Consider the following 144,179-nt stretch of genomic DNA (forward strand, 5'->3'; position numbering starts at 1 on the left):
AAATCTGTCGAAGAACGTGGGACTCTTCAATTTATTTGAAGCTTTGCTATTTTAAACTTTACTCTGGGAGTGAGGGATGAATTGTAAACATGACTGTGGTGGGTTTCTTCATTATGGGGGGTGGAAGAGGAAAGTGTGTCATGAGAGTGAAGGTGGGACAGTGCTTCATTGCAATGTTGTATGTCACAGGAGGTTCTAGGAGCTAATGGAAATACTATTGGAAGAAGAATGATGTGTGGACAGAGAAAAACACCTTTGATTTGATTACAATAAAAAAATTTATTTTGATTCATATCACACTGAAAAATTAAATAAATAAAATGTCAGAGAATGATTGACTGAGACTCCCCACCATCACAGAAAACAAACCAAACCAAAACAACAAAAAATGATTATCATAATCAATCGTGTAGTCAAAGAAAAATAGGAAGAAAATCTGTTCATGGGAGAAAAAAAAGTGCTCAAGAAATTTGGCTTTGGTTAAAAACACAACAGACACTCAAGGAGTCCTCCAGAGACTTTTCAGGGGTGACAAACACAGTTCAAGAGTTTGAAGCTTTGACATGTTGCTAAGTGTTTTCCTTTGTTGCTCTTTCAAGCAAAATAAAACCACAAAGTTTATAGCAGGAAGACAGACAATCTTCAACACTGGCAGTGGGAGTGAATTCTTCCTCCAGCATCATCTGTTGGTATCTTCTTATTCTGAAGGCATTTGAATAATCAGCATTCAGTCACCTAAAGGACTCTAGGAAAAGTTCATTGGAAATGTGATGGTGCAGACTACCCCTCATCCTAAAGCTAGAAAGGTCCACCCTCTGCCCTTCCAACCTCTCTGAAAAACGGACATCAGTGTTACACAGTTACTACTTGCTGTTGGCAAGAAAAGTGGAAATTGCAGCTTGTCCCACGATGAAGACACTAAATCTATCCAGAATAGTATGAGCCAAGATGTTTTGTATGTGCTGTCAGAGGCATAATATCCAGGGAAAAAATGGAAATTTAATTTGGACAGCAACAGGGAAGTTTCAAAACAACACGTGCTAGAAGATAACTGATTTTTATAACATTTTCCTTGATTGCAAGCTGCCACCTGTAACAAAAAATCAACAGGAAATGGGTATCAAACCGCCATGAGTGTTCTTCCACATCTTTCTAAAAATGACTGAAATAGCAATGAAATGTTCCTGTTACTGGCTTCTGTCTATAAGAAAAGAAATTAAAATATTTGAAGCTCATGATGCAAAAAAGTATCTCCAAAATCCAGTCACAGGGTGAAGATACTGTTGGATTCTTCCCTGGATTTTTTTTCCTCTTAAAGTTGCTTTCCTTGAGTCATATTAGCATGACATCTTACTAGAAACATATTGAGTAGCAACAATTTAAGCAGTGGGAATGCTGAAAACAAACAAACAAACATGGTTCAGGTAGAAATGTTTTTTGTTGTTGTTGTTGTTGTTTGTTTTGTTTTGTTTTGTTTTGTTTTGTTTTGTTTTGTTTTGTTTTGTTTTGTTTACAAAGGCAGTAAGACCATTGAATTTGCTCCACCTGTGGCAGGCAGGTGGGTACTTCTGATGGCCACCCTGCTGGGGAAGGGCTTCTTGACATGAACTGGTTCCATCATGAAGATCTGAAAATCCCACTCTTTCCATGTTGCTAAACGGAAGGGTTACATGTGTACATTAAAGAGAGTTCAGTTCCTCACACAGATATTTGCCATCCTTGGCTCTTTTTATGTTCTGAGTCCAATACTAATCACATGGGCAAAGCAGTCCATTTGGTCAAACAGGCATATTCCAGCTGATTGCATCATTCTGCCATGAATTGCTGTCTTGGAGGGGAGCTCAGTATTAACAACTGGCCAACAGGACAAACCTTGGACTGAAGCATTCTCCTGGTTGAAGGGCTAGGCTTTCACTGAGCTCACACCAAAATACCCATCTGCTTGGACATGTCGTCCCAACTGGTGCATGAAAGACAGGTCATTTAGATGATGGTTTGTAAATTACCACAAACCCCAATCACCGTAATCTGTTAAAAATTTAATATGTCATTTTTGTCCCAGGCCTGATCCTCAAGTTCCTTGAAGTCTGTGGCAAGAACTCTTGGCTTCACCAGAGCTGAAAATTGGTCAATAATCCATGAATCCTATTTTCACAATATTGGGAAGCAAAAATCACTGTTTCCCACTCTTCACTACCTGAACTTTGTTCTTCATTTCATAATTTCTCTTCCCTTGAGGATTAAATATATTGATTACAGCAAAATCTGTGGATGTAAAATCTCCACTGTCACTTCCCACCTCTCACTGCCCTGAAGTACTGACAATAATACACTCATTCTTCCAGAGCTGTGCACAGCTTAAAGGCTTACACTGTAGGATAAGCTTGAGTAGATTGTGTCTTCATAGATGCTGCTACTGTGCAAAAGATTCATTACTATTGCATCACTATCTTGTATTTCAACCCATGATATTTCTTCCATTTCAAATAGAGACATTGTAAAGAGAGAACACTTTCTAAATTCATAAAAAAATAAGAAGAAAAGTTTCCTTGGAACATTTGGATATTTTCCCATAAAAAAGGTAAAATCTACCTTCAAAAATTAGCCTTGTTTGTGTTTGCTCAAATACAATATAGGAGCTGTTATTCTTAGATTTGACTACAAAAGTATACCATATGGAGGCTACACTTTGGTTAATCCCTCTCTCCCCCCTTATAAAAAAAAATAAAAAATAAAATAGTTTAGGGTTTGTCACCTTTAAAAAAAATCACATCTGTTGCACAACTATAAAAGGCACATGTAAACGACTGAAAGAAAAAATAGTCCACTTTCCAACCTTAAACTGATTAAATAAAAATAAGCATTCTGGAGTAATTTTGACCAAAAAAAAATAAAAAATAAAAAGCTATATATAACCAAACAAGACAAGAAGTGGCTAAAAAGGCCTTTTTTCTTCTTTTTTTTTTTTTGTTTTTGTTTTTGTTTTCTTTTCTTTCTTTTTTTTTTTCTGGAGTTTTCAGTATTTTTTTTCTCTTATTATGGCTGTGTAGGAAGCAATAACAAACAATACATGATCACAGGTGATTTGATCCATATTTTCTGGATGCCATCAATGCAGAATGAGGCAATGGTAGAAATAGTTACTACTCCAAGCAACTTCAATGCATTTTTGCTCAGTAGGGCATGAAACCAGAAGTAACAGAGGAAACTGAAGAGATGGTTCAAAAAGAAGATTAACAGCAGAAGTGAATTCATTTCTTTGAGGTAATCCTTACTGTGATGTTCAGAGCTACCCTAGTGGGTGTCAAATCCCAGAAGACGTTTTCACTTTTCTTCAAGGATTTCCTGCTTTACTCAAGGAAATAATGGACACACAAACAGCAGTCCCTGTGCCCAAGTTTCTCCTAATTGCAACAGGCAGGTCTTTCATCAGTAATTCAGGAACCAAGTCGTAGAGCCTAAGCAGTGATTCAGCATGTCATCTATTCCCACAACTGATTGGTAGTTCCCAGCTATCTGTAGATAGGAAATCAAGTGCAGCATGGAAGCTGGTCCTTGGCCGAGCTCCCTGCGGTCAGCATTGCAGCAGCGAGACGCTCCGAATCCACCACAGATTCACACTTTCAAACCCAGTTGGCATCCAGATCATCTTCACTGAGCTTTGTTCTGCTGCATGTTGGAAATTGCAGCCCCTACTTGTCCCTGTGGCCAGGGTCATCTGCCCTTGAAAAATTTTATTTTTTCAATGGAGGCAAGAGTCAAAGTTATATTGAACTCAAAATCCCCATCATGGACACCTGTCTGCCGGAAAGCCCCAGCTAAAGCATTGTTTTCCCAGTAGTGATGCCAGTGTCCTTTGCTGTCTGCTCCAAAACCGTACACATTCACCTAGGAAGTAAGAGAGAACTACTGTTATGGTCTGGAAAGGAATTGGTCTTCATCTCAAATGCTGAAAATTTTCTCTTGTCTGTCAGTACATCTATAGGCAGTACCACTCGAGGACCTCAGTGCTGTACGAAGTTATTCTACTGCCTGACATGATACAATCACAGAATAATGGCCCAAGGAACATCATGATGAAGGAACAACACACCCTAAGCTATGCTGAGACCACCACCACATCTGCACCCAGACAGAAGAGGAAATTTCTATCCATGACTTCTTGTTTATTAATATGGAAAACACATTCCTGTTCCCTCAGCATGATGACCCCCTCATGACCCCCTCATGACCCCCTCAGGAGGTCAGCAACCTAGGTTGGGAATCTCCACTTTATCAGATTAAGGCCATAAAGAGTAGAAAAATCCTTGGTTTTGTTCCTAGACTTCCAAATAACAACCTATGTCAAGCTCTATTTAGATACTTCATTTTATGGCATGTGCAGTTACTTCCATGAGATCAGAGGCAGACGGGCATCGTGTTCTTCGTGTGTGTGAACTCCTACAGCCTCTCCAGTCCCAACTGCTCATTTACCAATGGCTATGCCTGTCTCCTCTGGTGATAAATTCAAAACTTCATGGTTGACTTTTACTTAAACTGGGTGTAGCTATATGGCGGGCTTTGAAAGGGTCACAGATCACAAAACAAACACCCCAACCTACGCAACGTCTGGACCCACCCAATTACACTCTGTGTTTAAATTATTTCTGATGATGTCAAAGGCTTGCTCCTTGCCTGCTTGACAGAAACCAGGCTCCACCCAAGCTGCCCATCCTATCTGCCTTGACTATGGTACAGTTTCTGCCAGTGTCATCAGGAGTATTTCTGTTGACATACTTGCATCATCCTCACCAAGCAACACAGGCCAGGGAGACAAAAGCTCTCTTTTAACAGCAGAGCTGTGTCCAGACCAGGAATTTTGCCAGCATTTTGATTTTTCTTCCCCATCCTAAACAAGCCCATGCTTGAGGTATTTTGTAGAGCTGAAATGGCCTTACACTAACTAGCAAAGTCTCTGATCTCCTAGGTGCACCTCACATTACCCTAGCGAGGGAATTTCTTCAAGTAACTCCTGCAACCCAGACATTTACCATAACCTACTGTATAAACCCACAAGCTTGGCAACAGAAAAGGATTTGAAAATAAATCATTTGTATTCTCTGAACTGACTTTTTCAAGAGCTGGTAAACAAAGTTCTTCAGGTGGTATTATGTTTAAGATTTAGATATCCAAATGGAGGTGCTTGAGCATCCGCTACAGTCAGTGGACCTTGAGCTCAGCAAGCAGTCCTGCACCCCAAACATCTTGCCAAGTGGTTAGAATCAGCTTCTGGACTCCATTGACCACATAGGTAAGACCTCAATGTAGTTGCCCAAACATAAGTGCCATTTGAGATGTCCTTGAACACTCAAGACATCTACTGAAGGTGAGCAGATGTCACACAGGACCAAGGGACTCTAAGTCTCCTGGAGTGGCAGCTGGAGGTAGAGGGCATGCCCAGGGCAATTCCAATGCCTCTAGGAGCCCAGTCAGAGGGAATATACTCTGGGCTTCCTCTGATGAGATAGGCACAGAGACAACTAATGCAGACATAGATACACTTCATATTTAGTCCATATTTAGTCTTTTAATTCCAAATGGACTTCCACTCTTTATGTTTAATTAAATTTCTCTGAAATGCATCTTAAACCCTACTACTCATAGACATTAAAAAAATTGGTCACTGTCACTTGAGCATATCTGAATGTTACTCTGGAGCTGTCTGAAGGACTCTGCAGCTGTCTGAAGAAGTGAACGGGAGAGAAGATGGCAAATAAAGGCTTAGTGGCCAGGGCATGTTTCTGGCACCTCAGTGTGCATCAGTGTCCCAGCATCCTCATTTGATACCCATATATCCAAACATAGCCAGACTTTACCTCATCACATACGTGGAGTGCAAATATTACAGAAAGAAGGCCTGTGGAAGGGTATCTCCCATGATTCTGGAGCCAGTTTTCATAGACGTATTTCATAAAAGATGGATTGTAAACCAGAATCTAGGCAAAATTGGAAAGATGGATTCATTAGTAAAACACCCTAGGAAAAACAAAACAAAACAAAACAGCAACAAAATGTAGCATTTCATCTCTAAAGGACACTGTGGGAGGGCAATGGAGAAGAAAGGCATAATAGGTATTCCCTGAGGTCAAGTGAAAAGGAACTATACAGTCCCATAATTAAAATACATTCAATAATATTTACTATGTGCAATTACGCACAACTTCCTCAGACTCAACACCCCACCTGACCATACTACCGTAAATCCAAGTGATTCATCCTGAAAACAATGGGTATTAGATTGTGTAAGCGAGACGGAAATTAAGCATCCAGCCCTCCCTTTAGTGCCCTGCTGGTAGCATAGGTGAGCTCTGGGGAGTCTGAGGCATGAGCAAGGGAAATGTACAATGCCATGCTGGATTTAGGTGGGGAAATATACAAGGAACTGATTCTTCTGCATAGTATGCCATCCATGTCCTGGCCTCTCTAGATTTCCAGGCATAAGGAAACTCAGAGGTCAGGTATAAACTTACAGGAACCCTATCAGGGAGTGTCAGCTACATTTTTCCTGTTTCTCAAAATGCTATTTTTTTTTTTATTTGATTTGATTTATTTTTAAGCAAGATGTACATCACAGGTTATCTCCTGGGGAAACTATGGGGACTTCTAATAGAAACAGCACTTAAGATCAGACATGACTGAACAGTGAGTCCAAGGACTGGTGGGAGCCCTTGGTTTCAACCCTCTTCTCTGAATCACGCAAAGAGAGGCCTTTCCCTCCATGCTGTGTTCGTAATTAGAATGACAGTGTTTCAGTGCTATCTGGTTAGCTGCAGGGATTTTTCTTTTACAGAGTCAGAGGTTAATTGCTGATATTTTATCTGTGTGTAATCGCTTCTCACGGGGTGTTTTGCATTGCACGGTGAGGGAGAAAATACAAGATTCTTGTCTCCCTGCTTGGGAAGCTGTCGCATAGCTCCAGCCATACCCCAGGCTGGTGCTATGCAGTTGTGACATCGGTTTAACAACCTGCCATGGAATATCTCACAAGGGTTTTGCAGAGGTTAATGTGTCCATCACCACAGGTAGGGATGAGCTGAGTGATTATTTAGTACCCTACAGAGGCTCACGATTGAAGCACAGGGATATAAACTGCTACTGGTTTAAGGTCTCAGCTGAAGCCTTTGGCAAAACCTGGCCTGCTGAATTAAGAATGTGTTTTAATCTATGATTTTAATGCTCTTGGACTGACATCATACTGTACCAGCCCTTGGGATGCTAGGAGCCTGAGCTCCTCTGAAAATAACCCTCTTCAAAAGCTGAGAGAATGAGACCTTCATTTTGCTGGAAGGTCTGTGGAAGATGAAACATCTTTAACCTCTCCCTACACAGCCTTCCTTGGTTATGCTAGAACATGCAGCTACAACAACAAAAGACTTTGCATGGTGGCTAAAGGTCCAACACAGGAATGGCCATCCTGCCCAAAGGAAATCCTGTCTCCAGCATTAGGGTATGCCTGTTAAACCACTGCATACTCGGGAAATGAGTTGGGATGCTGCATGAGATAGAGCCTCTTCTGACTGCTGTAGGGTGGGCACCAGCTTTGTCCATCTTCCTTTGGCTTTCTCAGGAAAGTGATGTTCACTGACTGATTGCCCTCTATACATTAATGCTGTGAAGTAAAATAGGTCAGAAGGATTTCTTTAGCCTTGAGGCAAGTGGCATGGCACAGATTACATCCACATTACTCAGTTCTGACCCTGTGAAAAACATGGAATATTCCCTTATTTCTGCAGTCCTCCAAATTTTGCTTGAACATTGCCTGAAGGAGTATTAGTGCACCTGGGACAAAACCAGCCTGGACATGGCCTGAACCCAGTCTCCAGGCTTGCTTAATCATATACAGACATTTATTACAGCTGTGGCCTGTGGTCCTTCCCCAAAAGCCACTGATACCATAATCATGAGTTCTTCACTGACTTGAAAACCCATGACTCTATTTGTTCAGAGTTCACTTAGTTCCTTATTACAAGGAACTTACCCAGGAATAAGAAGCATCCTTGGTGATCATATAGTCAAATCATTTTTTAAAAGCTCCAAAGGTTTTCCACAGCTCAGAGTGTCCTTACATCTAACAGACTGCAATGGGAGGGAGCAGAACAACTGCTGTGGAGAGTGAGCACTGCTCACCAGTGGAGCACCTTAAATCTCCCTGAGCAGTACCAGAGGAAGCAAGGCAACCTTCAAAACAGAGGTTACGCAATTACATAGTCACAAGAACAGTTTCTTCCAGACCTCAATTATTTAGTGAATGACCAATGCCCTGAATGGCACACAGGAGCTCAACCTTTAACCTTGTAAAGGGTGTGCATTTTGAGTGTAGTTTTTATGAATGTCAAGGACTTCCTTGGATTCTTGCAGTCTCCCACAGAGGCAAAAGATCTACACCAGATCAGCAGAACAAATTAATCAGCAGAACAAATTAACAGACCACCATTTCTCACCTTTTCTTTTTTGACTTTGATTTTCCGTGGAACTGGAACATATGTGCTGTTAAAAGAAAAAAAAGAAAAAGAAAAAAAAAATGGTGAAGATTAGTAAAAGCCCAACATATTACTATTTTTATGTATTCTCAGAGAAAGAAGGAATATTCTTCAGGCATAGTAATACATTCAAAAGATTTGAAAGTAAATAGTTTTCATTAAGTAGTTGGAAAATGAGGCTGCAATTAAGTAATACAGCATGGAAAAGCTGAGCTTTCACTGAAGCACAGCTTAAAGGAAGATATTACATCTTTTAATATTCAAGGTACTTATTGACAGTAGAACATGAAGGATTTAGTTGACTATATACTATACAGTCATGGAGCCCCCGACTTCCAGTTCTTGGACCATCCCTGTTGCAGCTTTTGCATGTTGATGACTGAACAGCTTTCATTTAATTTCATGGCAGAAAAACCTTTTCCCACCAGGGGGAGACTTTTCCTCTCCTAATACTTATAACTACCGCATGATTTTTCAGAATAGGTGGTAGCAGAGTTCCTCGTGTCTGCTGTGGTTGTGTGCAACTTGGGCATCCCAGTATGCAGCCCCTCACCAACAAGCTATTCCCTGACTGCCGAGAGGGATGTGGAAGGCTGCCAGCAGTTCCTAGCACAAAAATTCCAGGTCATACCTTATGACTGGGTTGAAATCATGAGTCATGCCTTGAAACAAAAAAGTCTTTAGTTCCTTGTGTCCCATGAACAGCACATGCTCACACAGCTCATCGTGAGTGCTGTAAAAAATTCTCCTTGAAGCTGTTTCAAGTAGGAAAATTCTGGTGAACTGGTCTTGTAACTGGAGTATATCTCAAAATATACCCTGCATACTTTTGGGGCAGGTTATAACCCTTCCATTAGTTTGATCTAAACATGTGTTTTTTATGTGTGATCCTATAAGTGAGGTTTTATACCTCTTTGAACCATTGATCGTTTGAAACATTAGCCTAAGTCTTCACAGACCTAGCAATGTCCTCATTTCCTTAGGTACTTCACCTGTGATGCCTGCCCTGGACTGGTTGTGGTGGGAAAGGTGATAAGTGGGTCCCAGTCCCTGCAGATGTGATACGGGATGTGTCAGGTTTGGCAGGGCTAATGGAGAAAGGGACATCCATGCAGACTTCTTAGTCTGCCCTCAGCAAATCTCATGCTTGCCTTTAGTTTCCCATGCCTAACTTTGGTTAGCAAAGTCAGTAGATGTGATCACATGTCCTTTTTTAAGGTTAAGAAGACAGAAAGGGCTTCCTTGCTGGCAAAATCTCTTCATTATTATATAAGCAAATAGCCAGTTTTTTTCTAGAAAGTTGATATAGAGGAAATAAGGAGGGCATATTTCATGGACATCTAGCCAGGTGCAAAAGAAGCATTCATGATAATATTTGCAGATGGCTCTAATCCAGCCATGAGACTACTGTAACTCGTCAGATGGTAAGTTAGTCATGTTAATCATGGGATTTTTATTTTATTTTATTTTTTTTTCAGAAGCAATCCTTAAGTCCTGCTGTAACTTAGCTGCAGAATTACATACAACTGCATTGTATACTGGCATGCTACTTAAAAACAAATGCAGACCTTTGCTGCTAAGGGAGTGTAAAATTTGGGCTGCCAAGAAGGCAGAAGGTCATTATCTCTTAGAGACTGGATCAGACTTACAGACCCACCCTGAAATTGGACATCCATCAATCAAATGGGATAAGTCTGAGAGAGTCATTCAGCTATCGATTATATCTAATACTAAGGATATCTGCTGTTTGGCTTTTCTTTTGGACAGTGAAGAAAAATGCATGAATTAATACTGCTGTGAGGTAAATAAGATAAATCACAGATTTTGAGTCTTAGGAAATTATAAATTCAATTGAATAGAATACAGAAAATCAAACATTGTATAGAAATCTAACGAATAGGAATGCTTGTCTTTCTATACAATGAGTGCACTTAGGTTGTGATTAACCTGACCTCATCTGACACTGTGCAGTGTCTTCACGAGACCTGATGGCCATGCAAGTAGGTGTAAGGTGCTGAATATTTCTTCTTTTCCAAAATAGAAGTTTCAGATGGGTTTTATTTTTATTTGATCCTTTCTCCCTTTCACCAATGTACAGTCAGTAGTTTCTTTATGCACTGTATCTGACATTGTGTTTAATGTCTCCTCATAGGTTTCTACCATTAGTCTAAATTTATGTGTAATGTATTGTTATGATTTGTGTTTATGATTGTCTTGTTTTATTACCCCAGCATGTGCTAGCTTATTAATTACGCAATTTTCCTCAAAATCTTAAAACACTGGTATTTCTTCTATGTGGTAAATACACACTGATTTATATCAGATGCTTACCAAGCCCATATAGACAATCTAATTATAAATCTATATCCTGCAACTTATTAAGCAAAGATATTTTTCCGTTCATGTGCGATTTCTAATTATTCCTGTGACTGCCTTGTAGGCAACCAGTTATATCTTCCAGCCAGGCTAAGGCTCACTCAACTTCACCACTGCAGTCCACTTGCTGTGACCTCTGAAGGGCAGTGAATGGCTTTGCAGTCTGGGCACAGAGCACAATGATGGAAACATGGGTGGGTGATGGTGGCAGCAAATGGCCCTCTGCAGGCTTCACACACACAGAATCACACACAGAATTTCTAGGTTGGAAGAGACCTCAAGATCATCGAGTCCAACCTTTAACCTAACACTAACAGTCCCCACTAAACCATATCCCCAAGCTCTACATCTAAATGTCTTTTAAAGACCTCCAGGGATGGTGACTCCACCACTTCCCTGGGCAGCCTGTTCCAATGTCTAACAACCCTTTCAGTAAAGAAGTTCTTCCTAACATCTAACCTAAAACTCCCCTGGCGCAACTTTAGCCCATTCCCCCTCGTCCTGTCACCAGGCACGTGGGAGAACAGGCCAACCCCCACCTCACTACAGCCTCCTTTAAGGTATCTGTAAAGAGCAATAATCCATGCCTTCCTGGCACAGGCATGGATTTTACAAAGATGCAGCAAGGGGCTTCACTGAAAGGCTGCTGCTGGCACCTGGGGGTTTTCCCTCAATTCCAATAGCATTTGGATCCAGGCTTAAGGGCAGAGCTTCTCAACCTTTTTTATCAATACAGCTTATAAAAGAAAAAGAAACCCTAAGCTTTGCAAAAAAGGTCACTGATATTTTTTAGCTGATTTTCCAAGTGGGCTGATTTTTCTGAGTTATGAGTGTGTTCAGAGGATGGATTTATTTTTTTTTTTTGTGACAACTTATGATTGGACATATTAAGTACTGGTGACAAAAAAAAAAAAAGAAAACACATTTGTTACAAATTAAGAGAATGTTAATAAGAAGCAAAGAGAATCTAAAATTAATTTGCAAGGAAGAAAATTTAAAAAAATAATTAAAACTCCATTTGTTGTCCCATCAAAAATTTTCTTTAAAAATAGGGAGGTCTAATCCTCAGTCAATAGAAACATACTTTTGCAAGGTTTTCATCTTCTGAGACTCTGAAATTGGGAAAAAAAGTTGAAATGTCTTGAAATACTTTTCTGTGGAATAACTTAATCTGCTCTGCTCTTTCTGTCTATGTGTAGCAATCCCACATGGCCGTGGCTTTAGAGCCAGCAGATAACCTCACACACAGTACAAATGTCATATATTTCATTCTCTGAATTAGGAAAAGCCATCTTATAGGGCGAAAGAGAATCTGCTAGATGGCGTCCAGAAGAAACATATGCTTTGTTCGTATTTCAAATTCTGGTGCAGCCAAAATATATATTAAGCAGCACAGCATTTCATTATGAAAGTACTCGTAAAGAATTGAAAATAAATATCAGTGCAGCACGTTATTGCCAGGCAAAATGTGCTAATATAAGGCTAGGGCACACAGGCGACAAAGGAAACAAGGGTGCCTCCTCTGCACAGCTGTCAGTCACCATGTGCCACAGTCCTGAGACACCTTCATACTGGCACAACAGAGATGTTGCCCTTCTGTTGTGGAGAGGTTGAGCAGAAATTCATGGTTTTTTAGCTGGGTTTTCAGAGGCAAATGCAGGGATGAGGGTCTGAATGGGAAAAGAAGGAAAAAGCCAGCAGAGGACACTCAGTGTCACTCTCTGCCCTCCATCTAGGGGGCCAAACCACAATGATCCCAAACACTCCCTCCCACTTCATCGCCATTCCCCACTACAGGTCCCTTGACTGGACAGGGGAGATTTGACTTTTCCTCACTTGGAACAACTGTTTGTTTGTTTGTTTTCCCTGAAGGCCCATCCTGGGGTGTCTGTGGTCACACTGGGGCGCTGAAGCCCAGCACACCAACACAGCCTGCTGTGATGGGCAGAGGCAGGCCGGGATGAGCCGTTTCCAGTGCTCCCTCTGCTCTGGGCCCTATGGCCCTGAGTCACACACAGGAAGAAATGCTGCTTTTCCCAGGAAGGGCGGAGGCAGGATTGTTTCTCCTCTATTGAAAACACTGGAAAAGATCCAGATGGTTTGGGTAACAGCCGATAAGTACAGTCAAGCCTTCATTTTCCATCTCTCTCTGCCGCAACCTATCCCGAAGGCCCTCTCAGCCCCGCAATTAGCCCCAGATCTGATCCTAACACATCCCTCAAGCACTGTCCCCCCCTGTACGTTTGAACTCTGATATGGGTTTGTGCCAGAGCACCTGGACCGGAGATCATTTCCCACCAGGAAATTAAAATCACACCAGGCAGACAGCTCGAACCGCGGCTTTGCTCTCCAAAGCAGGCTGGAGGGAAGGGGAGAGAGGCCGAGCTGGAGAGGAGGAACTGAAAGGCTCTGAAAGGGCTCTCCAGCCTGAGAATGAGTCTCAGAGTAATGCCTCCCTTTTGTTCCTTGTGTCCTGTGAATAAAATAATGATCTGGCATGGAGCTAGCTCACTGATAGATGGGCATAGCTCTGTTCAAATAAATGCTTCAAGTCTTGAGCGTTCAGGGCCTTCCTGGGAAGACAGGGGAGAAGTAGGTGTCTTTCGACTGGAAACGATGCACCGAGCTCCTGTTCGACCTGCCCATGGGAGGAATCTCTGTATGGATGTCTTAGTGCCATGCTTCTGCTCATGAGCAGACTTAGCATCCCTCTCTGTCTCTTTGTCCCCTTCTGCAAGCAGGATAATGTGTATTGAAGGACTGTTTGGCTACCAAAGTGTCACAGGTGGGATAACCTGGCTGTCTAAGAATATGCTGAATGAATAACACATCATATGCCTGATTCTGCAGGTGGCTTTCTGCAGGCTACCACTGGGTATGGGCATGCTGGCTGCACACACTTTGCTCCCAAGGGACCAGAGAGGGGGATGGATGAGCAGAAACCCAAAATGAAGCACAGAACCCCAAAGCCCAGGACGCTGATGCTCAAACTGGCTGAAGAAAAAGCTGTCCCATTCATTTCTCTGAGATTGCTGTATGGGGCCAAGGATCTTCATCTCAAAGACTGCACTATAACATTACACTTTTCCTAGAAATTAAGTGTTCAGGACTAACTCCTGCTAACTTAGAGGAGTTGTAAAGCTCCTCTAGACTTCATCAGTGGGGATTTCCCCAGTTTGGGCTTTTCTTTCCAACAGCAATAAGAGGTGAGCGGCTCCCACCCTTTCAGCCCACACACTTGTGGCTGCTCTTACTCACAAGTTGATAGTGCCTGTGGTGAGAGCTGTGACAATCCAGCGCAGGTCCAGGGTTTTGAAGGGGATCAGGATCATGCTCACGTTTTCTGCCAGCTCTTTGTAGCTCTCAGGGTAAACAAAGTGGTGAGTGGTCTTGCTCCCGACATCTGACTCGTAGCCAGCGGTAGGGGCACGGTTCATTCTACAGCCAAAAAATAAGAAACAAGAAAGTGAGAAAGTGGGATAGGAATTAAGTAGGTACAAATATGTGATTTTTCCCCACATCACTTGCTTGAGGTGGCAGGAATATTCTCCCATGGCTAAGGATAGTGCTGTATGCAGGCTCTTCAGCGTGTAGGGGTCCTCAAGCAGGCTGAAATGACCATCATCCATAGTGGATAAATTAAAAGTAAAGAAAAAAAAAAAAACAAAACTAGGCTTTGGTGTGTAATTTTGTCTGTCTGCAAAACAAGAGTCTCCCTGAGCACGTCCCTGAGTTCTCTTTACAGTCAGCAGAAAGCTAGTTAATAGAGCAGTGAGCCCATCACATCACAGCTTCTCTCCCTAATGCCGTGGCCTCCAGTAGGTGAGAAAAATATTGCTCTGAAGTCCATCAACTTGACTCCTTGCAGTTTCATTCCCCCTATCTGTACAGGTGTTCTTGAATGTCTAGGGTGCAGGTAAAAAAACATGTTATGTTTGATGAGAATCAGAAAATATTCCTTATGTTTTTTTCCACAGGACAGTGCCCAATTCACAGTGACAAATGCAGGACTTGCTGCTGACATTTTATTTTCTCAAACCTTACTTTGTAGTACCTCCCCCAGCTTTGACACATCCATTTTTGCAATAAGGAGCATTCAAAAATCAGCCTCAAAGCCTGATGATATCTGCTTTAGACCCAGTATGGAGACCTGCACAGGGCTCACCGGGGCTCAGTCAAAGCAAGCTGAGCAAACAGGGCTACTTTATGTTGGATCTAGAAGGGGACTGGGAAGAGAGGGGGGGGTCTGAACTCAAGACTGCAGGAACACCTCTGTGCTTGCGTTTGCTCCTGAAAGTAACTCTGGGGGACATGACCACTTCCCATCCTGATGCATTAGGTCACTACTAGCAGAGATTGACATGGTTCTGTGGTGCAGCATATGCAGATTAGAGAACCCCAATGTATGACTGACCTTGCATGTCTCCACGGTGCAACACCAGGAGAAACACTCAAGTTGGCTCTGAGAAAAATAGGGTTTTTCTGAAGCTCATGGGAGTCTCCTGGAGTTTTCTTCAGAGACATTAGCTCAGCTCCTGGCAGAAGCACAAGGAGGGCAAGGAAGGGATGTAGCTGATGAGATGATGTTCAGCATCATCCACTGCTGGACAACATACTGCTGTGGTCACTGCTAACAGGGAGGTGAAGTCACTTCAGCAAGTTAATGCCAGGCTGTGTTACTGCAGTGCTCCCCCAAGTGAATTAGTTAAGTTTCTTCTAATTCCCTCAAAAGGGATCTATTAGCATAGGTAGAACATCCTGCAGGCCTATGTGGACTTGTTATTGAGTTGGTCTCTTCCCTGCCAGCTTCAGGGATCCTCACTGTATGGTGTAGAGATACTCTACAAAGCTTGGAAATTCCTACCTTTTTATCTGGAGATTGCTCAGCCTGAAATATAAGATCCAGAGCATTCTTTCTGTCAGGACAAAACCAAGGGTGGCATCTTGGTTATGGTTCACAGCCTGCCCTGGGGTCTGTGTCCCTTCCCCACCATCTGTAGCAAGGGCTGGCCATGCAGCATGACAGAAGGCATGGTCACATACTGTCTCAGCGGGAAGGACTGGGATTTCCCTTTGTCATGAAAACAGACAGTTAAACAAATAAAAGTGGCCTGGAACATGGTGTTTGGAAGGAAAGGTATCACCTCACACTCGCTGGCTCTTTCCCATGCTTGGCTCTATTGCCAGAGCACCTGCAAGTGAATTATTGGGTCACCAGAGATTTTGTTTGTTGGATTAGCACAAGGACAAGTTACCTTCTCTGCACAAATTCCTATGATAAATCCTAAAACCTCGTGACATTTATTCATATCTGGCTTGAGACTGCTAAACTAGAAATCAGAGACTGGCAGGTTAAGTTCCAAATCACAGAGAGTTTCTCCCTTGCCAGGAATGCACAGATAAGGGGAGGGTAAAACCTCAGAGCAGAAACACACATATGAGTTTGAATAATAACTTAGTTACTATTCAAAAAAATCCCCCCTTGTCAGGCTTTCCTTCCTGAATCTGGAAATGTAGGCCAGGCGAGATGAGAAAGTCCATGCAAGAACAGGGCAATCTCCATAGCAAGGGATGCAGAGTTAAGTATAGATGCATCTCTGCTGCCCCACACTTGAAACCTGCAGGGTTAATGACTCTTTGCTTCCCTTCATGTATCTGAAGATTTGGTTGGCTGACTGCTTCTGGGGAGGTACTTATTGCTGAGAACAGGGCATTCAGCTGAAGCAAGCAACTCCTGAAATGATTCATCATGCACATTTAGGTACCCAAGCCACATCAAAACCCAAGAAGCCAAAGGTGGTCTAACAATTCAAATAATGCTAATCTTCTGTTGATTCACTTTCAGTTTCAGCACGCAACTAAAGATTATGTTGTTTCTAAGAGCATAATCTCACACACTGTATTTTCAGTAGTAGTCCTTGCATTCCAGACCCTCTGACCTGCCTGCATTGCTCCCCAAAATGTGCTGCACTGGCAACTGTGCTGTAAAGATGGGGAATGTGTTGGATCACTGTCTTTAAGAGTTTCTCTGACAACTTTGCAAGGTCAACTTAGTTGACCCAGATACCTTGGTTGCCCTCTGGGCAGTTATCTCTGCCTACCTAGTGTCGTGTTTTAATTCAGTGGGAAAAAATAGTCAAGTACTGGCTAACAAGTAGCTCTAGCCACCCAGTTGTCTCCTCCCTGCTTGTCAAGTGACTTTGGCCTTCCCACCTTACCATTGCTTAAGAGTGAAACACTGCAAGAAGGTGAAATCTGACACAGTCAGTTTTGTGTGCAGAAGATCACTTGTGAGCACTAGCTCTTTATATAATGTTTATCCAAAATTATAGCTTTTTCAGGTATTTTTTTTTTAATCACAAGCAATTCTGAATGGTTAAGAGTAAGCTACAGTATCAACACCTACTTAAACCCAAGAGAGGTCATATTTTTCTTCCAGGCTAAAACATGAGGCCATATCTCCAACGCATTCAGGGGCATAAAATATATCTTAGATTGGACCTAAGAAGCAAATTTCACTAGACAGCCCCTGAAACCTTGTTTGCCAATTTATCCCGAAAAATACCAGTGAAACTCAAACAACAGAGACACCTGGAGCTGAGGTGGTGCCCACTTACCTGAGCACAAAGTCATGGGAGTCAATCTCTTGGCCATACTGAGACTGCCGAAGGTTCCCAGAGTTGCCCACGACGGCACACCGTCTGCATGTTAACGTACCTCGCTCCTGCAGTGGGTCCCCATCTGCAGGAATGATCCCAAACAGTTCCTTGAGAGTGTCATTAATATTCTTTGGAGATTTCTCTCCTTGCAGTTTCTGTTGGGGAGAAAAATCACTCCAGGTTACCAATATAGCTAGCTTTTCTGTGAGCAAGACAGCTTCAGATGTCTTCCCAAAGACCACTCTTGCTCATCTTACTGCAGACAACGTCTCCTGCGGTGCATGCTACAAGGCTTTTGGCTGGGAGCAGAAGTATGAATTAAAAATATGGAAAATCCTGTCCCATTAACTTTTTTAACCTGTTTTCCCTTTTCTACTCTTTTTCCTCACATTGCCTCACCTCCTTGGTCTCTACCTAGCCACAGTGGACCAGATCTCACACTCTCCAGGCTGATCCTAACAGAATAAATGTCCTTCAGGTGTCTACAAGCTTTGTTCCACCTTGGACCACATATCTTCTGTTAAGACATGTAAAAGATTTCTTTTAACCTTCCTATGAAGGACAAAACAGTCTAAGGGAACCTGATGGAGCACAGAAATAGGGCTGAGCCAGCTGGGGTAGCCATGGACACCCTTCCCACAAATTTTGGCTTTTGACAGAAGTGGGAGTGCGAGATCTCACTACTGCTGTTCAGGACTATGGAGGAACCAGCCACTAGTGCAATAGGAAACTGTGTTAAAGTAAAGTTAGCTTTGACAATTGGAGATGTAAAACCAGCTAAAAAAATCCACCAGGATGAAGAAAACCACCCCAGACCTTGGTCATTGTGCCTGTTGCCATGGAGGGAAACTCTTTTGTAGCAGCTCTGTGGTGCATGGTGGAAACAATGGCTGGATGGTGAAGGTGCAGGCAAGGTGCAGGGCAGGTGATGGTGAGACACTCCCTTTCTGGAAATCTGCTCTCTGAGGGCAACTAAAAATGTTGGGGGTGCTAGCAGACTCATTTGAAGCCTTGCCCACACTTGTCATGGTGCTGCTTGCTTGCAAAGAGGAGGAAAAGTTCCCAAAAGGAGAATGGCTCCAAAGAGAGCATCTGTTGAAAGGCTCTGCACTTGCTCTGAAAGCTCAGGTCAAGGAGTGACAAGGATGGAGGGAGGAAAAACGCCTTTTCCCATGACTGCCAGCAACAGCCTGGAGTAATTTGGGTTTAGTTTCCAATGTATTTCTCTCACCTGCACCAGGAATTGTTTAATTTGCCATCCTCTCTCTCTCACACACAAATATATATAGACCTGTAAATTTATTTTGGTGAGCTAAATTCTGTTATCTTTGCAGACCTATGTCAAGAAACCTTATTTGCACTGAACAGAACAACAGGTCCATGGAGCTCAGCGCTGCAGGACAACACTGGGCTCAAGAGCTAAGAACAAAGAAGCCAAAGAAATGTTACCTACAAGAACTTAACCTTCCTGCTAACCCTTCCTAACCTATATACTCATGTACAGACTGCACAAGGTGGTCTTCTGTTAAAAGTAGTCAGCACAAAACTCTTGCTGGGCTGAAGTTATTAAGCAGCTGTTATTATCTTGTCCTGTTTTTCCTCTGCTGTAGCTGAAGCTGAGCACTGGCAGAGGCAAGATAAAGGGCTTGGGTTACCACAGCTCTGAGTCCATTGGGCAGCGCTGGGAACTGACACCAGTCATGGCATTGCCAAAATAGTCATTGCCTTCTTCCATATATATTAATAATAAGCACAGCTCACCCCCTTACTTCATGTCATTCCTTCAACTTACTCTGAGGGCAGCCCAGAAGAAAAGCCAAGTCAAGCAATCAATGGTTGTACAAAAATCAAAAAGGTAACAAGGATGCCCAGACAAGCACTGTCATTATTACCACATATGTCAGTATTCAGTGGATGGCTCAATTGTTTAATTGCAAAGGGTTATTTTCTCCTAAATTTGCATGTGTGATGGTGCTACAAACACATGTTCATATATCTACACTTGTGTGTTCTGTATAAATCCAGTCTAACTTATTTTCAAAACTACTCTGAATATAAGAAAACCACTTTATGGTATCCTAATCCTTCAAAATAAACAGAGATTTTTCATAGATACCACAGAGAGCAGCATGTGTATAATGCAGAAAACTCCAGCTTTGTCAGAAGGAGCTTGTTTTGAGTTATTTGTGTATACAAATGTGCACACACCACGTACATACACTCTCTGTAAAAGTTGATCTGAATAACTGTCATTAAGAAATGAAAGAGAAAACCATCAAACATGCTTCTAAACACTTTTAAGAACACAGTTATTCTGGAAAAAAAAATGTATTCTTGAACTGGTTTTACCTGACAAAATTCAGATGTGGAAGGTCATTTTCAGAAAATCCTAAGAATCTGAGCTCTCTTTTTAAGTTAAATTGCCTTTTCAGCCAGAATGATAGCATCAGTAAAGGAAAGGAACTGGAGTATTTACTTTTGTTTGATATATGAAAATGATACGGAGCATTATCATGGATAGGCACCCCCATTTGCACAGAACTGGAATCTGAGTTTTCCTTCTGTTATGCTGCTATCAGTTTAGAGTAACTGTATTGCAACCAAATTAAAACACGGACACCAACACCAGCCCCTCAATTGTACAGAATTTTTCCAGCAGAGATTAGTACTGACATCAGAGATTCCATCAAAGACCTTAAATAGGATGAGGATTTTGTGCTGAACATCCATACAGTAAGACACCAGTCCCTCACTTATTAAAAGTGCTGTTTTCATTTCCGCAGTGATTATCTGATTGGACTATATTTTTCAAGCCTAATCTTCAATCAGAACTGATAAATCTTTGACTTTTCTGCAGTATGGAGCAGAACAGGCAGTAAAGATGTTTAACTCCAAGACAGATCTCTTTATAAACTTCAGATGTAATGTGCAGCCAGTTCCTTATTGCACAATGTTTACTTGACTTCTTGAAGAAGTCCATTTTAATAGCATTATAATTACAAGCCAATTATAGTTCACTTTCCCACGCCAAATTTTTGTCCATTTTTTTTTTCTTTGAGGATTTTTTTTTAACAAGCTCCTTCCAGTCCGGCATTTCCCATAAATGAACAGCAGTGCAGAGTAAAAGTCTGTCTGCGTCATGCAAGAAAAAGCCACACCAAGCCATGGCAGTGCAGAAGGCAGCACAGTGTCTGTTTGGTGCCACCTGGCTCTGCAGATGTGTGCCAGGGATAGGCATACGGATATAGCTACTGGAGTAGGGCTTATGTACACCTAAATACCTGACCCCTGTGTCCTGGGTGAAATAATTGTATTTCTCAGAAATCTTTGCAATCAACAGCCATGTGCAGTAGTGCAGTTTAAGCTCTTGCCCAAGTCTGAAAGGCATCTTAACCTGCCTTGAGTCCACATAAAATACCACTTAACACTTCAGCTCTATATTTGTCTGGCACTCGAGAGCCAGCTTTTCACCCTACATTGTTAAAAATAAAATACTGAGTCCAGATTGAGAAGTTTCCTAATTATTTTAACAGGGAAGACACACTCTTAGCTTTAAAAGTCCCCACTTCACATCCAGAGGTTTTCCAGCCTGTTTTACATTTTCTTATTAGAAAAAAAAAAAAAAAAGCTCAAAGTTTACATAGTTCCTTCTTTAATCCATGAACAGCTTTCTGAGGAAAAGCTTGTTGCTCTTTCTCACACCACACTGTGCACACCTCCTTTAAGGATGACCACAGACCTTGGGATTTGTTGCTTTTATAAACTTCTCAGAAGGTTTCCCAAGGCTCTCTGGTACCATCACACCACCAGTGATTGCCAAGAAGCAATACCCAAAGCTCAGCTAACGGGATGCAAGGGGAGGATGTGAATTCAGCCAAGGCTGCTCAGAGCTAATTGCTTGGAGCAGTGAGGAGGAAGATAAAGTCAAGAGAGCTTGGAAAGAAAGCTCTCCTGGTGCCTGTACATCCTGCATCCAAGGACAAGTTTGGCTCGGTATTAGATACACCTACAAGATTCCAATGTATCAGCATGAATAAAATATCCTGCTTAACCCATAATCATCAGTGCAGTCTGGATGCAGAGGGAAACATGTCAAGCATGGACTGAGACACAACCTGTGTGCTGGACAGGCGTAGGTGTGGGTCTGGCAGCAGCCAGCACTGCTGGGGCTGCCCTTCTGCAAGCATGTGGCCAGGCAGCCTGGGGAAGCTGGTGTAGCAATAGAGTTTTGTCATGGCTTCTCCGTTTTTTAACTGTTTTTAAAAGATAAAGAGAGAATAAAACCCCATGAGAACCTCTTTTGCACAGCTACTAATTGCCTTGCTGCAGCGGTTTGGAGGCATTAACACTCAGGAAGCGCTTCTCAGCTATAAAACATTGCACAAAGATTAATCCTAGCACGAGCTTGGTGGGGCAAACACAGGTAATCTCCATTTTGCAGACCAAAGGAGAGGTTAAAAGGAGACCATCAATTTTACAAACATCTCCTTGGTCTGGAAAATATGACATTATTATTGTTACACTTAATGTCCTGCAATTACTATACATCAAAGAGATTTAGGGGAAAAATATAAGGGCTTTTAAGTGTTTGGGTTGGCTTTGTGCAATGATTTGTGTCTGTCAGAAAACACGCATTCTCAAGTACGAATTATGTGCACGTATTATGTAAATAACACACACTTGCTTGAAACCAAGCAGGATGGCACTCGGTGGGACTGGGTATGTAGCAGGCACTGGGACGGAATTTGGCACTGCCTTCTGCAGGAAACACGCTGCCTTCAGGGTGCTGAGCCCTTGGTTTTGCATTTAAAGTATCACAGATAGTGTCCCAGTTTTAAAGAAGATTGCCTGTGATCAAAGTAGTCGGGGAAATTTTCTACAAAGAGCATTCAAAATGCACGAGTCAGGTGCCAAGTAGCTCTGATACTGTCTTAAAAATCAGTGCAGCTTCAGCTTCCATGACTTCCCCAGTGCACGTGTTGGGGATGCCCTTTTATTTGCCATCTGGTGAGAAAAACTTTAAGCCATATATTATGTTGTTTTTTTTTTTTGTTTTGTTTTTTTTTCTCCTACAACCATAAGGCCTAAAAGCTAACATTTTCTTTTAGATATGCTAATCACATGGCCCCAAGAGCTTTCTTTAAAAAATAAAAATAAAAATAAACCCCCTCAAATATTATAACTCAAGATAAAAATTGTTGTAACATGGTACTTTATGAACAATGTGCTACAGATAAGATTGCCAGGGAACCCTGAGCCTGATTTTATTTTATTTACCACAGCTTTAATCCATCAAGTTCCACAGAGTTGTTTGGGATTGAGAACAGCAGGTTCCCATCTCGTATTTTTTGTACTTTCTGACCACCAAAAACAATGCAGAAAACCACTCAGAATAAAACAAGAAAACTATAAATAAACGCTATGCCACATTACAGCATATAATTTTTGTCCTGTCCCCTTATATACAGGTTACTGAATTCAGTGGAAGCGTCCACAGCATTTGTTTCATAGAATAACAATGGAAAACTTGAAGGGGAGCCAGCTCAGGGAGGTGGGAGAGAAAATAGAAAGAAATGCAGCACGTGACATGAGGTGCCGGCTTCCAAAACACTGAGACTCTCACAGCCCCTGAGGTGCATGGTGAGTGAAGGCAGATGGACAGACAGACCGAGAAACACAGGCAGAGGAGAGAAAGAGAGGAGAGAAAGAGGAAGGGCAGAAGGACGGATGGAAGGAAAGACAAAAGGAAGGAAGGAAGAAATGAGAAGATTTCTAACAAGCTGGTTACGATCTGCCATTTTAATTGCAGGTCACTTCCAATTCCACTTTAAGACACAAAAATCACAGAGCATCTGCAGGGGTGTACCTAGCAGGAGAATTTGGGCCCTTCTTTGTAAGCCAACTGAATTACTTCTCAAGGTAGAGTTTATCAGCTGTGTATACTTGAGCAAACTAAAAGCAGTTACAGCCCTGCCAAGAGTCCCCTTGTTTCCATGATCACAGGCACAAACATGTAGATTTTTTTGACCTTCAAAGCACCAGAAGATTTCCCCCAAAAAGGCCATATCCCACCCAGCTGGCCATATATTCTCCAAATGCACCGTGAAGCAGCCTGGCGGGCATGTGAAGAGTTGCAAGGAAGTGAAACCACCCAGTCCTTTGGTCTCAAAAATCACTTTATATCAAATACCTGTCATTAGGCTCTGAAATCACCCATGGTTTTTCTATAAGAGCAGGGATCCTGACACTAAGGAACCATTTGGCTGAATAATTCATATTCACAAATACAGCAAGAGGGTTGATGAGAAGGGAGAGCAGACTGCGCTTGGTAGACCAAGCTCTCCAGCAAGGGCCCTGCGTGTGTTTGGTCCATATTACGTGGGTCTTGCCACGACACCAACATCACAGCCTTGTAACACATAGCTCCAGTCACCTTCATCTCAGTTACAGCATAATAAATCCATCATGCTGTCTGGAGTCAGTCCTACAAGCCAAAATGAAGCTTAAACAACAATTAGCATTTTCAGATCTTCTCATGCCTCATTTTTAAGTCCAAATGTAGTAAAAAGTCACAAATTACTGAGTTAGGAAAGCAGGCAGCAGTAAAACATGGCCACGAGCAGTGTTTTAAGATTGACAGAAATCTCTGAACCACTTTGAAGAGGAGACTAAAAAAGAATGTCAAAAAAGGATGTACCTGGGAATTACCAGCTGTACAGATGACTCTAACTGTCTCAGAAAGGGTCACCCAAAGTGGTTACAATGAGGAGCTGAGGCCATGTCATGCCTTAGTTTACCCACCACGACCAGCTAGAGGAGACAGGGCTCTTTTGCGATCTAATCTAGATAAGGGCAAGTATTTTCATTAAGTGGCTAATTTCCCTTAAGCAATGCAGTTTTAGGGGGGCACCAAAATATTTCATCTGTTCTGGTTGAAAATAAGTTCTGGCTGAAAAAAATAATAAAATGGTGGAAAAGTGGAGAAATCTTCTGAGATTTACTTTTCCCATCTAAGAAAAAGCTGCTTTGATTTTGTGTTCCGAAGTAGTGTATTCCCTTTGAACTTGACCTGAATTTAAAAAATGAAAGAAAACACTAAAAATAGGGTTAGGCAGCCCTGAAATTAATGGACAGCCTTTATATAGGGAAACAAACAAACAAACAAACCACTTTTGGCTGTCCTAAAGGTCTCTTAATTTTTCATGTAGCTGAAAAAGAAACAACTCTCCTCTCCAAAAATCTTTTTCAGGTTGAGTTGATGTTAGATATTTGTGCTTTTTTTTCTTTTCAGTTTCACGACAAAAAGGAGAACCAGAAATTTAGACTTCTGTACTGAAAGTCCCGTTTTTATTCCTTTTCTAAAACTTTTTTTTTTTTTTTTTTGAGAGGGTACATTCCAACCTCAAACCTGTTTAAAATCAAACTGGGGTCTTAGTGCAGAACTTGAGTTTGCCACCTTTCCTTTTCATGAGAAATTTGGGGACCTAAGGAAGAGCATATGGGGGCAACAAGAAAAAACACAATTGACTGAAAATAGCAGTCATGGCCAAAAGGCTGGTGAAAGGATACAACAGCTGGAACAGGGGAGGCTAATAGCAAAAAGGTGGATATTGTCCTAAAATTAGGATATTATTTGGTTAGACACTGGAGTTCACTAGCATCTTTTTTTGTCATGAGGAAATGCAAAAGCTGATGGAGTGTGAAGTGATAAAAATCAGATCCAGCCCTGTTCCTGCAGCACCTGATGCCTCCTCTGAGACCTGAGCTCCCCCCGTGTGAGCAAGAGTTCCTGCTGGAGGGGTGTTCCCACGTCCCCAAACTCCACATTAAGGGTTGTGGCACAGGAGCCCAAGTTGCGTGTTCAATGCAAGACACGTGAAACTGATTTTAGTGACAAAGGGGAAAGCACCTCATAACGAAACCATGATTTTAGTGGGAGGCTGCCACCAGAACCTATGCTTCAGCAGCTGGGCAGCTGGGGCCAGCAAATTCATTCAGTGCAACAACTAGTTTCAAGAAAATCTAAAAAGGGCTTTAATTAGGCAAAATATCAGGATGCTCCTTCTTCCCTTCTGTGCCTTTTCTGAGCTGCTGCCTCCCCGTGACCCACTGCCACCTGTGTGCTTTGCAGACCTGCTTTACGTCACTGCCCACAGCGCATTCTGTGCTCATACACAGGGAATGAATCACTTTCTGATTAATACTGGTAATTATTTACATGTCTCACAGTTGGGAGAGCCCCAGGCGAATTACACACTTCCCAATAAGTTTTCTTTGCTGCCTCAACAGATGGCAGAAGCCCTTTTCAACCACCTGAAGCACAATAATCCACGTTATGAATCCTAATCCTAGAAGGGAGGAGAAAGCAATGTGGAGATGTGTAAATCCCTTTTTCTGATGGGGATTTTTCCAACCTGGAGCTAACGAAGGTGTGCGATGAGTGCCTGCAAGCTAAACAACAGCAAGAACACCCACTCTGTCCCACCTCTGACTGCCTCGTCAGCTGGAACTGCACACGTTTTTGGCAGGAACAGCCTCTTGCTATCTTTGCTATCTGCTCAGCATCTCTGGAAGCCCAGCACCATACCCTCTGTGCTGACACCAGGCTGCATCCAGGCCCACACACGCATGCACACCTTCCACTTACCAGCCACCACCTGTAGCTGTCTTCTGGGATCAAGGCATTTTGTGAGGTCAGGAAAGGTTGCATAGTTGAATTAAACCTCTGGTCGAACCAGAGGGAATGTCCCGGCTCCGAAATGCAGGTGTTACAGCTACACGGCCTCCTAGGGTACTTGATGAGTTTCCGGACGTGCTCAGAAAACTGTGTGATGATATGTTTAGGATCCCAGGTGTTCGTGGTCACCTGGTGCTTGTAGTTCAGCAGAAATGACGTTACCGTGATGAGCACGAAGGCCAACGTGAACACCTTCAGGTTCCTCCTCCTTACGGTGCCCATCCCTGTGCACTGGCAGAGCACGAGGTGGGCCAAAGCTAAGGCAACAGGGACAGGGCGCTGGTGACACGGCCACTTACTGCCCAGGGCTCAGGATGGACCTACTAGTACCTCTGTCCATGGGGGGGAGGAGGCTTGGTTTTCCCCAAATAGGCTGAAAAAAGGCAAAGTTGGGTATTTCCCTTCCCCTGTTCACAGTGCTGGCAAGTCTCTCCCACTGAGGCTTCAGCGAAGACAGATCCTTGTCCTTCCACGTTCCAGAAGATTTAGAGGGGAGCAATGTCAGCATGAAAATTTAGCTTTTCTGTGTGGGAGCGAGCCATAAATTAAAAGAACCAAATCACAGAAAACAGAGGATGGCTCTTCTTTTTTCTTTCATTGAAGTTAGTTCACCAAGGATCAGACCAGTCGGGGACGTCCGTTCCAGCAGAGAGACGTGCTTTGATGTCCATTTAAGCCACACTGAGCTGTTTGCAGCCTGCAGACACACACACACACGTAAAAAGAAAGAAAAATAAATGTCAGAAAGGCATTGCTCCCAACCTAGTTTCTGTGCTTTCCGCTGCCCGTCCCAAAACTTCTGAGCCCTGGACGCAGGGCCAGCAGTGACTTCTGCTGCCCTGTTTGCATACTGACAAGTTGCAGGCTGAAATTTCCGAAAGGGCAGAGCATCGACCTGTGGACATTGAGTCCCTTTGTATCGAGTTAGCCGCAGCTCCCTGGCCTTATTTGAATTACAGCTCGCAGTCACTTGAATGGCAATGAATCACCTTATTCCCTTAAACTGACCTTGATAGCCACTAGGTATGCAAAGTATTCGTACGGCAAAGCAGCTGAACAAAAAGTGTGGGCAGAGGAGGGAGGAGCGGGACCAAGAGGAAGAGGAATCGGTTCCTTTTTCTTCCTCCCCCAGCCAGCTTCATTTTTAACAGATTGGGGCTGGACTCGTGATTTGGAGAGAGCCAAGCAAGAACAGCTCATACATCCTGGGACAGACGGGACAAGTTAAAGGATAAATGGCCTTTGTTTTGCATGGGTTATTGCTATTTTCCCTCGCTGCCAAAGCAGGTTAGGTACAGCCAGGTTTTGATCTCAGAGGTTCCCCCGAGATCTCAGTCAGGGAGAGGGGGGATGCGGAGGGGCCCAGAGCGGAGATTTAAACAAGCAATGAGTCTCTAAAAGCCAAAAGCCGGATCCCTTCCTCCCACAATGCCATTGTTTCATGGGAAGAAAATGTCTTGTGGTTTTTTTAAGACTTTGGATGTTTGCAAAAAGCCCCCAAAGTGCCATGGCTTAAATAACATTCTTTTGATGAGAAAATAAAAATGAAGAAGAAAACATCGGAGAAGCATCTGTGTCAGAATAAGTGCAGCTTGGGAAAAAGCAGAAGCCCTGCAAACAAAGTCTCGCTCACGCAGCTTCAGGCTTCCGGCAAGCAAAGGGAGAGCAAAACTGCGACTGTTACCTGTCAAAACTTCCCATTTTTCACTCCCTGCAGGATCACTCCTGTTTTAGCCCCAGAGACAAGGCTCGCCCAGATCAAGGAGAGGTGGCCACAGGGCTGGGCTGGGCTTTGCTGCTGCCTCTTCTCTTGGAGAGCTGCGAGGAGCTGCCCAAGGCCATGGTACTTGTCCAAACGGTTGGAGATGGTTGCTTGGAGATAAGGGACTGGTTTTGAGCGGCGCTGGTTAAATATTTACTGAGTCCCGTAAAGCCAAACCTGAAAGCAGGAGCCTCAGATTGTGGTGGCAAGCCTCTGCTCCGAGTTTCCCCTGTGTAGCCCGTGATGGGCAGGCTGTGCCGTCCCGTCAGCTGCTGCTTGCCAAATGCCTTGGGATTTATTTGAAGCCTAGCCCTTACGAATGCATCTACAGGAGCTCGAGGGCTGACAAGTGGGTCAGGGCAGATAACAAAAGGCTTTATTAACCCGGGCTGCTCGGGCAGTGAATTACGCTGTGGCACAGAGCAATTCTGCATGCCTGGCTCCGATAAGGATGTTTTCAAGGGACCCGTGAGTTTTGGGGTAAACAGAGATCTCTCTGCGTGCAATTTGAGAATCACAACCCAGAAGGCATGGGGGATGCTGTCACCGTGCCTTGGAGAGCAAGAATGGGATTTTAACAGCCCCATCCACACCAATTGGCCTCTGTGCCAGTGAACAGTCCCAAAGTTATTCACTTTACTGGTATGGATGTAGTTGCTAGTCTAAACAAAAACACGGCCTCTAAACCCCCCAGAGCTGGGCCAAGTCCCAGAAGCAGATTGATTCTCCATTTATGGGCCAGATAATTCAAAAGTCGTGATGCTGGCGGGGCGACCCCCTACTGCTGTTACTGCTGAGCCAAGTCACTGTTTGTAAACACAGTTCCTATTTGTCTATTACTTTTAAGTGGAGGAGAGAGGGGGATTATCCAGCCTTTCTTGGAAAAGCCTATAAAATGGGGTATTGTTCATAAAAGACCACACTTACAGCCTCCAAAGTAAACACCCATTTCAACAGATTCTATTTATTTATTTATTTATTTTAACTGAGCTTGGGTTAAACTTATATTTAAAATATGGGGGGGAGGGGAAGGAAAAAAAAGAAAAAGAAAAAAAAAATAAGCAGTGTTTAGACAGTGGACTGCAGTGTCTCCAAACTCATAATCATGCCACCTTTTATAGCACAAGGGGAAGGTGAGAAACCAGAAGAGCTCCCATGGCCCTTTTCCACACTGCATACTCTATTTTAATTCTCACTCTTTCCGGTTTCCTGTATTCTCATGTTTCCTATGGGTACTCACAATAGAAAAAAATATATATAAATATATTCCGGCAGAAGGGCTCTGGGGACTATAAATATGATTTAGGGCCTGAGGAAAAGGCATGCTGAAATGAATGGAAAATGCTTTCAGCGACTTCACTGTGACTTGGACCAGGCCCATTTTTTCCTTTCTTAAAACACGGGTTAGGTCCAAGATCAGGATTTTCTTTCTTCCTTCCTTGAGCTGAGGCCTCTTCTGCTGCGTCTGAGACCAAGCACCGTCCTATGGCCCCCTCTGCTTGTGGGTATTCTTAAATCCTTAATAAAGGGGTTTTGCAGGCTCCACACTGCTGTGCTAGAAGAACAAAGGGCAGGACGATGCCAAAGCAGCAGCCCCATGTTTGCTGCCAGTGTGAGACATCGCACGGGGCTGGTGACTGCCAGGCTCAGCTTTTGGGAACTTGTTTCACTTCACGATCTTATTTGCACTAGCTAATTGAAATCATTGCAAGGAAGCAGCGTGCAAGCAGCCGCAGTCTTTATCAACATAACTCACCATGACCTTGGCATAGACACATCTATAAACAGGACGTTTTGGCAGCAGACCCAGAAACAATTTCTGGGAACCAAAGGTGCGGAGGTTTAAATTACATGCCCAGCCCTCAGTCCAGCTGCAGTCCCCCAAGAGCTAAATGGGGCTGAACAGCAGCGTGCATGTGGCCGGCCTGTCTGTGGGCAGCAGGATAAGCTACCTTAAGCAACAGGGTGCTTAAGGTCTTATCTGCAGTCTGGATTTCTCCTGCTACCTTCCCACCTGCTCCCACTTCCTACATTTACCCTTGCCCTCGTGCATGACACCCTCAGACACGCCAGGATAACTTAATTCTGCTGCAAACTTCCAATACTAAAATCCAAAACTGCATTTCCCAGGCAAGAACACAGCAGGGAAGGTTCCTCCACAGTGGGACCAAAGTGCAGGAGTGATGCCAGTGTGATTACAGAGTCGTAAAGGAGAGCAGAGCTTAGTCTTTTGTCTAGGCTTTATGAACTGAAATAAAATATACTGAGATCAATCCATTGCAATTGATTGCGTTCATTGTTTTCTCATATTTTAGAGAGGAACAGAAATAATATATTTTTTTTCCTCTCAGGGTAGATCTTCTTTGCATTGCAAACTCAAAACCTGAAGAATGTCCCTGGTCGCTTGCCAGCTTGGCATTAACAGACAAGGATAAAACCACATCAGTTCAATGGGATAATACAAAGAAATTCACAACACCTTCAGGAGATTTTTTTTGACAACTCCACCTACAAACGGTAGCGTATTCTCACTGTACTTGTTCAGTTATGTGAAAAAGCTCATCTGTGCACCCAAAGGGGAGCACAAAGAGACAATAGCAGGTGGGGATGCCCCAACAATAAATACCCTGTCCTGCAGCTCCCAGGCCCATCCCAGGAGCCATGAGCCCATTAGTGCCCCATTTCCTCAAACCCAGAGGAGGAGAGGGGCACAAGGGTAGGTGAGAACATGAAGTGATGACTCAGAATAGGGGAAACCCTGTCTGGGCCCCGGGGCTGCCCCAGGAGAGCCTCAGCCCCAGCGTCCAACTGTGAAACCCACCCAGACGGGTCAACACCAGAGCATTTTGGGGGGCTTGCTGCCTGGTGGCATGGGACACAGTATGGGGTGCACAGGGAGATCATTTGGGGATGGCACAAGATCATGTGTCTCTCCATGACTTTACATTGCCAGCCATGGTGTATATATTTGTATGCCTGCCCTGTGAACATCATCTGGGAATAAGTGCCCAGCCTGGCTACTGGCAGGACCCAGGCATGGAGCTGCCCCAGCCTCGCCGCCCTTCATTTGCTGGATCCGGTCTGATTTCCCCCCAGCAGTGCCGAGTGAGAGCAGCGGTGTGAATTACTGTGTGTCAAATCACATTGGCCACAGGCCACAGGTAATTTCGCTGGAAATACAGATCTTGAAGAAAATATCATTCAGGAATGAGTGACAGAAAATAATCTGAGCTACGCAAGTGATTATTTTGCTGAGGTCAAACTTACGTAGTCTATGTTGATTACAATAAAATCATTTCTAGGTGACTTTTATTTGTTTCTAAACATGCAAGTTATTTGACGATGTTATTTTGAAACTATTGCAGATATGAAACAAACCTTTAGAAGTATGTCTTTGTAAGTGTGGCAGAAGAGACTATTTCATTATTAATAGTACGCTTTGTTTCCTGATGATGGGTCTTAAATGGAAAAGCATAACAAAAATAATCATTACAAAAAATGAGAAAAAAACACTGTACTTCTCATCTCCCCAAGTCATAAATGTCCCTCTGTGGTTTAATCTGACCCTTTTTGATACCTGTTTGCTAGCAGAGAAGTCCTAACTACCAGCAGCACTTTGATGAGATCTTGGCTAGCCTGCATCAGACACTGACAGTTCAGGCTCCAGCCTTCTGGTCCCTAACCAACATTAATACCCAGGTGTAAAACAAACTTCCCTACTTTGATGCCACCAACATTTTCCAGGCGTAACATGTTGGTCAGAAGAGCGCAAAGGCAACAGGAAACAATATTCTTGTGCAGAGGCATTTCCAGCCTCACTGCTTGAATAGTTCAAAGGTCTGAAGCGCTTTACACTCAGAAACCACATCCTCACTCTCCCTGGCGTGCGTCACCCCGCAGGAGTCTGGCGAAGGACATGGGGACTTGCCGCAGCTAGCCATCAGGAGCCATCATCCAGCCCTTTGTGCATTATAGGGTTGGAAAATGTAGACGTCAAGGAGTTGGGACTGGCTGTAATTTTAATTTGTGTTAGAAAGGTCGCAGTAGCAGAACTGCAAATGCCCGTTTTCAGAAGCACAGCTACAATCATCCCACTGCAAAAACCCCAAAAACAAATTAGTTTCCCAGCTAAGCCACTGACAGCTGTATTGTTGTAAAGCCTTTTGGCAACACAAGCTATATTTCCTCAAGCATCCTTCCTGCTGTTTTGGGACTTATTCCCACACACGCTCCCCGTGAGTAACTGCTTGGGCAACCGTTGGTCTCTAAGCGCTGGCCCAGGATGAACCATGAGAGGGTGCAAGGTTAAGTGTTGCCTTGCTGCACACACAGAGGTCCAGAACAGTTTGGAAGACATCACCTTGGGGCAGCAGAAAGCCGGTCCCTGGAAAAATACACACAATTTTCCGCCTCAGTTCTGCGCTAAATCCTGGAAAGGAACAATGGATGGGACTGTTTTATTCCAAACCGCAGGCTTGTTTGCCCTGCCCTGGCTCATCGCTGGCTACCTCCCACTGCCAGGAGCTGGCTGACATTTAGAAAGAAACACTTCATTGGTCTGACACCTTGCCAAAGACCTTTGAGCATAAGGCTTTTGCTACGTGAGATGTATTGTGCAATTACGAGACAGCCTGGCAACACTTCACAGTTAAACACAGGGCAGAAACTGGAGCCTCCCTTACACAGACAATGCTGGGAGCCCGTGAAATACCTCTGGTCCACCTCCCTTATCTCCAGGCGATGGAACTCAAGAGGAGTCAAGATCCAGAGGACGTCTGCAGACACAAGGGGATGCTGCACGTGCCACAGCACGGTATGTGCCCCTGCCTCCATGGTTCAGCCTTTTCAGGATGTGACTTCACAAATGCTGCTGGCCCCACAGAACTGGCAGGAGAAGGTGAGCTCCATCCCTCCCAGGCACCAAAAAACAAAGGATGCAGTTTTGGAAAACCACCAGGTGACCCATGAGGGTGTTGAAGGACTGGAAAATATTGCCCAGAGAAGCTGTGGATGCCCCATCCCTGGAGGTATTCAAAGTATGGTCAGATGGGGCTTGAATAAACCTGGTGTGGTGGGAGGTGTCCCTGCCCATGGTACGGGGGTTAGGCTCAATGATATTGAAGGGTCCCTTCCAGTACAGACCACTCTATGATTTTAGGAATCTAAGAATTCACTCTTTTCCATCTGTAACTTAATTAACATCAAATTGAGTTCTGTTCCTCGGAGCTAACTGGTAGCTCTCACCCGTCCCTCTTTACCTCCTCACAGGGGTGACAGAGGTTCTCCTGTCCTGTGTGCCCACAGACATGGAAAAGCAGCTCCAAATCCCACCTGCCTTTTAATCAGTGAGAAAACAATATGCAACTTATGCCCCGTCTCTGACCCCACTGCGAGGCACAAAGCTCTTTGACCACCTCTGTCAAAAAGGGTCATAATATCGAAGTAGCCCATTGGTATACTGCTCGGATTGGTAAAATGCTCACCCCGGGCAACTCCAGTTAATCATATCAACACTGCCTATATAAAAACAACAAACAACAACAACAACAACAACAAAAAGTAAAAAATAAAAATAAAAAATTCAGGAACATTTAAGCCATGAAAAGTTGCTCTGAACAAATCCGAAGGCAGCAACTCCTCCATGTTTCTTGAATTTGGAGCCAGCCCTTGGGTGTTGTTTTATCCATCGCAGTGAATAGGAGGAGAACTGGAGGTGGTTTATAGAGCGTAACTGCATGGCATTTTAGGTGCTAAAGATCTGAAAAAAATATCATGACTCGTGTCTTACCAGTGAGCAGGTCTGCTGGCAGGCTCGAGCTGGCCAGGTAGGCAGGAGATCTCCCTGGTACTCCAACACAGCCTTCCCTGCCCACACACCTAGCAGGTCTGTGAGGTCAGAGTAAGCAAACAGCTTTTTGTGCAAGATGTGTCGAGGATTAACAGCAACTTGGGTGGGGAAGCTGCATTCTGTTACCTTAAAATAAATCTTTATCTTGGCAGCCCTTATCAGGCGTGTTGCTGAGCCATCTGGAAGTGGAATCTCTACCGTGATGCTGAAGGAAAGGGCTGGAGGCTCTGGCCTGGGAAGGGTCACGAGGCTGCCAGCACCCTTGGGTGCTGAGAGCTGCCAGCCCTGCCTCCTCCCATTGGGAATTAAGTTGTTTTGTCCTCTGGTGTTGTGGGAGCATTTGCAACAGCAAGAGCTTCCCCCTCCCTCCCACACCAAGTGTTATTTCCTGCAAGGGGTGTTTTCTTTAGAAAAAAATGTCGTGTTAATATGAAGGATTATTGTGCTGTCCTCCATGGGCTACAATTCCTACTCATCTCTTGAATCAAGCAGGAATTTTTGCTTTGAATGGGACTAGAAATGCCACGAAAGATGTTCTGCTCTGCACAAAATCTCCAACCTCGCCTATCTACCATGTCTATTGCAGGGGTCATCTCAGGAGCTGGGCATGGAGAAAGTCTCCAAAGGCCTCGCTGCAGGACAATTTTGTTATGGTTAGAACTGGTGCAGCCAGAATTGGGTGTGAAGCAAAGTTTGCTCTGATCAATGGAGCTTGCATCAGACTCTAAACAAAAACTAGTTCAGGAAAAAGTAACACCCTGGGCCTGAGTGTTTGCTCTCCTGGCTGATCCTAGTCCAAAGATGCTGATGCTGCAAATTCATTCCAGGATCCTGTCAACCTGTCACCTTTCTGATAATCATTGTGTGCCCTTCTGTCACGTTCTCCAAGCATCTGACCTTCAGCCTTGGGAGAGGAGTGAAAGCGGGTCTGGGGTGAAGGGCAAGGCTGAGTGCAGCCTGGCTTTCCCCTGGCGGCACCAGTTGTGTAAGGCTGACATTCACCTAGGTCCCAGTTATCGTTGGGAAACACAGAGGTGATTGCAGCTGTGGAGACAAACCTGTGATCAATTTACTTCTGGAGGCAGCTATAGCGTGAGTAAATCACCGTTTGTATAATAGCCCTTTGTTAGTAGTGCCAGGCTTGGTATCATGCCAGGCTCAGTAAAACATCCCACTGCTAATGTACCAAAACTCACCCACATAAGCCTCTTCTTAACTTTTCCAGGCAGTGACAGTGCCAAGGGAGCGCTCAGCCATGTCTGCAACCCATGAACCAGCCACCCCTCACAAACCAGCCCCTGGGTGTCTTCATCATCGGATAAACTGGGAGAGGCCAGTGAGACGGGCGATTAACTCTAGCTTATGGGCAGCTCCACCGCTGATCTGTTTATGGTCCATTCCCTTGGCTCAACCCTAGGTTCAAGCATTTGAAACTAGTAGCAGAAGAACAAGAGCCATCCAGCCAAGCTATGAATAGTGGAGATTAAGACCAAGAGAGAGGCTGGAGGCTGCCAGGTCTCACCAGGACTGTGCTGGAAACCAGCAGTGGAAAAACATGCTGCAGGTAGCAACGTCCTTCACAGCCCCTCTGCCTTGCTAAAAAGTGATTTTTGGATGAGGAGCCCTGCTTTTCACACACACTGTGACTCAAAAAAAAACAGCATCTCTGCTTCTCTTGTAGTACCTCGTTTTCTTATATATTTTCCAAACCCCCTTCCCCACAGACACATTTCATGTTTTAAATGGCAAATAGATCACTACAAACTTAAAGATATCCCTTTCCTTCCTCATCCTGCAGTTGGCAATGCTGGACAGACTTGTAGGATGAACCTTCTGGACTGTGAGTGCTGTTTTGTGGTGGGCCAATACTCACCGATGGGCTGGGACTTTTGTGATGTATAAGCTGGTACATCAACAGCCCAAAGCTGGGGCAACAAATACAATAACTCCCCCGTGAAAATCCTAAACTAAAAGTCATACATGGTATCTATCTCTGTGAATTGTTCTACTTCCAATAGTCCTTGAAAACATCCAAATGGAAGACCAGGCACATTAAAAATTGCTGTTTGATTCCTTTGACGTTCTTTGATGGCAAAGAGTCCATGGTGACAGAGTTCAAACCCTTCCCATGTCATTAGGTGGTATTTACTCCAGGATCAAGCTCTGCTAGCCTTTGCTTGGGAAAACAGGAGCTATTGAAGGGATTTCCAGGGCATCCACATATGTTTCTACTGAGCATAGACCTTTAACAGTTCATGATAGGACAATCCTAGAGCTGCATCTGGCAGAGTTTTTCAAGAACAATTTGGGGGAAATTTCTTTCCCTTTTTCTTTCTTTCTTCCTTCTTTACATTCCTTCTTTCCTTTTTTCTTTTTTAGGGGGTTGTCAGTTTGCTAAAACCATATCTTTTTGGGGATACAATAATTTTCCATCTTGATTTTCTGTTTCAGTAAACTTTTTTTAAAAAGAGGAATCTTTAGCATTTGAAATAAAAAGTTCTAGTTTTTATCTTGCAAAAAAAAAAAACTTATTTTAGAAAATCTGTAGTTTATAACAATAAAAGGAAAGCAAAGCATTTAGAAGAACAAAATGGAAGAAAAAAAAAAAAAGCTCTAATTTCACTCCTAGGAGGAGGGTGAAGAAATTTTCACCTCTTCTTTTTAGTTTTAATTCCTTTTGAGAAGACTATATGTATGTATTTTAAAACCTTGCTAGTTTCGCAGAGACAGTAAGAACACTTTCAGGTAATCCAAATACAGAAAGACAAATTAATGGTGGCAACAGCAGTAGCAGAAATAGATGCAAGTTAAAAATATTGTAGAAGTGAATTCCTGTACATGCATTAGTTTCAGTTTTATAGGATTATAGAAGAGGATATAGGATTATTTCAGATTATAGGACACTTTAAACTAAAGGTAGAATTCAATCACATTGACAGCAGGTGTTTTGCTAGCTTGTCTATGAGTATCCAGCCGCAAAATAGTCACCGGTCTATTTCTTGATTAAAACCAAAGGAAATGTGACTATAAATACAGCTGTTCATGTGGAAGACGCTGCAAGGAATATGTGAGGCACCTTGATTTCTGATGGTAAGAATGTGATTAACACACTGCAGAGACCCTGAGGACATTATAATTCTAAAACCAGAGATAGATAATAATGATAAAAGGGTAGATAATAATAATAAAAGTATTTTCAATAATCCCCCAAACCTAGGACACGTTTCCAGGCCCACTGGAGCATCTCTAAGTCTCTTCCCTGGCATTCCTGCCTGGGAGCACTACCAAGCAGTCGTTGGCACTGCAGGGTTGTTAACTCCTGTTCACAACCAACAGCCTTTTACAATCAATGATACCAACAGATATGTCTCTGCATTAAACATTTATTCATCAGACACGTTGAATTCATTCTACAGAAGGTTTAACAGCACCACAGGGGGCTTCTTCATAAACGTGGGATTGAAGCTTAGCTTTTCCTGTGCTATGAAGGCACAGGTGTCGACCTGCCCACAATAAAATTCAGAGGGTTTTTAGCACCTGTGTGCAGTCTGGACCTGGCAGTCCATGGAAGCTACGGTATGTACAAAATAATACTTCCAGGTTTCCATTTACTGTGCAGGCTTCTGAGAGATTGGCAGTCACAGGAAGGTTCTAAGGAGTCAATAAGTAAGGCGTTAAAAAACATATCATAGATATATTACCTGGACAGCCTGCTCTGAGGAACCTGCTTTGGCAGGGGGGTTGGACCCGATGATCTTTCGAGGTCCCTTCCAACCCCTACAGTTCTGTGATTCTGTGATATAAGTAATTGTAGTAATTAATATCCTGTGCTGCAAGCCAGAATCACAAAGCCATTATGCAGCTACTTTAATTGATTGGTCATTTATACACCCTTAATAGGAGCACTTGACCTATTCGTGCACTGTGTGCTCTTTCTCCCAGCCCACACATCATCCAGCCCCTCTGCACATGGGGATCTTCCCAGACCAGCTGTGAAGTTAGTTTTCCAGTTAGGAAAAAAAATGAAGGGTTCAGGCTGCCTTTTATCCCTAATACATGATGGACAGAAGTAGTTGCCCAGAGCAGGCAATTTGAATCCAGCCCTATGATGCTCCATCAGTGGAAGCTTTGCTCTGGATTGTGTGGCAACTTGGATATGGAAAACTGCAGGACCTCGGTGAAGAAGAAATTGTGTCTTTTTGTCCGGACTTTTCAAGTGTTTGTAGAGAAACAAAGATTAGCATACATCAGAGTGGCACAGAAAAGGCTTCCCATAATCCTGAATATGAAAATATGTCAAGAGCTGCATACAAAATGGATTTGCATACATCAGAGCTGCACATGCAGCAGCTTGACCGGGCATCCTGAAGTGCATTAAAAATGTTAATACTGAAGTATGTGGATGCTGATAATTGAATGCTGGAGAAACACACAGGCATGCACAAAACTATGGCATCTTTTCCATTTGTCTTACTTGGGTGGTTAAAACATAAAAAGAGAGAGTGCTAAGGCAGCCAGAAGTCCCAGGATATTTAAGGCCTTCCTGGTTGAAAGAGAAATTCAACGTATCACTTCTCGATACAGAAATAATTAACAGAGGAAGATTTAGTTTATTTAATACTAAAATTTTGAACTCTAAACTGGTATCATATTATATCCCATTGAGTTTGTAAAAGCTGAAATTTTAGCACAAGAAAACAGTCACCAGTATCATCTTGCAATATATGGCATCAATGCTTTGCTCCTGCCCTGTGCAGTGCTGCCAATCTCACCGTGCCTAGAAATAAAGCTGTAGTAGGCCAGATGCTGGAAACGCAGGCTTGGATTCACTCTTTTATCAAAGACAAGGAGTGGAAGAGGGAACAGCTCTGTCCTTCGAATGCTGATTATTGAACGACAACAGGGGATTCCCTGCTGCTGACTGGTTCCCAGAAGCAATTTCCAAAATCTGCCTGTTTGGTACAACCTGGTGTCTTAGAAAACTAAGATCTTTTTCTCCTATATCAGCCACAGATACATGTTGGTCCTGTCTTGCAATACGGAAGCTATTTAGCAATTCACACAAATATTACTACTACACATAAAAGCTTGCAACAGAAAGAAAAGCTAACTCATCTCCCTGAAGAAGTATGGATGTTTCAGGCCAGGAAAGGCTATTGCAATGAACGTGAGATCCCAGGGCTCCTGTTCTCACCCCCATGAAAAGTTCCCCGGTAGCTTTGAAGATGGGGCTTAGAAAAATGTCACCTCTTGATCTAGCATTAGAGCTCTGGGCAAGTTTTAATGGGCACAGTGTTAAAACCCAACTGTCCCAACAACTGCAGGCAGCAGCAGCCTGGGGCTTTGGGTTTGCTTTTAAATGAGCTGTCAATTTGTGTCAAAAAGTTTGCTTTGCAAGTGGGAGCTCCAGGATTTTTATTCGTGTGGCCTCAATTAAGCAAAGGAAAAAGAAAAGTCATTTCACTTTTAATTAAAATGTCTCAAGGATTTGTCAGGAATTGTATACCACTAACACTTGAAAATACACTGTTCTGCTTGGCTTGGTTTTAAACAGGGTAGGATGAGTTTTTAATCTCTTCTTTTTTTAACATCTGTCTTGCTCAAAAAAAAAAAAAAAGTGAATGCAGAAAAATAATGACTGTACCCAGAAGAAAGCAAATAGAGCTGAAGTTCCTACAGGAGAAATTATCAATGGCTTTTTATGCAGGAGACAGCATTGGCTCAAGGGCATCATTGTTTTCAAGTTGCTCCAAGAGGGGTCAAGAGTCCCCAGCCCAAATCATCATCACACACGGCTATAGGGGTTCATCCAGCACACGGTAATTGTTGTTGCTGGGCTATTCCCATCCAGCCAGTGAGTATCAGGGGGTCCTGTGTTCTGGGGGATTGTCCCCAGATGTTTGTTTAAAGCTGTGCTTTCAGGGATCAGCATCAGAGATATTTCTGAACTTGGAGCTGATGGAAATCATTCTCGTTCTCCTTCCTCCTGTGCTTCGTACTCCTCAGTTTCATCGATCCTGCTCTGATTTACATGCACAGCGGATTTGGCGCATCACTGATCTGTATGAGAAATGGTGAGGGAAGTGTGGGAGCCAGGCGGCACCGGGACTCACAATGACAGCACACGGGATACGAAGGCAAAATCATCTTGCCTGAGTTTTACAAATATGTGGAGCCATTTCTGCTCGCTGAGCTACCACCCAGAAAAGCAGCTGAGGAGGATGCTTTAGCACTCGTAGCCATGCAGAGAGGTGCAGCTCATGGCTGGCACTGCTGGATGACTGCCACAAAGATGTTTGGCTTTTTTTCTGGACATTTGGTCACGGAAAATGTAGAAGGCTCAGCTGGGCGAGGTTCTCAGAGGCTTCCTCCTCTGAAAGGCGTCACCAGCCAGTGACATATAGGCAGTTTATGAGATGTTTGTCTAAACTTGTTCTGAAAACACCCGGGAGAGGACATTCTCTTGCCTCGCCAATTTTTTTTATCAGTACAGAACCATTCCTAGCTTAGACAATAGAGAAAAAAAAAAAAAAGCCCACATATCTTCCCCAAACTCCCATTTTAGTAACAATCAGAATGGAGTTGAAGCAAGCCTCTCCGTTGGATGAAACACTATGCTGCAAACTTTTGGCCCTGAATCATTAGGAAACCCAACCAGGAAGCTCAAACATTTTGGTAACATTGCTGTGCATTGCCCTGGAACATGTGCAAGCACCCACCCATTGCTGAAGCTGCACCCCAGGGGGACGAGGAGCAGGAATATCTCCCTCCTTACAGCTACAGACACCTGGGGAAACAACTTCAGCTTGGGACCCCTCGCCTCATTGACAGGACACAACATTGTGCTGGGAATTGTAGGAGAAGCTGAGGGGCTCATAGGAATTTATAAGAAAAGTCCTGAGGCGGGCAGCCAAATGGGGAAGACCACACAGCCTGCTCACAGCCACATGTATGTAGGCCACAGTGAAATCAGGGGCTGTGCTGTACCTGGGGGAGGCTATTTTGCTTTCACGCAGATACCAAAGTGGTTGAAAACAGTTAAAGTGTGTTTCCATACGTTCCCCTTAGCCCCACCTTCTTTCTGCCCCGAGGTTGTGGAGGAAAGAGGAGAAGGCACAAGGAAAGAGGATTTGTCTGGATTAGCTGGGAGCAGGAAGGGTCTGAGAGAGGGCTTATAGCCCTGCTGCGGGCTTACAGCTGGAGTTAACCCTTCCGTGGGACATGCAAGGAGCGTGCGAGGTATGCACAGACCTACCCACAGCCCACAGTTCTTCTGCTGTGAACCAAACAAAGCTCCGACCATGATAAAAACAGCAAAGACTGAAAGAAAGGAGGAGGAAATCACCCCTCTTTCTTGCCCCAGCTGCCGTTGCAGGTGCCCCCTCTGCAGAGCAGGGCTGGGGCTGTGAAACATCCCTGGGGTGAAACGCAGCTCCTGGCTCCCCCTGCTCGGCACAGGCAGAACCAAAACCTTCAGAAGCAGCTTTAAAAGAGAACAAGGAGTTAAATCCCACCTTCGGCATTGTCACAGCAGACAGAAGTTCATCCCCTCTGTTTTCTGCAGCCCCACCAGCCAATTTGCTGCTCGGTCCCATCTTTACAGTACTTGGCCCTGATCTGCAAAGCCTGTGACTTGACAGGTGTTGTGCATCACTTCAAATTGGCCGGACATCTCTAAATGACTTCAGAAATGCCAACCTAAATAAGCAATGAAAATAGAGCTGTCTTCCTGATAAGCAAGCAAAAAAAAAAAAAACAAACCTCCTAGTAGTCCCAGACAAAACAAACAAAACCTCTATTAAACTATCCCTGGAAATACCAGTCTTGAAGTGACAAAATCTGGGCAGCGTTTTCTGCTGCTCGATGTCAAACAGGTAACTTTGGCCTGTGTGCTCATTGCAGTCGTTTGGTGCATCTGAGATGTTGGGGGCTGAGTTTCTAGTGATGCTGAGAACCTGCACCTTACTGGTTTCCACAGTTTTGGCCACTCAACACCCCTAAGAGCTGATGCAGAATCCCTCAGGAGAAAAACAGGGTTGAAGCTTCAGACAGGGCATCTGTCCTATTGCCACCATCATGGTGTTTGAGGCAGAAAGCATCCATTCCCAACTCCACTGCTACACCACCCTGCTCCTCTCCTTTCCCTGCCCAGGAGTTTGAAATTAAATCATTAGGAGCTGGAGAAATAACAGAAATATTGCTTTGTCCTCTGCAGACCTTTCTAGCCTCCAATGCATAAAGCACCAGGGCTTTGGATCGGCTGGGTCCTTGCACTTGTGAGGCAGCCATCCCTGGCAGGAGGAAATCAGTTTAGGATGGAGTTGGCTGCTGTTCCCAGTGCTCGTTGCCAAGCCTGATGCCGCCCATAGTAAACTTGGTGGTGTAACGGGCCACAGTAGGACTGAAAAGGAAGCATAAGCTATGCAAGGGCTACCAACAAGGGGAATTAGTTTTGCAAATGTATGGTCAGTGTCCTAATACCAGGAAGGTGGTTCGAAGTCTGGAAATGTATTTTAAGGCTTCTCTGGTCCCGATACAAAGCCTTGCGCATGTGTGTGGCTCCTCTCCATCCCAGCTCCATCCCCTTGCCGTGCATGCAAGCACTGCATCTAGCCCTCAACAGAAAATCCCCTGTGCAGTCAAACAGAAAATGCTAAATAACCCACAGCTGGAGTTTGGGACATTCCCTGCAGTGGGACATTTAATCCCACTGCCACTTTCACACGTGCTTGGTTTGCAGTGGCTGCAACAGCTCCTGCTGCAGAGCTTTCCCTCTCCCAGCCATCTCTGCTGATGCTCATCATCAGAGCTGCTCGTTTGAGTTACTGCTCCTCCAGCACGATATCCCTGATCTGTATGGACCCTGGAGTTAAGGGTTTGCATGCTGCTTTTTATAACTTTACCACCAGTTTCTCAGAGCCTTTTCTCCCACTGCTCTGGACAGGATTTACCACTACAACTTGATTGGGTTGCTATGGCAGTAATAAGGAAAAAAAAAAAAAGTAAATTATTTTTCTTTTTAAATAAAAAAATAAAAAAATCAATAATTGGCATTACTGTGTAAGGTCTTTGACATTAATTATAAATAAATGTTAGAGCTGTTCAAATAACAGTGAATTTATGGCAGCAGACTGCATGCTGCTGCTGAAGCCTGTGTGGTTGTCTCAATACATCCAGAAAACAAGAAAAGTATCAGGGCCTGCAGTTTGCATTTTATTGCCTAGGAAAATGAATGTGTAAATAGCAATAAAACGCACAATTATTTAGCACAAAGCCAAAACACCCCACAGCATTTACAGCCTGATGGATGGCGCGCCTGCCCGCTCTAATTTACCATAAAACAAGAAAGACAAGGACAGGAGAAAATAAACAATGGCTCCTGCCACTATGATTAGCTCCAAGACGCCAGGTGAGAACAGACTCTCTCTGCAGAAGGGAACACTTTGCCTCTTTGGCTGATTTTTCACTTATTATCCAGCCTGGGCTGTCATGCTGGTGAATGCTTTCCACCCGTAGTATCGCAGGGTGAGCGTCTGTCTGTCTGTCTGTCCATCCCTGTGCCCCCTGCAGGACCGAGCAGGCACCCCAGGGTGAGGGGTCAGGAGGGGGTTAGTTGTTAGGGAGCCTCGTACCAGATCGGTTTCTGGAGAAGAAAAATGCTTCCTGCCACAGGATTGAGAGGTCAGCTGTCAGGAGCATCGTCTGTGACAGGAGAAGAGCTGGGAAAAGCATGGAGAGCCTAAAACAGGATGGATGAGGGGGAAAGGTAAAAGTCCTTCAGTGCCATCTGTTCAAAAGAAAGGAGAGAGAATGAAGGGAAAAAAAAAAAAAGGCATTTGAAAGACTTTATGGGAAAAACTGAGCTGCAGAGGGTAATGTAAGTCACTATGGATTGGGAAGCAGAGGACCATAGGTGGACGTGCTCTGTGGGTCTCACCCAGCTGCTGGGACGCTCTCCTTCATCTCAAACTTTCAACTCACACTTTTAATTTCAAAGTTACATTCTTTCGATGAGCAACCCCCATGCAGGGAGTCGCCGCACCGCTTCTCTCCCCCTCGCCTCCTCAGTTACCAGGCTCCCAATTGAGACATCACAATTAACTGCCTAAAGGCAGGCGGTGTGAATAACCCGGAGTGCAGGGGAAGGATTTATCAGCTGACAACAAACACAGAGATTTTTTCACTGCTGGACTTGTGACTGTATCTTGATCCTGCTCCAAGTTCAAGTGAAGCCAGCTGAGTCTTCCAAATGATTTGTACCAGCAGTTTTATAAAAAAAAAAAACCACCACCACCAACAACAAAAAACTCTTCACTTTTTTTAAAATTCAGGATTAATTTTAAGATTTCTCCTGTTTACAACAGTGGGCATTATGTGTAGGACACCTCCTATATCCAACAGAGCCAGGGCAGAAAAATACAAAATAACCAAACCAAAGATGGGGACCTTTTATCCAGATTTATTCCTTTCACTGAGAACTCCAGAAGCAGGTCCTGCAAGGGTCTTTCTCGACCAGGGGGACCTGTGAACAATTTGTGATGTGGCTTCTCAGACCTGATTCAAAGCCCAAAGTCAACACGAAAGCTTCTAGCAGCATGGGCCATGATCTGGCATCAATTATCATGCTGCAATATAGAATCAAAAGTAGAAAGATAAATACTGAGTTTGCCCTTCCCCATGTTTTCCTGTATAAGAGGAAAAAAAAAATAAATCCATAACAATCAGTATGACTGCCTGCTTGGATTTGAAAGCTAACAGTAAGTAGTACATCCGTCTTTTAGTTATTAACATAACTAAGCTTATTGCATAATGCCTCTTTATTTTTGGAAAGAAGCCCTTTCTACCTGTCCCAGCAGCACATTACTGAGTTGGCAGGATCCAGGAGCTTTTGAGCGAACAAGGGATTTTCTTCCTACCACAATCAGTTATCAAATATTTTCTTCTGAAAGTCTGGGTCACCAATTACCCAACTTTTTGAAAGAAAAGCCCTTTGATATTCCCCTTGACCAGCTTCATGTTAGCTTCCATTTCCTTTGGCTGTGTGCTCCTGCACTTTGCCCATTCTGCTCCCTGGAGCTGGAGGCTTGGTCCTGCTCCATGCAGAGGACAAACCCACCAGAATACCTTGGTTCAGTTTAAGCACATACTTGACCCCCAGAACACCTGATCCTTGCACCACCAAATGTCTGCAGCAGCTGAGGACTTCTTGCTGAGTAGTGAGAGCTTCTCTCTGCTATTCTGTGCTGCGCCTTGAGTAATAGGAAAGTCTGGTGGTATAGTCTGAATAGTCAGTCCCACCGTGCCTATCATCCAGGGTTTATATTCCTCAGCTCAAGCCTCATAAAAAGCCCAATCACTGGTCTTTGAGCAGCAAATCAACATTTCAGAATTGACTCTTGCTTCCACGCAACACTATCAATCACATACAATATATATTTTATAATCCCTCCCTTTGATTTAACCTTATCATTTTACAAAGAGCACAGCAATGAGGCAACGGGGGGGAGAAGAAACATCAGTGTGTACCGGAATATGAACAAGGAGATTTTAGAGTTTAGGGTGTGTATCTCTGAAAGGGCTTCTCAAGATTGTGTTTGTTTGTTTCTTTTTTTTTTTTTTTTTTTTTTTTTTTTTTTTTTTTTTGTTGTTGTGGGTTTTTTTTTTGAGACAAGAGCACAGCCCCTGTTCCATGCCTTGGGATGTCTTAGCCCTGCTGTACTCACAACCCTGGTAGAAAGAAGAGGGCTGAACACATTAAGCTTTCTGCCTCTGCCTAGTCTAGAGATGTCCTAGCAGGGAGAGTCAACAGCACAGAAGTGCTTTAGCACAACAAATAAGGCACTATTTGGCACTTTAAGTGGCTCCTAATGTCCCTCCACAAAAGTGCAATGTGCTGTCATCATGACAAGGGATGCAACAGATGCCTTTATCTCTAATTGCACTGAGGAGATACCTATCTCAGTGCAGGCTCTGCCCAAAGGCAAGACCAATCTCAATCCCTCCTGAGGCAAGTGCTAGTCCAAGATGTCCTTTTTTCTGTGCACTGAAAAATGTTTCTAGCTTGTAAATTCATGGCAGGGGTTCAAAATGTCTCCCAGAAGCTCTTTCAGCCACAGCCACAAATATGGTTTCACTCTTCAAATGCTGCATTGGCAGTAAAATCAAAGCTTCTCCACTGCTTGGCCGTTACAGTTTGGAAACAAATTTCTTTGGCTCAGATTTCCCCAGTCAACCTAATCCCTGCGAGCCATCAATCGCATCTGACTGCTTAGACGAAGGCATAAATCTGAATGTATTGCTGGTCTACAGAGGAGTAACCCCTTGGTTTTGGTGCTCTTGTGAGCTTTTTCTCAAAGGTGAATTCCTCTGAGCAACCCATTTAGACAGAACAGTTCGCTCTCCTGGCCTGCTATTGAACTGCCTAGGATACAGCATTTAAATGCAAGGAGGCAAAACAGTAGTATTGACTGTCCTTTGTCTGCGTTTATTTAATTCTGTAAAGCAAACAGTTTGTGTGAAACGCGCTCCTCGTAATAAAATCGTATTGCACATTTGCTTATAGAGGGTCACCAGGGACAGCAAATGCGCCTGTACTCAGCAATAAATGTTGGATTTCAGGTTGCACAGCAATTATTCAAAATGAGAGAGACTATTGGATCCAAGACTGCTGCCCTTTAGGACTCAGCCTGTCAAGATGCATTGCTCTGTACTTTTTATCCAAGTGGATTTCATCTCCACGCTGTTATTGCTGGGTGCTATTCAAGCTTTTAAGTCCAAGCTGCACAGAGCTGGAAAAAACAGCATTTGACTTCCAGACTGCCCATTCTTTGTTAAAATGATCATTTTTTAAATGATTATTATTATTTATCAATATGCCTTAGCGTATTAAAGGAGCAATATTTGAAATGCATGGATGGGTTACTCTGAGAGGGCAGAGAAAGAGAGATTTCGGTTTAATCACCCCTAAAATTGTTTCTTCCCTAGCTTTAAAAATTCTGCAGCATTAGTCATCACGGGGAAGTTACATTACTACCATATATTTATTTATCTGTTTTATATACTTACTTTGGACATTTATCAGGAATCTGGTATTTCTTTCTCTTCTGAAATTAAACAAGGAGTCATTAATATATATTACGTGTGTATCTCCCCACAGATCCTTTCTCGACATTTATTACCTATCCAGCTTTGCACTTGATACACTTGTACATATTGCTCACCAAAAACAAATATAACAAAATTCCACAGAGCTTAAGTGCATGTAGAGATGTGTGCCACTTCCCCTTCAAGATTTAATCAATGCACTGCCACCTCAGCCCTGACCAGATGATCAGTCAACACAGCTCTGAGTAATATCTTGGAAAGTCTGAGCCCACAGACAATTACAGACCACTTAATCACAAAATTTAATCAAAATAATAATTAGGCGATGCATCCTGTTTAATGCACAAGGATGTGCGCCTTCCAGCTCCCACTGCCAGATCGGAACTGAACACATGAATGAGGAAAGAATCAGTGAAGTCAACAGACTATACCCTTGATGACAAAGGAAAAGCTAAACTCAAATGCCTTGGCAAATCTTGTGCCAGCCAAAAACCCGGCCCTACAAGCTTCTTCCAAAGCCTTATTTCTTCAGGACAGCAACATATTATTTTTAGTTGACCAGGCTTGAGAGATAAAGCTCAGGGTCCTGGCCCATTAGATGCTATACTGATGCTTAGTAAGCACTTCTTGCTCAGATAAACCTTGCCCTGCAGAATAGTCAAGGATGGAAAGGAAAAGTTCCATTAAGTGACCTTTTGAAGGTCAAAACAAAGAATACAAGTCTGCCAGCTGACTGCCAATCATTTTAGCCACTGCACTACTCTGTCTGTTGGGTCAGCTTTGTAGGTCTAGGCAAAGAGTTACATGAGTCTGCAGTTAACACATTTTTTTAAGAATGTTGTATTTTTAAAGAATGTTGTATTTACTGTAAGCTAAGCAAAGTCACTTTCTGGGATGGATGCTCGTAAGAGAATTTTTCCACATTTTTCACCAGCTCCAAAGTGCTGTGTGGGTCTCCTTGTTAGAGTCAAATGACATCCACACATCACTGAGATGGAGAAACAGTGGTGGTGCTAATGCATTTGTAAACATTAAAAAGCCCAGAAACACAAACTCTTGGAGAAAGAGCAGAGGAGTGTAGAAAATGGATTAGATGACCCAATAGGTCACTTCCACCTCTAAATTCCACAAAACTTCTGAGTTAAAAATAGGATGAAAAGTTGATTTTTTTTTTCCTTTAAATCAGTGCTGTGTTATAGGCTGAGAGGGTCACACTAACTAGAGGTCACAAGTAGCTATATACACTTAGCGTAGAGGGAACGTGTCTGGGACAGGGTGCTAAAAACTACTTTGTCCTCAGAGCAAGGATAGGCTTGTTTTAAAGATCTGTTGGACAGCTTTATTTATATTATATTTATATTTATTTATAGTATATTTACAGTCACAGTGGTCTGAAATTAGATGTAAATCATTTGAAACCATACACCAATATTAGCTGCTACCTACTCTTCTGGCTGTATGTGGTTTGCTGCGAAAAGGGGAGGAAAAGCCTAGGCAAGGTGCATGCTTTCATCAAACACCTTTATCTCACTTCTCTCCCTGCAGCCAGTTCACACCAATGGGGGATATGGGCCAACATTTTCCTTCTGAGAAATTAGAAGCTTCTCATAGGAGCCAGCATAAAATGAACTCTACAGATGGGTGGGGAAGAGAGATCCTTTCTCAAACACACAAGACTACAAAAAAAAAAAAAAAGAAAGAAAGAAAAGAAAACGTAGAGCTGAATGATGGTAACATTTCAATCTTCACAGCCTCTGTTAGCTGTGATGAATCCCTTTTGTAAATTCAGCGTCTTGAGCTGCAAATGCTTATCAAGAGTGTTATTATCAGTCATTGTGAGTCTGCAAACAAAAATTCCCACTGTATTTTAATGGCTGCTGGCCATATCTATCAAAAAGAGAACTCTAACAGACATACAGTTATCATTGTTCAAATTTTAATGAATATATGGCATTCCCATTTATTATTTAAGTGACATTCAGACGCAGTTTCAGTCAAAGCCACCTTTTCATAAATGTTATTAGCTACAAATGTGCCTTTAAGAAAATATTACACTGTGCAAAAATAAAGTGTTGTACTCATAATCAAAGGAAAATGAACGGAAAGAACTAAAATCCACAGTGATACAGTCTAAACTTACTATGCACTCAAAAACCTCTTTGATTTTAATGGGAGCTTTCTCAGAGCCTGTAGAGGAACGCAGGCTCAGGCATGTTGGGCACACAGAAAGGCACAAGAAACACCTTCTCCAAAATATTTTGGCTCACATGCAGACTTGTGTATGGTTACTTGAGTCAGGATAGGTCTACCTGTGGTCATTTTGACCACAAGTCAATAATGCTTCCTGCAAATCCGATATACATGACCCTCTGGACAGCTTTACATTCATTATCCAACTGTTTGGACCACACACTTTGGAAAACACTGGATATTACTGTTTGGAGGGCTGAGTGGGATTCGATGCATCTAGGGCTCTGATTTTCTCACCAACACTTGTATTTTTGATAAACTTCTGAGCCGAGGTATCTGAAGTTAGGGACTCAGAAGAGAAACATGCTAAATCTAGTCAGGTTGCAAACGCTGGCCCCAGACTGCTAGCTATCCAAGCCAGCCAGCAGCTATTTATTTTCCCTAAATTAATCCCAGCTCAGCGAGACACTTAAGCACACATCTAACTTTATAAAGACAGAGTGGGTTTTCCACTCACTTAAATAATGCAGATGCAAATGCTCTGCTGAATCAGGTCTATAAAAATCCAATAGCAGTCAGTAATAAATATCGTGCCATGCAAGAGTCATCTCTGCTCCGCAGTCACAGTCTGCAACCTGTAATGATGGTGCTGTGGGGTTGCCTCTGCTTCTCTGCATCCTCCTCTATTCCCTGGTTGTGCAAAGACGGGCTGAGAGCCTCACACACTCCTCCTCCTCTCCCTGTCTGGGAATAAGATGTGTCTCGATATAGAAGACATCTATTATGCAAGATTTATCTTGTGTTTCCCTGCCCTGCTCTTCTAACCATGCATTCGAGATGGAGGTAGCGGTGACAGCGCATCAGCTGGGTGTCTGAAGCTGAAGGGGCAGAAGCAGAGGTGGTTTATTTGCCAAAGCAGAAGGTTTTTCTTCTGCAGCAATTTTGTGTTAAATTGGCTTTATTTCAACTAGGACAAATGAGCAAACCTCAGGATAAATGTAAATGATACCTCCTTGGAGCTGGGATCCTGCCTTGACTAGCAGTATATATGCTGCATGCTGAAGAAGGTGAAAATGGTCCCTGCTAAGCCTGGTCAGCTCTGATAGACTCTGCTGCAGGAAAAGGTCAGAGTTAAAACCAACAAAAAGAGACTAAGATGGATGCCTGAGTGCAAACTTGCATGTCTGATACCCTCTGCTTAGCAGTGCTCTTCCCGCGCTGGCACCTAAACTCTGCAGGGACTTTGCCTTAAAGGAAAACAATATAATAATAGTAATAATAGTAATAGTAATAGGTCCCCGAAGGTGCTCAGAATGATGTCCCTGAACACTGCCTCTGGACAGGACTGAGCATTTAACATCTGTCATTGCTGCACACAGCAGACTCCTGAAAAACAGGCATCGATCAGACCTCGGGGTCTCAGCATTGCCAGTGTTGTGCCTAACAGATGTGGACAAAATAGGCTTAAAAGAAAAGTCAACCACAGGCATCAGTTTTGTTGAAAAGGAGACTGAGGGATCACCAAGTGCTCAGACAGGATGCACAAGTTACATCTCCTCTTCCACCTGGGAGGATTTCCACTGCTGTATCTCACCTGCTGGATTAAAAATCTGTGCCCCAAAAGAAAACAGCCAGATCTGCTTGTCAGGTTTTGTCTTGGTGGGATGTAGCTCTTGGGAATACCTTTGGGTGAAGGTTCAAGGTTCAGGATGCGGAGCACAGGAAAGGTGGCCTAGAGAAGCCTTTAAAAAGGCGTGAATTCATGCACATGCAGGTCCTTGAGAGGATCTGGCCCTGGCTGATAAATTACATGTATGTGATAGCTACTGGCTGAAGGAGAAAAATAATAATCAGAAAATAACCCGCTAACATTAACTGATTTAATAGCTTCAGGAGATGCACCATCAGCATCCAAAAGAAAGATTGGGAGATGGAGAATTGCTCTGGGGCACAGCACAGTTTTATCAGAGTAAACCTGGATCAATTCAGCCTTTTCTGGTGCATATTCATCCCAGAGAAACACATCAGTTTCTCTATGCATCAATAATGAATTTTTTCCTACACTCTGGGTAGGCCCTTCACAGATACTCACCATTTGATCCTGCGGGTTTGTCTTGGTAAAGAAGTTGCAGTGGGAGGCTGTTATCCTCCGGCATGGGTGGAATCTGTCACTTCTGTCATTTTAAAAGGCTATCATGAGAAGGCATCTCACCCAGGCTGCAAGATGAAGCATCTTAATCTTAAAACTCTTCTGTTCTGCAGGATTATTTCCATGCAGACAGAGGTAAGAAGCTCTCGCTCCATTCCTGCTCATTGGATAGGAGTCAAAATGATCTCTAAATCATGAATTTACTAGCCAGGTAATTTCTCAGTGCCTTCATTTTCAATTTCTCATGACATAAAAACTAAAATTAAAGCATTATTAAGGGGTTAAGGGTCAGCCATACAGCCAGCCAACTGGCTGGCAATGAACCCACCTGGAACAAAGAGATCCCAAAATAAACTTTTTTAACGAGGAGGATGGAGAAAAGCCAAGCAGAAGTTGCAGAGGACACCTCATTAAAGAAATTGATAAGCCTAAGTCAGGTCAATCTGTTTAAGTAACTCAATGGCTTCAGTCGGATAGGAATAGATCTGTTTAATTTGCCTTCAGAAGAGGAGCAGTGCAGCGGTGGAGGAGCCCTTGCAGGGAGCTGTAAGCTCCTCATAAATGTTGGTCATCATGTGGGGAGTCATGCCTGTGGTTTACTCCTTTGGAAGACGGATATCTCACACTGAGTGAGCCGAGGAAGCTGCAGGCAGCTCTGTAGTATGCACTGATACCTTGGGACCTTTCCTGCTTAGCCACACAGCCTGACCCACGGGCTCAGGACCAACCAAAAATGCCCATCATGAAAGCACGAAAAATAGAATTGAAAGATACAAGCCAGACTGCTTTCTCTTTACACCTTTGCAGCACAAGGAGAGGTTCAGCAGGAGCAAGCGAGCTGACACTGTGTTGGAACAAAAGCTCAAAATACGCTTTTTGTTTTCGAAGTCCAGCCCAGGGGCCCCGAGTGGGAAAATAAATTCTCGCAGTGCAGAAAGGCCACACGATGAACTGCCTGGCCTCCGTCAGGATGTCCTCTCTGTTTTTGTCTGCCCATGCTGACAGTGGGGTTGTCACTATCTGAGAATTTCCGTAATGCTGAGCACAGCACAGCCACCAGCCTGGGGACTGCCAGCAGCCAACAGCATCCTGCTAATGACTGCTGCTCACCGGGCAATGGATCAGCAGTAATTAGCAAACCGCTGCCAAGCTCAGAGACCTCGTTTGCAGGTAGCGGGGTGACCCTACTGATACAACTTTGGGGCTTACTTCTTCACTGAGCGGAAAAACAACATCTTTAAGTAATTGCATGGTTTGGTAATAGGTAAATAAGAACTTTGCTTTAAAATATATATATGTAAAATGAGCCCAGCGCTGTTTTTATGAGGCAAATCTCAGCAGCAACCCAATAGGAGGTTTTGTCATGCTTGGACTTAATCTACCTTTTAGAGATGATGTATAATAAATTATCATAATGATTAAGAGCCAAACACAGCATAAATGGAGTCCCTGTCACCCAGGCTTCAAGCAAACATTAAGCTTTATGATGTATGAGCGTACATAGTAATGAGTAAGTACGTCTCTCACAGGCTTTTCTTTTTTGCAGGCATACTCAGAGGGGTTTGGTACATGACAGCAGCCCCAGCCGTTAAATACCCCTCAGTCAGGCCTCAGAAATTGTGAGGTTTTGAATTCTTTAAATAGAGCTTCTGATCTTAGCATTAGGAATCTCAACACCTCTCCTATCCTGCTGATAAGAAAGTTAGAAAATGACTTTAAAAGCACAGGGAGAGCATCCCACTGCCCAACCCAACCTGAAAAGGTGGTGGTGTTTTGGTGCAACACCACAACCATGGCACCATTTATCTCATCACTACAGCAACAGACCACACAACTAAAACCTGCAGCTCCAAAGTCAAAGCAAAACCCATTTATCTGGAACCGAGCAGACCATGTTGTACCCAGAGAAAAGGCACTGCATGCCAAACGAAGGCTCCTCATTTTCATGAAGGGGCCATGCCACTTCTTTGTGCCATTTTCTGGGGGTCCCAGCCACTTTGTCCTGCACCAGCATCGCCTGCCCTACCCAAGCACAACAAGGACCCTCAGCATGCCACCGCGTACACAAGCGCCATCCAATTTGGGGTGAAAGGGAGAAAAACAAGGAGCTGCACAGGTTGGAGGGAAGAGGATATTTTAGCCATGGTTTTTGGCTAGATGACTACTATAGATCATTAAGCTGTTCTCCTCTGGCTGGATTTATTGTTGACTCAACAAAAGAAAGTGCAGACGGCTGAGTACCTGCCAAGCCAGAGCAGAGTGTTTGCGCCAAACGAAAAAAAATAAAAAAGTCAATGCACAGTCAGAAGGAAGCCATAGACACTTGTTTTCTCTTACACCTGCAAACCCGAAACTAACTTCCCTTTTCGCTTAATGGAAAGCCTGCAAATGCAGAGCCAAGCTAAAAACCGCCCCTCACACTATCAATACTGAAAGCAGATGTTCAAAAATTCCACCCCTGTTCAAACTTCTCCAAGTTTAACGCATTTTGATTCACCTTCTTTTAATGACTTGCAGTTCCTCTTCCAGGGGACATAAAGGGTAAAGCAATGAGAAGCGGAAAGGCAAACCTGATGAATTCTCCCTGTCCTGAGAAGCCAGCTCCGAGGTGGTGGAGGCAGCAGCTGCTCACCTGGGCAGAAAGTGGAGGAATTGCTTGCATCTCAAGAACGGAGAGAGATGGGTGATGTGGATCTGTAGAGCCCAGGCTAGTCAAATGACTTTTTTTTCAGGGCTTTGTGCCAGAATGAAGCAGAATGAAACAGAGATAATCCGCTAAAAGAATTCCCCATGCAGCACGGGAACAGCCAGATGCTTCCTGTGCTTGAGATTTCAGGGTGGGAAGGCTACAGAGCAGGGCACAGGTTCGACATGGTCATCGGCAGCAGGTCAGGGGAAAAAAAAAAAAAAAAAAAAGACAATACGAAAGCAGAATTACAGGCCAAGTGCTTTCTGCTGGGAAGTCGTCACTCCCTGGGGTCTGGCATTGAGAAACAGCAGCGGCCACAGGACCATAGAGCCATCCAAGTGCAAAGCCACATGCAGGCAGACAGCAGTTTGGGGACTGAGAGAAACCAGATACTCATGAATGGCTCGGCATGAGCCTCAGAAATATGGAAAGCATCACCCTGAAGCATACTTTGCATTTGCAGCAACCCAAAATGCCAATGGATTTTCTGTGAAAGCTACCAGAATAAAAAATAATAATAATAATAATAATAATTTAAAAACAACCAGTTAAAATGGCATATAGTAGCTTTTATTTTTTCCTTCAATTGTTTTTCTGGAAGTATCTGTATTTTGAAAGTCTTCTGACCATCCACCTCAGTCATTTTAGACCTCAAAATAACTGCCTGCAACTTAGGGTTTATTTATTTATTTACAAACTGCCTTAAATGTCTCAAATTAAGTAATTAAGCAGATAGTGCCTTTAGCAGACATTCGGGCTTTTTGTGGTCAGACTTTCCAGTTACATCATGTACTCTTTAGCCGCAGCTTCCCTTGCCTCCAAGTATTTCAGTGTCTCAGAGGATTTTCAGATCACATCATATCTAAGGCTATAGCTGTCCGACTCATCACAAATACTCCAAACATTATGAGCTGAACACACAGAGAGACACAGAGCGGAGCTTGAAACAGCAGAGGTGTGATGCAGAATTACAATCCAAAATCTCAGTAAGAATCATGTTTTCACACCGCACAGCTGCATTCACAAGCCACTGGTCCTTTAAATTCTCTACAGAATGACCAATATTTTTAGCTTTATTCTGTTACATATTTAGGTATCAGTGGAGAACAGAAATGACATATATTTACCAAAGAAATTTCACTTCTGCATCCCCCCATCCCTTCTTGAGAAAAGCCAATAAAAGCTTTTTTGCAATGACAGTGAATATGCGTAAGAGCAATGGGGTTATAAAATTAAAGGCAAGCCTGTTATGATAACAAGGGTGACTTGCATACCCAGCAGAGGTATCCCACTGAGAAAAGAGCTCATGAATGCTCTGCTACAAAACACCAAACTAAAGCATCTGAGTGGTGTGAGTGAAGGGAAATTGCCGCAGATATTACAAATAATCAGATATTGGTGCAGGAGAAATTCTGTCCCTGGGTTATCATTATCATTAGCAATTGGTGTATCAGATCAGCAGAAAGCTGTGAAAGACTCTTTAAGAAAGCAAAAGGCATCTCCTCAAGCTTCTGGAGGCAGCAATATAGCCTAGAGCATGAGATGCAGCGTCTGACGTATCAGATACCCTGCTTTTCATGCTTACTGAAAACCGTAGTGCAGCAGCAAGTTGCAGGGTCAACTAGACATTGACAAAGCAGCACCAGCTCACTGGTGTTTAAATGTTTCTATTCTTTCACTTCAGAAAGAAAAAATAAAAATGCAAACATCTGCCCTGTGGCAGAGGGCTGACAGCATCTTTTCAAGCAGGTCGTAAGACCAAATAGTAAGTACTCGGGGAGGTTGTTTTTTGGTGTGTGAAACAAACACCTTGCAAAAAGCTTCATGCATGGCACTTGTGGTCAGTCCAGACCTCCCATCTCTAAGAAAACACATCTACAAGTGGGTGTCAGGCAGGGGGAAGACACCAGCTGGGTTAATGTTCTGCTACATCATGCGTTTGAGCACAGTTGATTATTAGGGCTTTGACTCTGTTTACATAAGTGGGGCTCACTCACTTGTGCAGTGGTGTCTACAAGGCAGCTACAAGCCAGTGAGCCCAGTAATATCCTCAGGTAGATAAGTTCCTATCCCTAAGGAAGAGGAACAGACCCATAACAAAGCTTCCAGACTCATCTGCAAGGAACAACACTCATGTGATGGATGCTTTTTTTTTTTTAAAAAAAAAAAAAAAAAGATAACACTGACACCAAAATATGTATTTGTTTATTTATTTATTTTTCTTTAAAGAGCATGAAAGCAGCAGGAAGGCACAGATCTCCTCAGCTTTCAGTCAGGTACAGACAACTCAATCCTCTTTGAGTTCTAAGCCTCCTATCGGCCTACCTGATGGGCACAGACTTCAGGCTTCAATTCTCCACAGAACGAAAAAACCCCAAAAGCAAACATTGAAGTCCTCGGTGTAGATGCCCCAGGTCCTGCCCTAGTGCACCTACATCCCTAGTGGAGAAGTGAATGGGCTCTCAATCCCATGTTAAGCACCCACCTGATCTAACATCACACCTCAACACCTGAGCAAGTCATCAAGACTTCTTTAACCATCAACAGAGAGAATTCTTACAGCCTCTTTCTGGGATGTTTCCTCCACAGTGAGATGAATTACATGCCGAAGTGCCTACTTCTCTCTGCATCCTACAAAAGGAGACCCAACAACCAGCTCTGACAGCAGTACATTGCTTACAGATGCCTGCACTTGGTCAGCTGCATCCTATACTCATCTCCTTTGCTCTAAGTAACCTCCTTTGCTCTAAGTAACGTCCCAGGATGGAACAACGCTCTCTGCCCCAAAAGGAGCATGAACTGCCTCCCCTGCCATGCCTGTGGTCCACACACTATCTCTTATTTTGTAAGGCAAGTAGTTTTCTCCTAATTAAAAGAAACCGAAGTGTTCTTGAAAGAAAATGAAGCGCCAGTTCCCTTGGAGATGCGGGTGAACATATTTCTTTCTGCAAGGTCATTTTTAAATTATTGGGTCGCAGCAGCATATTATTCACAGTATTGATTCTGCCAATAGTGCTGTCACCAGCAATATTGGGGTGGGGAGATGCAGCGGGCGCCTCGCTCATTACAGCTATGTGTGTGCACTGCCTGCTAGGCCCTGAGAGATGCAGAAACCCTGTCAACCTGGTTACGGGCCCTGAAACCGCCTTCCACGATCACCACACCTCCATCCCCAAAGGTTGACAACTCTGCTTCTACTCCAGGCCTGGCAGCCCTCCAAACTATGATCCCACAGGGATTCGCACCCGGACTGATCCACCCCTGTACCCATGCACCACCCTTCACTGCTCAAGGGTCCGTTTGGCTGGATTTCACCTCTGCTTTCACAGGTGGGCAACCAGCAGCATCCCATTTTGATACCCCTTCCAAGGACGCTTAACCTCTTTGCCAGGCAGCTCCTCCAGGGCCACCAAATCCTGCTGAGGGACACCTACTTCTGTCACACTGCTAGCCACCTGCTGCTGCTTGCCACCATGCCACCTATCAAGAGTTATTAAAGAACCATATTCACTGTTGTCATCTAGTACAGTAAGATTTACAAGGTTATAGATTACAAAACCGAAATCATTTAATTGAGATTCCCATATATTGAGAGCTCAGGTACCATAAAATACCTATCTGTCTAAAGCTTTCTATTTTATAAACAGGTGTATTTACAATCAAGTCCTAAGCTCTCTTTTCCCCATCCAAACCCAGTGGAATTTCTAGAAACATTACTCTAGCACATTTTAACATCTCATCTGTCACGTCTGCACAATATGGGATATGGAGAATCCTTAAACAGAGAAAAAAGAGCCCATCGTGTTATTTATGCTACCAGAGTCTTCATATACTACAAATCCAAAAGTTCTTCACTACTTTAAAGTTCTGGCATCTGTGACTTCCCTGTGGAATAAACCATCTGCACTTCAGCTCCTCAATAGTAGATGACTAAGGACTGTCAATACTTCAGTAGTCTGTAGACCCATCCAGCTATGTTCCAAAAATGTTGAGTGTGACAGCATATTTTAAAAAAGTGATAGAAAGAAACACTAATTAAAACCAGATTAGCTGTGAAAAATGTAGAAAGTAACAATTTCAGTCCACAGCTAGACCACAGCAGGCAAAGTAGAACTTCCCAGATCTTCTACGGCAGATATCGAGACGAATCCCTGTCTTTAAGCCAGTGTCCTATCTAAAATCTATCCCATTTACCTTGCTGTAAAAACGATCAAAGTCTCTATTTAACGAAACTCTACAAACCCTTTCAAAGGCTGGAATCAGAGATTGTATCATAGGCTTCTGTTGGAACAAAGATAAAGTAAATGTTATCTTGTTTCCCTGAGTCTGTAGGTCTCCAATGCTCAACCCATGGCTACAGGGTAGTTAAGAGTATGCTCAGATCAACATTGGCACTAAAACCCATCCTTTTGGGAGCGGTGGGTATTATCAGGGGTGCAGGTAGAAAGGCTGAATGTTACCAGGTTTTGTTGTAAAGTGCAGTTCTGAGGTGAGCAACTCAGGCTTGTATCAGGAGCACGGGTTACAGAAATATTCTGAGTATGTCATAAATAACAGACTTCAGTTAACCAGAAGTGTATTTTTCCTTGATCAAGGATGGGTAGCCAAGTAGTCAGCATATTTATCTACCTTGTACAGAGGAAATCCACACTGAGCTTGCCCAAGTGTTCTCTATAAATCTGCCTCTATTTTTCTTTCCCCTGTGTTGGAAGTTAGGTGCTTTTATATTTCTTGTTTTAGTCTGGGTCCTCATAACATAGACCTTTTTTTATTAGTTTTTATTATTCCCACCTATGATATAGCTCCCTTCCCCCACATTACCCACTACATTGTCACTGCAAGGGAAAGAGAACAGAGAAGAAGGTAATGACAAAGCCACAAGGTTTTAACCTAAAGTTTATTCCTCTTAGGCTGTTTGAGGCTGCTTGAAGCATGAATTCACTGCTGCTGTTTAAAAAAGAAACTCCCCAATTACCCAAGTGAGTCAGCTCCTGCAGAGGGACAGTTGGCTTGTCCATCACGTGCCAGCACACCACTTACCCATGCTTACAGCAAGAACTTGATTCCTGCAGTATATTCTGCCACAGAGTGCATGGCTTTGAGGAAATCACAATAAAAACCTGAAAAACCTGAGATTTTAAAACCGCTGTTCCCCTTTCTAACAAGTCTGTACAGGAAGAACCTGTTAAAGTTCAAATACTGAAGCTGGGATTTTAAACCCATGTGTACGTTTCTGGTCTATTTCACCAGTCATTAGCAGCATTAAATCAGGGCACAATATCTGCTAGGAAATGTAGTCATCTGGTACTGGGAAAATGCACTAGCATGTCTGTTTGATGTTCTGAGAGGGTCTGGTACTCCAAGACAGAAGATACCAGAGCTTTTCAAGTTCTGCTCATTATTTGCTTTGCAGTGACACAGGAAACAGTAAGGGCTTTAATCTGTAAATAATCTTTCCTTCAGGGATCTGGGAAAGACCTACAGGACACAGCAATTTCATTTTTTTTTTCCCCCTCCATGAAATCCTTCATTAAAATACTACTCACTCAGTAACAAGTTTAGGGGGAAAAAAAATATAAATGTTTTTATGCAAAGTCAAAACTCCTGAACCTCTTTGCTCTTATGCTACAAACAGCTTGCTTTAGTTGCAGGAGATTGGGCTTTGCATAAGAATGCTTCATAGAAGCATAGGGAAAACCAATTCTTAATACACTAGGGAAAAATTAAGAGGAAAAAATGTGCAAGATAAGATAGCCAGATGAGCAGTTAAATGCTCCAACACCTTGATCTCATCACATCAAATAGAATACATCTGCTTCCGTAGAGACTGTGCCCTTCTCCTAAAAGTACCCTCCTCCCTGGGTGCACAGACATCCAACTTCACACCAAAGCCTTCTTAAAGATTTTTTTTTTCTTTCCTCCACTTCCAGTCCCTCTCTGCAGCCACCCTTGCCCCTTCCACCACCTGACAGACTTGATACAGGGCAACCCTTCAGATTCCAGGCTTAATGCTGTACATCACTGTGATTGATTGGACTTCAGCAAAAAGTCTGTGTAATGATAATTTCAGAAAGAGGGAGGATTAATTTTGGTGTGATGCTGCAGATCAATCTCCATTTCAGAGTAATTAGCTCCAGCAGCTACAGGACAGGCAGCAGAGATGCAGGTAACCACCAACAGCTGCTGCAGGGTTGGGAGCCAAGAGGCCCCTGCATGTCCCACATTTCTTACAGACACTGTTGGTGCCCAGCTCTCATGGTTTTGGTTGGAATGGAGTTAAATTCCTTTATACAGGCTTGTGGTTTGGATTTGTGATGAAAATAGTGGTGATAACACACGGATGTTTTAGTTGCTGTAGAGCAGCACTCACCCAGAGCCAAGGACTTTCCAGCTCCTTGTGCTGCCCTGCCAGCAAGGGAACTGGGGTGCTCAGGGAGCTGGAAGGGGACAGAACCAGGACAGCTGGCCCAGACTGGCCCAACAGACATCCCACAATGTGGTATCATGCTCAGAAATGACAGCTGGGGGAAAGGAGGAAGAAGCAGGAGATGTTTGAAGTGATGGCATTTGTCTTCCCAATAAGTCCTTACATGTGATGAGCCCTGCTTTCCTTGGAGTGGCTGATACCTGCATGCTGATCAGAAGCAAATTCCTTTTTTTGCTTTGTTTGCATATGTGGCTTTTACTTAACCTAGTGAACTGTCTCTGTCTCAACCCATGAGTTCTTGCACTTTTACCTTTCCGATTCTCTCCCTGGGGAGGGTGAACAAGTGGCTGCGCGGTGCTCAGCTGCCTGCCAGGTTAAACCACAAAATCAGCAAAATGCAACATAAGGCTTCAGCTGGAAAAACAACAAAGAGAGGAACTGCAGAGCCACTCGGTCACCGGCTGACAAGCCATACCCTGCTAAGTCAGTGGGAAAATCACCCCAAGGATTTAACAATTATTTTGGGGGCTCTGGAACAACCTATGTGATGAGAAGTGCCAAGTTTTTGTAAAAGCAGAATTCCCGTATTTTCCACATATGTAACCTGTAACCATAATTGCCCAGGTACCCTGCAGCTATGCAAGCTCTGGGCTTTGTAACTAAAAACAGAGAGAAATTCTGGCCACAACAAATTTGGTAAAAGCTACAGAGAGGAAGCAATTCAATAATCTGATTTGTGGTGGCTGGTTGTATTGAGGATACTGGAAGAAACACTGATGATCCTGAGTTAATACTTAAGAGCAGCAAATCAATACTTTGGGCCAAACTGTGATCCTATTTTAGTTCATTTAGATCTGTGAAAATGAATTGAATTACTCAAGATCTTCATCTACGTAATAAAGCTGGTCATTTTGGCATCGTGGTCTGTGAGTACTCATTACAGAAGCCAAACCACAGGCTTGCTCCAGATGGCTTGTCTCTACAGCACAGCATACATCCAAGGCACTTTACAAAGTAATCACCTACTGATCATATCCTTTCAATTAAAAATTACTTAATTTTTCCAAGTGCTGGCATCCATTTATAGAAATACCAGAAAATTATGAAGTGCTTGGCCAATAACATGCAGCTTTTTCTACATTACAGAATTGTCAGCTAAACAACATTAACCAGTTTGGTAAGGCAGTGCAGTTTGTATCAGGCACGTGCTGCATTTGGAAGTTTCTCCACCTCTACATCTGTGGCAGTTTCAGGCTTAGCAGGACCATCTGAGAGTAAAAATGAATTGGGGTAAAAAGTCTATCACTCTACAGCACAGATACAGATGAAGAGACTTTCTAGAGTGATTTAATTAAATGGAAAAAGCTCTAAAAGGAGCTCCAGCTTTGCCTGTTTTTGATGAAGCAGATTCAGGCTGACGCACACATTGGCAGAGAAGACACTGCATCGTTTTCTGGGATGCTTGCACAAGCTACAGACAAAGTCTACCAGGCTTTCATTCTTGGTGCAAACTTCTCAGAGCATCACTCACCAACATCTCAGCTTGAATCGCTGAAGTCTCCTCTCTGGGACTGCACAATGTGTACTGCTACAGCAAAATTGTGCCTTACAGCAACAAGAAATGTGAGTTGCTCATACGCAAGGATATAAGATATTAGTTTCCTTTAGAGCAACCCTATGAAAAGGTGTATTCCGCTTTCCTTTTTATCACAATACTGACAGGTATGATATAAATACAGACTTCAAAATGAGCATGTAGACAATCAAAAAAATGTATCTGCTGGGGACTGTAAAGCAGTTGGCCACAATGATCCAAAGGTGACCGACCTGTGCTTTCCCACCCCGAAGCTGTATGTTTGCCTTGGGTACTTGTCTCAGTGAGCACTAGCCGAACTCGTGCTAAGAAAGATCAATTTTCTTCACAGCAAATAGGCATGCTGTAACCTTTATTTCAGAAACCCCAGTATTTTCAGCTAACAGCTTCACCCCATTCTTGGTTGAAGACCTTTTCTTACAGATGTCACTCATGACCACAGACCTAGTACAGCAGCTTATTTTTGCTTCACTGCTAGCATCTAGAGTCACTGCAGGTCATCGAAGAGACTTGTCTGGCTGAACAGCTTCCAGAATTGCAACGAAGGAGTTATTTAATATCCTTAGACAAAAGCTACTATGCAAATAAAGAGCACTGTGATGTACCAAAGAGGGTCTTCTGGTTACCATCTCATATTAGTCCAATAGAAGTAAATGGATTCTAGCCTGAGTTTGTGCCATACTGTTCCTTGGATAAAGAATCTGTAGTTTAAAATAAACCCTGCTAAACAAACTATAGTCCACTTAGCTTGACAAATTTAGACAATTAACTTGCGGGAAGCCAAGCTACTTTTTCATACTCATGGGTCAGCTGCCTTGAAACAATGTCTGAAGTACAAATAGGCTTTCAGGGCCAGATTCTGATTTCATTCATCATGGTGTAAATCAGGAATAATCCCTTTAGAGATTAGTAAGAGCAGGATCAGATTCAGGCTCTCAGAGCTAAGCACAAACCATGTGCTTGCTGGGTTTATTCTAATTCTTCTAAGCACTAAGAAATTCTCCTTCAGCATGTCCCTCTCCCATTCTGCCTCTGAACGGAGGAGCAAAGACTCGGCATTGCTGCTAACACCCAGCAGAAGACATTTGAAAAATTATTTTGCCTACAAAGTTCCTAAATAAGCCTTGCAATTAGAAATAAAAATAATATTAAAAAAAATCAAATTACACAGGCAGAGCACAGTTGTATTTAAAGACCACTCCTGACCCCTGAACCATGAAATGAACTACAGTAACCATCTTTTACAAGAAATGAACACATTTAATTACTTTGATTTACAGCATCTGTCTCTGGTTCCGGGCATATATCAAAGGAAAACATAAGCAGAGCTTTTGCCAGATGCATTTAACAACCTTAAGAAGCATCTCAACAAGAATTACAGTGCCCTTACAAATGAATGCAATGTCATCTGAAAGTCACTTGTGTCCTTCCTCTGACACTTCCTTTGAAGGTTCAGGCAACAAAAAGACATGTGCCAGTGAATACCTCGCTTATTTTTTTGGTAAGATCAAAAACAAAGTTACCAGCTTGATCGATCTATGCATTACTGTGCAACTATATCAAAAGGATACAAGTTTTGCCATTCTTAATGCTTGTGCCTGTGCACCAGTTTGAGTGTACACATGGGAAAACCTGGCGAAAGAGGCTAAGACATGTCTTTCATATTTAGATCAAGATACAAATCTCACAAGAAATGGAGAACTACAAAAATCGCCTGCTGAGAAAGATAGCATAAGCCTACACAGATACTATTCTCATTTGATGTGGAGCAGTTCAGTCTCTCTGCCACAATGCTTACAGTGCTTATGCCTCCCAAAGCAGCCTGCTGAGCAGACTAACTGTAGGGCACCTTTAATTCTGGATGCCAAGTCCGTTTCTTTGTTCTGCACCTCCCAAAGAACCAATTCTTCAATCTTTAATTTTCCCAACACCTAAGTTGCTTTCTATGGGTTTCTGTAACGTGCCTTAAAGTTCATGCATCAGGTTTAAAATCTTACACTGTGTACTCTTTGCAAAGTAAATTGACCTTTGAGGGAGGGAAAAAAAATCCCACATCCCAATAACTTTGGACAGGAAGTTGAATTTCAATAGGAGCTATAAGTAGAGTTCCAAGGGCTGTCACATCTATGGAAGTTTCCTTCAGGAAGGGGAGGAAATCTGAAGGGGTAACTTTGCAAGAAAGTAAATTTTTATCCTTTTGTACCTTTAACAGGACTCTCGGACAGTGATGACAGACAGGTCTAAGAAAAGTACTCTGCTATGCAGGCTGAAAACAGTCCTGTTGGAATTGGGTAAGGAAACCCGTATCATCAGTTGTTCATAGAAGTGCCATGTGCTCTAGAGATCAGGAGAAGTCAGATGCTTTGCAAGTCTCATTAAGCAGATGAGACCTTCAGCAATCGCTTCTAACACATGTGCTGAGCAACAGCCCTGTGCTGACTCAGAGAGAAGCACACTACCCACTCTGTCTCTGTAAGATATTTCAGTCTTGTCTTCTAAAGAGTCTCCAGGTAATGAGCTGATCAAGCCCTAATGAGCTCATTAGATATGACAAGTCTATACTCAAGGTTACCGTGCATGACCCTATTCTCTCTTGGAGAAAGGTGAAACAGTCATGCAGCATTTATTCCTGATGGAAAAGAGGATTAAAAACCAAACACAGTGCTTGGTCCTAGAAGCAGAAACACCTTAATTTCCTTGGAAGTCAATATTGTCAGCACCAGCCAAAGCCATGCTGCCATGTACCTGCCCGGGAGCAGCAATCAGCTCAGAAGAAAGCATGGCAGCTCACGGGGAGATCAGAAAGATTGATTTTGACAGCTGTAAAAGCAAGAGGGTTTTTTAATATTCAGAAAAGCGTCAGTGCCTTAATAACGGAATTTCCATCTCTAAGAGCTACATTTGTCAAATGAAACCTGATTAGATACAAAAGTATAAAAAAAGGAATCTGGGCTTTGACAAATTTAAAGCGGTTCCTTTTGTAGAGGCCAGGACGTCTGAGGGGGATGCTTTTCCAAATGAGCAAGTCTAACCTGGTTTTACCCTCAACTTGACCCTCAGGCACCAGCAGCTGAATGCAACACCTCACAGTTTAACTGAGAATGAGGTCAGCAGCACAGGAGCAGGCATCACCAGTTTCAACAGCACCACGCTTCACCCTGCAGAAGAGCTGTCTTGAGAAGCCAAGGTTTCTTCTAAGAGGTGAAAGAAAGAGTTATGCTCCACCCTGGTGATCCAACACCCAGTGCATGTATTTATGCCAAGGAAATCTGAAACACGCACAGCAAGTGCACCAGGTTCAAGTAGGAACTCAGGGATGGGGGTCTCCTCTTCTGCCTCCAGTCTGTTCCCCAAGAAGCTCCTCACTGAGGATACACACCAATATCTTCTGCATCCGCATATCACAGACAGTAAATTTCAAAGCAAGAGAGTAACAGCACAAGATTTTGCTGGCAGACAAGAGCCAGACTACTAGTACACACTTCCAGACTCAAAGACATGCCAGAAGTGTGGTTAGTGGCTCCAAGAACAATCTTAGGGCCGACTGACACCTCAATGAAATGCCGTTTTCCCAAAATGAAGCTCTGCTGGATATGCTGGATATTTTTCATAAAGATACAGAAAACCTCTAAGTTTGCATGTGGCAAGATAAATTAGGGAAGTTGACATTTTGAGCAAAGCCTCATTAAGAAATTCACACATGCACGAAAGAAGAATGCTGGGATGTGCAGGGCCCTGACAGCCTGCCTAACGAGGATCGAAGCTTTGCTCTCAGCTGCACTAACATCCAGCTCTTGGTCAGGCTTGTTCCCACAGAAGAACTATGCTTTTTCCAAAATATTAACTTTAAACGGGGCAAACACGGGACTTTGTGGGATTGTTTCCCCATCAGCACACTGGATTTGGGTATTTTAAGCCCTGGGGACAAAGAGCTACTGTCTAGACTGGGGCAGAGGGAAGCTCTTCTCTAATAAACAATAGCAGCAGTGACCATGCTGAGCACTTCTGGCTTATTCTAGTGATGTTTTGGCTTAACAAAGCATTCTTTGTCCACTGTTTTCAAAACTATAGGTAAACGATAAGCATGCTCTCCTTTTAAGCAGGTGGAAGCAAAGGCACAACAGAGCCCCTCTCCTACTCCAACAGGTCAGAAAACAGCAGAGAAGAGCAGCCTGTTCTCTCACTGTGCAAAACACAGACATCCCTTTCCAAGTGAGCTGGGATGGTAATTGTAACCTATTGATTCTTTTCCATCCAAACCTCCAGTTTTCCCCTATTAAAAAAATCCCAAAATGAATTGCACTTACATAGCAGCTTACTCAGCCAATATTTATACTCAACCCAGTATTGACAGGAGACTCTTGCCTTTCAGAGAGGCAACTTACTCTGAACTCTTTTGTTTCATTGCTATCAGCAAATGTTTCAGCAGCTTCTGCAATTACTGTACCACCTTGTATTTTTCAACAACCTTGTATTTTTCAACAGCCAGCATCCATCTCCTGCTCCTTTGCTCTTTGCCCACACAACCACTTATGTAGCTGCTTGAGGCTCATTTCCATTTGAGGCACTGGCCATCCTCAGTGCCAGAGTTAGAGTGCTTTAATAAAAGCCCAAGTAGGGCACAAATGTCTTAAGCAGGCATCTACACCCAATGCACAGCAGTGTAATTTAACTGTTGGAATAGGATAGTTCTGTTGAAAGGGACCTACAAAGATCATCCAGCTGCCTGACCACTTCAGGGCTAACCAAAAGTTAAAGCACGTTATTGAAGGCATTACCCATATGCCTCAAACACTGGCAGGCATGGGGCATCAGCCACCTCTCTAAGAAGCCTGTTCTACAGTTTGACAGCCCCCACAGTAAAGAAATTTTTCCTAATGTGTAGTCTGAACTGTGAGAATCGCAACAACACTCAGAGGACCTATATATTATCAGTACTTTCTCCCCCCGAAAGATTCCATGATCTTTAAGGATATGAGAAAAAATAGGAGGTATCTCAGTTTGTCACATTTGTTTCCTGTAACTTGAGTAAAATTCCATTTGCAAGAGACCTAAATTACTCCATTTTTCCTCTGTCTGGACTATGCATCACCGTTCTCCAGTGTCCTTAAATATTTTACAGAACACATACTTTAAAGATGCACAAACACTTCCAGTTCCTCAAAGTGGCCAAAAAGCACCTGAATATTGCACACAGCTATCTACAGTTAAACAAGCCTTATCAAACCTAATGTGGTGGCCTTGGGGAAAATTTGTCTGTAATCAGTACACTCTTTAATGGGTTTGCTTTGTTAGGTTGTTTCCCAGCATACACATATATCATTGACCTAGCAAGCTAATGAAGTGGCCATCTGAGATGGCTCCAGCATCCCTACAGTTTTATCATGCTATCTGAGTAGTTGTGCAGCAGCTGCTATTTCACACATCCTGCTACCATGTTACAGGCTTTTCCTCTAGCTTTTCTGGTCTAAAGCAGTTTCTATTTTTGCATGTGTATTTTTGCAATATTCACATAAGTCTACTGCAACAGTCACAGTGAGCGACTGACAGAGACACTTTCCATTGCTCTGTAAGGTCTCAGGAACCTAGCAAGCAAGAGCACCACAACAACTGCCATCTGGAAAGGAGTACCAAATTAAACTGTTCCTGCAGCACAGGTATCAATCACCGCAGCTGACAAAGCAGAAGCTTAGATGATTTTTGTTGGTGATATGCCAAAGCATGGCAACAACTGCACTAATCGGTGGAGTGGCTGACAGTGAACTGCCGAAGCCAATGTCCTGTCCCTGAAGTTCTACTGTCCATGAGGTTGAAGATCATCTTTTAGTTCCCCAATTCAGAAATCAAGCTGTTAAAGAGAGCAGTGCTTTTACCTTTACTGGAGTCTCCATGCATCTTACAGGATGAATTCAGCCTTCAGGAAACAAAGGTCCAATGCTGTCATCTGCAGCTGATAAAATGAAGCTGAGATGGGAGGAGGTCCCAAGTTCTCAGCCCCAAGCACATCCTCCCGCTGCCACACACATGACCTCAGGTGCAAAGTTTAAATGTCCTCCACCGTCGCATGTCTTGGTTCTCTTGGAACATGGCATTCATAAGACAAAACATTGCAGAGTCAAGGGAGTGGCAGGAGAGACAGAAATAACCTGCAATAGTATTCTCTCCTCTAGCAAGGAACAATTGTGGTACAGGGAGTGGTGAGGAGACATGCAAATGAGGGGATGAGAAACACAGGAGGGTACCAGGACAGTAGGACTGAAGAATATTTCAGTGTGTATTCAGAAAGGAGAGGAACAGAAGAGAAACAAGGAAGACTCACCCCAAAGCTCTGGTAAAGCTTTTAACCTCTCACACTCTGTATTTTGATTCTGTAAGTTTGATGTTGAACTTATGTTAGCAAGGTAAAGGGCAAGCAAAAAGTTAATTTTTTACATTTCAGGGTGAATTTTTAGACGAGATTTAAGCCAAATGGTTGGGAAGAACAGCAGATCCATCTGTAAAATGCAGTCTGAAACCACAGGAGACCTGATCATACAGGTATTGCTTCCCAAAACAGCAAGTATTACCTAAAGGGGAAAAGCAGAAGATTCTGGAAAGAAAAGAGCAAGAAGGGAGATTTCTAATTCTTAGAACTCCACACCACAGGACTGATCCTTTCTTTATTTATTCAAAATCCACAGAATTGCCCCCAAGAGAAAAGCTGGGTGAACCTTCTGAAGAACATTAACAACTTAAATAGAAAAATCATTTCAAAGACAAGAAACGAAAATCCAAATTCAGGCATAATTTCAACATAGCCATCAACCAACATAAATGGTGTCAGTGCAGGCCATGTCAAATTCAGAGGAATTATTCTGACATTTCTAAAGGCAGAATTTCCTTCTGGATTCTTCAAAAGAAATAATTTTGACCATGTCAAAGAGTTTGAAATAGACCTGGAATTAAGATTAAGTGAACCAAAAAGCAAGAATGCCTTTGTGGTGGTTTTACTTGGGTGGGCAGCTGAGCTCCACCACTCTCTCACCCCCCCCCCTCCTCAAAGGGAAAGGGGGTAAAAAGGAGAAAATAGAATAGAAAGGAGAAAATACAACAGAAAGGGCTCAAGGGTTGAGATAAGGACAGGGAGATCACTCAACAATTATCATCACAGGCAAAACAGACTCAGCATGAGGTCATCAGTTATTAATCAGTTTCAGCTGATTAATACTATTACCTATTACTAACAGGCTAGAGCACTGAGAAACTAAAAGCAAACTGAAGACATTTTCACCCCTCATTCATCCTCTTGAGCTTCATATCTGCTGCTCCCTCAAGGTCCCTCTCTGCCCTTGCTCCCTGTGGGGTCCCTCCCACTGGATGCCGTCCATCCCGAACTGAGCCTGCAGGTGCTGAGTTCCACCGGGGGCTCTTCCATGGGCTGCAGTGTGGAGATCTGCTCCATGTGGGACCCATGGGCTGCAGGGGGACAGCCTGCTCCACCAAGGGCCTCTCCACAGGCTGCAGGGAAACTGCTGCTGCCTGCCTGGAGCACCTCCTGCCCTCCTGCTGCACTCACCTGGGAGGTTTCAGGGACGGTTCTCATTCCTCTCTCTCCCAGCTGCTGTTGCAGAGAAGTTTCCCTGCCCCCTCTTTTCTTAAATCTGCTCTCACAGAGGCACAAACAACATCTCTTAGTGGCTTGTCTCTGGCCAGCAGAGTCCTTTGGAGTGAGCTAAAACTGGCCCTTATCTAACATGGGGCAGCTGCTGGGCTCTTCTCACAGAAGCCACCCATGCAGTCCCCCCGATGCCAAAACCTTGCCAGGCGAACCAAATACACTTTGTTTGATCAAAACCAAAGTTACCATGACCTCATTATGTTTAATTTAGCTTTCTATTGAATCCATATATACCAGTATTTTTCTCAGTTTTGTCACCAAGTTAAGAGCAACATAAAAGAAGACAATGTCATACTGTAAGTTCAGCTCCAACTCAAGTTGTAGGTAGCTCTACACCATGTTCTCTTCTACAATTTTGTAGAGGTCTGAAGATGAATTATCACCAGTCTAATTCTACACTAATCCCAAACCAGGGCTTTCTGCAGGACTTCAGCTGGTATGTTCTGACCCAAATACTCAGATGACATCTTGCAATTTGATTGTTTTTGCACCATAATGTAAGCAGGTATCTTAAAAAGAAATCCAGTTCTGAGCATGCGTGGTGTTCATTGAATTTGAGCTGGATATATGGAGCATGATTCTTACCTAAAAATCTGGAGGTGATGCCTTATGCTTCCCTGGCAGGGTCATTAACTGAGCTGGCAGATTTGATAGAATTAAATTCCTTTGTTGAGCTGGTACAGTACTGTGATGTGTCAGCACATACAGCATTTCAGATATGTACATTCAAGACATTGATTGAATAACCAGCTTCCAGAAATAATGTGATGCCCTTTAGAAGGAAATACCTTTGCTTTGTGTTGGTACATCAAAGCTAAAAAAAAAAAAAGAAATTGCAAAAATCCACCAAACCTGAGAAAACATCAGTAGTAATTATCTAGTCCAGAGACATTTTTGACTTGCATCCAGTTTAATACCTAAGCTTCACTGTGCCAGTTTTTGCTTTGTGGAACGATCTTCCAAGGGGATGGACAGCAACTGGTCTGGCTCAAAGGAGTTTTAGGGACACCTAGAGTATGCGTGAGCACCTCTGTCAGCAGCAGTCCTGTGTTAGAATTGGACGTTAAGCCCCAGCAGGCTCTGACCACAGCCACCGCTTCCTCTTCCACTCTAACTCTTTGGGGTGAAGAACTACAGAGGGCTGAGCTCACATCAAAAACTGCTGCTGAGAGAAAGGACCTCTAAAGAAACAGAAGATCAACTAAAGAACAAGAGGTCTATTGAGATGATGTCCTCAGAGCAAGAACTCTGCACTTCAAACAGTTGTCACCAGATGCAGGGTACAACCATCTCTATTGTGCCTCATTTGCACTCCACTATACCCAGCCGTCAGCTGACAGAAACAGCTGTCATTTTATGAGGTTTACAGATTTCCTGTCTGCCCCTTGGAAATAATGCACCCAGTCTCTGCCCAAAGGCTTTGTCGTCTAGTATGCGGGCAAAAGTCTCACGCTCCCAGCGGAGGGACACACATGTCGGTACAGATTAAGCAATTTAATCAAGAGCAGTTCAAAGTGCCAGAAAGACAGGAACAAATTAAGTTCCACCCTTCTTTTCCCCCAGAATTGTATGTGAACAATTACTACAATTTTTACAATTGACATCCCTAACCTCGTCTCACGCTTCAGAGCAAGTTTCTACCACTGTTATTGGGAGTTTCTTCTGCAAAGTGCTCCCTGTCCCCCAGAGCTCCGTTTTCTTTACTTTACAGCTATTCACAGCTATGCATGTTGTACAACCCCAACTACAGGAGCTTCTCACATCCTCACAGGATATTTTCTGTTAAGTGATTTGAGTCTGCTATTCACAAGGTACACCATGGGAAACTCAACACCAGTAGAAAGAGAAGACTGTGGGTAAGAAAGGGAAAAGCGATCAAAACGCTGATAGTGGTTCCTCTGTGGCTGTCATTTATGGATGCCAGGGTGGTCCAGAGATGTTTCCAGAACAACAGACACACGTGAGACAGGAAACAACCCTTCTAATGAATTTGCCTCCTAAGTAGGCACAGACACTTAAGCTGATAATATGTTTTATAAGTTAAAGATTAGTGCCCAGAAAACATACCCAGCTCCCACAGTTCATGGAAGGGATGATTCAGTTGACCAACACAGGTTTCAAAGGCCACTGGAGATGCCCTAGAAATCAGCCATCTTCCTGGGGTCCAAATATGATGACACAAGGTGTCAAGAGACAGATTCCTGAGCCAGCTCCAGAAGACCAGTTCGAATGGCACTGAGTAACTACATTTAGGAAACAAAAGTCACATCATATGTAAGATGCTGAAAAACAGGTGACTATGGGTAGGCAACTGCAATCCCAGGCTCTCCGTGGAGATCAAGCTCCCGAAACCATGAACAGGATTCATGGTACTCAGGTGCCCAGCAGGCACCTGAGTACCCAGGAATGAGCTTCAAACACCAGGCTGGCCCAGAGAGGAACTCTGCTCTGGATGGACTGCAAAGCCATTTATTCACCTCACCAGTGGGACCAGATGGATCACACCACCCAGGACTTGAAAGGCACACAGGACTTACCACCTTCCCGAGCTGAAGCCTCGGTTCATCTCTTGCCTACTGTCGCAGATACTGTGGCAATAAAAGCAATATAAACATGCAAACCAATAAAACAAACGCAAAATAAAAGCAATATAACCATGCATAAACTGTAGCTTGCCTGCACGTTTCAGTCTCCTGTCCCATACAGATGTCTTCTTAGGAATATGACAAATACAACATTCCTCACTGTTGTAATTCCACTCTGGGGCATGAGAAATCGTAGACAGTCAAAAGATTATTTTTAATTTCCATACCTCTGACTTATGTTTTCATTTTGCAGGTTCTTCTGCAGTCAAGCAGGACTACATACATCAGAAAGGGGCAAAGGCATCTCTTTAACACTTGGCCTTATTAAAAGGCACTTACAACCTTGTTTTATCCTTTTTCAGCAATATCAGATAAGTAGAAAGTTTCTCTTTTCCTGGTCAGATACTTTATCCAGTAAGTTGTTAGACATTATTTTAGGTGGTTCAAATACATAATGGCTGAAGTAAACAGATCCACAGATTAAGATCAACAACCTTCCTTAAGTCTGTTTATGAATAGATTGGAGAAATGAGTTGTAAATTTAGGGGCTTTAAAAAAAAAAATAATCATACTGTGCACACAGTCCAAGGTGCATTTTCACCTCACCTGCTCAGGACTAAGAAGGCATGAAATTTCTGTGCAACAGACCAAGCTTTAAGGCTCCAGATCTGCCTTCCCCTTCCAGTTTTGTCCTATGGGTAGAACTCACAGCACACATGATTGAACACAGGCTGCTCAGGAAATTTTTATAGTAATATTCACAGAAAAACTATTAGTACAAAGCTAACTGAGGTTACTCTGAAACCTTTCTAATGAAAGCATTCAATGTATCTTTAAAGGGGAACTGGCTGTTAAAAACATTCTTCCACTTGAGAAAGGCTCTTAAGTAAAAATAAATAGCTTTTGGATGCCCAGGTTACAGGTGTGCTCTATGCCAGCATCATTCTGCTTTTGAAAATAAAAATAAAAAAGTGTGCTGTAAGGGAAAGAAGGACAGGAGGAAGAAATTTGTCTCTTACATCACTGATGCACCTACCTACAGGTGAGTGCTACTTTAGATGAGACACCATCAACACTGTACTCTCTTCTGCAAAGTATGGAATAGATAGAAGATATAGAAGGTTAAGAAATCTTTTAGATTATTCTGAAAGCTCTTTGGGGCCAAAACCAGCGTCAAGTATTTCAGCAAAGATGGGCACCACAAGGGGACAGAGCAGATTTGGGCTGGCATTTGCCCTCCCTGCATTTGCATCACGGGAGCGACTGCTGGCCCTGCTGGAGCAATATAAATTCTGTCCTTGTTCCAAGGCCAAACTCCATGCAGATGGACTTACTGGGAAATGTATTATCGCAGCTGATCATACGTGTTTGTTATGTATTTTACAGAGACACCTATTGACCAGTATATCTGGCTGTAAAGCAGATTAAATACTACTGACAAAACTTGAACTGTGAAACTAGGATTATTGGGCACAACTGTACTCTCTACTATTTGTTTGTTCTGACTGGTAAGAGTCTGGTGTGAGAAAAAAAAAAAGTTAAAGAAACTCTACACAGAGCATCTGACTAATAAAAACAAACACAAAAATGCATCCTTATTCTGTGTTCCCTCAGCTGGCGCCATAAAAAGCTCCACCAGGTGGTGGGATTAACAGCACTTTAAATTTTCTGTGGAGCTGGATTTGCTCTTACTCTTTTGCTTTCAGAAGCACATTTTTGCTTCACCACACTTTTAAAAATACCTTTGAAAGAAGCTCTTAATAAAAACATATTATTACTATCATTTAATGACAGCATTTACAATGTATCTGGGATAAAAGATGCTATTATAGCCAAGAAGATGGAACTGCCATCTGCATGACCCTGATTTCCCCTCAAATAACTCCCAGTTTTCCATCAAAAGAAAGCCAAATTGATAAGCAGATCCAAAACCTTAAATGAAGTGACGTTTAGTGTTAAAAGTTCCCTTCCTCAGCTGAGATGCTATCACCATTACTAATATTATCAAGTTTGGAAGAAAAAACTGCAAACAAGGTTGCAGGTACCTTTCTGGTTGGGATGCGTGAAAAATTCATACAAACAGCTGTCTCTACCACACAGTCCAACTGTGCACAAATTGACTGAGCCAAAAGAATAGGGAATTGGATTTTTCTCTCCTTTTGCTCTGTATGAGACTGTGCTCTTACATACTACTAGCAGAAAGGTACAATACAAGTATATCAGACAGGAGTGTACTTTAAAAAAAATACTGTTAAAAAAAAAAAAAAAAAAAGGTTTGGGAGGACCATAGTCTGGGGTTTTGTCTTTGCTAAGGAAAAGGATTTAAGCCTGCTGAAATGTTATCCTACAGCAGCACCAAAACAAAGTAAATAAAGTGAGAAATTGGCAGAGGAAGAGCACCAAGTTCACCATGGAACCATACCAGGGTTTTTACTGTTTCAGGGATGATCAAGAAAACAAGTGCCCTTAACTTATAAAAAAAAAAAAATCCACCTTTATTTATCCAATCATTCCCTTCTCCACCCCCAACCTCCGCCTGAAAGTGCATCCAAACAGGTTAAAAGCTATCAAGTTCCCAGAAGGAAAGGAGCGCACAGCCATGCCCTGCAGATAGCCACTGGCCACTGCCAAAAACCAGAGATAGTCCCTGGGGTGAACCCCAAATTCTAACAGGAGAGCAGCTCTGCCGAGCCATTACAAACAGCGGGCAGAGCCCCACAGGTGTTGAGGGATTTTTTGAAACAGCAAAAATTCCATGGCTTGCCGTAGCTGAACAAACCAAGCTACCAGGACAACTATGAGAAGTTCCCATGACAGTGTTCCCACATCGCCCAATTGAGGAATTCAGAAAAATATTGTTACCAGTAGCTGGCTTCAAGGACAAGGTCTATGTGACTGCTAATCACAAGGGGGTTGTTTTCTTGTAGTTGTTTGTCTGAGTGCTTTTGACCAATAATCTTGTGTGAAACACTGTCCGCCCCTGTTAAGTTCACTATAAAAGTTAGGCTATTCAGGCAATAAAATGGAGCATGATCTGACTCTACTGGTGTCTGTCGTGCTTTCGGCCGTGCTTCCTGCAACACACAGGCTTTGGACAAAGCCCTAAAAATTGAGGAGGAGTGAACATATCAGCTGCAGAAGGCCCCGGCAGGCATGAACCGCATGGGACACCAAGAGTAGAGATACAAGTATTTCAAAGCAGATGCTTCCCACAGCCACCCCTCCAGCTACAGCCATGTCAATAACCCCCAGGAGGAGCGTGCTGCTGCTAATTGAGTATCTTCTCAACTGCCAAGTGGCAGGAAGACTGCTTAGAGGCGGCTAGCTCTTCATTTTCCCTTCTGTCACCAAAAAGCACCAGTGTAAAGGAACTCCCGGGGATGGGATCAGAGCAAAAGGAGAAGTTTCTTCTTCATATCCTCGAATTTCCTGTCTCTTTTCCACATTGAGGTTTAATTTCCTTTTCAAAAAGAGCTTTTGGAGCTTATGAAAATTGACCCAAAAGATTACAAGGGCTTTGTCACCCTTCCAATCTCTCTGAAAGATCCATAATTAGGGAGGTTTTTCCTTTAACATGTGTGCCCAGCAGGCAAATATATAATTTAGACTTACAATTATATGAAAGAGTTATTTCTGTGTATTGGACACATACACCCTCAACCTTTACAAAGAGTTGAAAAATCCTGCATGTCTCAAAGGAGTAAATATGCATCCAGGCATTTTTTAAACGTTTGTTTTCAATTTCTGCCCAAACTAAAATCAATCATTACAAGGACTAAGGTTGCATGTTTGCTACTGAGACACCTCCGGCACAACATCAACACACCTAACAAACAAACAAACTCGGAGATAGTTATTTATACTCCGCTGGAAATTCATTCTACGAGTAAGGATGTGCTGGTACCTCAGGCAGCCTGCCTGCTTTCCCCTAACGGAGCAACACTGCCTTCCCTCCCTCGCCGCACAGCCCACCCAAGTGAAAAAAAAAAAAAAAATAAGCAAAGAAATGAATCCATACAAACAGCGGGGCGTGGGACTCCGTTAGGCTTCTTCCCAGCCACCCAGCCACGGAAGGGGGCTGCCCGGAGCCTCTCCGTGCCCCCCAGCCCACCTTTGCCCCTCTCCGGGGATTTTTGGGGGAGCAGCCCGGCGGGATAGGGCGCAGCCGCCCCGCTCCGGAGCGGCCGGCGGAGGATGCTGCGGGCTCCGGCGGGGCCACCCTCTGCTTCCAGATGAGCAAAATAACATCGCCACCCTCTTCCCCCAAAATAAATAATAATAACAACCAACTTAGGCGAACGAGGAGCAGCAGAGGGAGCGGGAGGATTTGCAGGTAAGCGGGGAAGGAGGAGGTCGAGAAGGAAGAGGAGGGAGCCCGGTACTCACGGCGGGGCGCTGGGGGCCGGCTGGCGGCCAAACCCCATGGCCAGGGAAGGGCGAACCGATCGCTGCCGGCTCCTCGCCGAGCTGCTGCAGCCTACGCTCCCCCGTCCCTCCCCTTCCCTCCCCGGCAGGGCTTCCTGCCCGCTCATATAGCGCGCCCCCAGCCACGTGGAAAGAGCCGGGGCCCCCGGCGGCTCCTCCTCGGAGTCGGGCAAAGGCGGAGCCGCCCCCTTCTGCCCCCCTCCGCCCCTTTCCGCGGCTCTCCGCGGTGCTGCGCGGCTGATGCGCGGTGCAGGAGGCGCAAGAGACGAGATGCGCACAGGAGACGACGTGCGCGCACAGCCCGTCCCCGCCGGCCGCTAGCCCAAACTTCACCCCCGCTCCATCCACCGAGGCGAAATACCTGCTCCTGACACCGCCCTGCGTCGCCCCCCCCCCCCCCCCCCCCCCGAAATGCTTTTTCCCCCCTCGTTTTCCCTTCCGCGCCCCAAAAGCTCTCCTGTCTGAAAATTGCGCCCGCGCGGATCTCCGGCGCTGAGCGCAGGAGAGAAAGCTGAAAGAAATTCGGTGTTTTCCCGTGGGGAGAGCACGTTTTGCGTCATTAATGATGATTAAAAAAAAAAAAAAAAAAAAAAAAAAAGCACGTAGTAAATAATGCCTTCTTCGCGTCCAGCATCTGACGTTTTTAAGGTTACTATAAAACGCTGCTGAATTAAAAAGCATCATTAAAGAACCCCCCAGACAGATAGTTGCAACTGATAAAGTGTCTGGTTAAACTATTTAATGGCGCAATGCCTGTTTTAGGCACCTATCCTCTGGGTGCTCAAAGTCCGTGCAGGTTTCAGCCTCACAGACTGATTTCCACTCCCTTATTTCTCTGGATTGTCCAGCTTTTCATTTCTATTTTATTTCCAGGTTTGCAATTTACAAAGAAATCCTTTAGATTATTCTGAAAGCTCTTTGGGGCCAAAACCAGCGTCAAGTATTTCAGCAAAGATGGACACCACAAGGGGACAGAGCAGATTTGGGCTGGCGTTTGCCCTCCCTGCATTTGCTAGCTTTTCAGTAGGTAACTTGCCATCCTCCAAACAAGCCAACTGCCATCACGGCTAGGCCAAGAAGTAGAAGTTAAAATAGAAATTCAGCATTTGCTGCGTACGCAGTTGCCAAGAAGCTGTTTCTTCTCGCCTGTGTAAATAAATTGTCGTTCAGCAATGGCTGACTTGCTCCAAAAGACTTGTGGGGAAGCTAAACACTATCACCGTGCTACTGCAGGGGGAAAGAAGAGGCACGGATGAGAGCGTGGCCAACAGATGCCCCATTCCCAGATCCCCCAGTACTTGGGCTGAGTGAGACCCAAGGTGTTCGTGCACACTGAAATGGCTGCGCGCCGTCATAGCCAGCATCACGGGAGCGACTGCTGGCTCTGCCAGAGGGATATAAAAGCTGTCCCCATTCCAAGGCCAAACTCCATGCAGATGGATTTACTGGGAAATCTGTCTTCTTATCGCAGTTGATCATACGTGTTTTTTATGTATTTTACAGAGACACCTATTGACTGCTATAGCTGGCTGTGAAGATTAGATATTTCTTAAAAAAAAAAAAAAAACTTTGTGAAACTAGGATTATAAGCCACAACTGAACTCTGAACCAGTCTCTGTTCTGAGAGACAGGTCATCTACATATATGGTATTTCTGCTGAAAAGATGAACAATATTCTTTATTTAGATGCACAAGAGGCACTGCAGTTACTTTACATAAATGTCTTCATTAGAACAATGTAATAAGTAGTGAAAACAAGAATGTGAACTTTATAAAGGTATCTGACAGCAATTAACTTTGCCATATTTGATAGATGGTTTGATCTCAGCCAGTTAGGTCATCTTGCCTTATTTACTTACTTATTTATGTTGCAAACTAAACACTGAACTGCTGTCCTATCTCTTCAGATTTCACAGAACTCTGCAGTGGTGTTCTCTGATCCAAAGCCTAAGAACTGGTCAGAGGCTTGAAATAGGCATTTAGATCAGGTTCTCAGTCTCCACAGTGTCTGGAATCTGACTCTGGTGTTATGGTCTTTTAAAATTCAAAGAGGAAAAAAACAAACAAACAAAAAAAAGCATGCAGCATCTTCCTCTGGTTGCTGTTGGAACTTGTATGGCAAGGAGATGGAAGAGCTCGGTGGGACAGAACTTATGGCCAGTGCTCTCAGCATCTGCTTCACAGCACCTAGATGCAGGTCCGTGTCTGAGAGAGCTCTACATCAGCGCAGGATTCCCTTGGATGCCAAACAATTACACAGTGACATGTTTTTACCCTCCAGGACTCATTAGTGCTGGACATGGGAGCATCCGCCATGGGTGGCAGTTGTGATATGGCAGAACTTGCTCTCAATAAATATCTGGGAAAGGCAGAAAAACATTTCAATGCTGTAGCACATAAAAACACACAGTAAATACCAAAAGCTTGATTTGCAGAAATACACAGCAAGTCTGGAGATCAAGCCAAGCCCTTAGCAAACTCACATAAAAAAAAAAAAAATCCCAGCAATGAAATACTGCTTTGCTTTTATACTCTTAGATAAATGATTTTTTTTTTTTTCCCTACAAGGACAATATAAAGCCTGAGAGGAATAATAAACATGAGATAGGAATAAAACACAGTGAGGATATTAAAATAGATAAAGCTATAATACATCTCTCAGGATACAGGAAGTTAAATTCATGTAGAAACATTCATTGGCCAAAAGCAATTTACTGCAAAACAAACAAATGACAAAAGTACATAAAAAAGAGGGTAAATATAAGTAACCATATGGTAAAGAGAGACAGACACAGTATACTTTTGGGGTGTTTTGTACACCTGTAACATGCACAAACTCCCCAATATAAGTGACCATTCTAGGCAGTGCAGGTATCGCCTACATAAAAGGCACGACAGTAAAATTCACCTGATTTATCTTTGTGCATCTTGATCCTGTTGTGCCTCAAGTACTGTCTACTCCCAGCCACTTCAGCTGCAAATCTTCAGCTTTTCCCAAGCAACGACTTAAAAACTTGTGCCTTAACTGATTGTGCCATTATTAGCATCATTACATTTTATTTCATTTCAGTTGTCCCCCAGGATAAGCAGGAATAAACCGGAAGGTGCTATTAGCCTTAGAGGCAAAAAACTAATGTTGATGAGGTTGAAGTGTCTATTAGACTTGTGTTTGAGTCTCCAGACCACAAGAAGGATGGCAAGCAAAGCCTGTTAAAGAAACATTTTGACAAGGAAGCATTTCTCTGTGGCTCAAACAAAATAAATATAGTAACGCAGAACAACCTTTTCAAAGTCAGGCTTATGTGCTTGTCTGATCAGTACCAGCTAACTGTTTCATCTCTCTTGAATGTCACAGAAGCACACAAGCTGTGCCATGGTGCAGTTTTTGAGACAAATGTTTTCCCCAAAGGACAGCGCACACATACGAAGGGCTCTACATGCTATATTAAATTAAACACGCTAACAAAACAGCACACTAATTGCATGTGGAAGTCATCCGCTGGGTAAATGATGAGAAAAACAATGAACCACACCTGACAGATGTTAGTCACAGCTTACTTTACTGGGGAATGACATTTATGTTCAATGGCAGAAATGCAGTATCGTAAGCTGCACAGAATAGAAAAGATTCTTTTTTTTTTTATTCTTTCCAGGTGTAAAGGTTGAAATAACATTGCACAATCCCTTACATCTGGTGGGACAAGCTGAGCAGGGCTAAATGGTGTGGACAGGATTGCTCCAGGGAAGGCAGGTGAGCATTGTGCTGGGGTAGTAGTCCCATTAACCCACAGGGCTGGAAATCCACAATCCACATCGAGCAGAGTATCTGAGATGTTACTGGAGAAAAAAAAAATAAAAATAAAAATCTAGCAATTGTAGTGGTCTAGAAAAATTAAGTTTCTCAGATGTAGACTGGAAAATATTTAGGTTGCATTACTTCTGTGAGCAAAAGCTAGTAGAATTATTCACTAAAGCAGCAGTAAGTCATCCATAATGCTGCTTTAGATCTGATAGTAACGAATCAGCTATTATAGAAGAACTTGCCACCAAAGATGACTGGGGAGTAACTGATCATGACTTTTTTCTTCTTAAGTTGTGTGGCAAGATAAACATGATTAAGACCATAGCTACATTTCCCTGATTTCAGAAGGCCAAACTTGGGTAAACTAAGGAATTGCTTTAATGATTAGAGACGAGAACTGGACAAAAGACTCAAAGACTTGAAGATGGTCTTTCTGTAAACCAGATAGATGCTGTACTCAGATCATAATCTACATCTAAGAAGCTGAACAGACAGTTATTTAGAAAATGAGAGGGCAGTTAACCTAAGCTTAAACTAGCATGCTATAGAACAAATTCAGAAGGAATCAATTTAAGTTCTGGAGATAAATAGAAAGATGGGATTAAAAGCAACCTGTATTTACCAGAGGAAGATTAAACAAGAATAATTTGAAAGTGCATTTGAGACAGAAAGTGATTCTCAAGAGAAGATTCTTGTAGTAGATTGTATTTATCTTTGATGAAGCAGGTGGAGTGGTACTACTTGGACTTCTGGTAGTTCTGCTAGAAGCTAAGGGTGGAATGAGATTGATAAGCCAAAGTGCATGCACACTGAGCAGGAGCTATCAGAAGTTATAGACAGAGCCAAATCATTGGTGCTTTGTGTAAAGTGGACTCAAAATAGCTTCTTGTGAAGATAAGGCAAGAAAGCCCATCCTGCATTCTAAAGAAACTTGTGGCTCAAAATAAGCTTCATCCAAGGGTATCATGCCTTCACACTGTCCCCAGCTGTCTCCCTCTCTCCCATTTGGCCTTGTGCAAAGTGCTCACCTTCAGCTGATCCAGGGCTTGCAGCCAGGGCTCAGAAAAATGGCTGCACAGCACATCTTCATGCAACTGGAGAGGGTCTTGTCATCCAAGGTAAGCTAAAGAAGAAGCCCACTGTTGAGAAAGAGGAGTTAGCCAGCCAATGCACGGCTCTTGGGCATGTAGGAAGGCTTATCTAGGTTGGGGGTTGCTTCATGGCTGGAAAGGAGCAAATCTGAGGAAGCTGACAATATGCCGTTTAGACCAAGTGAAGTGAAGTGAAACACGCCCTTAGGAATGAAGAAAACCATCTGCCTTGAGATAGAAGCTCTTTGTTTGCTTCCAATTAAGGAGGGGGAAGATTCTGGTATACAAGAGGACTCTAAGCCGCCAGCCAGATGAAGCCGTGAAATGGGCAAATGAGATTTGCTCAGCCTAGCAAAATGAAAGCTGAGGGAGAATCCGATTGCTGTCGATTAATTGGGAAGTAAATGTCAGGGAAGTGAGGAATGCATAGCAGCTAAAGGAGCAATGAGTATTAGCTGCAGGTGAATACATTCAGGCTGTAAATTAAAATAGTGTTATTAACCAGTATGTAAAAAGACAAATTGATGCAAAAGATAAAGCCTCTACTGGAGAAGGGAGAGCAAACTCGCTGATATTTACATATGGGGCTTGATGCATTCCCAGGGAAAATTTTATAATATGGTTTTCTGTATGAGTAAACAACTGATCTTAATGAATCAGACTTAAATCTCCTTATATAAGGAAATGTGTCTTGATGTTGCTTATGCTTAAGGATGTACATCACTAGCAGGTGGCATCCGTTTAATTGCTCTGAAAAGAGTAAGAAGACATTACACAGCCTGGAATGGATTCTGCTGGTCCCAGCAAAGGCCGCCTTCCAGGACCCTTCCCTAACCTCTGATGGTCTCTGATGGGATGTCTCATTTACTCCTACGAGAGCACTGAGGTTATGACCAGACTGAAGAAAGCTGCAAATAGGAAATTGCTCCTCATAGGAAGTGCTGTTGAGATCTGTTATTACTAATATGTTCACATAATCAAGCACATTCTATGCAACATTAAAGTTTCCCACAGATTTATTGTTCCAGAATGTAGTTTCTAAATACTTCATTTTTGGCAGAAGAGAGATTTTCATTTTAAAATAAATAAATAAGGCTGGCTTGTATGGCGCAGTAGTGTTTTTAAAGCAAAACATGAGCTACTGTTCAGTTTCCTTCATTACTGCTAGTTTGTGTCACTGAATGTACTTTTTATCTTTACTGTCTTTATCCTTCCTTCAATTGTACTTTGAGCAGTTTGAGAAGTCAAAAGAAGTTTTGATCAAGATATGAGGGGGAAAAAAAACACCCTGCTGCAGTACCGGCTGACATTCCAGGTTCACCGCTGCTAATTAGAAAAGGATGTGCTTCAAAGTAAGCTTCACGAATTCATACAAGGCTGCGATGCCTTTGCAATTTCCCCACTCTTCCACCATTACTCCAGGAGGGCATTTTTCCCTGGTGGAGGCTGCTCCCACACCATGTGCCTGAGCATTGAGACCTGATCTGTCAATTACTTCAGACACTGGGGCTACATCCTCAGCATAAATCATCTTTTTAGCAACTTCCATCGGTCTATGATGACCTGTGTCAGGCAGGGATCTACCTTAATCTTTTCTTTTGTAGGACACTCATTTTGTCTTTCCTTTTTTCCACCATCCACATTATTAAAATTTCCATCCAAGTATCAGCCCCGTGTAAAGTACACATCATAAGAATGCAGATCGTAAGCAAGAAGCTGAAAATAAGCAATTGTCTAAGAAAAAAATGCTAGGCTGTTACAATCCCTTTTTTTTCCCATTGTATCTCCATAGATCTTCTCACTGACATATCCTTCCCCTCTTGACTTCAGAAATACACCCATACTGTCGCATTTAAAATGCTGTTTTCTGTTCCCTTCTTTGTGCTGTATCAAAGCCTAGGTAATGCCATCACTGGGCAATATCTGTATCTCTTATACTGAGATTGTTCCTAGCAGTACCCATCATGGATCAAGGACTTACCCAATATGAACACACTTTTGCTGCTGCAGCTGCCTTATACTCCAGCCACTCCTCCCTAAGGAGCAGTTGCATTAGGAGCTGAGATATTACCCTTATGGGATGCTCTCACGGCTCAGAGAAGAGAGATGCAGCTTCAGTCAAAATATTTTCTTGTTTTAGACCAAGAAAAATGAGCAAAGCAGGAACCGCCATGGATAAAGACACCAGGACTGAGTGAAGCTCATGCTCTGTCTCCCAGCTGCCTGCTGCAGTAATTCTGCTCTGTACAGGAGGCAGAGGAGCTGGCTGGCACCAGTCCACGTGAGGCAGTACGTATTATACTGAATCTTCTAAGATCAGAACTGAGCCTGAAGCACATAGCCCAGGGTAAATATCTCTCTTTATCTCAGAAACTAGATGGTTATGGACACTGATACCAGCTGAAGGGGGCTGAACATGCTCAGTCCCTCAAATCGTCATTTGTCACTTAAAGGAGATGTGACTAAGTAGGCATAGTTTCCTGGGGTGGAACCTCAGAAGACTTGTCCCTTTCTGCTTGTGAAGTTGTTCCTAACTGTGCAGACCAAATCCTTGTCATCACTCCCACAATAATGTATGGTATAGTTATGGTCAAAAAGGATCACATCTCTCTTTTTTTTTTTTTTTAGTAGACAAAAGAGCCTGCTACATTTTCATGTGTTCTTTTTGTTTGTTTGTTTGTTGGCTGGCTGGCTGGCTGGTTGTTTTTGTTTGTTTGTTTTGGATTTTTGTTGTTGTTGTTTTCTTTGTGTGTGTTTGTTTGCCAGCAGAGTGCAAGAGATTTTTTTCAGTATGCAACCTTTCAAATAAATTTAAGACAGGGATCAGCCAAAGGGTCTGGACGAGGCATCTGATCTGATTTCTGGAGCAGCACAGTCCACAGGAGTTTACCCAGTTAGCCCTTATTAAGTCAAGCTAAGAGTTTTGGTCTGAACAGGTGTTTTAAAAAGACATCAAAGGCTCAAAGAGACAAAGAAGTGCTCTCTTCTTCTGCTATTATGTGACAACAGGCTTTCTCAATCACTGTACAAAAATAAATAAATAAATAAATAAATAAATAAAACACCACCTGGATGTATCTGGTGGTTTCAGCCTCCAGCTGTTAATTCTTATTTATCTCTGCTGGACAACAATGCCCACTGGAAACAAATGTCTTCATTTGAAGGTCCTCGGTACGATAATCAAGTTAAAACTGTGATCTTGTAATGAATTAAGAACACTGAGCTTTTTCAGGTGGGATATCTCTGGCCAGATGTGAACTTCTTCCCAACAGATGGCTACAGAGCGCTGCTCACCAATGCCTCCCTTTGCAGGCAGCACAGAAAAATGAGTTTTTCCAGAATGAAGTTCCTCTCATCCTAAAGTGGCTGTTCAAAACGGACTAGAGAAATGTCCCTCACAGCATTTCTATTTCTCTCAAGCAACAGCAAAAGAAGCCTGTGGTGACTACCTCCCATGTCACTGCCTGTATTAAAGATCTTTGTATTTAGGCAAGATGGATCTGACTCTCCAGCTAAGTCACTTTTCCAGCTTTGAATTATTTCCTTGGCGTTTCCCTCTACACCTCACACAGATGAGACTTAGAAACATCTCAAGCAAATGCATGACTTTAATTCCTATATATTTTCCTATATATGCCTCGGTCTTAAGTCCTGGGACTATGCAGTGGTGTGGTTCGATGAAAATTTGGTTAGGGAGATGTAGCTGGATTTCAGTATGCAGGTTGTCCACAGCCTGCATTTTTCATTGATTGTACTTTCTTAATGACATACACGCGGCACTAATGAGAAAACACCTTAATATTTAGGGTCCTCCTGGAAAAATCAACTAGATTATGTAACTATTAATCTTGATATTTTGGTCCATATCTGTTTTCCATTTTTTCTGATATTAACATCCCCTGCAGCATCACAGACTTCAGCTCCTTCCATCCAACTTGGTTTTCTAGCATCAGCTGTATCTAATCACACTGTGCTCAGCCATTAGTCCAGCCAAACAGCTGCCAGATGTTTTTTGTTTTTTTTTTAATAAATAGTAACATCTGTCAAATTGTGCAGCAGAGAGCAATGAATCCATCCTTGATTTTTTTTTTTCTCTTCCAGTTGAAGAAGACAACCAAAGAATTACACAATCTCTGCAACAAAAGACAAAGGATTCATGTAGCTGGGCTTGTTCCCTTTATTTTAAATCATGTGTATTTAAATGTCAGCGTGTTAACCATCACTCCGTAGTGTTTTATTAAGTCTGAAGAAAAGGAGTAATGCAAATCTTTTCTCTTGACCAACAACTTAACACTACTTAACCTCTCGTGATAAATATTATCTCTTTTACATAATTACATGTTGCTTGCTCACCTGGGCAGCAGGCAAGGCTGAGTAGGAACTTGAACATGCAGACAGTTTCAGAAAAATGAGTGGCACTTCTGAAAAAGTTTTTTTTTTTTTTCTTTTCTTTTTTACGTACATCTGCATCCCCACAGATGTCCAGGCTATGCTAGAGAACTGAGCTGCAGCCTAGACATACTGTGCTATTTCTCATCAACTTCATCTTTACCTGTTAACTGGTCCCATACATACCATGAAGACAGATTGTACTGTTTACAGTGTTGCATCCTCACATGCTCATACCATGTTTGTTTTGTGTTTTTTTTTTGGTTAGTTGGTTTTGTGTTTTGGGGCTGGGGAGGCAAGAATGGATCACAGCAGAGTGGACGTTCCTCACAAAGAATTGCATTTTCTTACCTTTTACTGCACAATATGATAGTCAGTGAGCTGAGACCACAAACAGACACATGGACACAGATCCCTCTGTGCTGTTGCGTGAGTGACTTATATCCTTTTAGTTTTAGTCGATAGGGATCAACCTAAGTTAAATTGATATAACGTCGGCTTTGATCAATTTGAGAAGGTTCACACAACAGTTTGTGGTGGCTTAAGTAATCATTTTTAAAATTTTTGTTACCTTTAGTTAAAAATTGGAACATACGCCAGTTCTGGTGCTACAGATGAAACACGTTTAGGGGTGGTTCACTGCAAAGCCGCCAAGGACTAGGCAAAAGTGAAAATCTTGTGGGATAAATATGAAAGTGTTAGAGGCGTGAAATAATTCAGCAAGAATTCAAACCATGTCTGGTATTTTGAAACTAATCTTTACTTAGCTAATATAATCCTGCATTAAAAAAAAAAAAAAAAAAAAAAAAAAAAAGTCGGGTGCTCACTTCTCCCTTTATTTTTCTGCTTTCTATTTATACCAAAAGACTATTATAATCATCTGTTCACAACATCACACAAACAATCCTATGACAATTGGAATAATGTTTCCTAGAGGATTAAGGAAATTTGTAGAAAGAACCATTGCTTCATGTGGGAACAATCAAATACTCATTGCAGGCATTTTTGTTCCTTAATCTTAATTTCTTTGTGCTGGTACCTTGATTTGTTTCTCAAATTTAACAGAGAAGGGTAAGAAGGCACTAAAAATCTAAAATTACAATGTAACCATATGGAAATATTAAGTTTAGGAAGTCTAAGCACTTAAACCAACTGTTCAGGGTATTTTCCCCTTAATGTGCTTACATAAATCACATTAGTTTTTATGAGAGTTATTTTTCAAATTTATAGACTTTTTCAGATGGATCTTCATCTCCCAAGGTAGCATATGCAGAGCCTTAGTGTGTTTCTGCAAATTAAAGACTGCGGAGTTCAAATTTAAACTCTGACTCTGGATTTGTGGGTGTCATTGGCTACACCAGTTAGGACCGGACTTTTGGAAATAGCTTTTAGTTTTTAATGATCAGCTTTAGAAAGTTGAATTGCCATTTATGAATGCCAAGCATTCAAATTACTTATGTAACACGCAGTATTTGTGTGGTAGTTTTTGGAACTGGTATATGCTATGGTTTCATACATAGCAAAATAGAAGGGAAAAAAAAAATCTGCCATTACCTGAGCAAACACAGTGCATCAGAAGTGCTGTCTTGTTTTGGGCTTCTCATTAGTGCTTCACTGAAATCCCTCATTTCTGGAAATAGGTGATTTGGGGAAGATCTAGTAATTTGGGAGAAAAAGCATATTTCTAGCTTGATGAATGTACTGAATGTTCCCCAAAGGTTCAGAAAGCAGAAGGCATATAAAAACCTTCCAACGTTTATTATAGTATTGAATAAAGAAATATTTTAATATCAATTTGGGGATGGCGTAGTTCATGGGTTTTGAATTTGGTATTATTGTGAAAATCAATGATAATCTCTGAAGTGCATTCGGCTTGACTAAACCCAAGAGGAAAAAACAACACGTGGCGAAGCTTCCTCCCCATCCGACCCACAGCAGCTGTCCCCAGTGGGGCTGATTCTCAGCCCTTGCTGCTATTTACTATCTGTTTGAGCCAACTGGTGCTGTAGGCATCTGGCCATTCCTGCAGATCACAGCATGTTGAGGTGCTAACAAGAGGCTTCAGCTGCCCAGCTTGCAGTCAAGAAGCAGAAGCCATGTCAGATGGCAATCAGGCTCCATGCACCTCATGCATCCTGCCAGCCAAACCACATTTTGCCTCGGAGCTCTTTAATTCACATTAACACCTTTTTTTTTTTTTTTTTTTTTTTTTTTTTTCACTGCTCCCAGTGCAGGTATGGGTATAGATTTTGGAGGCACGGCTTGTATTATACTACCTACGTGCAACCCCAAATTCACTAGTATCTGGAAGGTGAATCTGAACATATTTACACCATAAATAAGACAAAGGTTTTTCACAACAAGGCTAATTAGTAAGAAGGCCAAATCAGCGAGCTATGCTGCTAGCTAGACCTACCCTTGGGGCAGAGTATGCATGCATCCTGACTCATGCCTTGTTTGGTGATTAGGAGTCTTTGGATTTTGTTTACAACACTCCTTATTGCCCTGGTGAGGCCTGGATATTTTTCAGAAAAAGGAGGAGAGCAAAGGTTTACCAAACAGTTGGCATACTTGCCAAGAAGCTCTTGTTCCACCCTCCATATGGACAGCGACTCACATAGCCACGGCAGAGTGCCTTTAGCTGCTGGCTCTCAGCACAAGCTGGATGGGGACCTCACTCCCTTCTCCTGTGAATTCGCACACCCTCCATGAGGTGGATTAACTCCTCAGGGCTAGGCTGCATAACATACTTGAGTCTTTATGTCTGGTCTATTTTGTTCTCTTTTCTCTTGTCTAAGAGAGAGGAACCGACAGTATTCTTTCTGAGCAAGTCCAAGGTCCACCGTCTTTCCTCTGAGGCAGGAACTGTGCTGATTTTTGTGCTATAATTTGGACACAAGAGCATTGAGATGAGAGGTATTCCAGGCCAAAGCCAAGCCCACTTTCTAACATACCCTTACAGAGGGCAGTGAGGTGTTACCCATCTTCACCCAAAGCTTAGAGTTGAAGACAGTTCGGTGCCATCTGAAAGATGCTCAGCCGTGATCCATGGGCTTGGTGTGGGAAGCACTGATGAAACACTGGTGTACGGTATGCACGAGGTCAGCAGAGACGACCACCATGACCCCTTCTAGCCTTACTGTCACTATTACTCTTCTCCTTGTCCTACATAATGACTGACTCAAGGCTCCTCAGACCTTTTGTTTTGCTTTGTTTTTTCAATATTACAATTCCATAAGTCTTGAGAAAGATTTAGGATTGTTTGGATCTGGGTTTTCCTTTCCAAATGTGGTTTGCTTCCTGTACCCCACAATGAGCATTTCTATTCCAGATCAGGCTTTTGCAGCTATGAAGTGCTTTGAATAACACAACCCTCCCTTTGGTTCTTCCATAACGTTGGACTGCAGGTCAATGAATGTGAAGAGTCACAGCTACCTAATTTTTGCATTATTGATGTGAACTGGTGATTGTGTCATTCAGAATAAGATGACATTGAAAGACGGTGATAAAGCAAGAGGCACTGCGTGATTGCATGGGATGTTTCTATTTGCTTGTTTTGGTTGCATGCTTTTTTTGGTTTGGTTCAGTTTTGTTCTGTTTGGTTTTGTTTTGTTTTGCCTGGAAGCCCAGTCTTCTGTTTCTACTTATTGTGGGAAATATTTTTTCTGTTTCTTTGCCTAAGCAGTTAAACACAGCAGTAACTCATGATCTACAGTACTGGGAGCAAGCATGTATGTCTTGAACTGGGCAGTTACCTGGATTATATTTCAGTGAGACTAAAAATCACTTCTCCGTGTTAGAGAAAAGAAGAAATTCCTTTCCAGTTTTAATGGCAGGTAACCTGTGCTGGAAAAAAAATGGACTATCCAACAAGATTTTCAAAAACTTAAAACTTTTAGTGCAGTTCAGACCTTATTCCCATCTCCTTCCCAGTTTCTTTCTTGGTTTCTGTTGCTGTTGAGGGTGGGGAATACTGTGCTGTGCTGGGAGGGCAGCAGATTTACAGCACACAGGAGCAGCCACCAGATTTTTCTAGCTTAAATGGCATTAAGAGAAAATATTTCATTAAAGGAAAAAGCAAAACAAAGAAGGATGAGAGGAAAATCTGCGTGGGGGAACACAGCATTTTTAACCAGCTGGGGCTGTTCCATCCTCTGCAATATGAGGTTTCATGGGAGACAGTTCCCTTGGAAATGCAGAGGTGTGACAGAGCTGAAAGCTCAGATACATCTGAGCAGGCTTGGTGCTGCATGACCACTGGGCTTGATTAGACTGGTTAAAACAATCTACTAATTTATCCTGAAGTTGTTGGTTTGACATTGGTAGAGAACTCAGTGTTTGGAAGCCTTCCTTCTTTGCAGGTTTTGCACTTTCTCACCCCTGCCCCATCACCAGGAACCACCTTTAAAATGTCTCAAGCCACTCATTCCACTTCTTCGCCATAACCCTGGAGCAGTATTTCTATCAAACATCTTTGCTGAGAAGTGCCTGTGCAGCTCACAGCCCCCTCCGCTCTCTCCTCAGCTGTCAGAGAGCACCTGAGGTGCTTCAGACTCATTGGGAATTTGAAGAATATCCAAAGATATCCAAAGTATCTCCATAGATAAAGTCCTCAAAGACATTCATAAATCTCAGCAGTGCTTTTCAAAGCTACTCAATATCTAAAAATGCAGAAAGTGGGATTTTAAAATCCCCAGCTGCTTAGGCATCCAGCTTCCTTTGATCCCCCTAGTTTTTTGTTTTGTTTTGTTTTGTTTTTTTTTCCTTATATTGGAAAGATTCTTGCATCTACATAAACTTTTCAAAATCTACCCCAAAATGTTTTTTCCAGACTAGTAAACTGTATTGGTCCAACACTGGTTAGTGTTTGTTGTGGTTTAACCCAGCAGGCAGCTAGGCACTACACAGCTGTTCACTTACTCCCCCACAGTGGGATGGGGAATAGAATCAGAAAAAAAGTTAAAAGTCGTGGGTTGAGATAAAGACAGCTTAATAGGATGGAAAATGAAGTAAAAATAGTAATAATAACAATAATAATAGGGGGTATTATTATTATTAAAAATAATACACAAAACAAATGCTATTGCTCACCACCTACCAACTGATGCCCATCCCATCTCTGAGCAGCAGCACCTCCTTCCTCCCTGCCTGGACAACTTCTCCGAGTTTTATTGTTCAGCATAACACCACATGGTGTGGGACATCCCTTTGGTCCATCTGGGCCAGCTGTCCTGGTTCTGTTCCCTCCCAGTTCCCTGAGCACCCTCAGCCCCTCGCTGGCAGGGCAGTATGAGGAGCTGGAGACTCCTTGGCACTGGGTGAGCACTGCTCTGCAACTACTGAAACATCGCTCTGTTATCAGCATTGTTCTCATCCTAAATCTAAACACATCATACCAGTTACTAGGAAGAATATTAACTCTATCCTGGCCAAAACCAGACTAGAGGCTTAAACAGCAGGTAAATCAGAAACAGATCAAAGAATCAAAAGAATCAAAACCATTCCCACTTGTCCTGTAACTTTGTACCTGTGTAAAAAGTCTCTCTCCATCTTTTTTTTTATAAGCTCCCTGGTACTGGAACGTACTGGAAGACTGCAATGAGGTCTCCACGAAGCCTTCTCCAGGCTGAACATCCCCAGTTTTCTTGGCCTGACCATCTTTGTGGCCATTCTCTGGACCTGCTCTAACAGCCCCACATCTTTCTTGTGCTGAGGGCCCCAGACCTGGATGCAGCACTCCAGGTGGGGCCTCACAAGGGCAGAGCAGGGGGGGACAATCACTTCCCTCCCTTGCTGGCCACCCCTCTGTTGATGCATCCCAGGATGCAGCTGACCTTCTGGGCTGCAAGCATGCACTGTTGGCTCATGTTGAGTTTTTCATCCATCGCAACCCCCAAGTCTCTCTCTGCACGGCTGCCCTCAATGAGTTCTTCTCCCAGTCTTGGGAGTCCAAGTCCCAACTTGGACTTGTTGAACCTCATTCAGTTCATATGGGCCCAGTTCTCAAGCTTGTCCAGGTCCCTGTGGATGGCATCCCTTCCTTCTGTTGTATCAGCTGCACCACTCAGTTTGGTTTGTCTGTAAACTTGCTGAGGGTGCAATCGATCCCATTGTCTACGTCATTGGGTAATGATAGTATGGGTAATGATAGGGTGCTTCTGCAAACAGCCTGCTGCAGCAACACTGCTGTCAGTAGGAAGCTCTACAGATGTCCTCTAATCTCCAAACAGAGTAAACACCTCTGTGCCACCATAGCAGGGAGACTCTCCTCATTATAGTAAATCAGAGCAACTCTGTTCTTTTCCAGAATATGCTACAGCACCATGTGCCTTAGTGAGCTGCATCAGGCAAGCAAATTGCTGATTAAGCCATCAGTGGACAAAGATTTATTTCTAAAGAGGTTCAGTGAAATAAAATCACCATAGCAATGATCAGGTATCTGAGACTCCAGGGACTATGAACAAGCAGCAGAGTAAAGCCAGACACCATCAGTAGCTGAGGAGGTGACTAAGAGCAAATCATGGTTTTGATTAAGTTCACCCTTCTCCTAACCACAAACAGATCATCAGAGCCCTTGGACATCCTCTATTTGCTTATAGTACTTACAGTTTGAGCCCTAAAATGCGGAGGGCAAATATAATTACTGTGCATTGGTTAAATCTCATGAAGTCCTGGAGATATGCAATGCTTTATCATTGCAGGTATTCCAGAGACTTTGAGGATCTTGCCATTGGGTTAATTCCATCTACTCTGAAATCTTGTCTTTTCCAGTTGAGAGTAAAAGGCAGAAGTACCCTTACCTCCCATGTTAAGGCAGGAGTCTGGTGAAATAAAAGCAGCATACACTGGTGCACAAGCAACGGGGCTGGGAAACAGGGGTTGTGTCTCTGCTTTCTTCATCAGAGGTTTTTTGTGGTTGTCCCCTATACGTACATGGAGCACATAGGTACATAGTGACACCCAAGCAATTCCTTAACTACTGAAGAGCAAAATTCCCTATTTAAGTTATTTTCACATCTACTGCTCATCCAGCCACGGTTACGGTTTGGCTTGCAGTCTGTTTATAGTCAGGTGCCAGCAAACTTCAGGCACAGCAAGAACCAGCTCACACATGAGTATGGACGTAGCCTAAGATAGTTAGGAAGCCCACATCACCATAGTAACTGCATGCTGATGCATTAATTTTAGTGAAATAAATGAAACTTGTAAGTCAAAGGGTATTTACACAGAGCAGTAACACATAAAGATACTGCAACGGTTCTGGGTAAGACAGACAGGCTTTCCTGACTAGTTTATCCCACTTTTCAGGAGGATTGACTGCCTGGGTGGAAGGCATCACTAGCATGACTAGTCTGCTTTCAGTATGTGAGCTGGCATGTCCTGGTATGGTTTGGGTATATCTGCACAGCACTGCACTGAGCCATGTAGGACCAACCAGAACATGAACAAGCATCTCCAGTACTGGACAGATATTCAAAATCTGTGGTTCTGAGAGCAGGTTTTGCTATTTCCTGTCCCAATAGCAAGTCTTGCCTGTCATCTTTTCCATATTGATCAATATGGGATGAGCTGGCCAAAATCACAGAATCACAGAATCACAGAATTTCTAGGTTGGAAGAGACCTCAAGATCATCGAGTCCAAATGCATCAATGCATGGAAGCACGCTGACTTCCTCTTTAGTAAGAAGTTTGCAGAAGTGTTAGAAAAAGAACTAATGTCCAACTAATGCAGGAACATAGAGGTCTGAACGAAGACTAGAAAGGTACTGAAAAGAAGGAAGTTTAAAAGAAGAAATGCTATTGGGATCCCTTAAGTCCCTGGAGGTTGTCACAGATGAGGATGAAGCTGGGGAAGGTTATCCCATCTCAGTTACAGTCCAGTTGGGGTTAGAGCTGGGCAGAGTCAGAATTCAACCCACCTACATGAGTTCCGTCTAATGAAGTCATTCACATCGATCCCAAGTCCCTTTATAGCTGATAGAAACATCTACAGGGGACCACTCAGACACATGACCTGCTCAGACACATACATCAGGAGGGCAATTTAGGTGGTGTTGAGGTGTTTGTTCTGTGCCTCCAGGATGCTCCAGCAGTTGTAGCTCACAAAGGCTTTCAATTTCCTATCTTAATTTTTCTCTCTTTCTGTTCTCTAATCTGAGTTGGTGAAGGATTCAAGGAAAGGTTGGTGAAGGATTCAAGGAAAGGTTGACACTGGATGATGACCTGTAGTGGTTATCCAGGACAGAATTCTTTCATGGAATTTGAATGCAGCACACAGTGTGTGAGAAACCTATTCATGTTTCTCTTCTCTCTCTCTTTTTTTTTTTTCTTTTTTTCTTTTTTTTTTTCTTTTTTTTCTTTTTTTCTCACACCACTGAGGGAAAAGTTAACACACTAATGTTAATTTGGGGGCTTTACAGAAGGTAGTAATGAATGGGCTTAGACTGTCCACATTTTGACTTAGCCTCTGATATGCTTTTGGGTAAGGATGGAATTGCCAGCAACAGCAGTGTAGCTGCTAACTGCTTTTATAGCCTATCTCATTGCCTATCTCTCCAGATTAATGGAGCAACATATTATCACTTTTTGCTCATCAGGGCATCAGTGGACATGTCAGACTCAGCTGATGCTAACTGCCACTTCCCAACAGGGGTCACAAATCACCTTATTTCCTAGGTTATTTTATCTCAGGAAACTTAACGATGTGGCCATCACCTGTGTTTCAATCTGTTTGCCTTGTATCTGCCGAGAGCAAGTGAAAGCATGAATGTATGTTACAGAGAACTGTCAGAAAAACTGGGCTGAGCATCTTCACCTGTGCAACCCTGCAGTGTGTCCTTCTGAGAGCAAATCCCAGTCCATCACATTCCCTTCCACCAGCATGCCCAGTGGCCAGTGGTAGGTAGGAAAGGTGCCCATGGTGTCTATCACAGAGGACCTCATGTAATAGCCCAGATTTCCAGATAACCTGTACCCTCATGTATGTGTGCCAATCTACAGACTAATATAATAATATCACTAATATAGTTATATCATTCATTATAATATAATCAACAGAGAGTGATATAAAAAGCCACCTTAAGCAATGTTTTAGGTTTCACCTGCTCCTCAGATCACATCTCCCAGGATACTGTCAATACATCTGCAATCTGTTTTCTTCTTATTGTTTCTCTTAGTAATATTATCTTTTGCACAGATTAAGTAATTATTCCCTGATTTAGAAAACAGGGGAAGGAAAGGAAGAAAGGCATCAACAGTGTCAGATACTCAAAGACTCACCTGGGCAGTAAACCATTTGGGTTCCTGTTGCTGTGATAGTAAAAACTGAAATGTATTACGCAGAATAGAATGACTTCAGCAAAACAGAAAATATGCAGCACTGTTGTTTTACAGTTGGGGTCTTATTTTGGAAGATCTGAACTGAACATTTTCATCCTACAGCCTGTGAGGCTGTTATAACCTATGATGAAAAAAAAAAAAAAAAAAAAAAAGAGAGAGAGAGAAACATTAATGGTCAATTATTATATCCATATATATATAAATGCACACACACACATATATTAGGAACATTATGCCAAATCTGAAATAAAAGCATACATTTTGGAAAATAAGCCAACAGCTGTAACAGAAAAATAATTGTTCTATCTCATCTTCAATTCTAGTGTTAGCAGTTTGTTCTCTGTATTTGTGGATGGATCTTGACAAAATTGTTTTCTATAGATATAATAAATAGATTTTAATGAGAAAAGACAGAGTAGGGTATGAGCGATGATGGAGTATTTAATACAGAGGTTAGACTTTGAAAAAAGGTAGTGAAAAAAGGAGAGAAGGACTGATATGAATGGGGATGGGAATGGGAATTCATGTGAATCTCTTTACTGGTTCCTAGGTCAAGTTATCAAATCAGTTATTGAATTTACAAACTTAAAGCACTTTGGCTTTCACTGATACTTGAGCATGTCTGTGCCTTTTATTTTTGGACATAAGACCTGAATTCCAAAGTCACCAAGAGCCAGACTGTTACAGGTTTCTACATGTGTAGCTATAACAGCAAAAGTTTTTAGGTGTTGACCAATTAAGTCACTACCTGTAAAGATTTAAAGCCTTTAAATGTGTCACTTGAATGCCATTGAAAATGTCAAGAGTGGTTTGTACTGGAGATTAGCCCAGGTCTCAGCAGGGCACAGAAGTTATGCTATGGCCATTACCAACCTAAGTTTCAAAAACTAGCATGTGCCTTCAGGACATATACTGAGAACGTGTAACTTGATATTGCAGGATACAGCTCACAGCAGGATTTTGTGTAAGAGTCTGCAAAAAAGTGCTAGATCAGCACAGGTAGTGTACATAGTATTTACTAGGAGAGCAATAATATTTGAAGAATCAAATGTATTGATTCCCATCGCACCAGCACTCACTCGGCAGTGGGGATTTGTCTTAAAGGACAGGGGAAGATAGCTTGCTGAGATCAAAGCTAATCCCCCATTATAGACAAAGCTTCAGTATAAATAAACTACCATCAGAACCAAAACCACAGAGGGAAAAAGTGGAAATGCCCATCAGTCTGTTTTCAGGCGGTGTGTTGAAATATGCCAAAATGCACCAAAATATATTTTTTTTTGTACCCCCCCGTATAACTCCCTTCTGAAGTCAGTCATGATCTTTGAAGAGTTAACAAGGGTTTCTACAAGCAAAAGCAAAGAAAACACACTCTGATGTCTCTATAAAGGGTAACATCACGAGGGAAGATTTGCAGCTTGTTAAAGTCATAAGTCCTATCGGCATCCAATTTACAGAAGCACAATGGCAGAAATGTTACAGTAGATAAACATTGAAACCTTTGATATTTAATGACTCCACATATCAGAGGAGAAAATTATCTGAGAAGACCTCTGTATCTGTATATAGGTTAAAGTCTTTGAGATAAGGCATGGTGATTTATTAGTGAAGATGTATAAACACCAGCATTAATGACTTATCTGATTATATCTGCTAAGGATTTTATTGTGCACGGTGTGTATCCTAAACTTTGGGGGTCATCAAGTGATGCTATATACAAGAAAAATAAAAACTTAAGCTAAAATTTGAAGGCAATAAACTAACAAAATCCACGTCCAGTCTTACAGTGATTTTAAAATGCATTTGAAGAGCTGGAGTTTTCGATATCCCTGGGTCACCTGTTTGAGACAAACTCATTAGCAGAATTCAGGTGAGTTTGATGTTATTTTCCTTCTCAGTCAAAGTTTTCAAAAACTATTAATTGCCATCACTCCTCAGCTGTCCCTGTGATGTTGCAGAGATACATGCATAGGCACCTGAGAGAGAAGGCAGACAAGCGAGGACATGCTATGCCCTGGTGCCTGTGGTAGATAAGGACAAGCAGTTTGATATCAGTGCTTCTGCAGAGTAGCCCAAGGGCTATTTTGCAATGCCCGCTTGCCTGAAGAAGGCAAGAGGACCTCTGAGATGCCCCAACCACTATGCCTCCTTGCAACCCTGACAACACCCTTCACCAGGATTAGAAGGAGCGATGATTCTGTCTCTAAACATTTTCCTAAAGCTATGCTGGTATCTTTAACTCACTGATAATGTAGGCTTTGGGACATCTTCATGGTGCTCTCAAAGAAAGGAGAAGCCAAGAGGAAGACAGAACTGATAATTTGCTTCCTGTTTGCTTTGGGGATAGGAAGGGACTTATCCAGAAAGATGGTGCACAGGACAAATATTGAAATTGCTAAAGTGTCATCGTTAAGATGATTCATTCAGATAAAAGGCTTTGATGGGTCCACCTTGCTAAACTTGCCAAGTGCTGACTGCTTGGTGAAATCCACATCTGTGTTTCCTGACCTCCATGTGCCTTTTCTTCTCCCTATTCCATGGCCTCCTTATATACAATATTATATAGCCAATAAACCTTTATGAACAAGAGAAGATGTTTGGGGATCTGGGCTGACAGACAGGACATTGTAACAAGCATTAATCAAAGGCAGTGCAATGCTATTTTGTAGCCTAATTAAACTCAGCATTACATTAATAGCCCATTTACAGCTTCTTTGCTTGCTTCAGGACTGACTCATTAGTTGATTCATTAGTTCCCTTCTTGATATTTCTTACATGTTTGTAGTCAAAATGTCTTCAGTGAACGGGACACATTGGAAGTTTGAGTGTGATAACTTCCTGTAGCCAGATGGAGAGACTCTGGCCCAAGGAGTCTCTTGAACTCCAAGGCAGAATAAATCAAGGCAACATGAATAGGTCATTCTTAAATGCTGTTATTATTATTATTAATAATAATTATTAATTATTATTAATTATTATTAATTATTACTTTCCTCAAAACAAGGGAAAAGTAATAGGAACATCTGTTTTAGGAATAAAACATAGGAATATGTTTTTTCTTGCAGCAAAACATATGCTCCACAGCGATAAATATGCTTTGCTGACTACTGCTGCTGACTGTAAACATGCTCTCCAGGTTGGACTGGATGGCTTTTGTACCATGGGACTGGCAGGGCATCCAAGTTTGTCCCCTGTGTCACCCAAAGGACAGTATGGCTGAGGCAGTTAATGGTCCTCCTGGCAATGCATCCTTTAAGAAGCAGGGCAGGACACAGGCTATCACATTCACAGCTACTCTGGAAGTTCTTCCACCCTTGATATTTGGGCAGTATCTCAGAAAGATCATCTGAGTGAGGACTCCAGGCTTCCAGCAGCCTGCAGAAATCCATTTTGAGGATGAACACCAAAAATGGGAGATAGTCTGAGGACAGCCCTCTGTCATGCGACTTCTTTGGCTTTGATCTTTGTCAGCTTGTTGGAAACTGCAGCAGCACCTAAATAACTGCAGGTTGCAGAGTGAAGTTTTGGGGGATTTGGCTGAAGAGGGCATCAAGGCAGTTTGCAACATCCCTGACTTGTGGCTCACACAGACCAGCTGCGTTCTGCAGCCTGGTCCAGCACTAAGGATGTTCTTATGATAATGTCCTCTTTGCTTATCTGAGATATAAGTAAGACATTCCCTTTTATTTTAATAAATGCTCTGCCCAGCAGTCTGATTTCTTTTCCCAGTGAAACTATCCTCTTTCCAATAATCCCTCTGGCAGCACAGGCAGTAATTCAGGTCACAGGTTTTGACAGAGAAACCACATCATCAGCAAGTCACTGCTAATGAATATCTTTTCCTTGCCCCTTGTGGATTTCTTATCATGTCCAGCTCTGCTGCTTTTAAGTGCGAGAGAAAGATCTGTTGCAGCAGCAGCACAGGAGCCCTCCAAATCCTCATATGGGGCTCCCCTTTGCTGAACTTCTAATTTCAAGAAAGGGGATTGAACCTGTGATGCAAACGAAGCAAGCAGCAAAGTCATAACCAGCATTGGGAAGTGTGGAGGAGGCAACAGAGGAAGCAGCTGAAGCCACAGAGCAAGGGTTTGGTTTTCACGCAGAACTGCTGGGGTGCTTTGGCTGACCCTCAGCCACAAAGGCAAAGTGAAGGAGGACACTTTCTTCCCAGTGTTGGCCACTTGCACAGGACGAGGAAAACACAGGGCAACAATTTTACCAGGCACAAGACACTTTTCAATCCCATCATGGCTGTCTCAGTAGAAAATTCAACCAAAAGAGCTCAAACAAGAGTCAGCATATAACCACAGACCGGATCCTCTTTTACTCTGATTTCAGTGCCTGGGATGGGGAGGCTGGGAGCTCTGGGCTTGATTGAGGCCACAGACAGACTCTTGCAATGAGTCGATTGCTGCTCCCACTGTCATGTCAATAAATCAGCTGTATCTGGACTGATTTCAGTTGTACTCTGCTGGATTTATACCTGAGAGCAGCAACTGACCTTAAGCACATGGTCTGAAAGGGGGTCTAGTTCTACTGAGCCAAAGCCATTTAGAGATTTTCCAACTGCTTTTAATTAGCATTAAGGCTAGATACACAATGAAAGAGTGCATACTAGCCTGAGAACTGAATCAAATATATTTAACCTGGGTCAGCTCCTTGGACAGGTAATTTGATGGATCTCATGTCAGCTCTGTGCACTAAAATTTTTGTAACCAAAAATAAAGACATGGCTCCATAAATGTCACTGTGAAAGATCCATGTTTCATTACATAACAATAATATTTTAATTTGAGCTTGTTGCTCAACTGCACACGTTTTGATTGCTCATTAAAATTAATAAACTACTTTCTCTGGAAAAGACAATACCCGCAAATACATTTCAGGAAGAAGGTGACAAGAAAACAAGGACAAAGTGACAGCTCAGGAATACCCAGAGCTCTTCCTTGCTATAATATGGTGCAGACAACAATTTTGCACAGCTCCTTAGCTGGAGCAGCTATCTCCCCTGGGCTTTCCAATCTTTAATTTCTGTGACCCTGTGAATCTGGTGTACATGCAGCGTGTGACTGTTGCTTCTACACGGAACAAGCCGCATTCATTTTTTTATTCTCACCAACCACAGAACTAGAAAATCTCTTCCAAGGTGGCACGAAAGTTCATCCCTGGAAAGACATCTGATTCTGGTGGGTGGATTTGATCACAGATTAGGTTTGAGAAGGTGGGAAGGAGAAAGAGAAGTGTTGGCTAGGTTTGAGGAATGTTTACACATTTTTCTGTATGAAGACGGGGACCTTCTAAGATGGTGGTGGAGTAGAAAGGAAGGGAACAGAGGCTGTGAAACCCACAGACCAGATGGGTTCATGGCTGATGGGTGCAGCTGCCACCACAGCCTGTTTTTATAGCTGTGCTTTTCCTTTCTTCCTTTCCTTGTCCTTTTCTGCCAGGGCAGTGACACTGGGCTGCCAGAGGTGGACTGAGCAGCTCCCACCTGCATCTGGTGGTGGTGTCCTGCCAGTGGTGATGGTTACAGCTACATCAAGGCTGAATGGACATGCTGGAATGAGTCCAGCAGAGGGCCACCAAGATGGTGAAGAGATTGGAGCTTGGAGCACATCTGTCCAGAGAGGCTGAGAGAGCTGGGACTGTTCAGCAGGCACATGTGAATGCACACCGGTATATCACATATACACATACAGGCATGGCTGGCCACACAGAACAAACTCTCAGAGCACACACATGAATATGCACAGCACCAACAACCTCATCCTGCTCCCCTTTCTGGCAGAGCAAAAGGGAGTATGTATACACACACATATGTAATAAGTCATCACACATGTACATAACGTGTAATCCCTCCAGCAGCTGGGCTCAGGCACTCAGCCTGCCTAGCGGCTGGCCCTGGCTCCCAGTCTCCACAGCTGGTGGCACCTGGAAGTATGAGCCCCCAGGGCCACAGCTCTACTCCAGGTGCTCATACAGACTGTCACACACACACACACACACACAAAGCTTCCCAGGGCTTTCTGGGTCCCTCCACCAGCCAGCTCCAACTTTGGTCATGCCCTCAGAGACCCACTCACCCAACTTGGTCCTAGACCATGTCACCTACTTGCCATCTGATCCAGTTTGATCTACAGTACCAATCTCACACTCGTTCACACACCTGCACTGGCTCCCGTTGCTGCACCATGGATGTATGGGCCCCAAGATCCCTAATCCCACTCCAGTTGCTTCACTCAGACCCCCATACACTGATACACACACAGAGCAGAGAGCCCCTTTACCCAAGAAAAGAGTTAGAAATGGGGTCTAATGAGAAGACAGGGCAGGCTGCACTCATGAGAAATGGTGTGACCAGACAAGTGTACTGATCAGCAAACTGTTTATACTCTACCAGCCACTTTATCCCATTATACCTTAATTTTCTGACACTTGTTACTTCCCAAACCTTGCTAATTCTTCCCTTCCTCTGCCTTTGTTTTCTCCCCTAAAAATCCCACAAAAGAGCCTTGTGCAACCCCCAAATGCTCTTCCCCTGCATCATGTCCCATATCCCATGGTGTGATCTTCTTTAGTTAGTGAGGTGATCTGGAGAGATGCTTCATTGTCCAATGGGGTGAGTGGACCAATGGCCCATGGGGCTGAGAGTCTCCTGGGGCAGGCCTGGCAGGGGACAGGACAGGAACTCGTGTTTCTGACATGAACCAAAATTAATACTTGGATTCACTGAGCCTCATTTGTCACAGTAGCTTGAAAAACACTTAGGGGAGATTTGTTGGGATGTTTAGATACTAAAAAAAAAAAAAAATGGCTCTGGTTCCTCTTTATTGGGCAAGAGATTTGCCCATCAACTGACTTGTGCCTCATTCCGTCAGTGTGGGACTCTGCTGAGCTGTGAGATGTGGGCAAGACAACAGGGAGCAGAAAATGGAACTGTATCCAGACAGACTACATCTGTTGCTTTCCTCTGCACAGCCAGACATTTGCTGTCCTGACAGCATCTTCTTCCATAGAGTTGTATGAGAAAAATTGAAACGATATGTTTGTGGTGGTTTTACTAAACCCAGTAAACTGGGTGGTTTACCCAGTACAATGTTTACTAAATTTTGGGGGAGATAGACAGTTTCAGATACCTCCAATATGTGTGCAAGATGGATTTGGCAATCCAATCTAAGGGTTCAGCAATGCCATGCTACATAATAAACGTGATTATCAGAGTAATACTCAGGTTAATCAATGCCAGTCTAATTGGATTTCCTTGCTGATCACTCCCCAATCACGATCTCAGGAATGATTTTCTCAACATAAGTAAAATGGATGCAAGGGAGATCAGAAATACTGCTGGCTGAAACTGAATTTCCAATTACTTTGATATTTCCAGTTTTTTATTTCAAAAGCTCTGCCAAGTGATGTTCTAGAAAGAGAGGATCTTCTGTGATCATCTGGTCTGATCTGACCAGCTAATGAGTATGTCAGGTGCATTTGTGACCCTTGGAAAGTTCCTAAAGTTCCCACCAGGTTCCTAAGAGGGCTCAGCCTGAAGCCAGAAAACATGGGAAGAACTAATGTCTCTTACAGAAAGACAGCTGTTGGTTTGGGCTGTTTATAGAGATCCTAATATTGTAAGCTTGGCTCTTAATCTCCAGATTCCTCCTTCCACCTCAGAATGTATACAGAAGGCATGAAAATCCTATGTCAACCTGGAGCTCTCAAGTCTTCCAAACCTTTATAATAGACTTGGGAAACATACCAAAATTCTGACATAGTTTTGAGGATATGGGACTGCTTGATTTATATCTTTAGCACCTAACAATGCAGTAGAGACACCAGTGACCTTCTGTGATTTCCAAACTCTCATCACACCAGGGGGTCCCAAGGCTCCACATCAGGCCTCAAAGGCACCAAGCAAATTTGTATTTTAATGAAAGATTACTGCACCTGGCACATCTCCACATATGCCTTAAATCAGCATTTTTCTGGAACATTAAATTATACAGGCTGTGTAGACTATATATTTCTTTCCTGACTGTCCTCAAGTTACAACACTAAGCTCTATCCCTCTAAAGGCTACACTGTGGTATACAAACAAACAAACAAACAAACAAAAAAAAAAAAAAACACACAAAAAAAAAACCAAAAACAGCCAACCAACCAAACAAACAAACAAAAACAAGGTGACCAACAACTAGGAAAACTGGGAAGTGTCCTAGGAATTTATGAGTCTCCCAGGAAAAGAAGTGTCTTCAATGTCTAATTTGAGATCCATTAGTCTGTTTCCAATCTAGAGCTATCAGATGGTCTTAGATTGCTAATTTGGGACAATGCTTATTTACAGTCCCCTACAAACATGCCGTTGGATTGCTCAAAGCCTTCAACAGTTGTGTATTGCCATCATCTCATGACTGAAAGGCACAGATAGCCCAAGATACCTCCTCCCTTCCTTAAATATTTTACTAGCTCTGCTTGGGGTTTTTCTTTTCCATCCCTTTGACTTGCTTGATTTACACATGCCTATGGATTACGGAAGTATGGTATATACATATATGCTAGGAACAGACTGACTGTAAACAGAACAAGTTAAAACTGAACTACTGCTGAGAAAAATCACTCATTAGAATCCATTTTTTCTTTTTCCATCTAAAAAACAGACAAACAATCAACAAAGAGACAAAAAAAATATGCAAGCAAACAGCAAGGAAATTGCTGTGATGGCCATTTTCATGCAGGGCAAAGGATCTGTGCTGAACCATGAGAAAGAGGGAACTACTGTGCCCTCCAGCAAGGACCTAATAAGTTTCCTTTTTTTGCTAGCTGAAAGTTGTATGGATTTGCTGTCATGTAAATATTGTTTGCGCACAGTGATGAATTCAGCAAATGCAGTAGTACTTCCACCTGGACTCAAGGGAGAAGATAAAAGAAAGATCAATACTTAGGTTTAATGCCCAAACTGAGGAAGATAGACAGACTACAGTCCCCTCAGACTGGCATAGAAAGTTGTAAAGTGTGGGATAAAGAGTGTGTGATAACACATGGTAGAGCGGGTCCAGGGTTCTGGCCCTATACTGTTTCATGCCCCTCAAAGGTTTATTCCATGATGCAGGGACGATGGATCATTTCCATATGACCGTGATTTCCAAGAACTTTTCAACTGAACCCAGATGTTCCAAGTCCCCCAGAAAGTATTCTTCTCTCAGGATGGTTCAGCCTCTGGCCTTTCTTTTAATTTCTGGCATATCTCAGTGTTCCTTTCTTTAAGCCTTTTTTCAAACAAGATTTTGGCAATAACACACAGCCATTAAAAATTGCATTTCATTACTGCATTCTGCAAAGTTAGGCAGTACGTCATCACCCTTCTGCACTCATGCTCACCCATTGTATGATGTACTGTGGCACACACCATATGCAACAGACTGCAATGCACAGCTGCAGACCCCAGCGAGCAGTAGAACACCTCCAGTGCTTTGTTCCTGAGATCTTCCTTGATCTGATGTGAAATGTTTTGAAAGGACTGTGTTAGGTTGTGTGATTAAAGACTCATCACACACAGAAGGAAATCCAGAGGCACAAGGGCCAGGGTGGTACCCACTGAAGGGTGAGGTGGGAACGTCTCTATGGTCACCTCACAGATCCAGGTGGGTCACTACCTGAGGTATGGGACGCACTATGGGATTCAAAGGAAAAGCATGTGGGGCTGCGTGAAACTTATTAGGGGATATTTAGGGAAGGAACCAATGCAGGGAAAGGGAGGGATGTAACTGGTTTGGGAAAGAGCAAGTATGGGAAAACAGAGGGATAAGGGGATCAAGTGGCCAGTTGGGTGCAAACAGGTTGCTGGTCAGTATGCTTGTATGCAGGTCATGCTCCTGAGCAATCAGTCCAGTAGAAGAGAGATGAGGGGAGCAAGGAGGTAGCCCTATTTTACAAGAAGTCCTTTCTTCTGGCAATGAACTGTTTCATCCCAGGCTTTGCTCTGGCACAGCACACCAAGAGAGGAGTTATTTTCACCCCAAAGTAGCACTAATGAGTTGTGAAGACAGGAATGTATCTTACTTCTCCCTATGCTTTTTTTTTTTTTTTTTTTGGTGTATCTGTACAGGCACTGTCAACTGCCCACAAGACTGAAGAATTTGCTTTCTGATTTCCTTACAGCCAGTTGTATTTGTGGGGCAAAAAGCCTCATTGAGAACAGTGAAACAAAGGGAATTATTTGTATTAAACCAGGCACATACAGACACTAAAGCAATTCCACCATATAAGCAACCTCCAGCCTTGAATAAACTCAAATTTAGTTCTGAATTTGATAGTTGTAGCTTAACCCTGCTTGGGAGCTAAGCACCATATAGCTGCTTGCTCACTCCCCTCCACCAGGGTGGGGGGAAAAGAATTGGAAAGGCAAAAGAGAGAAAACTCATAGGTTGAGAAAAAGAAAATTAATTAAGTAAACAATCAAATAAACAAAACATTCAAAGAATAAGTGACATAAAAGGCAACCATTAACCTGAGGTGAGCATAACACCACATGGTATAGGACATCCATTATGTGAGTTTGGGTCACCTGTCCTGGTTCTGTCCCCTCCCAGCTGCTTGTGGAGCCCCTCCCAGCCTCCTCGCTGGCAGGGCAGTGTGAGAAGCTGGAAAGTCCTTGATACTCTGTAAACACTGCTCAGCAACAACTAAAACATCCTTGTGTTATCAACAGTGTTTTCATCATAAAACATAACACTGCACAAGCTATTATGAGGGAAAATTAACTCTATTCCTGTCAAGACCAGTACACCAGTTTAGAAGTCTGAGAACTCTCAGAAGTACCTAATCCTTATAAATAATAATAATAATAATAAATCCCTATAAATCGGCAAAACACCTAAATGCTATCTGTGTCATTTTTTTGGCAGATGATTATTAGTGTCATTATGTTATGGGCAAAGATCTAGGTTACGATATGGAAGAGCTGATGAATAAAGCCAGCTGATAAGCAGAATTCCTGTTGGCTGTAAAGTCCTTGTTTTTGCTTTCAGTGTGCTTGGCTGCACCCTGGATTCAAACCATTATTTCTGAGCCTGGAAACTCTCCAATCTTTTGTTCTCCGCCAGACTGATGTTCTTGTCAGGTGCACATCAAAGATAGACTGCAGTGAAAGGGAGCTCTGCATGTTTGGGGAGGTGGCAGGGATGCAGAGCAGACACATTGAGCACAGAGCGCTGCCTTACACTACTGCAGGTTCCTTCTCAAATGTGAGACATTTTTAGCAAAGCTCTCCGGGCTCTGTGGATTGAAGTTCTGCATGGGAAGTCTTCTAATAAGTTCTGCAACTATATTGCAAAGATAAAAGGGTAGAAAAGCCTCAAGTGTACTTAACATCCATTTTCTTGGTCTCTTCATGCCACACCTTATGGGGACAGCCTGGTTGTTTACTATGTATAGTTCCTTTTTTTTTTTTTTTTTTTTTTTTTTTTTTTTTTTTTTGTTAATGCTTGGAAATGCTTTGGGATGCCTTCTTTTCTATTGCCCAAATCCCAACCACGATTTCAAATAAGACCAGCTCATGAAACAGCCTGTGATTTTTAATCACTCTACTTTCATGCATGGTGAAGTAACTCCTTGTGAATCTTACAGTTCAGGACAAAACACAGTGCAATGAAAGAGAAGTAAATTGTCTCCCCATAGTCAAGTGATTTGTGAAAGCCCCAATGTAGGCAGATAACTCTATACCACTCAGAACATCACCCTCCTTCCTACCGTGCTGCATGTGAACCCCACTGAAAGACAAGACTTCCAAGTTTATCTCATTGGTATTTGCTGCATGGATTTCAAGTCCTGATGAAGATGAGTTCTGCTTATGTATGAAAAGGTCTTATGCATTTAAGAAATGAATTTATGTTATTTGGTGACCCAAGCCCCAAAGTGAGCATGTGTCCGTCCTCACGCTGGTAGCTTTCCTCCTTACTTGCACTGAGTTCCTGAAGAAAATTGAGACCCTCAGCTTCCACCAGAGCCCATAGGGGATGAAAATGATTCAGTATTCAATTGGTATATCACACTGAGGAAATACCATGGGGCCTAATCTCATGCTGGTATATTAAAAGGCCTTAAAATGTTTATTTTGGCATTAGACTACACTTTCTTCAAATAACCGGGAACAATATGCCTCCCTTAGGGTAGAAGTTTGTTCTGATGATATATGTAGCATGTTTTTCTACAGCAGGTGGTCTTGTCAAAATATCATATTAAATTGATAACCTTCAAGGAAACATCGTGCATCACGTGGCAACTGCTTGGTATTTTGTGATGACAGGGAGAGCTGTTCCAAGATCTCCTACTCTTCCATCCCCTATAGGTCTTGCAAATAGGTAGGTGGCACTTGTATGACACCTGTGTCTGGTGGTTCTCACACCAAATCCTGTGCCATTTGCACCTTTGTTAAGTGGCCTTAGGCTCAGCAGGAGGCATGCAGGATGAGTAGGCGTCTGAAACAGAGGCATCCATCAGGTCAGGCAGTGCATGCATGGCTAAAATGATGCTTGTATCTTTGTAAATACTTGTCTCAGAAAAAGAGAGCTGCTCTAATTATGTGAGTTCCGAGTTCTTTCATGGTCATTATCCATTAGAGAGAAAGAAATACTCCTTGATCAGTTTTTTTAGAGGAACTCACCTTTCTTTTTAAGACTAATTGAAACTGATGCAGATATGGGGTTGTGTATTTTTCTTTGGGGGCAGATGAGTGTGCTATTTCTTTATCCAAACTCTTATCTACCAGAGAGTTTAATTAAAAAAAAATAATAATATATCATACATAAGCTAAAAAGCATTTTTCCAAAGCCCCCTGAAGTCAATAGATAAGGTGCTATAATCCTTGCCAATTTCAGTGAGTTGATCATATGCACACACTCTTCTGAGGCTACAGAGATTGCTTTTACTGGGGTCTCAAGAGGTACCAGTCCTAAACCTAGGGCAATTCAATAACAAACACTGGGACAACAATGTGGTTTCTATCTTGTAGACTTTACAGTCTTCTTACTCATGTTTTTAATCACTATGTAAATTCCCTGTTTCCCTGGTTCTGTACATGCATCCCACATGGCTCATGCATAAGCATTTCAAAATAATCAAAATGCTTCCATTTCTAAGTCCAGTTTTATTACATTCTTAACAGTTTAATTTTAAGGTTAGCAGAATGGACAAATTTCACTTCTGCCTTAGCAATGCATGACCTTTAGCTTTCCTTAAAAACAGGCCTCTCCATCTGTGTGATCTTTACAAGGCAAAATGTCATTAAATTTAATCTAATCTTTCTCTTACAACTCTTGCTGGGGCTGCTTCCACTGCTGCCCTGGGCTCTGTTGACTCTGTGTGGACCACGTTCTTATGTGAATAAAAGCACATGGATCGAGGCAGAATATTCTCACTTGCTATTTAGGTTGTCAGGCTGTGTTACTCATACGTACCACCACTGGACCTGGAGAGGGTGGTACTAAGACATACCAACTAAAACATAGTTTTACTAATACATGTATAAACTGCAATCTGTATTATCTCTGTGAACAAAGTGATCCTCCTGTTAGCATGGAGCGAGAAGTAGGGGACTGCCAGTGATTCTCTGCATGTCTTCCTGCACATAACTTAAATCTGCACTCTTTTTCCCTATTTCCTTCCCCAAGTCTTTTGTTTCAGCCTGTACTATAACACAGGGGAACTGATGATAATTAAGTTCATGCTTTGGTACTACATTAATGGGAATCATTGACAAGAAATTTGTACATATATACACACATTAACATATATATACATATATAGCTCTTATCTGTATATCTCTTCATAATTCATTATATATCCAGTTACCTTGTCTATAACTTGTGTTTATTTCATTACTAAATTTCATACTGAGCACCAACAGAGTCCATACCAAGTTTATGAGTGCATCTCCTCTTTCAAAGATCATAGCTTAACTGTTGGAAAGTAACACAACAGACTTCTGTTCCCAGGGAGGTAGATGCAGCTTGGAGTAAGAACCTGAACAACAATGTATGACATATTTTCGTAACGAGGCTTCCAAGAGCAAGTTTAATCTGGATTATGCTCCCTTTGATTCAAGGTCATAGTTGTTGCACATTATATAGTAGCCTTGGTGTAGCTGTCCTTGGACAACTTAAAAGAGACCCCAGAAACGTGTTCATAATTGTTGCCAAAATGGGAACTTTCTGCAGTACAGCCCCTTGTCTTCATTGCTATAAATGTTATAGCAAAGACTCTTGGAGATGATTCCTGGCAGTTGTAGACCACTGAAACTCTGTCAAGAAGAATATCCTGGACCACTCTTCACATCCTAGTGATACATCCTGCTGTGCAGAGCAAGGATATATACATAACAGTGCACGTGTTGTACTATAAGTAATTGCCTGGTGCTCAGTACAAATTCAGTACTCCATGACATGCAGCAATCTCTGTTGTCACTGGCTACACCACAAGAACAGCAGATGCACAACACATTCCTAGAAAATAAAATAATCTCATAAATTGTAAACACAGATTCACTTCATCTTTAACCTCACTAATCTGGAGCGTTTCAGAGATTTTTAAATGAAGTTCTGCTAATTGTCTTGAGCAAAATTAGATGAAGTAAATTCCTGGCTTTCCTTGATTAGGAAACCAAATTTTGTTTTGTAATCACACCCTTTCCTGACAGCAACATTAAAAAGATAGCTGGGAAATAGCCAACAGTAGCATCGCAGTGGAGGGGGAATATAAATATGTATTAAAGGAGAGCAGCAGTGACAGTGTTGTTCTCCGTACGTAGCCAACAGCTAACGCAATACATGGGCAAGGGCCTATTTAGGGAGCAATAGGTCGCTTCATTCAATAAGGCGATAATCTGCTCCTCTCTCTTCCCCTTGATGGATAAAGTTTCCATCTGAAACCGGAGTGGATTATTCTCAGTGTGGAAATTGGATTATGGCTGAAGAAAATGGAGCACTCTGCTGTTAAGTCTCATTAGACAGAGGCTTACACGTCACCTACCCACAGCTCTGCTTGCTTCAGGTGCTGGAGACACATGCTGACAGCGATGCAGGCTGATGTGGTTCCAGGTGCATATGACAGCATTTGGCAGCTCCTTGGCTTCTGTGGTTGTAAAGAAAGGACCTGGACTTGACAGCTCTCCAGAGAAAACCCTTCTGCTTTGGGCTTAACTAAACCTTCAGGGTTTGCTTTTTTTTATTATTAAAAAAAAAAAAATTGGCTTTACGTTGCAAGGAATTCATAGCAGAGGGACTGCAGGGGTGGCCTCTGTGTGCAGAGCCAAGCAGCTGCCCCATGTCAGATCAGAGCCAGCTCCAGCTGGCTCCAAAACGGACTTGCTGCTGGCCAGAGCCAAGCTAGTGAGCATTTCTGGTTGTGCTTCTGGGAGAGCAGATCTAAGGAAGGGAAAGAAAAAAACAGCAATGACAACAACAACAAAACAGCAGCTGGGAGAAAGAGGAGTGAGACCTAGACCTACAACCCCCCAGGTGAGTGCAGCAGGAGCACCTCCTGCCCTCACCTGTGGAGAGGCCCCTGGTGGAGCAGGCTGTCCCCTTGCAACCCATGGGTCCCACATGGAGCAGATCTCCACGCTGAAGCCCCCCCATGGGTGGAGGAGCCCCCGGTGGAGCAGGTGGATGTGGCCTGGAGGAGGCTGCGGCCCATGGAGAGCCCCCGCAGGAGCAGGCCCTGGGCTGGAGCTGCAGCCCATGGAGAGGAGCCCACACAGGAGCAGGGGGTCTGGGGGGAGCTGCCGCCCACCTATGGGGCACCCGTGCTGGAGCAGTTTGCTCCTGGGGAACAGATGGACCCTGTGGGACAGAGCCGTGTGGGGCCGGTTCCTGAAGAGCTGTTGCCTGTGGGCAGCCCCCGCAGGTTTAGTTTGGGAAGGATAGCATCCCATGGGAGGGACCCCATGGGGAGCAGGGGCACAGAGGGCCCATGAGGGAGCGGCAGAGACAAAGTGTCAGGGACCAACAGCAACCCCCTCAAAGAATCAGAGAATAGTGGTGGTTAGAAGGGACCTTTAGAGGTCATATGTGATCCAAACCCCTGCTCAAGCAGGGACACCTAGGGTTGGTTGCCCAGGACCATGTCCGGGTGGCTTTTGAAGTTCTCCAAGGAGGGGGACTCTACAGCCTCTTTGGGCAGTGCTGAAGCAAGTGGGTTAGGTTTTGTCTCTGTAAGTTCAGTTGGTGCAGATGAACAACATGACCACTGAATTTAGCTCAAGCATTTGTGATCCTTTGCCATTACTAATGCATGTTCAGTATGCTGAAGGTAAGACTGGAACAATTGTCTTGTTTCCAGTTCAGTGACGAGGTTACTTAGATCTTCCTTAGGTGGGTGTCTTCTCTTGGCTGAAGGTGGATCCTGTCAGGACCTTCTGGCTCATCTCCAACACACCTCCAAACATATTGCACAGTTGCACCACAAGGCTATACGAGAGTCTTGTATGGAAGTCACATAGAAGTCCCTAGCCCACCCATTCACACTGATTTGCTTGAAGGCTATCTTTCTAGCCCCCTTCACAATGAAGCATCAGAGAGACACTTAGGTGATTTAAGTCACATATGGTGAGTAAATGAAAACTACGTGCCTCAAGACCCAAAGGAAAAGCAGCATTTGATACTGAAAGAGAATATGTGACTGATGCTATATGGCTTTTCCTAAAAATGAATGTAATGCTGGATGAGCCACAAAGGAGACTGAAGAACCATATACCACTGGGGAACAAGAGAGGACACGTCTTTCATATTTTGACAGTAAGGTCCCTCAGCTCTTTTCTGGAGAGATTACTTTCCTAATATACCTTTCCTGAAGATAAAATTTCATTTGTTTTTGTCCCATCCTATATCTTCCCTTCTAGTCCCTTCCCCTCTCATTTTCCCTCTTTCAAAGATGTGTTTAGCAACATAGGAACCTGCTGTTTTCTTTCTTTTCCAAGGTAAGTTAAACAAAAGATTCACTAGTAAAAGAGCAGCACTGGCAGCCATAAATTAGATTTCTGAAAAGTCAAATTCTTGCTGTTTTATCACTGAGGATGGTTCTTATTGCACATAGAAGCGGTGCAGCATTCGAAGAAAGAGGGCTGCAGGGAATGAAGTAAAGACAGCAAGACCCTTTCCCAAAGCTGGGTCACAGTGATCGATGCACAATGGTAGGCATGTATCATCCATTTATCTTCTGGTGTTTTTTAAACCATCCAAGGCTGTAACTCACTGTAAGCTCCAAAATCCAATTTTTGCCTGCCCTGTCATAACTTTTTATGAAATATATACCACATTTTAGTCTAAATTTAGAAAGCATGTGCTATAGGCATAACAGAAGGTTACAAATAAAAAGTGATTTATTAACACAGGATACTCTCAAAACCTTTGTGGAACCAGCTTTTGGGGAAATACTCTTGAGCCTGACCTTTACATTTCATTGCATTTGTTTTAAATCCAAACCTTAACTAAACCACTGTTTGGGTAAGAGATTTCCTTGTCAACTAATTGCGCAGAACTGCTCATGTCTGATCCCAGATGGAGTTCCTACTGATGTAATGATGAGTGAGAAGTATTCATCATGGAGGAAAGGTCTAAGCCTGTAACAAAGCCACACTTTCTTCACCTGAAGACAACTGTGACAGCTATAGTTTTGCTCTGTGACAGTGGCTACATCTAACCCTTACTAAGCAGACAGTAGCCTATGTTTGCTCATCACTCCTTTCAGCCTGTGTGGGAAGTCTGGTGGCAAGTAAACATTGTTGTTTGTTCACCTGGGGATGAGCTTGTGCTGGGGTGGGATCCATGTGTGCCTTCAGGCCTTATAGTATGCCTGCACCTTGCTGAGAGGACCCAGACCTGGGGCTTGGACATACCACCAGTGTCTGTGGGGCACTAAGGTATTTATAAGCCAAGATACCACAAATACAATGATATGTATTGTATTGATATGATACGCAAGTATTTTATCAACTATGATAAAACGTGTTCATTAACTTCCTTCCTTCCTTCCTTCCTTCCTTCCTTCCTTCCTTCCTTCCTTCCTTCCTTCCTTCCCTCCTTCCTTCCTTCCTTCCTTCCTTCCTTCCTTCCTTCCTTCCCTCTGCATGTAGCACAGCCATTCTCCAACAATGCTAACATGCATATGACAGGCATCCTTTTGGGGCTAGACTCAAGGGAATGTACATTTGTTCTATTCTAACCACTCCGTGTGCTTTCACTCTGTATTCAGATGCAGACAATGCCATCTAATAACCCTGTGTCAAGGTTGAGACTAATGCATTTTTGGATCAATTGATGGCAATGGCAGTGATGAAAATGACATCAAGTGTGAGATGTGCTAAATCCAGGTGCTTTCATCTGAGTCCTGTAAATATATACAGGGAATGTGTTTTTCCTATTGACACAGAGCATCCTCAAAATGTGTTAAATCTTCCCTGAGAACATCATTTGAATTGCAGTACCCAGCACAATCATCTGCTGCCCAGCCTACGTGTCCTAATCATCTTGCAACTAGAGTCCAAAGGTGATTAACAAGATTTCATTTATGCACAGTACATGTTGAGGGTTCGGTTGCTTTTCGGAAAACGGTGTCTATGGGCAAGACCCCCATCCTGACCATTCACAGCCTACAGCAGTGCACAGCAATTTTCTGTATGGAAATTACTAAAAAATTAATGCTGGAGGGAAATAAAAGGGAGCCATGAATGTGAATAGCTTTACAATTCTGCTTTGATGATCGGTGGAAATACCAACAAATGAGAACAACCAGCCTTTCCTCCTTCATAAAAATGCTTCTAGCACAGTGTACTCATATGCCTTCCTAAAATAAGAAACGCCTTATCATTTGCCTCACAATCTGTACAGTCCACAGCACAGAAGCAAGGTGCAGGGCTTTTTTTCTGACCTCCCCTGACTTGTGTCTGCCAGCTTCAGTGTGAGACACCGGTCTTTCCTTACCCAAGCTTGCAGGGCTACTGATGCCTCTGACAGTCCAGTGCACAAAACTTGGACTTCCATTGCAACAACACAGGCAGGAGGCACTGGAGGCACTACTAAGTGTTATTATGAGAAGTGTCAATTAGCTGTAATAACCAACCAGAAGGATTTATTGCACATAAGTTCTGAAACCAATTATATCTCCTTCGGGGATTGTGTCATGAAAAGTCTACTGAGTGTGTTCCCAAGACACTGTAAATCTGACATGTTCTTCACCTAGAAAATGGCTCTAGCAGGGTGGGATGTAGCAGGATTGACTCACTTGTTTCTGCTACCCAAAACATCCAAACTGGCAGTAAGACAAAGAACTCTAGGTTCTGCATCCATTTTAACAAAAATTATTTATTTATTTATTTATTCTTAACCAGATTAGATAAAGTCCAATACCTGAGTTACATATTTTAAGATATAATTTAATTTAATTTCTATGGTCATTGTATATCCAGGATGCTACATATTCCACTCCATACATAAATACTGCTCATAACTGCATGCCTCTCCTGCCAGAGAGATGTCAGGATAGAATCTGCAATGAAAATCAGATATATTTTTTCCAGTTCCTTAAGACTTTTCATCTTGAGGCATCTGAATCTAAACTGGTTGCAGATTTAAATCTCAAAAGGTTCTATATGTCAATCCCTTCACAGAAACAAACAAATAAATAAATAAAGATAGGAATAGGAGTGAAGAGAATGTGTTTAATTATTTTAATAAGTACAACAATGGCTGAGAAATTGTCAGAGTCTGCGACTAGGATTCAGATAAAAGATAGGAGGGTGAAAGAACTGAAACTTGATATACGAGGTGTTTATAGAATAAAGTAGCTCTGCTTTGCTGTTTTAACTGATCAGATGCAGTGACTCGGAAAGCAGCAGTTCCCTGTTGACCACTCTTCTTCCTTAAATTACCTTCTTCTTTGTACCTGCACTGTGTTGCCTTCTTTCTAGATAGTGACATATGTCACCAAAGGATGTGTTGCAGTATGTTAATGCATCCTGCATTTTCTATACCAGGCCAGAGAGAAACCCTACACCTCCCAGGGCATAGATCCTGTTCAGCTTGTTTGCTGGGAATCCTCTGGGCAATGATCCTTTTTATTTATAACCATCATCCAAAATCTAATTACTTCCACAGTTAGACTGACAGGCTGCCATTTCCTTTCTATGGAATATATACACAGTTGGGTGAGATAAGTGGAAGGACTATCAGCCAGGTAGTACTTCTGCTGGAAGCAAGGAAAGGATGTGCTTCTTGTTGTGTGTTCAGCTCCTGTGCTACTGCTGCAGCCTTGGGGTGTAGGAAAAAAAAAAATCAGGATGGAAAAAAAGCAGTTTTTTCAATCACCTCAAGAAGAACTGATATGAGAGACCTCATCTGTATGAACAGTAGGTAGCCATCACTGGTATTCTTGGTAGTGGAAATTACCAGTTAATTAACAGTGGAAGATTCTTTGACTTCTGCTGCTGTGATGAACTTTGATTCAGGTTGCAGAGCTGAGCTGCACAAGGGAAAGGAGAGACAAATCTGCCAGACTTGGGTCTTCAAGTTGGAAGGTACCTGTCATGACTTGTTTCCCATATCAGGTTGCAAGGTTCAAAGGGAAAAGGAGCATAAAGCCACCAGAAAATGTAGATGGGAGACTGACACACTTGGCTGATGTGTGAGATTTGTTATTTACAGATGAACAAGCTTTGAGATGCCATGCATTTTATGTGAGTGTGGTAGAATGGGAGAAGTGCCACCAAAGGCGAAGAGAGAGGTCTCTACTTCAACTTTCTTAACAGAACTGCCAAAGATGTAAGATGTGCACAAGAAGAAGGACCAGAAATGTCATTCACGAGAAGAAGGATGGAAATAGTGTTCGTCACAGGGAAGACAGGCTCCCACTAATATTCAGACTACTGAAGCTAACAAGGAAGTTCACCCTGAAGAAATTCACCTCCCAGACATATTAATTAAAAATGTTTGCAAGACGTTAAACCATCACCTGAGATAGAATAGCAATGGGTCAACTTTATTCATCCTGTTGCCATTATGACCCCAGCTGAAGTGTAAAAGCTGGAAGGAAACTATGCTTCTGGGGTAAAGCTCTCTGTGCATTCCTGTTGAGGGCAAAAAGCTTTTTAATTTCATTCCCTCCCTCTCATATCCTTGTCTCTTCTTAGAGTTATGAAGCTAAAACATGCCCTCTAAGAGTGATTGCTTTGTTCCCACGATAGGTCTTGTCTCACGTGGGAACATCTCCCTGGTCCCAGCCATCCATCTACTTGCTGATGGACTGCTCCTGGGTAGGGCATGTCTTTTTACAAATTCAATTTATACAGGTGGAAGGGTCCATATCCCTTTCCATTTACCTCTTATTTGTATGGATAGGTTTGCTATTCTGAAAGACTTTTTTTTTTTTTTTGGTTGTTGCTGTTGTTTTCTCTGGTCCGTCGTGTTCTGCTCCTTTCCCCATCTCCTTTTTATGCAGTGTTCTGTTTCATAATACTTCCTTCATATTCTTCCAATTTCATCTCCCTGCCCCTCTCTCCTGCCCCGGTTTCTCCTTTTTTCAGTATCCTTTCATTTTTTTCTGTCTGCCTTTTATCTCACCCTGGTTTTCTGTCCCCACTCCGATTCAGTCTTTGATTTTTCATCACTCTTTATCAACTTTGCCTTCCGAACGATCTCCATCTCTGCTTCTTTTCTTACGTTTAATGTTTCTAGCCTTCCCTGGTGCAGAGCACTTTCTGCTGATGCAGCTTCTCCGGTGGCTTGAAACACTGTTGACCTCTCCACGCAGGAACCAGATCAGAGTTTGATGTAAAAGGCATCTTAATACTCAGATGTTTGTACCTGTGACAGCAGACACTTCTGTTGCTTCTGGAGTCTTGACTCTCTGGGTCATTTACGCTGCCACCAGAGGTGTTTATTTATCTTCTGCATTTCTTCTTGTCTGATCTATAGCTTCAGAGTTTCTCTGTGTGTTGCTTCTTGGACCATTCACCTGTGAACTACGGATGGGAGCAGCTTGTTTCCTTCCACCCATGCATCATCAGGAGCAAAGGAGCAAAGGGTACCATTTGAAGGGAATTTCCATCTGCCTTGTTCTCAGGGAAGACATTCACCTGGAAGGAGAATATTGCAGAGGGTTTGAATCATGGGCATAGCAAAGAGCTTCCTCAAGTGGTGGGCATCCTAGGAAACTGGTATTTTGTAAGCAAGGCTTTTTCTTCTGGAGAAGAGGCTGACCAGAAGACAGCGAGCTTTGTGGAAAAGGCTCTGAAGGAGACTAGGAGGTACAACATACAAGGAAGGTCAAAGAGGAGATGCATTGAGGAGCAACTAATGAAATTACAATTGCTTCAGTTTTCTCAGACTTGGGCTTCTCCAACTGAGACACATCTGCCTGCTCAGCAAGAGCCTCAAGTCCTTTTAGCCCTTCATGTTTATGGACCAAGACGCAGGATGTTCTCCCAGTGCTTAATTTGTCTCCAGCTTTCATCTTCTTCATGGTACAGGTTAACACTGGAAATCTTATTTTTCAGAGCATTTCTAAGGTTGAGGAAAGTCACGCAGTAACAGGTAGCAGGGTCTCTGGAGATGTGTTGCCTGGAAAGCAAGAAGAACCCTCACTCTTCTCAAAAGCTTGTGTCAAGACAGCAGCCAATTAAACGTAGCTGTAAATTAATTTCTTTTAGTCTTAATAAAAGCACAGAAATTCCCTGTGGAAATATACATGTCCAATATAAAACAAACCAGACTCAGAGGGCATCATTTACTGTGTAAAAGTTCAGTTAAAGAAAACAGAATGTCCTACATTCATACCTGGCTCTATGCTCTTTCCCCTCCCTCGCTCCTGACCCCATTTAACATTCCCACAGGACATACTGAGATTTATTGGAAATGTTCTGGACAGGACTAAAATGACAGTTCCAGTCCCAGAAGCTACACGATGTTAAGTAAGATAGAGAAAAGTGTTGGTAGCCCAGATTAATATTGCTATAACATGTACAAAGTACAAGAAAAAATAATATGAACTCATCTAGTCTATCTACACAAAACAAATAAAAACTAGAAAGTTGAAACTTGTTTCAATTTTTCTCCCATTAAAAGTGGTTTTAAAATTGGTGTTTTTCTTTCTTGCCTTTTTTTTTTTTTTTTTTTTTTTAACTACTGACAGATTGTGAAATACTTTAATTGGAAAAACAATGCCTTTTCTGCCAGGAAAGTTGTATTGTCACAATTCTCTCAGGATCAGCTCCAAGGGGGCCCTCCTGACCTGATATAGCCACAATTGAATTTGTGGCTCTCTCTTTTTTTTCTCCCACCTGCTCTTGCCTCTTGCACACAGCAGCACATTTGCCCTGCGCTCCCTGGGGTAGAGCTTGCTGGATGCGTGCCTGGCTGCAACCACTCCTTTGCAAATCCCAGCACACACTGGAAGGGTGCTCAGCAACTTTTGCTATGTTCCAGTCTTTTAGTGCATGGCAAACCTCTTGTCTTTCATTATGGGTGTTCAGCCTGGCTGCGGCCACAACCCAGCAGACTGCACAAGGAGCAAGGCAGGACATGGAAAGAGAAATAGCATTTTATTTTTTTTTTCTAAGTTTCTCACTCTCCTATTTAGTAGTTCTCTAGTAGGGAGGTCCTGGATACTGTCCCATTCTTATGGTTTTGGCATTTCACTTTGCTTCATCTTCTCCAGTTAAACAACATTCAGTGGACTTATCACTAAAAGTTGGTATTGGTTCAACAAAGGGAAGTGCAAAGTCATGCACCTGGGGAGAAACAACCCCAGGCACCAGCACATGTAAGGGCCACCCAACTGGAAAACAGCTCTGTAGAAAATGAACCTATTGATGAACACCAGGCTGAACACAAGTCATCAATAAGATCTTATCAATGTTCATAAATACCTGCAAGGAGGGTGTAAAGAGGATGGAGCCTGTCTCTTTTCAGCGGTGCCTGATGACAGAACAAGAGGCAATGGGCACAAACTGGAACACAGAAGGTTCCTCTGAACACAGGAAATGCTTCTGTGCTGTGTGGGTGACAGAGCACTGACACAGGCTGCCCAGAGAGGTTATGGAGTCTCCTTCCTTGCATATCTTCAAAAGCCATCTGGACCCAACTTCAACCACTCTGTGAATCAGACTGTATAGATATGCCTGCACTACTCCATAGTTTTTATTTTACTGAAAAATAAAAAGAAAAAAAAATTATGAAAAGGTAACAGCCTGAGATTCCCAGAGACTTTCCTCCCCACATTCATGGCTTCGAATGACACCTTCCAGCTTCAGGGATGGCGGAGCAATTCCAACTAACTCCATTAATCACTCAGGGTTGAGTCACTGAGTCGCTGAGTTTGCAGTGATGGTTTCTGCAGTGTGGCCAGCTCTGTCTGCTCAGCTGCCTGCTGGAAATAGACAAATGCAAATTGCTTGCACATGTAGCAAAGGCTGGAACAAGTTCCTTCAACTCACTCCCCAAATACCTGCGAGGCAAAGCACCCTCCCAGCCCACCCAGTGATGTTGCTACAAGGTCAAATCAAGCCATGCTCCACCCTGACTGTCCTGGTCCCTTCAGCAAGTTGGAGGAGCCAGATGCCACTCAGCTGTGATGGAAATGGGCACTGACGTGTAAGCTTATATCCACCCAGACAACAAATCATTTGTTGGTCTATCTAAAGAGACTGACCCTGCAACTGTGAGTCAGGGCAGCTGGTTTCAGCAAAAGAGCCCTTTACAGCTCAATTTTCCAGGAGGGAGTAACTCAAAGTAAAAATGTTGTTAAACACGCATGGTGCTTTAAGCAAAGCTTGCAGATCAGTAATTCTGTGAGTGAGCATTATGAGCATCTGCTCTGAATGAGCCAGTGTTCCCTAGCAGCTTTTGTACTTCTTGCCTAGCTTCTTTCAGAGAAAGGCACCTCCATCCCCTGGTCCCTGAATTATGCAAGGAACCCACAAATCACTTGAATTTTGACACTAATGCTCAATCTGAAGTGATGGAACATTGCAGGTTTCCCAAGATTTACTGCCTGGAGTTGATAACCTATAGTGAATCCTCCTGTCTTCCTCAGGAAGTGTGTTTCCTCAGTCCCTAAAGCTGCCAGGGTGAAGGAGCAGCCATGTGAGCTTCAGCATGGGTGAACTCTTCATGCGAATCATCACTGCCACAGCTCCATCCACAGCTCCATCCCCAGCAGTGCCTGGATCCATGCTGGCTCTCCTCCACCGACCTTTGCAGTCCCTGCTCTGCAGGGCCAAGCTGTGTCAGCATCCCTTTTGCACAGCACCATCCCATCTCATATGGAGTTTTTGCTTTTTTTATAGAATTATTGCTTCCTAGAAATAACATTTGCTTATCAGCAAAGCAACAAATGTTCATCATCTGTGTCAGGTCACACTAAACTATGTATTTGGTTATTATCAGATTTCAGGATGTGATCTTCTGAGCTAATTAATTTTTATCCGAGTGACAGTTTGCCCTGATTTTTCCACAACTGAGAATCCATTATTTTTTTATAGGCAGAGAAAGCCTTTAAAACAAATACAAAACAAAGCAAAACAAACAAAACCACTACCACCACCACCAAAACACTGAAAGAGCTTGAAAGAGCTTCCCCCCCCTCCAAGGGGGTTCATGAAAAATGTGAAAAAATCACATTAAAGGAAATTTCTTCTTTTTTTAAAAAAATTACTATCTGAGATGTTTGTGGAAAGTATTAGCAAGCCTGAGTGACCAAAGACATTTGTGGTTTTGTGAAAATTTTGTTTCGGTAAAAAATACTAATCCATGAAAGAATTATTTTAAACCCATGGCATGTTTTGAAAACCTACAGACATCTTCAAATAAAGGAATTTTTTTTTTTTTTAAATGTTGTATTTCATATAAGAAGGGGATCACAAGCAATTATAAACTTGAATATTTCTGGATCAGGAAGCCTCTTTATGAGGTATGGAGACATGATCCATAACTGGCATAAACAGCAAGCAGAGGCAGCTGAGATCACTATAGTTTATAGACTGGTTGCTGGCTATGTGGGAAGGCTGGACTCTGCCTGGGATTTATTATGAGGTTGGATGAAATGTTGCAGCTGCCTCACATTCCTAGGGAAGCCAAAACCAAGATCTCTACCTTCTTGGAGATGGTTTTTCAGTCTCCTTGCAGACCAAGCTGAGTCTTGCTATTCTGCCCTATTTTGGAAGGGTTAAGGTGACTTTTTTATTATTATTATTATTTGAAAAAAAAAAAAAAAGAAAAGAAAAAAAAAAGCTATCACTTGAAGAAGAAAAGGAATAGAGTTTTTATGTTCCTGGCCCTGATCTCCTCTGCCATCCTCCTTTATGCCTCGATTTTCACTGTCCCACTTTAATGACACATTTTTCTCTTAATTCACACTGTGCACAGCTGCACTATCTTCAGTAAGACTGCATTTGCTAGGGGGGATAGTGGAATTTCACCTATAAGTTTCCTCTCCCTCCCTCAACTCTAAGTAGGTGTATTGGGCTTATGTCAACGTTCTGGTCACAGCGGGACTGCAGGGGTGGTCTTTATGAGAAGAGACATGGGGCTGCCCCCATGTAGGACATGGTCTAGCTACTCCAAAAAGGACTGGTCACTGGCTGAAACTGAGCCATCAGCAGTGCTGGTTGCATTTCTGTGATAACACAGTTAGAAAGGGATAAAAAATGCGTTCCATCTACCGAGAAAAAGAAGAGTGAGAAAGATGACAGAGAAGTAGCCCCGCAGAAACCACAGAGCAGCAGTTCCCCTGAGGCCTGTGGAGAGGCCCCTAGTGGAGCAGGCTGTCCCCCTGCAGCACATGGGTCCCACATGGAGCAGATCTCCACACTGCAGCCCCCCCATGGGTGGAGGAGCCCCCGGTGGAGCAGGTGGATGTGGCCTGGAGGAGGCTGCAGCCCATGGAGAGCCCCCGCAGGAGCAGGCCCCGGGCTGGAGCTGCAGCCCGTGGAGAGGAGCCCCCGCAGGAGCAGGGGGGCTGGGGGGAGCTGCCGCCCACCCGTGGGGGACCTGTGCTGGAGCAGTTTGCTCCTGGGGGATGGACCCTGTGGTATGGAGCCATGTGGGAGCAGTTCCTGAAGAGCTGCTGCCTGTGGGCAGCCCCCGCAGGCTCAGTTCGGGAAGGACGGCATCCCGTGGGAAGGACCCCACGGGGAGCAGGGGCACAGAGGGACCATGAGGGAGCGGTGGAGACGAAGTGTTAGGGACTGACTGCAGACCCCAGTCCCTGTTCCCCTGCGTCACTTGTGTTGGGGGAGGTAAGAAGAGGCAGAAGAATGGGGAACAAAGGACTGAAGTTGAGCCTGAGAAGTGGGAGTGAGAAGAGTATGTTTATAGTTTCTTTTTTTTTTTTTCTTTCTTATTTTCTTATTTCTTTTCTAATTTATAATTGACAATAAATTAAATTCATTTTCCACAATTCAAATCTGTTTTGCCCATGACAGTAACTGGGAACTGATTTCCCTGTCCTTACCTCAACCCATGAGCTTTTTCATCTAATTTTCTCCCCCTGTCTTGATGAGACGGTATGAGGGAGAGGCTGTGTCAAGCACCAAAGTGAACCCACCACAGAACATAAGTGCTTATTTATTTATTTATTTATTTATTTATTTATTTATGCACCTGGCAGCCACCAAAGTGAACCCATCACAGAGGATAAGTGCTTGCTTATTTATTTATTTATTTATTTATTTATGCCTTTATTCTTACATTTTCACCTCAACCAGTCCATGGATGAAATACCATGGTCCAAATTGACATAGGTAACCTCCCTCCAGAGTGACTGCAATCCAATAGTGACATGCTACAAGCCCATGTGCATGTCTATCTATCTCCTTCTCTCTCAGCCACACAATTCATAACAATTTTCATTTTGTCAATTAAATGTCCAGTGGGTCACCTTGTACACTAGAGAATTTACAATTATTACAAGATCTGAAAAAATAAAATTATAAGTAATTGTAATTAAAAAAATAAATAAAAAAAAATCATAGTAATTGTAATACCAAGCACAAAGGAATCCATAAAATATAGCTTCAATTAGATATTATGAACATTTTAAGGACAAAAAGAACATATATACGTATATAACTGATATAAGAAAAGAAAGTTGTATCAGCATACAACTATTCCCAAGAATTCTGCATTCTCCACTTGAATTACTTTTTTTTTTTCTTTTTCTTTTCTTTTTTTTTTTCTTTTTTTTTTTTTTTTTGAGCATAAGACTCCTGCATAAAACTGTGTGGGCAGCAAAAATAAGATGGCCAGTTGTGGTACCGCCAGCCAGAGGAAAGAAAATGTTCAAGTCCCTTCTTGTTTTCCTGCTATGCCCAGGAATGCGTAGGTGCAAACCTGGCAGATGCTACAAAACCCTGTCTGACAAGCCAGACCATTACTGTATCAAATGTGACACCAGTAAGTCACTTGCAGCCAGTACATAACACTTCAGACTTGGCATCTTGGCCAGGTTTTAAAAATATTAGTCTTCCCCTGTGGTAAGGTCTAGTTTGTGTATCCCTTACTTGTGCTGGGGAGCAGGGTTTTATGGAAGGAATCCCTCTGGACCTCAATGGAGCTATTCATTCCTGTAGATGTTCATTACTTCCATGGTTGCACAGACTAATCCAGGACACAGATTTTTTAAAGGACACCTTAAAGGACACCTATATCTTCTCATTGACATTGAGATTTAAATTTACTTTTTCAAAGAACATGGATGATTAGTTTTCTAGCTGATGTGATTTAGAAGAAATGGATATTTCTCTAGAAAAAGCCGACAAAGGAAAACATTAAAACGGAGACCTTTTTAGCATTAATATGCACATTTCTATACTAGATCTTCAAAGCATCATTAGTAATTCTGGGTACACAACTTCCTGTATCAGAAACACTTGAGAGAACACTGAGTATAGTGAATTCTTAAAAAGCAGGTCCCTCAAAGGTCTCTCAAGACACTCATCAAAAATGTAGTCAATTTGGATCACAAGTCACTCTGCAGATCTTTTACTGCTTTTATATTGCTTCTGTCATTCTGCACCAAATACTTTATACCTGTTATCCCCCAAAGCTGCCTTTTGCATTGAACTATACAGTAACAAGCAATACTATAAACTTCACAAAAGCCATAAAATGTAATAATGGAAGCATTGAATTATTTGCGAACTGACATTTTTGATTTATATCGAATGACATACTTCTTTTCAGTCTTCTTAAATACTAATTACTAGTACTTTTTTTTCTGTTTATTTTCTTTTTTTTTTTTTTTTTTTTTTTTTTTTTTTGTGAAATAAAATACCTGGGAGTATTTACTGCATGTCATGTGTCTTATTTATGTAATTCCAAATAATTATAAATTCATGAGATTAGATCATTCCTAGTTCTAGACATGTTGCTTTGAATTATTTGGAAGGTATAAATCTGTAATATTTAATGAATTTCAGGAGTATTTTTTCATTAAAAATGTATCACAGAGGTTCAGTGGGTGATTTCTAGAATCACACCAGGCATTTTTAATTAATTTTTGAACCTGGCAAAGTGCTTTTTCTTCAGTATGAATTAGTTGTCTGCCAAAGGGAGTTTTGTGATGCTCTGAAATGTGTGTTAGGTTCTTCAGCTTGTGCTTTGACTTACAAAAAAGAAAGAAAAATAAAGACGACAAACGCCAACATTTCTCTGTGACACTCCACTCCACAGTATTGCCCACTATGCAAATATTCTTTTCTTACATTGCCCATTTCAGGATTCCTAAAATAATAAGTCACACTTCAAGTGAATTATGACATGCTCCTCAGTTTTTGCATAGTAGGACATCACACATTCTTTAATAGGAATTAAAACTTGGTTTAAAAATATCAGTAATGTACTTGAAATTATTGTCTCTGCCATCTTTTTTGGTAGAACCACTTAATAAACTTTTTATGGAAATGGCCAAATGGGAAAATTTCCTTTGAGAAGCATAATTTTTTCCAACCGACTTGCGTATTTCACCAGGAAAAGTTTTACAATCCCACAGCAGACACAAAAGGACAGCCAAACTGACATAAACATTTCAGCTAAGGGAACTGCAGACTGACTAGGATTAAAGAATGGGTGGTGAAATTCTTTCCTTTGTTCTCCTTCCCTCCAAGGAGAGGGTGTAAAAAAGTAATACTTTCGTGCTCTGGCCAGTCTGAAAGATTTGGTGGGTTTAATTTTCATAAGTGAAAGTTTGGGACCCACAAGGGTGCCGTTTTGTACCTCCTAGAAATGAAAGCTGAAGAAATCCTGGCCCCCTACAAAGATAGAGAGTTTTGTTGTTGTTGATGTTGCTGTTGTTGTTGTTGCCCCATCCAGAGCATTTCTGTCACTCAGAAATGCCACTTGCAGCCTTCCCCTAGTGCTTGGTCCTACATGGGCCGCAGTGCAAGAAGCTAGGTGAAAACATCTAGGGAGCAGGTTGGGAATTCTTGACTGTGTTTCTGACTCAAAACTACCTGCAGACATCAGGCATCACATATCAGCCCTGACCTCCTTCCCACCACAGTGAGATACTTGTGCCATGAACCCAGGTGTATCAAGCTCCAATCTCCCAAAGCTCTGTTCTGCTCACAGGGAAGAGGATCCAGACTGTTAATCTCTGCACAAGCTGCCAGCCAACATTTCCATCCTTCAGAAAACACTTCACCCAAGTTTTCCTCAAAAAGAAGTGGTGTATATCTCTGTGCTGCTATTTGCAGCCCCTGGAAGATGTCAAAAGCTTGTGAAAGAAGTGTTTGCTGATCTCTATCAGGAGTGTAATGAGATGGGTGACTCAGTTGTGGTCTAATTAATGCATGGAAAGACCTTTTCTAAAATACACTTGGTGTGTTTTCCCCTGGAGACCAGAGATATCTGCAGCAAGCACATCCTCCCACACTTCTCCTGGGCACTAGAACTTATTAACAAATCCCCTACTGATGCTCTTTTACTAGGGCAGGTGGTGCTGCAGCAACCATGATGGGAAATATAGGATAAGTGAGCTCAGGATTTTTGTCAGTGTTTTTTAATGCAATCCTCTATCACCTCAATCATGAATCCTGATGGCATATGCTAAAGGGTTATTATCCTACCAAGTCTGTAAATACAATGCTCCTGTACGAAGGAGGGTGGGTATGCTTGCAAAAAATAGTAATATAAGCCTCTGCCTGCATGGTATTATCTCTATAGGCTATGGAGCATCCTTGGGGTATCCTTGCTCCAGCAAATCACCAGCAAGGAAGTAACTGAAAGGTTTTTGGGGAGTCATTTGGACAAGCAAGTCCTTAGCTCACTGAAACAAACAAACAAACAAACAAACAAAACAAACAAACAAAAAAAACCCACACACACAAAAAAACACCACCACCAGACCAAACCACCCAACTATCAAAAAGAAAAAAAAAATGAAACAAGAAAATAAAAACAAACAAACAAAAAACACTGCCACACTGCAGACAGAGAAAGAGAGGACTTGAGTAGGTTAAAGACCCAGCAGTGCCTTACTAAAGCAGTAGTAAGTAAATGTTTGAAACATTTACTCACTAGAGATTAGCCTCATGCCATTTTTTTTTTTTCTCAGTGGAAAGATTGACAGAGTTTATTTATTTTCATAAAGTGGCAGAACTTCACAGCTCTGACATCTGCCAATACCTTTGGCCAGCAGGTTCAGAGGTTATTAGTATGGATCACACAGACACACACACAGCTTAGTCAGACAAACCCAATTTCACTGGTGAAAGTAGGCTTTAAGTAAAGAGACACAGGCAAAAAGAGTTTAGCTGCAAAGTGGGACTGAAAGAGAGAACCAGTGTTACTCAGAGGGCCTGAGATAGTTTCTGCTGTCTCCCCATCATCCCCAGAGTTTTTATGGTGGTTGTTGGGTCCCTTTGCCAAGGACCCCTAGCACGGGGTGAAGGAGAGGAACCTGATCTGGGGCTAACAAGGCAAGCAGCAGGAGGTCAGCAGGCAGAAAAGGTCTCCCACCCCCATCAGGAGAAGACAACAGCATGACATCTCTGCTAGATGTTATCTCACCCTGCTTATTTCACCCTGGGCTCAGTGCCCTTTTTCATGGGCAGTCTTGACACCAGTGATTGGCACTATCTCCTGTGTTGGCCCTGCTGAGAGGAGAGGTTGAGAAGAGGCTGCAGGTGACCTCACATCTAACTGGTGCAGGGAAATCAACCCGTTCCCCAGACCAAAACCAGCTCCCATCTCTATCAAGGCAGTGAGAATCACCAGTTCCCTACTGTAAAATTCAAGACAGGGCTCTGTCAGGATTTATATTTTGCCAGTGTTTGTGCTCAAGACAGCCTCAGACAAACTTTCCTTACATGTATGGAAAACATTAGCATCCTAGAGAGGTCTCAGGAGTGCTCTTCAGGCTAACTACTTAGCCGGTGATTTGGCATATCACAAAATACTTATATTTGCATGATCTGAAAGATAACAGCTCTGCACCTGGAGTGCGAACCTGTTTGTCTTGTCTCTCTGGGAAGTTGACTCCTGGGTGACTTTCCTGTGTGTTTCCCCATACCTCTGTGAAAATGTGAGATGTAAACTCATCCCGGCAAGTCACTCTCTAGGGAAAGTAACTGTCAGATCTCAGATTTTTTTTTTCAGAGACGCCAAACCCATGGGAATTTGTTTCTCTCCACTTCTTTTATGCCTAATAAGAAGGAGCACTGGAGCTTGCTGCTCTTCACTGTGGTTTTGAGGTGCTGCTGGATTAGATGAGTTGCATCCTGCATCCCCTTGTTTATACCACCACACATTGCAAAGGATGTTGCGGATGACGTGCTTAGAAGTAGCTTTCATATGGTAGAGATCTGTAGGTTTTCTTAGGACAAATCTGGCAACGTGGTTGTAGCTTTATTGTTTCATGGAAAGGTTGGACCAGATAAAGGGCAACTACTCAAGGATAATGACCTTTGTCAGGCTCTGCCTGGGTCTGCCTATGCCGTTCAGGTGTTTCTGTACAAAACTGCTAGGTGTTTCAGATGCCTGTACTTTACAAGCCTGAATTATCTCACAGTTAACATTCAAGCAAAAGTACTGAGTGAATAACTGAGAAAACCTCACTTAAGCCGTCGCATAACAAATCCAAGATTTCTGCTGACCTAGCAGCATTTTCTGTTGTGTCAACAGAAGGCCAACTAGGACATTTCTGTGAGATATTTTTGGCTATTGACAAACACTCTGATCCAGTAAGTTTATAGCCATCTGGTAAAAGTCCTAGCTGGTGTTTGTCACACTGATTTACAATGGCTGAGTACCTGCTCAGCCATGTCTCCAAAATCATCACAGAACTTTATTGTGCCTTCTTTTTTTTTCTTTTGTTTTCATTTTAGAAGGAAGACAAACAAATAAACAAGCGACCACCAACAAAACCACTCACTCTGTCCCATAAAAGCAACCCCAGGATGCACAAAATAAGCCTGCAGAAAGGAGACATTGTCTCTCAGAAGAAAATTGAAAGTCTTCTGAGTAACAACATTATAGCCTATGGCACTGTCATGTAGCCACACTTTTATAATGGACACAATATAATGAGTGTTGTTCATGAAAGCTGGTTATTATATCCTAGCTGGAGGTCATATTCTGGCATATATAGAGCTGGTTATTGGTACGCAGTGGGAGTTCTGCTTTTCTTCTGGTTTTCTTAGTCTTTGTCGGTTTGCAAGGTACCACATATTCAAGCTCACATTGTTCCTCACACTATCCTATCAACCACACTTGAGAGCTGAGTATTTGAAGCACTGTTTCAGCCTGAGTCCATAAGCTCTACTGACGTCAAAGCTCTTTTCTTGATCAGTTTGTCGAGTGGTTTTCGTGTGGCTCTAAGAGTGTCATTACTGATCTTGAACACAAGCAGACAGTCCTCTGCTCTTCCACCATTCTCAGCCATTTTGGTCTCGTTTCCTCCTGCTACATGTGTTTTTGGATATTAGATTTTCCTCATGTGCGTTTCTGCCATGGATTGGAGTTTAAGAAAAAAGCTCTCATCAAACCCTTCAGTCCTTGACAAGAGTAGAAAGGATTGTTCTATCTTCATCAAGGTATTGGCACAGAAAAAAAAAAAAAAAAAGAAAAAAAAAAAAAAAAGAAAAATTTTTAGCTGGTAATGTCTTTTATGGTTTCATTAATGTAATCATCAGGCCTTCAGGGGCAAACTACAAACCACTCATTTCTTGTTCCAAGTCACTTATGGTGCTTCTTGCATGAGATAGAGCCAGTGTCTGAGTACCAGTCAAAGCCACATCATTGGCTTAGCAATGTTTCTCTCAAGCACACCATGATCCTGGGAGATGCTGCTTGTGAGTTTGTTATGCAGAAAGAACTCTAACTGGTGGAGAAATGAAGCAGATTTTAATGGCAGGTCAGCCAGTGCACGTGCTTTTTGTATGTCGTAGCGAGCTCAGTGAAACCTCCAGGGTTCTTTGTTTTAAAACTTTACATTGTTCTCTGTTCAACTACAAGAGAAGGGGAAATGACAACTACGCCAGAAGTTTTATTGAAGTATAAAAAATCCAACAAGCCCTCTAAAATGGCTAATAAACCAGCTTCCCGTGCCCCAAACTACAAGCAAAAAACATTACCTTGGAACAGATACTTAATCTAGTAGATAAAGCAGCTCTTGTCCATACATAAAATTAATTAGGCACAAAATACTCTGTACAGGCAAGCGGTCCCCATTATCCCTGAGGTTTTATTCTTTCAGGCAAACAGAAGCACAAACAACATATTCAAAGTCAGGGATGGTTGGAGGAGGGGGGGGTTCAGTAAAGCATATTCTACAGTATTTTGTTCTCCATCACATAGCAGGTACCTTAGGTTATTTATTAACATGACTGATGTGTTATGGATGAGAAAACCTCTTCAACCTGTACTGTCACTGCTGTCTCCTGAACTGGAGCTTAGAAGGAGAACAGAGACATTTTTTACATGTGCCCTTTGGCATGCTAGTTCTGCAGAAGAGACTACTGAATACTTACTACTCCCATTTTTTATTTATTTTTTTTTAATTTTTCAGAGAACAAGAAGACATACATCTCCAAAAACCACTAAGAATATTAGCACCCAGAGTTTTAGCATCTGTCTTCCTTCATATTATCACCACATTGTGAAGTTAAGAGTAGGGCCTTAAATGTAAACCAGAAAATAGGACCATTAAGGCTTCATTTTATCACAACTATGCTACAATTTCCACTCCATCTATGTGCTGACTTCTTGTTCAAGCAGAGTCCCTATCTCTCCTCCATAGGAACAGTCTTTGTTGCTTCTATGTCTCCTCTCCTCCCTTCTCCCAGTCAATGTCATTTTTCCCCCCACCTCTTCTAAGAGGTCTGCTGGTAAAACAGTACATGCTTCATCTCTTTGTGGCTGGTGGGATTGTCGCATCACTTTATATGACAAAAATTACATAGAACTTGAAATGAGGTTAAACATATTTTCTGTGCATCTGTTTATCCTGTTTTGATAACCTGTGTAAAGGTGAGATATGCATGGATCCCCTGAAGCAGAGAGAATGGCCAGAAATAATTTCCAGTCAGGTTTTTGCATGGAAATATCATCAGACTACCTAAAAACCTAATGGCATCTGCATGACATTGCAGTTTAAATGATTGTGTTTACAGATATCTGTGCTAGGATTACAACAGGTTCAGATACCAAATTGTTCTCAACAATGTTCTTTGCTAATAGAAAGTTCCACAGAACCCAACAGAGCATGATCCCAGGCTGTGCTTTCACTGTGTGTTTTGCACACAGTATTTTGTCATCTTATTCTGGGAGAAAAGGTATGGGCCAACATGTCAACCAAAGCCTAGATGCAGTTTGAACATCACATTGCTGATGTCCAAGATGCACACTTTAAAGCTGGCATTTATTTCTGATATGTTCTTCATGACAGAATATCTTGGTAAAGCTTCTAAAATACATGAAAAGAAAGAAAATAAGTATGAGATGAACCATTCACAGGAGCAAAGAGTCTTGGTCCCAGAGTATCATGTCAATGCAACTTTGTGATAAGTTACTTTCTGATTCCCATGGCACCAGAAAGGAAAGGTGAAAAGATCTGCAAGACCAGAAAAGTCTCCACTCTGAAGGGTGGGCATGGAGATCACTATAGCCAGCAAGCCACTTTCCTCAAGTGTAGTTCTTGAGAAATGTTCTGGTGTCCTGGCTCTTCCCAGAGTGCCCTAAAAAAGCCTGGACTGGAGAGGAAACGAGACAATGAATGCAGCTTTGAAGTAACAGACAAGTGATGTCTGTTTGCACCCAGCAAATCTCAAGAGAAATAAGGTTGTTATTGAGAAACAGTGTAAATGAGCAATAGGTTCCTCACTGGGATTTTTATGTGCCAATAATAATAATAATTATAATGCACACATTACAGACAACATCGAAGAAAATACTGTGCAAACAAAATTCACATCCGTCTCTTCAGGGCCAAGCACAGTGACATATTAAGCACAAAAGAGATTTGCAATTCTGTGGTTTGGACACCTCCTCCTAAAATAGCCAGAAGCCATGACAAGATGGGTTGTTATTCCCAGTAAGCAGTAACAAGAACAGCAGGTCTTAGATGAGCTATGTGCCCCGTGGCCTGGGACAGAAAGGGACAAAAGCCTCCACACCTTTTTGTTTGCTGTTTTCCTTTTATGATCCAGTAGCTCACTACTGAAGGACAGTTTCAAACCAACAATGTAATGTAGAGTAGTTGGAGGCAGAGGACAGTGCCCCAGGGCAGAATGAAGGAAGCAGCAACGTGGCCAACACGATCAGGTGTCAGGGACCAGGTTGTGCCAAGTATAGTGCTATGGCCATCTAACCCTGCGTTGGCACAGCACCTGTGTTAATGTTATTCTTGGACTGCTGTGTTAATTTTATTCTTGGACTGCTCTTCTGTAATGGAGTCAGATCATTTGACCATGATTATTAACATCTAAAACATTGAATCATAGAACCATAAAATCACTTAGGTTGGAAAAGACCCTCGAGGTTATCATGTCCAACCATCAGCTTATGCTACCAAGCCCAACACTAAACTGTGCCCCTAGGCTTCACAGCCTTTCTCTTAAATACCTCCACAGATGGGGACTCCACCACTTCCCTGGACAGCCTGTTCCACCTTTTTCATGAATAAATTCTTCCTGATATACAATCCAAACCTCCCTTGGTACAACCTGAGACTGTTTCTTCATGTCCTATCATTTGTCACCTGAGAAAAGATGGTGACACTTCACTGCAGTCTGCTTTCAGGTAGTTGCAGAGAGCAATGAGGTCTCCCCTCAGCTTCCTTTTCTTCAGACAACAACCCCAGTTCCCTCAGTCCAAATAAATGGACTGAAGCACAAGGAGGTTGCTCAGCTGATGGACAGTATTCCAGCTCTATTTAGTTCCAAATCTGGTGTTTGTAAGAGAAAAAATAAAAAATAAATAAAATAATAATAATTTAAAAAATCGATTCTTAATACACTGAGATGGCCAGATTGAAAAGAAGTTTTCCATGTAAAACTTATTTATATTCAAAAATAAGAATAGTAATAATTAGGGTTAAAAAAAAAAAAAAAAAAGAAAAGTAGGTGATTGTAAATATATTTTCTTAAAAAATAAAAACAACTAGTTCAGATTTAGGCATAATATTTCTTTCACTTTATATTAAAGTTTTTAAAAGAAAAGGGAGGACTGTATGCCTATGAGATTCTTTATTTTTCTCCATATGCATCATCCTGTCTAATAAAAGTTATTACTTCTCCCTACAAATCTTATTTTACTATTAAAAGAAATACATTTCAAAACAACAAAAAAATCTATTCAATCCTAGTATTCTTTGGTCTGTTAAGACCAAAATGTTGAATTACTTTTTTTTTTTTTAACATTTTTGCTTTCTATCTGTACAACAAAACCAAATTATTTCCTTTCAGATTACTTCCTTTCATTTTCTAGATCAGTAGTGAGGCATTTTCAAACAAACAAACAAACAAACAAAAAACCTCATCTTTTCTTAAAACCCCATCAATTATTATAATTACCCTCGTGCATCCTAAGTAGTAGGCCATAAACCAGAGGCAGGTAGAACAGTATATTTAGTAGTTACTGCAGATTTTCAGAATCTTTTACTAAATGTTCTGAGGGTTCTCTTCCTACATTCCTACATTCCTAATAATAATAATAATAATAATAATAACAACAACAATAATAATAACAATAACACAACCTTAAAAAAATAAATCCACAACCAACCAAAAAAAAAAAAAAGGCAAAAACACCAGAGCAAAGGAGTAAGCAAGTCTATAATTAATTATTCATGAGAAGGGTTGTAGGTGCTTGTAGAATAGCTCACATACCAAACCATTGTGCAAGCAGTAGGACCAGGAGATCCACACTAATGTGTTCCCAATGACTTGGAGTAGGAGAGAAAGGATTTAGAAAGCTGCTCTCTATCTCATTAGTGGTTTGGGTCCAGGGTTTCAATTGCTGCTTCTGCAGTTTAACCAGGTCAGCACTTTCCAGTGACTGAGGCAGTAGGTGGCAAACTGGCATCGATGCCCTGGATTCGTTGACTTCAGAAAAGCCTTGCAGTGCATTTCATGGTGTTCCCATCTTGTATTCATCTTTCTGCCATTGTCAGTGATGCTAAAGCACAATAAGCTGTATTTGTTACCAGTGTAAACTGACTCAGGGCTAAACCAACAGAGGCAAAACAAAGTACCATGACTATTAGGAGCTCATTATTGCAACAATATGATATTAATAATTTGACTGACATTTCCTCTGGAAAAAGCAGAAAAGGTATGTCAATAATATTTACCCATGTGAATACTCTTAGAATGCTTGCACATTTAATTGCTGTTTTGGATTTAAAAGCCTCTTATCTCTAAGCAAATACAGTTTATTCAACCAGGAACTGATCCTCTCTCATCTGAAACAACATGAAAATCCTCAGATTTACCCTAACAGGAAACTATCTCAAGTATTTCTCAAGTATTTTTCAGGTAAGGATGTGTGTGTGTGTGTGTGTGTGTGTGTGTGTGTGTGAATGATTTAAATTCTTTTAGGGCAACTGGAGTCTGCTTCCAGGATGGTTATTTCAGCTTTCTCTTCCTTGATAACAAGTCCTGCTCTCATGTCCCCTTTGCTACTACTTCTGCCTTGTGCTTTGTGATGACAGCCCCGCTGCAGCCTTCTCCCAGCAGTGACCACAGCAGTGGCGAGAGGGCTTGGGCATGGGCACTGCTCTCATCTTGTGGCAAAGGCTTTCTGAGCACTGGGTTCAGGTACAGTGACAGCAAGAGACAGCTCAGCAGCCTGTCTTTTAATTGGTATGTGTACTGGGTCTGTACAGTCTGTACTGGGTCTTCCACAGTATGAAGGAAAAGTCATATTCTCTTCATATTCTCTTGCTTTGCCTTTGGACACATGTTTGGCAGACACACTGACCTTTCTCTGAAATAGGATACTGGCTGCAATACCTGTTATGTTTGCATGAGCTGATGGGACCAACAAGATGGGGGACTGTTGTCATTCCTTGTGCACGTTGTGCTCCAAAAAGCCCTGAGAAAACACAGCATCTAATTGAATATGCCTGTCTACCTTGAGTTTAAAACCTGGAGGTTAAATTCTGAGAAAATCGAGGGGATCTCTGCAGAGATACACTTCTGTAACTTAATTTGGGTCTTTAACAGGGCGAGGTAGCAATTTTCAAATTAAATGTTGTCAGCAACAACTCTAAAATCAGGCCAGAAACATCTAGCATGGCTGTAGCCATAGGCTGAGAACGGTTCTGTTATTGATGAAGATAATCAGGAAAATACAAGATTTCTTTGCTTGAGTTTTTCTCCATTTCTGTAGTACAAGACAGAGGTTACTGTTTCAAGCACATTGTCTCCGGGAGATTTCCATCTAGTTCTGCATGACTTCCTCAGCATTTTAAGTTATTTAGTCATTTTTTTTTCTCTTATTTTTGTTAAACAATTGCGCAACATGACACAAACCATGCACAGGAAACTGCTTCATTTGGTAACATTAATTATTTTGAGCATTAAAATACCACTTGGTCAGCTTTTCTTGCAACATACAGTTGGTTTGCCTTGTTAATGTTTCAATATTGAGTTTGTTTTATATGATCCATAGAAAAACATACAATTATACAGTTCTTTCTCCTACCAGACCTATGGCAGTCCAGAGAAGGAATCTGGACAATACCTATAAATCATAAAAGGCCTCCAGAAAGTGAACAGGAACTGGATTGCTCATTGTTTTTTCTTTTTAAAGATATTTTATTTTATTTTATTTTATTTTATTTTAAATTAAACCATGGAAAGACAGAGTAAAGCAAAAGTAAACATTACTTCACTCAACATGTATCTATGCTGACGAGCCCCATTCTGTAGTTCAATGCTGTAACTGTTTTCCTTACAGCCCAGGCAACTCTGTGTTTGTATGCAAAACAATTTGTCTTGCTATTGATACTACGTTTGCACTGAATGTGAACTTTATGTGCTTTTTTTTTTCCGGTGCTTAAGTGAGAAAGAGCAAAATTCCTCCCTGCCATGAGAATTTGCACATTATCCTGGCTCAATCCAAATTGTCTGCTCTTCCTACATTATAAGGCTTGGTTGTGTACAAGTTTTCCAAAATTTCCAGCAAGTAACACATCTAGTAAACTTTTACCCAATTAATAGAAAGAAGAACTGAAACTCTTTTCACCTGTTGTCTCAGAAGAATCCTGGAGTATATTCATCTACTGCCTTCCCCTTCAAAAAATTAATTTCCCTTTCCAACATTTTCAGGTTTTTCATGTTTGTACTTAGATAGGAAAATTAGTCCATAGAACAGAGGGACACTCCAATTTAATCTGTTTCTTATTTGAATTACGGGAAAACCTGAAGATGATTGGAAAATGGGAGAAATTTCAAGCAGTGTAGTGAGCTGCACTTAAGTGCACTTTATAATAAGTAACACAAGACAATTCTCCAGGCCTATGGGACATTATTGTTTCCCTAGCATGATTAGGACTGCCTAGCTCCTTCCTCATACCGAATTACCAAGCACATTATAGTACTGTCCGTACCATATGTATCTTGCAAAAGAAAACAGCTGGACCCTGACATGAAGGAGCCTGATTTGGCACATCCAATTATTGTTGGTCAAATAATATTACAGATAACATGTTCTGCAAGCACAGAGGGAAACAGGACAAGCTCGGAGCATCAAGATACATCATATACAGTAGAGTACTCTGCTCTTTGAAGAACAAGGTGTTCTGGGCTGCAGAAGCTGGGTTTCCCCCAGGCTGTCTCTGACCATTTTCTAACAGCTAACTAACATAGCTGGTCAACAAATATCGTCCTGGTTCCATCTTGAAGTTGGCTCTTAAAAATAGTCTATAGATGCCTTTCATTGTGGGCCACTGATTCTTAGGATGCTTTCAGAAAGTTTATAGTCCTTTTCTTTTCCCATCTGTGTGGTTAGGTATGCATTCTGGGGACTACCCAGGAAGAAGTAAAAAAATCTTCAGAAGTCTTTTTGGTTTTGTGATGCCTCTCTGCTTTGAGGTAGTATGATTTCCTGAGGACCCAGTAGACACAATATGTGACTGCCACAATTCCTAGCGCCTTGGCAGAAAGGCAGATGTTTCTGTTGTCATCCTAGACACAGCTGGGTGTCTGTGGGGAGAAGCTGTGAGTAAATCCTCACTGCTGGAGACCGCGGTCTGTCAGGCTCCATGAATCCCAGGACACCTCTCTGCAGCCTGCATGAAAAATGTCTGTTGATTCACCAGATGGAGAAAATGGTTCTGGGACACTTTATGCAGCAGAAATGCCTAATGGAGGGTGGATAACATTTGCTAGAAAGAGTTACACACAACAACTGACTGCACCAGTCAGGTTAAAAATACCCAAGTGCCAATGTCAGTTTCCTTTTACTTTTCCTTAGAATAGCAGTAATGACCTTGGCACAGAACACTGCCTGGAGACAAATGACCAGCTGGGTTTAACGGCCTTGACTTAATTTCTGCCCATCAGCACCTCCCAGCCAGTCATTAATCCTGCCAAAATGCTCTGTGTATCGATTACTATTGATTCATTCATTGATTATGTCCAGCGGCTGGAGTTAGAAGCCATAGTCCTGAAAGCACCCTGGAGATTCATAACAAGGTGAGTTTGCTTAATTCATAGAGTATTTGAGGTGCTTTAGAATGAAACATCATAAAAAGAGGTTGAAAAGGTAAAGAGTACTTATGGGACACAATGAAGCCTGGACTCCTCTGCCTATTAGAGTCAATGACACATATCAGATATTTTTAATAGGACTGGTCTGTAATGCAGAAACATAAAGGAATCCAACATGTATTATATCTGTCACATCCCAAGGGACAGTAAGATACCAAGTAAGAAAACTCATCAAATAACCTTTGCCTATGGCAGAGAAGGAATTTGGGGGGTAATGTCCCAACTTTCTCACTGGAGACATCACTATTTGCTGTCTTTTTCTTTGGAAACACTGTCAGCTTTACTTTCTGGAGATTACCCGGACATGTTTAGTTCTTTTTTTGTCTTGCACTTGAGGCTGTCAGACCCCGTCTGTTCTGCAAGGAGCTGCATCTGAATAATTAATGTAGCACCCTTCAGGAAATCAGATTGATTATTTTTAATACCTGCTTTATGACAAGATTTGCAAATTACAAAAGAGACGAAAAACAGTTTAAGAGATGATATGGTTTAATAACCTGCCACCTCCATATTTTCTTTTCAAGTTTCCTTCCTGGGATTCAATGCAAAGGATAAATTAAAATGAACAACAGCATCTTTGGCTAAGCTCTTTTGTGTCTTTTGAAGTTCTACTATGCACCAAATGGCGGGAGTGTACACAAAAGGTAAAAACCTGTGGCCAAAAGTGTTCCCAGATACACAATGCTGAAGTGCTTCCAAAGTGCTGAGAGCTGCCAAGCACCCCATGGTGATGCAAACACTAGTGGACACGTTGCTCTACCTCTAAGGCATGTAGGAAGATTTTCCATAACTTGTGTCAACAAAAGAAAATAGGGCAATGTTGGCTGAGGAAATGCTTATACATTCCTGATTTGTAAAACATTTAAAAAAAAACTAGCTATTATAGACAAACCTTTTTTTTTTTTTTTTTTTTTTTTTTTTTTTTCCATTACTTGACCAACAGGAGGAAGAAGGGTTGAGAGCATAAAGGTCAACTAGTTCTCTGCCTAACTCTGCCCACTCATTTGTCACTGATTTTTTGATCCTGTCAAAGCTTATAATTGTTTTCCATTTGCCATGTCTCACCATTTTAACATGATTACTGTTTTCTTCTTCCATAGAAGACTTATGTATTTTAATGGTGTAGAGTACACTGAGGTCTTTGCACAGGAAAAGGCTCTCACCATGTTATTGTGAATAAGCAATAAAGGAGGCTGTGAGATTAATTGTCACCAAGCTGCAAAACTGTAAACACATTTTCTTCAGAAACAGACAAATTCACATAATCAGTTTCTTTGTGTGGGAGAACAAAAAAGGGATTTGTGAAAGTTGTGATCTCCATGAATCTCAGGCCAGTTCTCTAGAAATACATTTTTCTTTTGAAACTATAATAAAAACTATGATGCATTAGAGATATTGTGGGTACACATATAAATACACCCATCAGAGCTCATTAGGACCATTCTTAATCAATGGAGAGAAATAGGCACTTTCAGGGCATGATTTAGCAAATCTACTTTTTTCATACAACTTAAATTGAGGTACATAGCACCTAAGATCATTTTTTTTGTCTTCTATTAACTATAACAGGAGCTTGGGAGAGTTAGGTCCCTATTTTAAACATCTACACAAAGATATTTAAACATTATATTTACAACATCTACACAAAGATGTTTAAACATTCTATTTTAAACATCTACACAAAGTCAATTGAATGTCATATCTATTGTATGTCAAATGTCACCAAGGCACCCACAGTTTAATGATCAGGAGATGCATTAATATAACAGTGGTGTGAAGGAGAGACCAGGTCCAGATTGTCTTCTTCTTCTGAAGAGCATAACGCTGTCAGTTCACTGCCTTAAACCTCTAAATTCTGTAGACCAGTGAGCATGTCCAACTGTTGGTCTTGAACCTAGATTTTCAAAATCATGGGTAAGTTTTGCAGTCAATAGGCTATTAAGTAAAGGAACAACAACTCCACTTTCTCCTGTGTTTTAGGAAAAAGGTGCCCTGTGCCAGCAGAGATTTCTTAGAAAGTTTCATTTCTGAGACTCTCTCCCTGAAGCTGCAAGTTAAACACCATGATTTGGAGATCTGTGACACATATGATCATGTCCTGCTGGCTAACATAAGTAGCCTTCCAGCTAGCTTTTGTAAATCCCAGTCTAAGATGTTGAACTGTTCATGAACTACATCAGTCCAGGTGTTTAATGGAGTCATGTGAATGCCATGAGGTGGAAGAAACCTAAAAATTAAAAGGCGTCATGGCATGCTGTGTAGAAACATACAGCTGCTGTGCTTTTAGCCTTGTATGCTTAGCTCTGGATTTAGCAACAAAGCCTTACTAACTCCTTGCAATGAACACTTTACCTCTGTGTGTTTGGTTAGCCTCAATTCCCCAGTGACATGGGATTGAATCCATCTGGGCAAAAGCCTTAAAACTTGGAGTTGGCAGTAATGCTGTAGTCTTTCTTTCAAAATAAAGAAACATCCATGTGCAATCATCACTGAACGTAATCCATGCTTTATGACCACCTACTTTCTTCCTTTCAGTTGGATATACTAAGCTTTGTGTGGCTGTTTTCCTTGCTTCTGGGATACAGCTTCTGATTAATAGTAATGCTACTTGGCCATGCTCTGGAATCTCCACGAGAGTCTTCTGTCATCTCTCAGATATTCAGATATTATACTTTTCTCGGTGCTGCTTTTTTATTATTTTATTTTATTTTATTTTATTTTATTTTATTTTATTTTATTTTATTTTATTTTATTTTATTTTATTTTATTTTATTTTATTTTATTTTATTTTATTTAGTAGAATGGCTGTCAGGCTTTTATAATTTCCACAGTCTTGTATAAAGATACCAGTGACAAAGAGTGCTGCTTCTAGTGCAATTCTGAGCAGTGAGGTGCCACATTTTACACTCATTTTCAGTGTCTGTAAATCCAAAAAGCTGTGAGATTCCCAAAGTAAACAAGTGTAATTTTTTTTTTTTTTTTTGGATGGCAGAATACATTGGCAGGTAAATCTTAATGATAATTGCTTCTAATTAGCACTTCTATTAGATGACAAATCTTTTAGTCACAGCAGAGTGTCACTTGAAAATGTGCAGATTTTTTTTTTTTCCCTTGGAAAACATCAAAGAAAAATCATATATATTGTTTTTACTGTACTGACATAATTGTTTGTTAAAAGCAGGAGGAAAAAATGAGGGATGAAAGGCAGAAAGACAAAATGAGAAACAGCTTTGATAGAACAAGGTCTAATCTAAATGGAGGATTGGATTCCACTCCGTAGCCAAGTTTTCTGCTTCTAACAGGTAGTATCTCACCCTCTTGCACTCACATCCAAAGCTTTTTCTTGAGCACAGTGGACAAATTTAATTGTGCATAGTTACTGAGAGACAAGTGTTTAAGGCCAGGTTGGATGGGGCTTTGAGCAACCTGTTGTAGTGGAAGGTGTCCCTGCCGATGTGACATTTTAGGTTTAAATGAAATATATGTATTTATATTTAGACATTTTAGAATTAGACGATCTTCAGGGTCTCTTCCAACCCAAAACATTCTATGACTCTTTCTATGATTCTATGATTACGGATTCACCAAGCCAGGCTTTCCCTGTCTGAGGACTGAACATGTCCAGTAGGTACTCCATGACTCCATGAGCCTTTTGATTGAGTGTCAAGTGGGATCTAACGCAGGGGGTATTCCAAAACAGGATGGCATCACAAAAACAAAAACAAAACAACAAACAAACAAACAGAAAGGACATGCATTTTTATTATTTTTTTTAAATTAAAACTAGAATGATGTTAAAACTCATCATATCTATGACAGCCAACAGCCTCCTGAGGCAGTTCTTCATAGGGGTCAATGGAGCTGAACAGATCTGCTGTTCTAGAAGCCCGTATCACAGACTGTTGTCTCACCTTGTCTCACCTTGCACTTCTGAGGCTTTTGTAGAAAAACACAGTAACTAGAAACCTTTTTTTAAAGGAATTGGTGACATTCAGAGGAATCCAGCAGCACTGAGAGGGCCTCATCCAACCTGGCCTTGAACACTTATAGGAGTGGGACATCCACAGCTTCTCTGGGCAATGTGTGTTGTGGTGTTGACCATCCCTTCATTTTCTTCAAGGTAGAAATGTAGGTGCCGTGCCATACACTGTTTTTTAACAGGTACATGATTAAATAAGTGGCAGGGATTTACAGGTAGTTTTGAAGAAATCATCTTTGATTGTAGAGGAAAAACTGATGGGACTCACAGTGATATTTTAGGTCCTCTGGGAGCAATTTCCTTCTACACTAAGGACTGCTGTGCTCCAAAAGTACAGTTTATGATCTCAAGTGGGAGTGCTCATGTGGGCCTGATGTCTCACCTTGTATCTTGTGGAATGATTATGCCTATCTAAACATGGAATTTTTCTCTTGTCTTTACAACATATGTTCCATTCTTTTACAACATATGCTATCCATTTTCTGAGATCTTTTTGAATCCCCACCCTAGCCTACAAAATGTGTGCAAATATTTTCCAGTTTTATAAAATCAGTTAATTCAATAAGATCATTCTATATTTCTTTATCCAAGTCATTAAAGAAAGTATTAAACAGGACTAGATGGACTCTTGCAAAACCCCATTCAATACTATATTTCAGTTTGACACTAAACCATTGACAATTAGTCTTTGAATACAGTTCCCCATCCTTCAATAAGTCTGTGTTTTAATTCATTTCTTGAACTATAAAGCAGGAATGATTGTTCCTGCAACTCACAGGACTGCTCTGAACATAAATCTAACTGTGACTGTCAAAGCTAACATGTTACAGTGGTCTGAAGAAGAGATTTTTGACCTATGATCCTGTCTGCTAGATTGATCTTTCTCATCATGTGCAATGAAAAGCACATATTTATTCTGAACCATTCTCTACATCTGAAGATATTAATTGGAATTCCAACAGTAATTGGGATTTCCTGGAATGTGTCCAGCTGGAGGTTTTTAGTTTTTGTTTTGTGTTTTGGTCATGGGAAACAAGTTCCTTTTGAGGGTCTAAGAAGGGATGCTAATTCACCGTATTTTATTATGGTAAAACATGAGGAATGACAAACAAAAGAAGAAGAAACAGAGATAGACATGACCAAGGGGGAACAGAGAATAGGTCAACTTTCCATTCTACCCACTTACCCAGATTTCAAAAACACAAAGTATGTATCTCCTGTTGGCTTACATGAGAGCCAAGTAATTCAGATCTCAGAATGCATCCAGATCTGTTTAAGTCTTTTTATCCTGACCACAATCTATCCTTTGTTTTGAGGCTGTACAAAGAAATAATTGACTGTAGTGGATTATGCATTCCAGTTTATGCCATGGCCAAATTATGACATAGTAAAACTTTCAACAGTAAGGACTATTGTTTAATTACAGAACATTAGAGTGTGAAGGCCTTAGAGAAGAAAAACAAAGTCATTGTTTCAAAACAAAAGAGGAATAGGTTCATCGCAATTAGAAGTTGCCCTCAGGTCAAATTGTAGCCTCCCAGGGCTCCTCCATCCTGTCATTATTTATCATTTATGTCATTATTTATCTTGAGTATTCATACTGTTGCATATCTGGTAAGAAGTTATCCACACAAATTCGACTGCCAACTCAGTCTAGATATGTCAGGCTTCCGATTTTATATGCTCCAACATTCAGGGACCACGCAGACTTCAAAATAATCATAGAGAAAGAGTTTGTCTTCTATTGCTAAAAGCTCAGATTTATCCAATATTTTTTGTTTCTATTGTTCCAATCTCTGGTGACAGGGACAGGTATCTCCAGAGGGCAACTGAGATCTTCAGACTGCAGAATTGTCTTCAGGAAACACTTTTTCTTTCCTTTGTCTAGAGAAGGAATGCAGGGTAGCTCCATGTCTATTTTAGTTTCCTTTGTTAAACAACTATTTATTCATTCCAGGTGAATAGGAGAGTTTTGCAGGTACCTTTCTATTACAGTCAACAAACTTCAAAACAGTCAGAAGCCTCAGATGATGTGTCCTGTGTATCTTAAAGTGGTGTCAGACCATTCTATCCATCGGAATAATGTTTCATATCAATACGTGTTCTTTCTGTCTTTAAATCTAGACAGTAGAAGAGGGAAAACCCATTAGAGAACTTTAAATTCGAGGCATAACAATCTAATAACTTTCCTGTGATATCACCTTTGTACCTACCCATTGTGTATATTGCTGACGGGACTGGTACATTTTTATCATTCTGAGGATGTCAAAAAATGATTACATGATTTTAAAATACTGTTTTTATCAAACTTTAAATGAATTTGTTTGAAATTATCTTTACCGACAGTGTCTTCTGACTACATATTAAGAACTTATCAGAAATTTTCCCAGGCTCCTTTTAAAATATTCAAAATGAAAAATTTCAGTTGTTAAAAGATTTTCTTGCTTTTTGTATTTCATTCATTTGAATCCTCCTCCTCCCCCCCCCCCAAACAAAATAAAATAAAATAAAATAAAATAAAATAAAATAAAATAAAATAAAATAAAATAAAATAAAATAAAATACATTATACTCACACTTCCCATGTAATTATCAGTATCCCACC

General features: G+C 42.3%; 1 protein-coding gene and 1 long non-coding RNA gene across 4 annotated transcripts; both read right to left on the reverse strand.

Moving 5' to 3' along the window:
- Positions 1–254: 254 nt before the first annotated feature.
- Positions 255–76,822, reverse strand: ST3GAL1 (ST3 beta-galactoside alpha-2,3-sialyltransferase 1). Of its 3 annotated transcripts, none has more exons than XM_068672695.1 (7): positions 76,683–76,822; positions 26,202–26,988; positions 17,513–17,709; positions 14,154–14,333; positions 8,481–8,526; positions 5,856–5,975; positions 255–3,888 (listed from the first exon to the last, which is right to left on the reverse strand). In XM_068672695.1, exons 2-7 carry the CDS (start codon positions 26,511–26,513, stop codon positions 3,715–3,717), a joined length of 1,029 nt encoding a protein of 342 aa, XP_068528796.1. In that variant the 5' UTR covers positions 26,514–26,988; positions 76,683–76,822; the 3' UTR covers positions 255–3,714. The 3 variants fall into 3 exon arrangements, with proteins under 3 accessions (XP_068528796.1, XP_068528797.1, XP_068528799.1); XM_068672696.1 differs by lacking the exon at positions 76,683–76,822 and adding an exon at positions 67,928–68,037; XM_068672698.1 differs by lacking the exon at positions 76,683–76,822 and adding an exon at positions 27,976–28,267.
- Positions 9,969–14,146, reverse strand: LOC137851509 (uncharacterized). Its single transcript, XR_011093252.1, has 2 exons — positions 11,483–14,146; positions 9,969–11,124 (listed from the first exon to the last, which is right to left on the reverse strand). It is a non-coding gene; the product is annotated as an uncharacterized lncRNA (long non-coding RNA).
- Positions 76,823–144,179: the final 67,357 nt, after the last annotated feature.

Source organism: Anas acuta, chromosome 2, assembly GCF_963932015.1.
Source record: "Anas acuta chromosome 2, bAnaAcu1.1, whole genome shotgun sequence".
Classification (NCBI taxonomy): Eukaryota; Metazoa; Chordata; class Aves; order Anseriformes; family Anatidae; genus Anas; species Anas acuta.

Excerpts from the sequence above, each read along its gene's own strand:
- ST3GAL1 (XM_068672695.1), bottom strand. The coding sequence starts at position 26,513 with ATGGGCACCGTAAGGAGGAGGAACCTGAAGGTGTTCACGTTGGCCTTC. Across the intron at positions 14,334-17,512 it reads TCCCATGACTTTGTGCTCAG|AATGAACCGTGCCCCTACCG; the intron begins GTAAGTGGGCAC and ends TTTTGGCTGTAG. Across the intron at positions 5,976-8,480 it reads TCAAAGTCAAAAAAGAAAAG|ATTCTGGTTTACAATCCATC; the intron begins GTGAGAAATGGT and ends AATTTTGCCTAG.